This window comes from Bos javanicus, chromosome 1 (genome assembly GCF_032452875.1).
Source record: "Bos javanicus breed banteng chromosome 1, ARS-OSU_banteng_1.0, whole genome shotgun sequence".
NCBI classification, from domain to species: Eukaryota; Metazoa; Chordata; class Mammalia; order Artiodactyla; family Bovidae; genus Bos; species Bos javanicus.
Window position 1 is genome coordinate 142,759,769 of NC_083868.1, and position 143,265 is coordinate 142,903,033.

The following is a 143,265-nucleotide window of genomic DNA, read 5'->3' on the forward strand; positions in this document are numbered from 1 at the left end:
ATGCTAAGTCACTCAGTCGTGTCTGACTCTGTGCGACTCCATGGACTGTAGCCCACCAGGCTCCTCTGTCCATGGGGTTCTCCAGGCAAGAATACTGGAGAGGGTTACTGTACCCTCCTCCAGGGGATCTGATACATTTCACAATTGTGAGTCAGGTGGCCAGCTGTGACCACCCAGCGGGGTTGATCCTCCAACCCAAAGTCCTCCTAGTTCCTCCTCTCGTCGTCAGCCACGTCCAAAGCAAACCATGTGGTGCCCAGGCTCTGACATGGTCCCGCCACTGCACTGAAGACAAGAGCAAAACCATCATCATTCCTTGAGAGCCAGTCGGCCCTCCCACCTCACCCCAGAGCAGGCAGGGGACATGAAGTGACATATGCTGGACCATCCAGATCTGAAGATGATGACCCCATGCTGCACAGGGCTCCAGCCTGGCCAACTCCCCAGACCGCCAGGAGGAGTCTGGAAAGCCAGTGACCATCCACTAGGTGAAGGCCAAATGGCCAGGAAAGGAAAAGCAAAGACCGCTGATTGTGGCCATGGTCAGCCTAGCCCAGGCAGACAGGCAGGGAGGAGGGAGACCATGTGCCCCAGACACTCTCTCAGTAAGCAAACCCCAGACATTCAACAGATGGAAAGCAGTGGCTTGGAATTCTCTTAAAATGAAACAATAATTGCATTCTCTGTCTGGTTTTTACACTGGCTTCCAAAAGCAACAGGCACTGAAAGCCCTTCAGCATCACCGCCCTCCCCCAAACTTGTTCCCACCCCCAAGAGAACTGGGGAGCCGCAGAGGCAGTCCCCACTGGGATCAGCAGGTCAAGAGCTGCCTGTTATCCCTCCCTTTCCCCTCCCCACACTCCCTGTAGCAATTAACAAGGGGGGTGGCGACCAGAACAGTGCTGAAGCCAGCAAATAGCGGGTGGCTACACGAGGACAGAAATAAAATTGCCATTTCAGCTCTGGGTGCAGCTGGAAAAGGCGATCACTCTCGAGGGTGTACACAAACTTAGGGGAAGGAGGTACCTGAAGGAGAAGGAACTTTTCCCATCTCCTACTGAAATTAAATAAGGATGGCTCTCACAGCAGGGAGAGATGGACCCAGGGGATTCCCCCCAGGCTTAAGTGGTGCTTGGGTCACAAATAGCTTAGGGACCCATGCCAGCCAGGTACCTGCTGATGGATGATGGAGCATCCACCTTCAGCAAAAGAGTCCTAATGGAGCACTGTCTTTGTCGGGAGGTGACCAGCCCTGCAGCCAGAGGGGGTCGCTATGGGAATCTAGTCACCTGAGAGGTGACCAGCCCTGCAGCCAGAGGGGGTCGCTATGGGAATCTGGTCACGTGGGCAAGCGACTAGCTTTGCAGTCAGAGGGAGTCACTCACTATGAGCACCTGTCCAGAGGGCAGTCGGAGACCGGCTACCCACTTGGCCCAGATTACCAAGGCGGCTGGAGTCAAAGGGACGATGAGGGGGCGTGCCTTAAAGTGGGAGGGGAGGAGAACTGAGTGTAAACCCGGGAGAGAGGCGAGAGGGGGCGGGAAGGAAAAGGAGGGGAGGTGGAGGAGGAGGAGCCGAGCCCGCGGCCCCGCCCGGCGGCGCTCTGGTTGGCTGGCCCCCGCGTCCGCCCGCCGCCCGCCCCCTCCTCCCACGCCCCGCCCTCCCCGCGGCGGCTGGCGTCGAGAAAGTACAGTAAAAAGTCCAAGTGCAGCGCTCGGCAAGATGGGAACCGGCTCCTCCAGCTACCGGCCCAAGGCCATCTACTTGGACATCGATGGACGCATTCAGAAGGTAGCCCCCTCCCCAGCCTCCCCCGCCGGGCTGCGAGCGCCCTCCCCGCGCGCCCCTCGCCGTGCCCGCCTGCCGGCAGCTCCTCCCCGGTGACCGCGCGGGGTCGCGGAGGCGGGTGGGGGCCGGCCAGGGGGGCGCCGGCGGGGGAGGGGTCCGCGGTCCAGCGCCCGCGCATCCGCGGAGGCGGCTGCGGCCTCCGACAACTTGGGCCGGGGGCGGTGGGGCTCCGCGGGGCAGGTGTCCCCACGCGCGGCCCGGTGGAAAGGGGCGACCGCAAGGGGAGTATTTTTTCCTTTCCTTGGGCAGAGCTTTCTTTGTAACAAATATGATTAGGCTGAGTTCCGACGTTCCGAGGCTGGTCCATTAAACCTTTAATTTCCGGTGGAAGGACCCTGGAACAGTCGCCCCAGGAGCCGGTGGGCAGACCCGCGGGACGGACCCCCCGGACAAGGGGTGCGGGTGGTGCCTGGAGCTCGAAGCCCCTGCGGGGGCCGGGCACCACTTCCTGCCTAGCGGGGAGCAGGTTGGGGCGGGTGTCGGTGGAGGCTGGCACGGCAGGAGCTGTCGTCCCCCACCCCTTCGGTTCCTCATCCCAGCAGGTGGGCAGCCCTGAGCCTGGAGGGGGTGACCCGGGGCTGCTTCACCTCCTGGGGACTGCGGAGAGACCCTATGACCCTCCGGACGAGCTCTGCATTCAGAGCATCTCCTGCTTCTGATTGGCAGAGAGGGACAAAAAGAGAGCTGGCTTGGAGGACGCTTCTCTAAGCTCCCTCTGAGGTCCTGGGGGTTGGGGAGAGGAAGGCCACAGAGAGGGAAATGCTCCATCTGGACACTTCAGGGAAGCCGTGCATCCGCCGCGGCTCTTTGCTCTTCCCAAGGCTCATCCAGAGCGGGGAAACAGGCGGAGATGCCCCAGCCGGGCACAGAGCAGGCGCCAGGGCTTCGGTGTCTGGGGTTCTCAGACACCCTCTGCCAGCAGCCTCACTCTCGCCCCATCCCCTGCTTGATCCCAGGAAAGGAGAAGTGTGGGCTTCCCTTCCTCCCCTGTAGCCCACTTCATTGGAACCAGATAATGGGGAGCAGGGGCTCTGAAGCGAGGGCAAGTGGTCACTAGGCGCAGGACTCCCCCAGATCCCCTGGCTTCCAGAACTGGGCATCTGTGACTGCACAGGAATTTAACAGCCTCCCCAGAGGGAGAAAGGGCCCTCTGCTGAGTACTCCCATGCTCCAGCATGGGCACGTGTGCACAGACATGCACACACGGACACACACATGTGCACATGCATCCACACACAGTGTGCACATAAAATGTGTGCACACACATACACACAAGCGCACACACGTACACACACCACATACAGACACACAAGTGCAAACACACAGGCAAAGATGCACACATACACACACGTGCACACATGCAGGCACCACATATAGACACACATACATATACACAGAGGCAGACATACACACAAGCACACACACAAGCACACACACACATGCACACACACAGGCAAAGATGCACACATACACACAAACACACTCATGTACACACACAGGCAAAGACACACACATACACAAGCACACACACTTTTTCTATCCCAACAGAGGAGAATTATCAAAGCTCAACCCCTTTTACCTTTTGAAAGAGGTGAGATGAGATGCTGTCAGCATCAGAAGTGACAGTTCCCTCCCAAGAATGTCCTGAAGGTTTCCTGGAGAAATCCAATGAATGTGGGTGCCAAGTGGAAGACAGGCTCCTGAGGGGGGGAGCGCTGAGTGGGGGGCTTGACTCGGCTGTCCTTGGGGACATTTTGCTGCTGAGATACTCGAGGTTCTGGTGATCTCTACAAAAGCAGCCGGACAGGCAGTCCTGGGAGACAGTGAGCACCTGTGTTCCGGAGCTGCCAGATCTGATGTGGAGTGCCAGCTCCACCACTTTCTGTCATCCTGGACAACTAACCCTGAGCTCTTCTGAGCTGGCCTCCAGGCCAGTAAGGTGGGACAAGAGCATCGTCTTTGTAGACTGTTGTGAACAGTGAAGGAGGCCATGTAGACTGAGTGCCTGGAACCCTCTGGAACACAGCAGGTGTGATGCTCTCTGTGGTTGGTCCATGCCTTTGATACAAACGAGAGGAGGCAGACCGTGGTCCTCAGACCTCAGACCTCAGTCACTGCTTCTTGACCTTGCTCTGTGTCCTCTGCCTTTGCTGCTGGTGCTGTGGGGCTGGTGGGGAGGGCTCCTGGCTGCACCTTTAGCCCTGGGGAGAGCTGGATCATCTGGGGTTCCGAGCGTGTGCTAGAAGTCCTAACCCCCAGCCTACCTCACAGTGACACCCAGCAGCTTAGTTGGGACTTTAAATCCTGGGCTGAGAGCTCCTACAGAAATGTTTTCAGTGGCCGCGGTTTCTTAAAGTCCCAGGCGCTGGATTAATTCCGAAAGTTCCCGGCATGCCGTTGTGTTCTGTCTTATCCATCCCTTCTCCTTTCTGGGGAAGTCACCCTTGAAGGGAGAGCCTGGGGAGGCCGGGGGGAGGCAGGAGCTGCTTCTGGCGCTTGTGTTGTTCTGTCCACCCCGTTGGCCCTCGGCGGCTCCCACGTTGTTTCTGCACTCTGTCCCTCAAGTTCTCTGGCTCCTGGTCCTTCCCGTTCCCCCCAGAGAGAGCCCCAAAGGGGAGGAAGAAGGTAACATTCAGAGCAGTGGCTTCTCGGACAGTATCTGCTCCAGCACGGCCTGGGGGGCAGATCTAAAGTTGTCCGAAGGGATGGCCTGCCAGCGTCCCCTCTGAGGATGTACCGTAGGGATAATGCTGTAGGTGTTCCAGGTTCTTAGAGAAACCAGTGGCACCCCAGTGACTGGCTTCCTGCTTCCTCAGTATGAAGGAGACTCGAGCACACACCTCGCATCACCCACCCAGATACCCAGTGCGGGGCCGCCACAGGAGTCTGGGGTTCCCTTGAAGGATCCATGTTCCATCTGCGGGCTTTTCCTGCAGAGGTTGTGCATAGGTGGCTTGGAGGTCGGGGGGGGGCAGACGGGGCTAATCTTCCCGGGTCTGGGTCCTTCCTGGGTATACCCGGAAGCAGCCTCCAAGGGGACGGAGAGGCGTGCAGGGAGCCAGTCCCTCTTCGGGGCCTCCACTTCCAGCCCCTCAGATCCGGATTAGTTCCCTAACCTCCCTCAGTCACGATTTCTCCACTGCCGCGTGGGGTGCTCGTCGTCCTGCTTGTTGCAGGAATCAGAGTGGACAGGGCAAATCACTTAATTATCCCAAGTGTTCACTGAGCAGCTGCTCCATGCTGAGGGCTGGGGTCCAGGGTGAATGGGGCATTCACGGTGCTCGGTGAGACCCACCAAGCCATGGCCCCTTTGCATACCCTCCCCCACCCTGCTTCCCCCAGGAGGGATGGACTGAACTGCTGCTGTTGCAGGGCGCCCAGTGAGGGACAGGACACAGCAGGACCCGGCTGGTGGACAGGGCTGATGCCGGCCACGTGTGGGTTTCCACGAAGAGGCTTCCTTCCTTAGGGAAGACCAGCCTGGTGGGGAAGGGGCCCTTTTCCCAGGCCGCGCAGCTTCAGGAGGACCCAGCCTGCGACTGCCGAAAGGCCAGGGCGGCAACCTCTCGCAGCCAGCTGCATCTCCACACACCTGTCCACATCTCCTGCTCCGCCACTTGTCGGGGGCACAGGTGGGACCTGGCACCGCTTGACACCAGGTGAAGGAGGAGGGAGTGGGAGCCGGGAACCCTCCTGTCAGGACTCCCCGCTGGAGCTGATGCACCTTACCCCCACCCAGAGGGCTTGCTGTTTCCCTCCGAGGTTTCCCCCACCTCAGAACCCGCTCCTTTCTCCCACCCGCCTCCGGAGGAGGATTGGGCTTGGCTGGGTTTCCTGGGGCAAGACAGATGATGCCACTGGCATCAGGGAGCTTGAGGGACTCCTGCCTGGTGGCACGTCTGGGTGTGGGTTTGCCCACCTTCTGAAGGAGGCAGAGAGGCCTTTGTGGGCTTCCTGGCCCTGGGCTTGGGCTTAGTGAAAAGCCTTGCCTGGGCAAGAGCAGTCACTCTCGGGACCATCGTGAGTGGCGCTGAAAGGGACCTGTTGGTGCACTGCCTGTCTAGCGACGCCCCCCTCCCCTGACCTCCGCTGCGGGAGAGCCCCTCACCAGGCGCTCTTGGCCACTCTGAGCTGCGTCCCGCCTCGCTCTGTAGCTGGAGTCCAGGTCTCAATGGGTAACGGCCGCTTGAGTTGTGCTTGCCTGTTTCTGCCCTGAAACAATGGAACAAATGAGAAAAACCTGGAAGGAAGAGCAGAGAGCGCCCTGGGAAGTCGTTGAAATGTTAGCAGAAGGCTGTTCCCAGTTCCCCACGGCTGGTTGTGGTTGGGTCCCCCACCCCGCGCTGGGACTGCTCCCCCTCCCCTCTTTCCCCGCTGGAGCTAAGCCCTCCTCTGCTGAGGCTCCTCTCCATGTGCTGCCTTCCTCTCAACCTGGCTATGTTGCCACTTGGGGCCCCGGGCCCTGCCATGGATTCCTCGGGAGCCAGCAGTTAGCCCCCGTGGACCTTCAGGGCCAGGCCCACCATCCCCTCCCCAGTGCTTCCCTGGGGCTCAGGCCCTCCTCCCTGCTCTGGGGGCCCTGGCTCGGCCTGCCACAGGCTCCCCGTGTCCCACTGCCCTTCTCCAGCCCTGCTCCCTCCAAGGACGTCAGCCTCCCCTGCCTTTGGCACAGACACAGGCTTTGGCCTTTCAGGCTGGCTGCTCATCTTCAGGGCGGTCCTGTCCTCGGTTTGTTGAAGGGTGCCCCTGCCACAGACTTGTCCACTGTGGTCAGTGTGGCAAGGCCTGGAGCCCTTCCCTGGCTCATGAAATGTCTCCCCTCCTGGGATGTCTGTCCGGCCACCTGGCCAAGCCCAGTGGAGAGTCCCTTTCACCCTCAGACATGTACTTGGCTCGCCCCTCACTCAGAGCCTCCTTTCCCTGCCTATTGGCAGGGTCTCGGCTCATCTGTGCAGGGAACGTCTGAAAGACCCTCCACAGTTCTCTGGGCTTTGCTGTTGTCTGGCTCCTCACATCACCACCAGGTGGACGGCGGCTCCCCTTGGTTGCCCTCCCAAGTCCCAGAATAGTCATTTATCTTCCTTTAAATGTTCATAATGTAAGAGCTTTAAAAGGATATTTTGAAATGGTAACATAAGCTAGTTGCAGCCAAGGAAGCTGGAGAAACGGGGTCATTCCACACCCTCTTGGGGTTTCAGTGTAAATGGAGGCGGCCCCCGTCATCATGGGGCAGAGACCCTGCCCCTCGCCCGTGATGACCCTGTGTCTGCAGCTGGGCTGTGAACTTTGGCGCGTCTCCATTTTCAGTCTCTCTTCACCACATAGATCAGCCATTGGAGTGCAGCCGCCTGACTCCGGAGGGAACGCACCGGGTGCTCCCCAACACGGCCTCTTGGGTGCAGGGTCTCACGCATTCCAGCCTGAGGCTACAGGGGACCCAGGAGGCTGCAGATCTCTCTCCTCCTTCCCACGGGCTATGGTCGGAGGCCTCTTAAGCCAGACACTTCCTGACACCCGGAGGCCCTGGGAGGGGGTTGGCTGGGGACCCGAACCCCACTAACGCCATTGGGGTTGACGGATAATGATGTGGAGACCTTGTAGGCCGAGTGCAGGGAGCAGGGCTGCTCTCCACAGTCACCTATGTGGTGGGCTGAGGCCATGGTGCTGGACACAGCATCTCAGTGCCTGGCTCTGCCAGGGGAAGCCCGCAAGGAGGTCACCTTCTCCTTGAAGAGGTGGGTGCAATGCTGGCGTCCCCGCCCTGGGGTGATGCATATGGCTCTGAACACCACCCATATGGAGCCCAGGGCAGAGCTGGCCCCCTGCAGAGGCTCAGTGAGTGCATCTTGTCCCCTGGCCCCACTCCCTGTGCCCAGGACCTATCCCCTCGGAGACTCTGGAAGGAGTCTGGCAGTGCCTCGGTGTCCTCAGTTCTGTATCTGTGAGCCCACTACGACAAATAATCACAAAGAGGGGGCAGTGCCAAGGCCCTGAGACCCCGGGGCCCACTGCCCAGGCAACTCCTTCTCCAGCCTGGCAGAGGCGATGCCTGTTGGCAGCAGGTCTACCTCATGCCCTGACCTAGGGCACCAGTGGTCTCACCAGAGCCCTTGTGGGCTGAGGGGCTGCTTGGCCTCAGAAACATGCCGAATGCAGCCCTGGGGATCAGGGAAGAAGAGCACGGGCAGAGCGCCCCATCAGAACCGACGTGCAGATGAGAGATGAAAGGGATGCCTCCAGGATGCTGAGCCCTGTGCCAGCCATGGGGGCCCAGACACCAGCCCGGCTGTGGGCAGCGGGAGCTGGGTGGACAGGTAGCCTAGAGTCACTACAGGCTGGGACCCTGCACCCCTGTCCTGGGTTTACTGTCTGCGATTGGCAGGCTGCACTCCTGGGGCCTGGAGGGGGGCAGACTTTGGCAAGAAGGTCTAAGTGGGTCCCCAGAGGACTCAGAGGGACCTCAGCTGTCCTTGTGACAAGTAGCCCAGTCCTACCCCACTGAAGGATTTCTCCATGCTCCATCTCCACCCCTCCCCACTCGGAACAGACAGGCCATGAGATGGAAGAGGGCCCCCACAGCCCTTGCCTGGGTAGGGGAAAAGCGGGGATGGCTCACAGCCAATTGAAGGGGCACATCAGTGGCCCAGCTCGAAAGGCGTTGACATGGAGCCTCTTGCTTGGCTCGCCGGGCTGTTTCCTCATGCTTTGTGGCTATTTGCATTTCCAAGGTTGTGAATCTTTCTGAGAACAGTGTATTCTAAGACCATGCGCACCTGAAGATACAGCTGCAGGAGTCTAAAATGTGCACGCATGTCTCCCTGGGCACCAGTTTACAGCTGTGCTGTGGGTCACTGCACAGTGCATTCAGCTGCCTTGGAGATGGCACCAAGCATTTTCAGTCTCAAAAAAGTAATATCTGCAGTCGATGGTGTGGTTACGTGCCTTGACCCTACTCCTGCCTGCTTGTCCCCTGCACCGGCTCCATCACCTCCACCAGGTACCACATCTCCTTCTCGATTCCCAGAGCTGTTCACCCAGTGGGAACTTTTGCCTAAACAGAAACTTTCAGCAGCTTGACTCTGTCTGTTGTTGCTCAGTTGCCAAGTCCTGCCTGACTCTTTGTGATCTCATGGACTGCAGCACGCCAGGCTTCCCTGTGCATCAACAACTCCCAGAGCTTGCTCAAACTCATGTCCATTGAGTTGGTGATCCCATCCAACCATGTCATCCTCTGTCACCGTCTTCTCCTCCTGCCCTCAATCTTTCCCAGCATCAGGGTCTTTTCTAGTGAGTCAGCTCTCAGCATCAGCTGGCCAAAGTACTGGAGCTTTACCTTCAGCATCCGACCTTCCAATGAATGTTCACAGTTGATTTCCTTTAGGATTGACTGATTTGATCTCCTTGCAGTCCAAGGGACTCTCAAGAGTCTTCTCCAGCACCAGAGTTTGAAAGCATCAATTCTTCAGCGCTCAGCCTTCTTTATGGTCCAACTCTCACATCCATATATGACTACTGGAAAAACCATAGCTTTGACTGTATAGACCTGTGTCGGAAGAGTGATGTCTCTGCTTTTTAACTCAGTCTAGACACGATTAAAGAAAACCCTGAATGTTCTGTTCCTTTGGGTTCAGATTCCCTGCCTAATATATTTTTTTTATTTTTAAAAATTGTAGTAAAATACACATAACATACAATGTTACCATCTTCACCATTTTACGTGTACAGTTCAGAGGCATTAATTCATTCACACTGTTGTGCAACCATCCCCACCATCCATCTCCAGAACTTTCTCATTTCCCCAAATGAAACTCTGTCCCCACTAAACACTGCCTTTCTGTCCCCTTGCACAGACCCTGGCACCAATGACTGTCTTCTGTCTCTGTGAATCTGACTTCTCTGGGGACCTCCTCCAGAGGGGGAGTGTCATACAGTATTTGTCCTTTCATGGCTGGCTTCCTTCCCTGACATCACGTCCTTGAGGCCAATCCAAGTTGTGGCAGGTGTCAGGATGCCCTTCCTCTTTAAGGCTGAGTCAGATTGCCCTGTGTGGATGGACCACACCTTGCTGACCCGTTTATTCATCAATGAATCTGCCTGCTATCTTGTAAACCTGAATCATTTCCACTGTTCTCCCCTCAGTTTGCAAAGAGTAGGTCTGTTGCAGTGTTGCGTTATTGTGTCTTCTGGAAAACGTTGTGTTCCCGTAGTCCTCCGTTTTCCAGACCTGGTTATGTTCATCTCGGGTGGGTGTTTGCAGTGAGGGCCCTGAAGTGTGATGTATTGCAGGCGGGAATGAGAGTAGACTGTTCAGGGAAGACAGATGCTTTTCCGATGCAATTTCCCTCAGTCCGTTTACCGGCAGTGTGACATCAGCGTCAAGAGCATCAATTCAGGGAGGGGATCGGTTTGTGTGCGTTTGTACCCGTGAGTGTGCAGGCAGGTTACGTGCCTCAGTGTCTTCATCTGTGTGCTGGGGGAAAGCCAGCGCCCACCTCACAGGGTGGCTGTGATGAATTTCAAGTGTGTATGTCCGGTGCTGAAATGGGGTGGTGCATGGTGTGTGCTCTGTAAGGTCATGTTGTTTTTCTTTATCTGTGTCACGGATTTGAGTTGCCAGATCTCTGTGTCTTGTTGGGGGAGCCTTCCCGAGGCCCCTGGCCTTGTGCATCTCCCCATCGTTCCAGGCCCAGGGCTGTGTCCAGGCATGCTGTATGGAACGAAGGCCAGGCCAGCCCCACGGGTGCGTCCCGCTCAATGACACTGCTGACTGTGTTCCCCAGATTGGTCCCCAGTCCACACTCCTTCCCCCATTCTTTCCAGGAAAGACAAGACCGGGAGTGCCTTTTATTTCTCCTCCGACTGTTTCTGAGGCGGCGCTCTGTGGGGACTGCAGTGAGGAGGGCGGGTGGGAAGATGGGACGTGACCCCCCAGTGCAGGCTCTCGGCTTGGATGCACCGGGACCACCAGCCCGGGTAGTGACATGGGGCAGCCTGCGTGTCTGTACACGCTCCAGCTGCATTAGGGTTTCTAGGCCTCTGGTTCATTTATTCTGTTGGAAGGAGTTGTAGAGATACTCACAAACACTTAACAGTAATTTATAGGCGGAGGAAGCTTTCCTGTGGAAGCGAGCCGTGTGTGGAGCATGCTTGGCCAGTCACTGGCCTCTGTAGCCTGGAGGGACTCGCTGTCTGTCCCTTGTCCACTGGCTATACCCCCCCAACCCAGGCCCTCCGCGCCTCGTGTGCAGCCTGGGAGAGCTACCTGGTCCTGTGGGGGGTTGGGACAGGGGAGCTTCAGGGAGACAAAGTCAGAGCCCGCCCGTGGATGCTGGGAGTCAGGACTGTTTGTCGCAGGCAGATCCTCCTCGGTTTAGCCCAGATAGAACACAGCCACAAGGCAAAGCGGCCACCGCCCTCCCATCAACCACGCCCAGTCCCGCAGGCTCCAGGTACCCGGGTGCTGTCCAGGGGACTCAGGCATCCCCAAGGCTGGCTGCACGTCATATTGATTCATCCTGTAAGCAGAACAGTTAGCGGAACCCAGCGGCTCAGGCTGCCTTTATCCTCACAGCTTCTGCCTTGGGGATTTGTTATTGTTGTTTTTGCTTTCATAGTGTTACAAATCACAGAAAAAGAGGCCGTGCATTTGACATGATCATCTAGAGATCTTCAGGAATCTCTCCACCTGCAGTTTACATTTGCAAAAGCAGCTCACGCAGAGCGTCGTTCCTTGTTACGTAAAGGCTGACTGTCAGCCGCAGCAGCTGGGTGTGGCTGGTGGCTTGTCTGGAGCCTGTCTGCTGCACGCCCCAGTTCCAGGGTGCTTTGGGGAGCAGCCCCCAAGATGTTTTCGCTCAGAGTTGTGTTATGTAAGCTTCACATGGGGAAAAGTTGAGATATGGGCAGTGCTTAAAGACTCAAAATTAATGGTCATACATACTCTAAAAAAATCTCTCAATGAAGCTTCTTATGTAAGCCTCAAATGTCTTACCGTCACTGTTAATAACAGAAAAATCCAAAGCTGGGAGCAAATACAAGGAGCACTGAAACTCGTGACTCCAGGGATGGCCCAGGACGCCCCCTGGAGCTGCCAGGATGTGCAGCCGTGGCCCAGCATGCATGGGAGACCGATTCTGCATGAGGTGTTTTGAAGGCTGAGCCACAAAGAGCAGAGATGAGAGATGGCATCTATGCCCTCTGGGCAGAGACGCACAGAATGTTCCAAGGAATGAGGGTGTGGAGGGCACTTCTGGTGGCCAAGTTATAATGGGGAAACGTGTAGAAGCAGTGAATTTCCTCCAGGAATGTTTCTTGAAGCAGAGCTGGGTGGCACTGACAGAAAAGGTGGGTGAGACGGGTCGCAGCCTCGGGGAGTGGAGAGCACACACCTGTGCAGGTGACGCCTGGGTGGCGGAGGAGCAGCAGCCCTCTGGGTGGGCGGAGGCCGAGGGAGGCCCTTCTCAGCGCGAGACTCTGGTGCCTATCCAGGCGCCTAGGGTGTTAAGCTCTGATCATCGGGGTCCGAGTCTGTGGGCTTCGGTAAACAAGCCTGGAGGGTGTGGGCTTCATGCACTGCCAGACGCAGCTGATGTTTTGAAGTACAGACATGTTGAGACCTCTTTCCACCTGACCATTGCTCCCTGCACCCCCACATTTCCCCCCAGAACATGATGGAGTGCGGAGCCCCACACCCTGGTTTTCCCCACTCATCTTATTTTATGCACAATCGCTCTCCTTCCAGTCCCTTCCCCGAAGCCCAGGGCCTCTCTCGGGATAGAGGACCCTGGGTCTCTCGTGTTGGTGCTGTAGCCGGGGCCCTCTCTGGGTCTGGGGTCTCTGACTCCGTCTCCAGCCCTGCGGTGACCCCTCCAGCTCCCACCCTGCTCTGAAACACCAGGCTTGGCTTCTGGAAGAAGGAGCCATGGGGGTATAGGCTTTCAACCAAGTGCCCTGAGCCCCAGGCATCAGACTTTAAGAGCAGTGTACCCGAGAGGAATTGTTTGGTTCAGTGCAGAGGCTGCTTGGGTCACACGGCCTCCACATGCTGGGTGACATGGGTACCGTGCAACCTGGGACAATGTGGGTCTCAGTGTGGCCCGGAGACACCCCCCGGCCGATGTTACCTCAGGGACAAGCACCCCTGAAAGTCCAGCAGCACTGAGCAGAAACCCCGATCTTTGGAGGCACTTGGAGCAGCCGTAGGGGGGCCCTTGGGGGTTTTCTCCAGATGGTGGACACTGGCCTCTGGCTGGATAAGAAGCTGGACGGTGGGGTTGGACCCCGCCGAGGCTACCATTGCCCATGCCCAGAGACATTTGTTTTCTCACAGGAAAACTATTTTTCTTTTTCTTTTAATTTTGTGTTGGAGGCCGGCTGATTAACAATGTTGTGATAGCTTCAGGTGAGCAGCCAAGTGACTCAGTCATACACGTACATGTATCCATTCTCCTCCCCACTCCCCTCCCATCCAGGCGGCACATAACGTTGTATGCTCAATTTTTCTAATGAAATTTCAAACAATAAAAAGAAAAGGAAACACAGGGGGCCATGGAGGGAAGAAGGAAGGCCTCTCTCCACTGCACGTGGAAGCTCGTTGGCTCCCCCGTGCCCCACGGCCAGCTCTGTTCAGCAGCCTTCCTTCCCCGCCTCCCATCTCCATGTGATCACCGCTGCTCACCAGGGTGTCTGATGGCCCAGGTTCCTCTGGCCGGTTCCTGTCTGCCCACGTTGTCACCTCATCTTGCCTTGTTCCTGGGGCTTCCCACTGTTTTCGGTGAATTGTGTCCCCCCCCAGAAGGTATGCCCGTGTTCTGACCGCCCCCGCCCAACAACCTGTCAATGGGCTGTTTGGAAATAGGTTCTTTGCTGATGTAACCAAGATGAGATGAGACGGGGCTGGACTTGACTGTCCGTGAAGAAGAGGGAGGTGTGCCCGTTCAGAGGACAGATGGTGGAGGCAAAGCCTGGGCTGATGCATACACAAGCCAAGGAGCCCCGGGGGTGCTGGCCACTCTCCAAACTGCAGAGAGACAGCATGGATCCTCCCTGAGAGTTTTCAGAAGGACCCAAACCCACCGCCACCTCTACTGCAGACTTCAGCCTCCAGAGTTGAGGATGAACTTCTGTGGGTTTAAGCTGCCCTTTTGTGGTATCTTGTTATTGGGCTGACTAAAAATTTCCTTTGGGTTTTTCACATCATTGTACAGAAAAACCCAAAAGATCTTCTTGGCCAATTAATACAATAGCCCCAGGAAACTCATACCGTTGCCTCATTTTAACTTAATTACCTCCTTAAAGACTTTCTCCAAATACAGCCTGGAAAGCCTGGACCCTTCTCTGGAAAAGGCTGAAAGGCACAGCTTCCCTAGACACACCAGATCCCTGGATCCCCTATTCATTCCTGCCAGGAAGTGATGATGGAGCCGGATGCTTGCTTCCCAGGTCTACTGAGGTCTGACCTGAGCTGGAGGGAGGGGTCCTTCCCACCTTCTGGTCCTAGGTCTCACTTTCACGTGGTTTCTTCTTGTCTTTTGCCCTCGCCCAACCTCCACCTTCTTCATCTGCTTTGAAACAGGGTGGGAGAGGCTGCGTGCTGGGACCAGGCTCCCCGTGGATGGTCCCCAGGGCCCCAGGTCCTCCCCAGCACCTTCCCTTTTGCACCCTTCCCTGCCCTGGGACACCCAGGAGCCCTGATCCTGGAGTGGATCCCCGGGACCACATTCAGAGTTCTGATGCAGCAGAGCCCTGGGCTCTGGGTCACGAGCCGCCTCTCACTGGGGTTAGAGCTCGAGAAGGAGAGCAGGTTCGAAACCCTGGGAAACGTCTGCACCTCCAGCCCCATCTCAGCACATTTCTTATTCTCTTAGTTCGTCGCTTTCTGCATTTTCAGTCGCCTGTGATCCATTATTTATAACAGGGAAGACACCAGAAGTGAAAAAAAAAAAAAAACAGAGTAACCCAGAGAGATGACAAGGTGCTGAGTGGCTCAGCCGTGACAAACGGGTTTCATGGGAGAAGGCGGCTGCTGACTGGGTGGGAAATGGGCCCTGAGATCCCACTGAGCCTGAGGAGGCGGGGGTTTACAGCGACTGGGTGGCCGAGTCCTGCTGGTGAACATCACTAACCAGGACGGAATTCCTCCAACTGGGCTCTGTTCCCTCCAGCCTCTCCACCTCCCTGCCCCACACCCACAGCAGCTCTTACGGGAGGTGGGGGAATTGCAGCCTTTGACCCTCCAAGCCATCAGTGTCTCCTGTCTTCAACCTGTCCTTCCCTGGTCCTGTCCTAAAGCTTTATCCCAGGCCTGTAAAGCACTCCGCACTTCACATAGCGTCAAGGACTCCTCATTGTTGTTCAGTCGCTCAGTCGTGTCCCACTCTTTGCAACCCCGTGGACTATAGCACACCAGGGTTCCCTGTCCTTCACCATCTCCTGGAGTTTGCTCAGACTTATATCCATTGAGTCGATGATGCCATCCAACCACCTCATCCTCTGTTGGCCCCATCTCCTCTTGCCCTCAGTCTTTCCCAGCATCAGGATCTTTTCCATTGAGTCAGCTCTTTGCACCAGGTGGCCAAAGTATTGGAGCTTCAGCTTCAGCATCAGTCCTTCCAATGAATATTCAGGGTTGATTTCCTTTAGGATTGACTGGTTTGATCTCCTTGCAGTCCAAGGGACTCTTCAAGAGTCTTCTCCAACACCACAGTTCCAAGGCATCAGTTCGGCACTCAGCCTTCTTTATGGTCCAGCTGTCTAAAGGACTCCTATCACCTGCAAAAGAGATTCCAGCCATCTCAGAATGAAGGTCAAGGTGTGCCAGATCCCTGGGGCGTCTGTAGCAGATTGCCACAAACAGAATAACAAAAAAGAACAGAAATGTATTCTTTCACAGTGCTGGAGGCTGAAAGTCCTAATTGAGCTTCACTGGGGTCAGAGTCAAGGTGTTGGCAGAGGCCCTGGGGGAGCATCCATTCCTTGCCTCTTCCCACATCTGGGGCTGCTGGTGGACCTCTGCTTATGGCCGTAGCCCTCCAGTCTTCAAGGCCAGTATCCTCCAGGTCGTATCTGCCCCACACTCTTCACATCACTTTCTCCTCTGTGTGTTGTTAGCTCTCACCCCACCTCCCTGGTGACTGTGTAATTTCATTTAGGCCCACCTACATCATCCAGGATCGTCTCAGGAGCCTTGATCTAAGCACACACTGCAGAGACTATAGGGCAGTATTTACAGGTTCCCGGGGTTAGGGGGAGGGTATCTCTCAGGGGCATGGGCTTCCCAGGCGGCTCAGCGATAAATCCGCCTGCCAATGTCGTAGATTCAGCTTTGATCCGTGGGTCAGGAAGATCTCCTGGAGAAGGAAATGGCTACCCACTCCAGTGTTCTTGCCTGAAGAATCCCATGGACAGAGGAGTCTGGCAGGCTACAGTCCATGGGATGATAAAGACTCGACTTAGCAACTAAACAACAACAATCTGTGGGGTGTGTTCAGTTGCTCAGTCGTGTCCAATTCTTTGTGACCCTATGGACTGTAGCCCTCCAGGCTCCTCTAGCCCTATGGACTCCTCTGTCCATGGGATTCTCCAGGCAGGAATACTGGATGGAGGGGGCCATTATTCAGGGACTGCAGGGATGTCAGCTACATGGTTGTAAACACATTCCAGCTCCAGATGGCCCCACATTTCCTGGGCTCCGGAGGCTCTCTGCATGTGGTCGCTGTGCCCTAAACCCCACGGGATCGCTGATCTGGAGTATGCGTGGGGCAGAGCAAGGGGGTCGCACCTTCCCTGCAGCCCCAGCCCGTTCCTCTGCTCCTGTGGTCCACCCGACCCTCCCAGCCGAGCTTCTTTCACAGACATGTCCCTTCTGCCTTTAGTTTCCTGTGTGTTGTGAACATCCCGCATCCCCTGCCACCGGCACAGGTGACAGGAGGGGCTTAGATGTCTCTCTAAGATCTGCTGCTCCCCCAGCAGATCTTGCTCTGCGTTTGATTGTATTAACTCATGCCATGCGAGACCAATGCGCTTCTCAGATGCTCTTGCCTAACAGACGTTTATTGAAGGCCTCCTGTGTGTTGGACCCCAGAGAAGGTGATGCTAGGGAGGTGATGTGCTTCAGAACATCAGCCTCAAGTCACCCTCCTTCCCCCTGGGTTGCTTTTCCCATGGCCCAGGTTTCAGCAGAATGGGGTTTGCCTCCACCAGTATCCCATGCTGCTTGTATGATCTTGGGCCTTAGTTTTCACATCTGTAAATAGGGCTGGTACCTGCCTGGCACACATTTGAATCATGCTTAACACACCCTAGAAGTCTTGGGAAGTGTTCTATAGAGGCTGTGTATCTTCCCTACATAGCAGATGAGGAAGGTATGCATTGAAGAGGGTAAGGCATTTGCCCATGATCCCAGAGTCCATGAGAAGCAGAGCCGGTAAACCAGGAGGGCTGACTTCAGGCCCGTGTGGTGACTGTGCCTCTCGGGGAGAAGGAATCTCACCCGTGGGGGGAGGTGGTCATCCCAGCGTATGGGGCTTGGGGCAGAGGCTGCCCAAGGGAGCCCCCCAACACCATGAAGCAGGTGGAGCTGGTGTTGTCCACTCTGAGGATGAGATGTCGGAGACTAGAGGTGTTGGGAGACTTGCCTGTGGTGCACAGTTTATTCGAGAAGGAACAGAGTCAGGTCCTGATGCCCAGCCTGGAGGCTTTTCCTCGGCTGGTTCCTCCCGGCCTTGCAGGCTCTGCAACGAGGTTGGGGTTTGGGGCCTCTCTCTGCATTCACCCCAGACTCACCCTGTCACAGCTCCAAGAGGCTTTGCATGGCGTGTGCTGCGTCCCGAGCGCATCCATGATTCCTGGCCTCACCCAGCCCTGGTCTCCATCAGCTGAGATGGTTTATCACACTGAGCCGCCAGCTCCTCCCCTCTCCCTCGCTCTGACCATCACCTGCCGCTGGACTGGCAGTCGCCCTTCCTTTTCATCCTGCTCACTTGCTGTGTGACCTCGGAAGAAGGGTTCCTCCCCTCTCTGAACCTTAGTATCTGCAAGATAGGAATAATAGTCCCCACCATTAAAGCTTGCTTTAAGAATTGAAGACAAATAAGTGGCAAGAAAAGGGGACCATTCTCTCTTTCTTACACACACACACACACATATACACACACTTGTTTTCAAGTCAGGATCCACAGGGTACATTTACTTGCTGTCACCCTTGGCCTCTTTCTATCCATTTTTTCCATCCCCTTTGCGTTCCTTGTCATTTGTTTGTCTAGGAAGACATATTACTTACGGTCCTCAAAACATGCCCTGGAGATAGATCTCTGACATCTGAGAAATAATAAGGGAAATTGTTGTCAGTTTTCTTTGCGTCTGACGGTAGCACTGTGGCTTATCTTAAACCCTAAGAAAGAGATCTTGATTTTAGAGATCCACGCTGAAATACGAGCATGAAATAATATGATGTCTAAAATGAGCTTTCAGATAACCCTGATGGAGGGAGAAGTTGGGAGACAGAGAAGGCAGGATGGATCTTGTGTTGCTAATTGTGGAAGCTGGGAGCTGGGGACTGAGGTTCTGTTATGCCAGACCTTTGGCTTTTGTAGTAACAGAGCATTTCCATTATGTGTAAAAGTTCTCTCTTTTTTTTTTTCTTTTTAGGGAATGTACGTAATGTGCCCGGTTCATAGTAATAAATGGTAGTTTTTGTTTTTATTTTATATGTTTTCAAATGACAGGGCCAGAAAAATACCTCTTAAATTGGAGAGAGAAATGAAGCCTAATTCAGATTTTATCTTAGACAAAGAAGCCGTGATTGCCTGCCTGGTGGTTAGCAGTGATCCATTCTGAATGTGACATTATTGTAACATGTTCTAGAAACAAGGGGCAGGATGAAATGAACATTATATTCACCTTTATGTATGTAATTTATAATTTGAGGTAGACTGCAGAGGAATTGCAGATATACATGCGTGGATGGGGAGATAGCCTACAATCTTTCCTTTGGTGAAAATGTGTATTTCTTGAGGGATAGTAAAAAGAAAGTTAAATATGGGATTTGGGTCTTGGTCTCTTTGTAGCTTGTTTGTTTTATATATTAAACACTCATAATTCCCAGGTGCTGAAAAAGCAATAGAAATTCAGCTTTTAATTCCCCCAAAGATAGCAAAACCACCACTGAGTTGGCGTTCAGCTGTCCTGACAGCTGGCCTGGTGAGTTCTAACTCGTGGAGCTGGAGCATAGGTACTGGGGCCAGACTGAAATACTCTGGTTTACTTTGAGGGAAGACACAGCCGTATAAAAGCTTAATAGTTTATAAAAGCTATAAAAATGACTCATGGTCTGATAGACAAAGGAAAGGAATTTGGATTGGTTTGTCTTCTTCTGAGCGTGGGGTCCAAATCAATATTCACTCCAAGTAGGTGATCAGAAATATCAGTAATTTAAGAACAAGGCAGACAGAATATAGACACCGCTAAGGGGGAGGGACAGCAGAAAAGAGGCCAAGTGACCACCTCTGCTTCCCCTTAGGACCACCGTTAAAGTCTGATTTCAGCACTGTGCACATCTCTGGGCTTGGAGCCAGGTGGGCCAGGTTTATATCCAGGACCACACAGACCTAGCCAGGCCAGGTTCTCTCTCTGTGTCAGAGCTCTCATCTGAGAGCTGAGGGGATGATGATACTCCATGCTTAGGAGGTCCCTCCAAGGACCCAAGGTCACAGGGTGTAAAGATACTTGGCTCAGGTTTTGGCCAGAGCGTGGACTCAACTGTGTTAGGTGGTGGTGGTGGTGGTGATGACGATGGAGTAAGGGATGGTGGCGGTCACGGTGGGGACAGTGGTGGTGACAGTGGAGGCAGAGGAGGAGGTGGTGGTGATGATGGTGATGACAATGGAGTAAGGGATGGTGGTGGTCACGGTGGGGACAGTGGTGGTGACGGTGGAGGCAGAGGAGGAGGAGGAGGTGGTGGTGGTGATGGTGATGGAGTAAGGGATGGTGGTGGTCACGGTGGGGATGGCGTTGGTGACAGTGGAGGCAGAGGAGGAGGTGGTGGTGGTGGTGATGACGATGGAGTAAGGGATGGTGGTGGTCACAGTGGGGATGGTGATGATGACGATGGAGTAAGGGATGGTGGTAGTCATGGTGGGGACAGTGGTGATGACGGTGGAGGCAGAGGAGGAGGTGGTGGTGGTGATGGTGATGGAGTTTGGGATGGTGGTAGTCACGGTGGGGATGGTGGGGTGACAGTGGAGGCAGAGGAGGAGGTGGTGGTGGTGATGGTGATGGAGTTTGAGATGGTGGTAGTCACGGTGGAGGTGGCGGTGGTGATGGTGATGGAGTAAAGGATGGTGGTGACGGTGGAGGTGGGGTGATGGTGGAGGTGATGGCAGTGGTGGTTGTTCACCTATAACCAGCAGGTGCAGAGTTTGGCCTCAGCTTATTGACGCAGAAGGATGCTTGGGCCCCGATATCCCAACATGTGAAACCACCCAGAGATGCTGACATGTTGATGTCAAGGCTGTGTGTCCTTGGTGCCTCTTGCTTGTGAAAGTGGCCTTGGTACATCAAGGGGGTGCCTCTCCATCTCCAGGGAAGACATCTGTGAATTTCAAGGGGCCCTCCTGTAATCACAGCTGCCACTTAGCTGAGCACTTACTGTGTACCGGGCTCTCTGTATGTCATGATGAAGCCTTCACCCTGGTGTGACAATGCTCACTCTGCAGGGGAAGAGTCAGAACCTCAAGGTTAAGCATCCTGCCCTGGGTCAAGCTGGAAAAGGAGAAACTGGGCCTGAAGTCACTTCTCTGACTCCTCCCCATCCACCCCTCTGCTCTGCATGTGACTGGAGCAGTGCGCAACCCTGGCACCAGCTCAGGGCGATCCTGGGATGTGAGACTGTGGGAACCTCAGGGGCTGCAGCCAATCCAGGGCCCACTCCATCAGAGGCAGCCAGCTAAGGGCAGTCACTCACTGACTGTCCTTGCTCTCAGGTGCCCCCTCTGCCCTGAGGGCCAACAGTCAGTGCAGTGATTTGTACAACGTTAGCAACAGAACTGTTTTTCTCTCAAAAATTTTACATACAGTCCTATAATGTAAAGCTTATACAAACAGTTAACTGACTGTATTAGTACTCATTTATTCTGTAAATTCAAATGTACAGCCCCCACTGGAGAATTAGTGGGAACAGAAAGGTTTCATGTGTGAGCACTGAGTTTGGAATTGGGGTTTAGGCTGGCAGCTGCAGGCTTACATTGGCATCAGCACCAGTGAGCTTCAGCTCATTTCACTGACCCCCAGAAGGCTGCATGAGGAGGGCCCTGGCCTGACCATCCTGCGGCCATGGACAGGCCTGAAAACCCCAGCAGGGCGGCCCTACAACTCTCCGGCCAGGAGGCGTGTAGATCCGAGCCACTAGGGTCTCAGGACAGCAGTCATGGGCAGGCTCATGGGTGCTGACTGTGTGGACCTGACACCCAGGATGACATCTCCCTCCCCAGATGTGTTGGTATTTAAGTTATTACAGCTGAGTAACTTGCTTTAGAGGGGCTTCCTTAATGGCTCAAATGGTGAAGAATCCATCACAATGCAGGAGACCAGAGTTCAGTCCCTGGGCAGGAAGATCTGCTGGAGAAGGAAATGGCAACCCATTCCAGTATTCTTGCCTGCAAAATCCCATGGACAGAGGAGGATGTGGGCTACATCCATGGGATTGCGAAGAGCTGAACACGACTGAGTGACTAATACACACACACACACACACACAGTTCAGTTCAGTTCAGTCGCTCAGTCGTGTCTGACTCTTTGCAACCCCATGGACTGTAGCACACCAGGGTTCCCTGTCCATCCCCAATTCCAGGAGCTTGCTCAAACTCATGTCCATCATGTCAGTGATGCCATCCAACCATCTAATCCTCTGTCACCCTCTTCTCCTCCTGCCCTCAATCTATCCCAGCATCAGGGTCTTTTCCAATGAGTCGGTTCTTCACATCAGGTGGCCAAAGTATTGGAGTTTCAGCTTCAGCATCAGTCCTTCCAATGAGTATTCAGGACTGATTTCCTTTAGGATTGACTGGTTGGATCTCCTTGCAGTTCAAGGGACTCTCAAGAGTCTTCTCCAACACCACAGTTCAAAAGCATCAATCCTTCAGTGCTCAGCTTTCTTTATGGTCCAACTCTCACATCCATATATGACAACTGGAAAAACCATAGCTTTGACTAGACAGGCCTTTGTTGGTAAAGTAGTATCTCTGCTTTTTAATATGCTATCTAGGTTGGTCATAGCTTTTCTTCCAAGGAGCAAGCGTCTTTTAATTTCTTGGCTGCAGTCACCATCTGCAGTGATTTTGGAGCCCCCCAAAAATAGTCTGTCACTGTTTCCATTGTTTCCCCATCTATTTGCCATGAAGTGATGGGACCAGATGCCATGATCTTAGTTTTCTGAATGTTGAGTTTTAAGCCAACTTTTTCACTCTCCTCTTTCACTTTCATCAAGAGGCTCTTTAGTTCTTCTTCACTTTCTGTCTTCAGGGTGCTGTCATCTGCATATCTGAGGTTATTGATATTTCTCCTGGCAATCTTGATTCCAGCTTGTGCTTCATCCAGCCTGGCATTTTGAGTGATCTACTGTGCATATAGGGTTTCCCTTGTGGCTCAGCTGGTAAAGAATCTGCCTGCAATGCTGGAGACCTGGGTTCAATCCCTGGGTTGGGAAGATTCCCTGGAGAAGGGAAAGGCTACCCCCTCCAGTATTCTGGCCTGGAGAATTTCATGAACTATACAGTCCTTGGGGTCGCAAAGAGTCAGACACAACTGTGCAACTTTCACTTTCGCTCACTCTGCATAAAAGTTAAATAAGCAGGGTGACACTATGCAGCCTTGACATACTCCTTTCCCTGTTTGGAACGCGTCTGTTGTTCCATGTCCAGTTCTAACTGTTGCTTCTTGACCTGCATACGGATTTCTCAGGAGACAGGTCAGGTGGTCTGGTAATCCCATCTCTTGAAGAATTTTCCACAGTTTGTTGTGATCCACACAGTCATAGGCTTTGGCGTAGTCAATGAAGCAAAAGTAGATGTTTTTCTGGAACTCCCTTGCTTTTTCAATGATCCAGCGGATGTTGGTAATTTGATCTCTGGTTCCTCTGCCTTTTCTAAATCCAGCCTGAAATCTGGAAGTTCACAGTTCACACACACACACACAGTTGCTTTATAATTAGTTTACAGAGACGTACTTAAAGAAAGGAAACCTGTCGCAGCGCTGGCAGACCAACGCCCCCTGCCCTCACTCCAGAGCAGTGCTGCTCAATCAGACCCCCTTCCCAAATTCGGGGCATAGCTCCCCCGGAGATGGTCTTGCCCCACCTGCTGTCTGAACCCCTGGGAGACCCGCCCAGGCTCCCTGCAGCCCCCTAGGAGGACTCTACCTACACCCGTCCTGGTCACTGAAAACCTCACTTGGGTGGGGTCTGGAAGATGCAGGGGTGTGACGGGCATTAGGTTAGGGTCTGACGCTGTAGAAATTCTTCACCAGGAAGTCCCGCTGTGTGGGCGGCGAGTCTTAACTGGAACCGGTGGGCAGTGGTGGTGGGGGTGGTGGGGACCACCTTCTCTGCAGCCCCTTCTGCCTGCATGGCCTCGGGTCCCCCAGGGGCCATGGACAGTCCCTCCAGCCCCATCTCAGCCTGAGTCCCTGCAGCTGGCACAGAACCCTGGGACCTGCTTCCTTGTCCATCCCGGGAGGTGTCCGGCCTCATCCTCCCCACCCTGTCCCCCCACCCACAGGGTCCCTGCCTCTCTCTCCATTCTGGTTTTCTCCGGTGCTTCCAACTCACACAGCAGCTCCCCCCATTCCTGGCCAAATGCTATTTAAATTCTGAATTTTGTCCTCTGGCTAACTGTCATTTAATTTTCTCATCCTCTTGGCTTAAAGCCAAAGAGTATTCTTTCCAAATAAAAATGGTAAAGACCTTTTTTTCCCTCTCCCAAGATTCTTATGTAAATGCAATGCAGCCTGCTGTTAGGAGGGAATATTCATAAGCCAGTTCTGTTATCGATTATTAACATCAGCTTCTAGATCTAGATCCCTTTTGGCTACAAAAGCCCCATGTATTCTTTGTAGAATATTTGAAAACTACAGAGCAGTATAAAAAAGAAAAGAGAAGAACCCGTTAGCTCACCAGAGAGGAGAAACTGCTGCGAACATTTCAGGACCTCTCCTGCTGGTGTTGTCAGCAAGATGGAGAGGGACAGGATCATCTTCTTTAACATAATTTTTTCTTTTGATCATTGTCACTCAGCATGACAGAAGCAGCAGTGTTCAAAATCATGATTTTAGTGCCTATATAATGTTCCATCGTGGAGACTTACTTAAGATGCAATCGTTTTGTTGTTTTGAGATGTTTAGCTTAATTCCATTTCTCAGCAGTAATGAACACAAGAGGAACACCTCCACTAGCTCTTTGCTTGCAAAGGGCCCGTGCAGGGCAGTGGTTTGGACCCAAGCCTGGGAAGTGACCAGAACACAGTCTAGCACTTCATAAAAGTTTTTATTTTTTTGGCCGCACAGCATAGCATGTGGGATCTTAGTTCCCTGATCAGGGATCGAACTCACGGCCCCAGCATTGGAAGTGTGGAGTCTTAACTACCAGACCACCAGGAATGTCCCCATGAATGCTCTTATTATTATTAAAGTTTGCTGTTAGTTTTAGTTTTAGATTAAAATTAAAATTTAGATTAAAATCTGTTTCTGGAAACAGGATACTGGGTCAGAGGGCACACATGTGGCCGCAGTTCTTCCCAGCAGGGCCACCTGGGTACATGTTCCTCAAAGGGTGTCCCTCTCTCCACCCCCAGCCAGAGCTGGTGTGTTTATTCAGATAAGCCCTTGGGGAAACGTGAAGACTAGCATGTAGTTGTAAGCGATACCACGGAAGGATCTGTGTGCCCTTCACCCTGTTCCCCACAGTGTGACGTCCTGCAAAGTTATAGTCTGGGGTCATGGCCAGGATATTACAGTGGGACAGTCCCCCGCCTTATTCAGACTTCCTCATTTTCTTGTGCTCATTTGAGGGCGTATATGGAGTTGTACAATTTAATCACATGCGTAGGGTCTGGTATCCTCCACCACAGTCACGGCAGAAGACAGTCCAGCCCTTTCATGACCACACCCACCTCCTTCCTCCACCCCCACCCCCACCCCACCCCAGTGCTGTCTGTTCTCTCTCTCTTTGTCATAGCAGAAATGTCATATGAGTGGAGCCATCCAGTAGTAAGCTTTGGGGGTTAACTTTTATTCACATAGCGTACATCTCTTGGGATCCATCTCAGCTGTCTAGATCAATAATTCATCCACAGTGCGGATGGACCAGAGTTTGTTTAACATTCACCCATTGAAGGGCATCTGGGTTGCTTCCAGATTTGGGCTCTCCGTCCCTTTGTCATTCTTGCCAGTGTGATGATTTTCCTTCCATTTCTTGGAGGCCAGTTTGGCTATTTTTAGAAGTCAGTACCCTCGTTTGGTTGGGTGGAGATTTCTGATGTCAGTGGGATATGCATAATTCATCATCATCAAGATACAAGAGTAAATACAGCTGTGATGAAGTGTTAGATTTAAGATGCTGGGGGCTGAGATCCATAGTCCACGTGGATGGAGCAAGGAGGGGACCAGAGCCTCCAGGTCTGATCAACAGAGGAGGAAGCAGAGCTTGGGAACCACCTGGAGCAGCAGAGCTCGCCATGTGCCCTCCAAAAGGACAACCTGCCTTTCTCCCCTCCCTCCTTCAGGACCTCACATCCTGGTGTCTGCAGACCTCCCCACCTCAATCACTGTCTTCTTCAGCTGTAGCCATTTAAAATCACTGGGGAAAAAAAAAACTGCACTAGAATTATAATTAAGAAGATTTTGCTCAAGATTCATTACTCCAAGTTCAAAGATGCTCTGTGAAATTTGTTGCTAAGGCAGTTGATAAAAAATTTTACATTCAGTGTGAGCATCACAGCAAGACGATGAACGTAATTGCATGTTTTACAACCAACCCCAAAAGCACAACTTAACTGACACAGATAATGTTTAATGACTTTGAAAGGGAAGTAATGCCATCCTGGTTTATGAGCCCTGTGAGATGTCTCTCTCAAGAAAAAAACTGTAGCCGGCCTCCCAGAGAGAATTCCCAGGGACGCACTACTCTCTCGGGAGGTCTCCGACCAGCCGTCGTCCCGCCTGGTGCCTGGTCCCTGCCTAGCATCCACACATTGAACTCCTCTTTTGTGATCGCAGTAGGTTTTGGCTTCCCAGACTGCAAAACTCAGCCCAAACCTAAATTGCCACTTGGTTATCTCATTTGTCCAGGACTGGGAGTGTTTCACAGCGTGGAGCCACAAATGTCGAGTGAGAAACCCACAGCTTCCAGTGGTCACTGACTTTAAGCCAACCCAAACTAGAGTTTGACAAACCCAGCAAGAAATGTTCTCAGCAGCTGCAAGGAAGTGCCTCAGACAGAGTTAGGAAACAGAGCTCAGGGCACCAAGATATGGAAGGGCGATCATCGCAGCCCCTGAGGGTGCTCAAAGGTTGTCTTGGCTGTCTCTCAGCTTTCTAGGTTGCTCTGCTCTCTTAACCACTGCCCTCCCATGTGGGCTCCCAGTTACTCAGAAGGGAAATAGTTTACTCAGCAGCCACATTTGGGCTGAGTAGATGCTGAAATGGCCAGAATAAATGGGGCAGGGACCATGACAAGTCATTTTCACCTGTGGAGACCAAATGGAAGGATGCTACACCCGATCTTTCTTGTGTTTGAATGCCCCAGCCACGGCCTCCAGGCTCGTTCTGTGCCTGGACTGCTGGGAGCCAACCCTGGACTCCTTCATCCGCCACCTTAAAGAGGGGGAAGCAAAAAGACAGAGGAGAGCAGGTAATGGACATTAATACCAGCATTTTGGGAAACTTTGTTTTAAGAAGTTCACCTATGTGAATTTTACATGTGGATTTCAAGTTGTGAGTGTCGGGGCCATAACCCTCAAGTGCATACTGCAAAAATCAGAGCTGACGCTGGTGAAGATGGAACACAGCATCTTTTCTTAGCAGCCACGACTCTCATGGGGCTGGCCGGCCATGTACCACGGTCACGGATGCACAGACAGGGGCAGGGAGTGAAGTCAGAGACCCAGGGGACAGAGTCTGAGCTGCATAAAACCCTGTGTGTCACAGTCCAGGAGGTTTCCCCACAGCAGAGTCCATTGCTGAAGGGATGGGCTGGTTGCCAGAGATATCTCACTGCACCAGCCACTCCAAACTGGGAACCAGACTGCTGCTGCTGCTGCTGTTTGGTCGCTCAGTCACGTCTGACTCTTTGTGACCCCGTGGACTGTAGCCCACCAGGCTCTTCTGTTCATGGGATTCCCCAGGCAAGAATACTGGAGTGGGTTGCCATTCCCTTCTCTGGGAGATCTTCCTGATCCAGGGATCGAACCCACATCTCCTATGTCTCCTGCATTGACAGGCAGATCCTTTACCACCGAGCCACCAGGGAAGCCCGAAAAATAGTACACTTTGGGCTTAATTCTGCACCCTTCAGATTAACACACACACACACACACACACACACACAAACACAGCAGGTGAGCCAGATCACAGCCTGAATGGAGAGGCAGAATTGGGGGAGCCCTGGAAGGGTCCATGAGCCAAGTTGGGGAAGTGAACGCAGGGCCCTCTCAGGAGGTGAAAGATCCTCCCTGTTGGAACAGGTCCAGCACGCATGGGTGGGGCTGCCCCCATCTGTGGGTGAACCTCAGGGCCTGTGCAGCTCCCTCTGAAGCCTAGAGTCCCACCCCTCCCCATTGCTGGGTGACCTGTGTCCTGGTTCCCGCCCACCCCATCATAATCGGTTTCCACTCTGGATCAGCTCAGCCACTCTGTATTCACGCGGGTCCCCTCTCCTGTACAGTGTCCCAGTGCTGAAACACGTAGCCATGTCTCTCAGCAAGAAGTCCTGGTTGGAACCTCTCCCGAGGAACATGAAACCCCTCCCTTCTGGCTTGTTTGCAGGAAGACCACAGAGTGCCCGCCAGGAGCCCCGCTGGGCAATGATCAAATCTCCATCCTCCTAACCTCGAAACCAGAAACTCGATTATCTAAGCTGCCTGGGGGCTTGGACACCATCCGTCCACCTGCTTTTTGACACATGGACAGCAGTGTGTGGCTGGAACACGGGAACTCGGGAGCCACTTTGTGCATCCTCCCCTCCATGAACCTCTGAAGGGGGTCTCCCAGGGGAGAGAGATGAAAACGCAATAGAGTCCCGTCCCTGGAGGAGACCTCCAGACTCAGAATGAATAAGAAGTCACCCCCAAGCCTTTAGAAACTGCAGTCCCATCTCTTTAGCCCCGAGCCCACCTGGACGCTGGTTGGCAGCGCTCTGACCATCTGTCACACAGTCGCCAGCCCTGGTTTCTAAGTGTGTTGGTGGATGTGCTGTCGGTACCAAGAAACAGAACCGTGCTGGTGCCAACTCAAGATGCTGGGCTCTCCTGCCCCTCCCCCTGCCCCCTGTGGTCTGGCCTCCCTCCCCTCTCTTCTCCAGGGCCATTCCCACAGTGATCTCACTGGTGGCCGGTGTGGTTGGCCTGGGTCCCGTGACCCTGGGACTCACCCCAATTGCCACCAGCTCCAAATTGCTTAGTAAAGTCAGAAAGATCCCCTGGAGGAAGCAATGGCAACCCACTCCAGTATTCTTGCCTGGAGAATCCCATGGAAAGAGGAGCCTGGCAGGCTACAGTCTATGGGGTTGCAAAGAGTCAGATATAACTGAGCGACTAAACACACACACACACACACACACACACAAAGAGCCTGTGTTTGGGTCACGTGTGCACTGACCAGAGGGAGACCTGGGCTGTGGTCCTGGCTCCCTGACCACTTGCCAGCTGGGCCCAAGGGAGCCTTGTCCACCTCTGTGTGCTGCTTCCCTTGGGGGCCCTTTGGAACGGGGCTTGGCAGGTGGTTGGCGCTCCCTGAGTGTCCAACTCTGCAGGCAACCAGTAGGTTCCAGCACCAGAGTTCCCTGTGACCTTCACAGGTCCCGGCTGAATACATGGAACGATCAGCGTTCTGCAGACGAGAGGCCTCTGGGTTCTCATTTGTTTCTCTTCTCTTGTGTTCATATTGCGGAGCTGCCAGTCAAACCCCATGGAAGGGGGTGATCCGTTGTGCTTACTGATGAACGGCAGCCGGTTCTGCCTCTAGTCGGATGGCAATATAAAATCTTTATTCCTCTGTTAATCTTGCTGTCTCCACATCTCACTTATAAGTTTCATTTCACCAACACTTTTTTTTTTTTTTAACTGCTGTTTATTTCTGGATTGAGGATAAAGGATTTGCAGAATGATTCAGCGTGGGAACAGAGAGCCTTGTGCCCCCCTGACCAGGCTGCTGGGGGATCTTCCCACGCCAACCACGCATTTGTGGGGCATGGGCTGCTTTCCCACGCCAGGAATAATCCTTCTAGGCCGGAAGCTTCTTCTGGCACCTGGCGAAGAGCTGGGCTGTCTGGGCGTGTCCCACGTTAGAGTCACGTGCTGCTGATGTTAGGGTTCATGTGATGTTCCAGCCCTAGCTTCTCACCTGTGTTGTCCCCACTAAAGGCTTCTCAACTATTAATAATAAGGTGAAAGCCTGATCAAACACACATGTAAAGTGGCCACACATCAAAGAATTTTACCCTAACAATGTCTTAGCCGAAGAAGGAAACTGGTAAGAAGTCACAACTGGTTCAAAAGAGAAATCAAAGAACCGGGCATTTCTGTACAGTAGAGGCCTGCTGAAATGGATTTACCGGTGGACACAGCATGATTTTCCATTGCAATGGAAGACACCCAATGCAGTCTTTTCTGTTTATTCCTGATTTCCTTCCAGCCCCCTACCCTCCAGCCTGGTGTCAAAAATAATCTCTAAGCCTGTTCTGGACACAGGAGAAGGCTGGCCTCCCTCCCTGGGTTGAGCTGAATCAGTCACAAGGGGCAGCGAGAATGGCAGTGAGCCCCTTGGGCGCTCCTGGACTTGCTTTACTGAAAGACTTCATAATTGGACTTTTTACAGCTTCTATTATTCGCTATCCTGAGGCTAGGAAACCATCACAAAAGACTCGCCTCTAGATTTCATCAGCGGTGCTTATAAAGTTGGGCAGACTCACTTCTTGTCGAGGTTCCCCAGATATTCCAGGCACTGGGTCTGTCTTCCCTGGGGAGGGCCTGCTCAGTCGTGACTTCCTGGAGCCATGCTCCACTCCTGACCAGTATCTGGTCATGACCTGCAAGCCGCCTCACCCCTTTCTGGAATCTTCGGGCAAATCGAATGTTCACAGACAAAGCTGCCGTACCCTCCACCTCCACCCACCCCTGCCCTTTACTGGGGTCTGGAGAAAACCCACAAAGTCAGTCTGCACCAAATGGACATGAACTTCAGAAAGGTTCAAACGGGAAAGTCAGAAATGGCCCCTCGTCAGTGGTGGGATGGCCAGACTCCATACCTCACCCCACACAGGCGCAGCCCTAGAAGCCAAAGTGAGAATGAAAGCCTGTGCCGGGGGCCCTGGAGGTGTGCTGTCCTGAGAACACGGTGGATGAAGGCAAGAGCCTGCTGGCAGTGGAGCTGGGAGGCCCTGTGGAGGAGCTGCGCCAAGTCCTGATGGCTGGGAGGAAGAGAGGGGAGGAGAGCCCCTGGGAAGCGGGGCCCCGGAACCAAAGAGGGCAGGGAGGGGTACCCGTGGACTAGAGTGAAGGCGGGCTGAGGGCTTGGCCAGGACACAGGCTCCAGGGACACACTCCAGAACCTCAGGAGCCCAGCGGGGAGGTGGACCTTCCTTCCACCGTGGACGCACAGGGCAGCAAAGGCTTCTGCACAGAAAGGCAGCACCACCAGGCCTGAGTTCTAGAAACTGAGGCTGGGTGCTGGGCCGGGAGCCTGCAGGGCCAATGCGGGGGTGCTGCAGGGGTCCTGGTGGACCTGCATTGAGCCAGGATGGTGGCCGCGGGTGGACAGTGCCCATCAATGGCCCCGTCACTGGGGAGTGCAGACACCGCCTGGGGTGGGGGATGGAGTGGGCAGCCTGGACGGGGGTGCTGGCTTTGTCTCAGCGTTGCCAGGCCAGTGGCACACAGGAGCTGTGGTAGTCAGGGAACAGCCACGTTTGTGGGGAAAATATCTGCTTGCTCTATTTCACTCTTTCCAATTACAAAAGATGCAGACTGATCTGGCTGAAAAAAAACAGTGCTCTGGGCACTGAAAAATCCCCACTCTGTTCAACGTGGCTCTGCCCATGTTCAGTGGAGAGGCTCTGCCCACTCCTGCTGGTGAGCAGAGGGGCCTTACAGCCATTCCAGGGAGAACACTGAAGGAAAACAGCTATTGTGATGAAAACAGAAGCCTTGGCGGGGACTGTCCATGCACCATCCAGCCTTGGAGAACAACCGCAGGCTGTACTTGAAGCCCCCTCTCCCAGGGGGTGATTCTGGAGCCCACACTCACAGTCAAGACCCCTTGGACAAAAGGTGCAGGTGTGAACGTGTTTCTCTCCTGTCCAGCCAGGACTGGACACCCAGGCTGGGTGCAGAATTAATTGCGTTGCGTGAAATTTGTTCCCTGTGTGGACCCACGGTTCCAACCACATCCTTTCTCATTGTGATTCCCTGTCTGATTTAGTCCTGCAGCCCCAGTCCCCAAATCCTAAAGGGCAATCTTTTATTTTTAAGCTGATGACCTTGAAATTGTTTTTTAACATAATGGCCCCAGAGGTCGTTGAGCTTCCCGCACCCGCCCCGCAAGATGGGGCATGATTAAGCCGAGGTTGTGGGTGGTACATCAACGTCCCCAGTGGGGCACAGGGCAGCCTGTCACCTGCCAGTGTGTTTACCTGGGTGACAGCATTGTTTCTCACAACTCTTCAACGAACAAGAGAGTCGTTTTCCTCAACTTGTATAAGTCAATTCAATGAGATGTGCATGTAGCATTCCAGAGCTCACGGTGATTTTGGTTTTTTCTTTGTAAGATTAACCTGCAGGTCGGGAGCAGAGATAACCCCCTGGAATCTGACATCACCGTGGAAACCAGCTGCCCCACTCCTGCCCGCCCCTCACAGCCATGTGCTTCTGTTTTTGCAGGTGGTCTTTAGCAAGTATTGCAACTCCAGTGATATTATGGACCTGTTCTGCATCGCTACCGGCCTGCCTCGGTGAGTGACTCAGAGTCACCCCACCAGAGGGTTGCCTTTAAATTCACCCAGAGGGGCAGGTACCTGGGGGGCCGAGTGGCTGAGTGTAGGGGATGGGAGGCCTGGAAGGGTTGATGGACTCACCTTGCACCTTGCACATGGGACCTTTCGAATCAATGGATGAGTCCCTGGAGGTTTCAGCCACCGCTGCCGGCTGCCCACCAACAATCATAGCTGTGTTAGTGGAGTGAACCGTTGGGCAGGATTAGGCAGAAACTGCTGTTTTAAAAGTTTCTTTTTTTTCTTTCTTTCATTTATTCCTTTGTTTTGGGAGAAAGGATAAAGAAGGGTGGTAATGTTTAGGCTGTGATCCCCCAGCCCCAGATGACCCAGGGATCCAGATCAACGTTTAAGAAAAAAACTGATATCAGAAATAAGTTGAAAAGACCAGAAACCTACCCTCGAGAACCACAGTCAGCAGTTTGTTCTAGCAAGTGAATTTTCTGTCCTAACTTCGTGACTATAGAGAGTAATCAGGAATAACTTTGACCTGCAGTTAACTTTAAAGTTACGACCCAGGTCAAGGAGGGTGAGAAGGAAGGACAGTCAGGACCTTTCAGAGTCAGGTGAGAAAAGGAGAGTTAGGCAATAGGTTACATGCCTGAAATTACAGCAAGTGGCAGCCTGGAGCAGCAAGAACTGGCCCACAGTTTGGGGCATCTTTTGATAAGCAGTGTGCTAAGAAATAAATATATATTCCTTTTTAGAACAACCCTGCGATTCAGGTGTCACTGCCACGGCACAGATTTTAAAAATACACAACTGAAAACCAGAGTTAAGTCGTATGATTAAGGCAACACCTTGGGTGAGAGGCCCCCCAGAGATGGAGGTTAGAGGAAGATTCAACTTATCCTCTTAAAACTGTTTAGTAGGAGAGCTTTTTGCCTGTTTAGATGGACTCCCCCAGGAAATGAAAGGGAAAAGCAAACCCTGAATTCATTACCGGCTGATATAAATGTTCATTTCTACTTTACCACAGTTTTATTGAGCCTCCCAACTCAACAAATTAGACTCTCTCCAATTCCCATTTCAAATGACTTACACATCTGTTGAGCACTTAAAAGTGCACCTGCAACCCTTAATTCTGTTACCAAGCTGAGGGCCAGAGTCTTGGGGCTGACCACTCAGAGCCCCTTGGGCAGGACCGCCTGGTGCTCAGGTTCCTACCTCAAGGGAGGCCCAGATTCAAGTGTGCACCCAGGAGACAACATCAGGGTGAAGACAACGGCTTCTCCTGTCTTCCAGGAACACCACCATCTCCCTCCTGACCACGGATGATGCCATGGTCTCCATTGACCCCACCATGCCCGCCAATTCAGAACGGTAAGTGGCTGGCAGGTTTCATCAGCTCTTTCTCGCCATGTCTGACTGCTCTCTGCAGGCACGCTGGGGTCTCCAGGGTTGTTTTCTTAATGTGCAGATGCAGGGAAATCCGCGTTTAAACCAAAGATGGGAGAGTCTGGGTAGAGGCTTCCGGTTACTGTCCAGAACTTGTCACTTTCCAGGAAAGCGGCAGCTCTGAGCGTGGCCAGGGACCTTGCTGAGGGTCCACAGGAGCCCTCTGAGGGGGTAGTTACAGAGGGGGAAGCCGAGGACTAAGTGACAGCAGCAGAGCCGGCCCCTGTCCATCAGAGCGGGAGATTCCCTGACCAGAGCACCTGGTGACACTGGGCATTGACCCCTTGAGCAAGTGCTGCCCACTGGCTGCTCTGCCCAGTGATGGGAGGAAGCCTGGGCGCTGGAGGAACGGAACCAGGAGAGGCCGGAGAGGTAGAGGCTTGGGCAGTAAACACATTTGTGAACATCAGTAGAACAGCCTGGCCGCTTGTGGCCAGAGGGAAGACGAGAACTGAGCAGAGTCTCCCACTCGTGCCTGGCCCTCTGCCCAGCAGCCAGAGTCCCTGGCGGTCCCCACTTTATATTTTCAGTGGGGCCAGGCAGAATCCAAACCATGTTCCATGCGAGGCTGGGAGCGGGAGCGAGATTGGGCATGGGGTACCCCTGGGGACCCCTGCCTGTTGCTCCTGCCGCTCACTGCATCCCCCTCTGAGCAACACGGGTCAACCCAGCCATCCAAGTGGACTGATACAGCTGCTCCAGCCTGCAGGAGGGGGCGTGTCCAGGCAGACCCTCTCATGTCCCAGCCACCGGAGGGCCCCTGGCTGCCTGATGGCAGTGTGGAAATATTTAGGCTCCTGGGATGCGGTCCCTGGGACCTCCGATGTAAGTGCCTTAAAGTTTCCCCCGACCCAAGGTGCGTGCAGATCTGAGCTGAGCAAACGTCAGTTATCACTCGGACCTGGGTGCAGGGCACCCAGTCACCGGCAAGGACTGCCAGTGAGAACTGCCAGGCTTTGGTGCAGAAAGCCGAGGAAGTAACAAACCCCAGGAGGTACGAAGTCCTGGAACATTCGAACAACCTCCACTGTCCTTTGAGCTCAGTGGTGGGCGGCCAGTACTGTCCTGCCCTGAGCACTGGGTGCTTCTGCCAGGCCTCCCCTCCCCCTCCTTTTGTGTCCATCAGTCTCCTGAATTTTTAATTTCATCATCAGGAGTTTCTGCTCCCACGTGCTCTGGCGCTGATTACGCTCTGCTTATCGGCTCCGGGCTCCCCGGAAGGAAGAATGCTAATTGAATCCCCAAAGACTCCAAGAACATTGTTGTAAATTGCAGCACCAGCTCCAGCCTGACCCAGATCTGTATTCATGAGAAAAGGCACGAGTGACCTGTCACCCTTGATGTCCACAAGATAAAATGATGTCATCAGAGGGGAAGTGTCCTGTCCATGTGATCTGGTCTCTGATGGAGCAAAGCTGCGTGTTTCCTGAATTAGTTAAAGCAGTTTGTAGGTTGTCTATTCTGTTTTGTCACTTCATCATATCTCATTTGGCACTTTATTCTGTGCCAGCCCTTGTCAATGGCGTGCAGTTTTGTTCCCCAGGAGACGCTGGGGGAAGTCTAATGTTTTGGCTGCCACAGCGGGGACAGGTGTCTAGCACCCAGAGGGCAGAGACCAGGGCTGCTGCTCCATGTCCCCGAGCCAAGGGCCAGCCCCACCCCCCACCCCAGACTCACCTGCCCAAAGGTCAATGGCGCAGAGGCTGGGGACTGGTATTAGTGGTCCCCACAACTTTCTCTTTGCAGACCTACACGTTGCCCCCAGACCACCAGCCTCGTGTGCATCCCCAGGAGCTGGTTGAAGCAGAGCCTCTTCCCTCCTGCTCTCCAACCCCTCCATCTGGTTCCCTAGGTCTGGGGTGGGTCCCCAGAACTGGCATTTCTGCAGGTTCCCAGGTGATGGTGATGTTGGCCGGGACCCCCTTGATCACCATTCTGACCACTGAGCATCTCTGTCTGCTGCCTTCACCCACTCCCTGCATTTGGGGTTGTGGACCTTTTCCATTTTTGGAGTTTCCGCCTCCAGCTTCTCCCCGTCTGTGTTTGTTTTCTTGCTCTCAGCCCTGAGGAGGCAGTATTCCCGAGGTTTCACACCCAAGCCCCCGTCCAGGCCTCCCATCTGCTCCTTTGCCTCCTGCTCTCCAGTACCACCGTTCCAGCTGCCACTGGGCTGTCCTGCCCACTTTGTATATGCATAGTGTGATCTAGCCCAACAGAACAGTGACTGTCAGCCCTGACTAAAGGTTTAAACCACCAGGGATCTTCAAAAAGGTGCTGATGACCAGTCCCCCCCTAGGACCTAGTAAATTCAAATTTGTGAGGGATTTATTTTTAAAGCTCACCAGGTGATTCCAGGGCTTCCCCAGTGGCTCAGTGGTCAAGAATCCACCTACAGTGCAGGAGGCCCAGGTTCGATCCTTGGGTCGGAAAGACCTTCTGGAGAAGGAAATGGCAACCCACTCCAGTACTCTTGCTTGGAGAATCCCATGGACAGAGGAGCCTGGTGGGGTACAGTCCATGGGGTCGCAAAGAGTCAGACGACTGAGGGGCTAACCACAACAAAGGTGGTTTGAACATGTGACACCAGAATCACAGATGTAAAGTGTGGGAAACCTAGGAAACTGCCCTTGACCCCAGCAGTGACCAGAAGGTCATGCCCACCAGACACAGGGTTTCCCTTTTTGGTAAGTGCTGGATTAATTTTGCTTCTTCTCAGAAGACAGTCACATCAGGTTGTGTCCCTCCAGCTTCCTCCATCTCTGAAGACCCTGCAGCCCCTCAGCCTTGCCAGCCTGGTCAGTGCCTGTCCACCCCCCACCCCAACCCCCGCCAGCCTCAGACTCAGGAACCACCTTGCAAGAGGGGCTCCCTGGGGGCATCAGATGGTCCACCTCACCTGCCTTCTGCCCAGGTCATGTTCTCATGGGGCATTTTCACAGTCTTTTCTCCAAATTCCAAGGACTCTTGACGGTGATCAGCTGGATACCGATCAGAAATCAGGGTGCCCCATCTCTTATATTAATCTTTTCAGGTCGTTTCAAGCCAAATTTCATGACCTTCTGACTCTGTCTTCAAAATACTTCTTGTCTTAATAATCAGCGAATGTTTCAGACCATCAGTTTAAATAACCTGGCGTATACTCACCTAAGTCAGAGGGGCTCTTATCAAATAGTGGGCTGAGTGGCTTCCTCTTTCTTTTGGAAATGGTAAGAAAGCTGATTGCTAACCACCCGATTCCTGAAAACCAGCAAATGCAAGTAGACACGTCCCAACTTTGCTCAGATCCTGCTTAGAGGGACCGAGCATCTGGTCCTTGCTGGACTGGGGACATTCTGGATCCCATGGTGTCCCACTGACAGGCATGTTGCCTCCTGAGAACACCTTCTGTTTCTGCCATTAATGCTTCAAGACCCTCATCAAAGGAGAGAAACAGGCGCTTAAATAGTTCAGGGAAAGATGGGGCGCAGGGCAGAGCATGTGGAGAGAGGGAAGAGCCAGGAGGGCACAGCACACGTGTGACATAATCACTCCTTTAGTTCCAGTTTTAGCCAAGCTGTGATACGTGAGGTGCCCACTGCGTGAAATGGCTGAGCACTTGCATGGGTGGTGTATGTGACCACGTACGCCAGTTGGGAAAATGCCTCCTGGATTCCATCCTGGCTCCCACTAAACATGTTTGAAAAGACATAGTTACATTTCAGAAAAAGACAAATACAAGTTCAAGGCAAGTGGAAAGTGGTTTATGTTGGTCCTGTTGTTGAGGAAGAAGTAATGAAGCTGCAACTCATTTTCGGGCTGAGGCAGGAGTTTATTCATTCGTGGAAACGCTGTGACTGGTTCTGAGAACATTCGTGCCATTGAGAATCAAGAGGATTAAGGATGGAGGAGCCAAGTGCCATTTTGCAGGGCCCAGCTGTGGTCTGAGTGTGCTGGGATGCACAGCTCTGCCTCTCCCTCCACCCACCTCCCTCACCTGCTCTGATTCGCTACCACCTCCCACACCTGCATCAGGTCTGTGGGGAGGAAGGGAGGAGAGACAGTCTTGTGGCTGCAGAGGAGGGGGAGAAAAGAGAAACAGGGATGAGGGGGAGGGAGAGAAAGCGCCAGGCTCCCTCTCTCCCCACGGCCCCGGTGTCAGTGCTGCTTATGGGGGAGGGGTGCGGAGGGAGGAGGAGAGGGGGTGGTGACGGTCGCCTTGCCGTGGCTCTCCACCCTCTCACTTGGTTACCCAGACCCCAGCCCCTCACTCCTCTCCTGGGTGGGGCCAACACATGGCTCGGAGCACGCCACAGCTGGTTCACAGTCAGCTCCACGCACATTCGGGGGGTTTCAGTGAGCTCCCCCTCCCGGAGCTCTGCCTCCCACAGTCTGCAAGCTGATGAGGCTGATGCCTGCTAGGGTGGGGGGAACCAGGGAAGATGGAGTCACCCTGCTCAGTTTGTCAGTGTGAAGACCAAGACTGCTGGTACTACCTTGGCCAAGCCCTCCCTGCCACGGGCTCAGCAGCTGGGACCACGCTTCACGCTGCGTGGGTTCTGAGGAGGGTGCTCTGTGATCTGCCAGGACCCGAATACCATTACTGTGAAGCCTCTGTAGTGAAGGTACCCACATCCCAAATAACCAGCTTCCAGGGGTCTTTGGAAGAGGCCCTTTCTCTAGGCAAGGTGCTTCCCTGAGGAGGTCTGGGGGCCTTGCCCGTCCGTACTCTTTCCCAGGAGGACCCTCGTGGGAGGCCAAGGTCTGAGAGGCTCCTGGAGTTGTCTGTCCACCAGCCACAGTGCCACGCGGCTGTTATTTTTATACTTTATCGGCATTTTACATTGCAGACAATTTTTTTCTGTGGCCTGGAAACCATTAAACCACAGGTATGAGCCCAGTTAACACTGGAGGCAAAGGACCCACCTGCCAATGCAGTTAGACGTCCCAGAGACGCCTGGGTCAGAAAGATCCCCTGGAGGAGGACACGGCAACCCGCTTCAGAATTCCTGCCTGGAGAATCCCGCGGACAGAGGAGCCTGGTGGGCTTCGGTCTGTGGGGCCGCACAGAGTCAGACGTGCCTGAAGTGGCTCAGCTCACACCCAGGCTCGGTGTTTGGTGTGCATCCTTCCAGCACCTATGCTTTCTTCCTCCAGGGCTTAGCTGGCTGACTGGCTGTGACCCTGTCTCTTGCTCCATCTTCCTAATGAAGTGTGGTGGGCATCCCTCCACCTCGGTACTTGGACACTGTCTCCATCTTTTTAACAACCTCTCAACCTTCCACAGTTCAGCTGAGGCATCATCCACCCCCAGTGGAGAGGGGCCTGAGTATTTCTTAGCCATTCAAAAGGCAGCAGCCATGTCCTTTCAAGGTGTACTTGACCGTGGAACGTTGGGTCCGTGAGGGCAAAGCCTTTTTGTCTGGCTCGCTGTTATGTCACCAGAACCCAACCACACTGAGCACTCAGTGAAAAAATGTGCTGAATGAATGAATAAGTGGCATATGAAGATACCCCGGTGAGATAGGGGTGCCCAAACTCCAGGATCTAATACCTGATGATCTGAGGTGGAGCAGATGTAATAATACTAGAAGTAAAGTGCATGATAAATGTAACGCAGTTGAATCATCCTAGAGTCACCCCCTCACCTCCCCCGTCCGTGGAAAACTGTCTTCCGTGAAACCAGGCCCTGGGGCCAGAAGCGGGGGGGTCGCTGCCGTAAGAGAGAATCAAAGGCGTTACTGCTGTCGTTCCCAGGTTCACCTGATGAGACCGTGGATTTTAAACTTGACTCCGTGGTTGCTGTCCCCAGGGTGCTGGCAGTCCATACGCCCACCAGCAGTACCTGTCGGAGTCTGATTCCCTGTGCCCTGTAGCACTCTGGTCATCTGCTTCTAGAATTTTGCTAAACCGTTGGGTTAAAAAATAGCCTCTTTGTTGGGGTGCCTCTCTTTATTTTTGTTAACTGTTGTCAACTATTTCCTGTTCCTATTTTTTGCCTGTTTCCCATTGACTTAATCATCTCCCCCATCCCCAGCTTTGCTGGGGGTCCTTGTATGTCAGGGACCATGACCTTCAATCTGTGCTGACATCACCAGTATCCTCTCCCCACCACTGTGGGTCTCTTGATTACTGGTGATGACATCATCAAGGTGCATCACCAAGGTGATGACATCACCAAGGTGCCAGTGCATTTTCGCCTGAGTTATTGACACCATCCTGTCTTGTGTACGTGGGGGATGCCGTCGGCAAGAGCTCAAACCAAGTCAAAGTGGGAGAGCCTCCTGCATCAGCCAGGTGTCAAGGCAGACCAAGGCAACTCTGCCATCCAAGCTGCATTCAACATGCTTGTTTTATTAACCAAATATGAACATGGCAGAGGGGGTCCATTATTTAAATAATATATTTAAAGTGTTGAGAATTTCTCTGAATGAAGAAGCTCAGAACCACCAAAGAAGCTCATTTTTTTAAAAGACCTAATTCACTGGTAAATTCTAATTCAGCCCAAGTGCTTATCTTTTGGGCCAGATGTGTGTGGACGTCTTTGATGGCGTCTTACAGTGGAACTGCCTTCTCTCTTGCAGAACTCCCTACAAAGTGAGACCCGTGGCCATCAAGCAACTCTCTGGTAAGGCCTTGCTATCATTTTTTTAAATTAAAAAAATACAGGAAGCTGTAGGCTGCCCCTGGATTGAATATGTATGAGTTAAGCATTGAAGCCCGGTGCCGTTACAGAATGTAAAGTCACATACTGCTGTTAAGGCAGCCATGCTGTGTCCTCCACAACCCCCCAAGTGCCCAGCCCCCCAGAATGCCCTGTCCTGACAACCTAGCAGACGCTGGGTGACACCCCACTCCTGTCTCCCTGGGCCACTACCTGCGCTGTCCATTCAGACTGTAACGCGAGAAGCCCAGCCCTCAGGATGCCTCATAGACTCAGTGGTGTTGATTGTTAAAGTCCCATTGCCTTCTGGATCTTGGATCACTCCTATTTATGTATGACATGTGTAATAATATGCTCCTGTTCAAGTGTGTATTTTGATAAGGCTTTGAAAGTTTTATTCATCCTTGTCAACTGTCACCAAAACCAAGACCTGGAACGTTTCCATCACCTAAAAATGTGCTGTGCCTCTTCCCGCTTAACCCCGGCCCCTCTGTCACAGGTCTGTGTCAACCACACCCTCTCTCTGAAACCGCAGGTTAGCTGTGTCTTTTTGAGACTTTCGCAGAGAAGAAATTACATAAAACGTACCCTTTTTTGACCCAATGTTGTTTCTGAGCCTCGTCCGCATGTTGTATATGTCATTCTTTCCTTTTTATTGACGAGTACCATTCCAGGTGTGGCTGGTCCGCAGTGTTTATCCATTCACCTGTTGAAGGACAGCTGGGGTATGAATAAGGCAACTATGAGTATCCAAGAACAAGCATTTACAGGGACACAACATTTTTATTTCCCTTGGAGTCAGTGGGATTGAATGGATTGCTGGGTCATGTGGTTTAGTACACGTTTCATTTTATAAAAAAATACTTCCATGCAGTTCCTTTCCTTCTAATGATCCAGATCTAATGGGCTCTCCTTCTTCTAGCTACTGAAGGAGGAAGCTTGGCTCATTAATATAGATCTTTCTTTTTTTATATAATAACACAAAGCTAGAGATTTCCCTCAGAGCATACTTTAGCTATATCTCACAAATTTTGGTGTATTGCGTTTTCATTTTTATTCAGCTTAAAATATTTTCTAATTTACCTTGTAGTTCTTTTTCTGATCCATTTGTTATTTAGAAGTATATTACTTAATTTTCAAATAGTTGGGTATTTTCCAGTCATCTTTCTGGTACTGATTTCTATCTTTTTTTTAATTTATCTTTGGCTGTGCTGGGTCTTCGTTGCTGTGTGAGGGCTATTCTCTTGTTGCAGCGTGGACTAACTGCAGTGGCGTCTCTTGCTGCAGAGCAGAGGCTCTAAGTGCACGGTCTTCAGTAGTTCCAGCTTGCAGACTTAGTTGTCCTGTGGCATGTTGAATCCTCCTGGACCAGTGATGGAACTCATTGCCCCTGCATTGGCAGACAGATTCTTAACCACTGGACCACCAGGAAGGTCCCTGGTATTGATTTCTGTTCAATCCTTTGTGACCATATAACTTCAGTCTTTTTTGATTTACTGAGATACATGGTGTATCTTGGGACTTCCCTGTAGCTCAGATGGTAAAGAATCTGCCTGCAGAGCAGGAGACCTGGGTTTGATCCCTGGGTTGGGAACATCCTCTGGAGAAGGGAATGGCAATCCACTCCAGTATTCTTGCCTGGAGAATCCCAAGGACAGAGAAGCCTGATGGGCTACAGTCCATGGCGTCACCAAGAGTCAGACACGACTGAGCAACTAACACCACCACCTTGGTGACTGTTGCACGTGCACTTAAAAAACAACGTGTACTGTTGTTGCTGGGTGAAAGATTCTATAAATGTCAGTTAGTTCAAGTTGGTTGATAGTGTGTAGTTCAAATTTTCTCTATCTTTACTTATTTTTTGTCTACTTGACCGGTCCATTACTGAAGGATAAGAATTGCAATATCCAACCCTATTGTGGATATGTGGTTTCATTTCTTAGTTCTCTTGGGTTTTGCGTCATGCTTTTCCTGTTTCTGTTATTGGGTACGTCCTTGGGATTGTTGTGTCTTCTTGATGAATCAGCCCCTTTATTCTTATAAAAATGTGTGCTTTATTTCTGGTGCTTTTTGGTGACGTCTTCTTTACCTCAAGTTACGATCACCACTCTAGCTTTGCTGTACTCAATACTCCTAGTTATATCCCGTTCCCTCTTTTTTACTTTTAACATGTTTATGTTTGAAGTGGATTTCTTATTAGTTCTGGCAATTTCAGCTTTTTGGTTAAGTTTTTGAGCCATTTACATTAAATGTAATTATCCATACGTGTGTGTGTGTGTGTGTGTGTGTGTGTTAGTGGCTTAGTCATGTCCAACTCTTTGTGACCACATGGACTGTAGCCCTCCAGGCTCCTCTGTCCATGGAATTCTCCAAGCAAGAATACAGCAGTGGGTTGACATGCCCTCCTCCAGGGATCAAACCCAGGTCTCCCACATTGCAGCCAGATTGTTTACCAATCGAGCTACCCAGGAAGCCCAGTTATCCATATAGTTGGATTTAAATCTACTGAAAGTTTTTAAGCTTTACATTTACATCACATTACATTTGTGTAATTGTGTAATTACACATTACGTTTGAGTAATCACATTACATTAAATGTAATTATCCATATAGTTGGGTTTAAATCTACTTTCTTGTTATTCATTTTCTATTGGTCTCATTTTTCTTTTTTGATATTTTCCTCTCTTTCTACACTTTTTGATGCTGAACATTTCTTAATTCCATTTTTTTCCTCCACTCTTGACTTATGAGCTGTACTTCTTAGTTTTATCTCTTTGTGGCTGTTCTTGTGTTCAATATGTAGCATCAGCTCATCACAGTCTGCCTTTATTATATTACTCCACTTCACAAGAATAGAAGGTTCTCAAAACAGTGAACTTCCGTTTCTCCTGCCTCATTCTTTGTGCTTTATGTCATACTTTTTACTCCTACACATGTTCTAAACCCCATAATACATGGTTATCATTTTTTGCTTTCAATAGTCAATTATATTTTCTTTCATGTCTTTGTATATCCATGTTTGCATTTTTTGTTTTGTTCTGGGTCATCTGGATTTTGTTTTCGCCCACTAGAGAGCATGGGCTTTGTCATGGCAGACAGTTGAGATACTTACCAGTGGGTTTGATGCCTTTGAGACTTGTTTTTTAGCTTTGCTAGGTCAGTTCTGGAGAACCACTGCTCCAGAGAGAGTTCCGTCTGGTGGCTGAGGTGCCATCCCTATGGGATCTCCTCTGACCTCCTCTGACCACCACGCATTCTGCATTCCAGCTCCTTGGAGCTCAGATATTTGGAAATGAGGTTGGGGACACTGGATAAAGGTCATGGGGGCCTTGGAGGCCCATGAGGAGTTGCTGCCCTGCTTCCTGTGTGGGGAGGGCAGCAGAGGAGGTGAGGAGTGACCAGACTCTGACATGTTCTGAGGAAAGAGTCATGCTTATCTCCTGGCCGGTTGGAAGTGGGATGTAAAAGAACGAATTATCAGAGAAGCCTTGAGTTCTGGCCTGAGCCACAGGGAGGGTGGCATTGTGGTGCTGGAGAAGACTCCTGAGAGTCCCTTGGACAGCAAGGAGATCAAACCGGCAAATCCTAAAGGAAATCAACCCTGAATATTCATTGGAAAGATTGATGCTGAAGCAGAAGCTCGACTACTCTGGCCACCAAATGCGAAGAGTCGACTCATTGGAAAAGACCCTGATGCTGGGAAAGATTGAGGGCAAGAGGAGAAGAGGGTGGCAGAGGATGAGATGGTTAGATAGCATCACTGACCCAATGAACATGAGTTTGCGCAAACTCCAGGAGCTGGTGAAGGACAGGGAAGCCTGGCATGTTGCAGTCCATGGGGGTCACAGAGAACTGGATACGACTTAGCAACTGAACGGCAACAACATGAAGAGGGTGGAACGGCAGCCCCTTGAGAGCGTGAGCTGAGGGTCAGTCTGGGTGGGGGAACATGGTTTAACCTCTTGGACCTCAGTATCTGGTAGACGTGCCTAGGGGAGCTGTCACATCTGAACTGGATGTGATGACATGCACTGGACCTTCAGCGTGGGTGGTGTTCTGCAGCCATGGACCTAATGAGCTCCCTCGGGAGGAAAGGACTGAGCCCTGAGCCCTGAGGCCCCACCCTGGGGACTGGATTCCCTGGGAAGGATACTCGCGACTTGACACCATCAGAAGAGGGGCCTTTTAAGAAAAAAGAGGAGGAAAAAAACAAGAGCAGGTGGATGAGATAGGGATGAGCTTCAGGAAGGGAAGACAGGGACCTGCCAGTGTAGTCAGGTATGTGCAGGATTGTCTCTAGGGGAAGAAGGCAGAAGGATTTCTGTGTGACTCTCTGCCCTTTGGAGCCTGCTTGTGGGAGTTTTGACTCTGGCTTTCTTGTGCAAACAGCCTCCACCTCCCATCCAGTACCACCCAAACTGGCTGCCCACGGCCTCCAGCCTTCACCCTGGCTCGGTGACCGGTCGTGGCCACACAGCCCTGAGTCAGGACCTGTCAGGAGCCCCATTTGCCCTTTAGTCATCAGCCCACATACACAATGGCGGGAAAAAGAACCCCGGGAGAGGACGCGGGAGCCTTGTGCCCAGACTCACGGGCAGCTACCGGGCCTCCGGGCCTGTCCTGTCCAGAGACCCCCGCCATCTTTGCTGAGTCACACATTTCCGTAAATGCTCCTGACAGTCCTGGTGGGGCAGGCAGTGCAGAAATGCCCCCCAAATCTTGCTGCCCTGCGATCCATGGAATTCTCCAGGCAAGAATCCTGGGGTGCACAGCCATTTTCTTCTCCACGGGATCTTTCTGACCCAGGGATTGAACCCGGGTCTCCTGCACTGCAAGCAGATTCTTTACCATCTGAGCCACCAGGGAAGCCCATTTAGATATTAGGAAACAGTGTAGAGAAGAGTATTGTGCAAAACATGGCTTTTCATAAAAGAGACAGGGGCTGCAGGGCCTGTCTTAGGAGCAGGAAACAGCCCCCCCCACGAGGAAGGGCCGTGGAACAGCCGCGTCCTCCAGAACAGAGGACCCACACGACCCACACCCCTGCCACCACCGTACACTGGGAAGGTTTGTGTTTACCAAACTCTGTTTCAGAAAAATGTTCTCTTTGCCACATCCTGGGAGACAGTCACACAGAGAGACTGTTTTTCCCTTTTATGAGTAAAATAAAAGTTAACGGCAGCTACAAAACTTCCATGCATCTTTTTTTATGATGACAGCACTGTTTCTTTTGAAAACCATCAGATTATTTGTCATTTTTATATGATGTGAGCAGATTAAACAGTGGGCTTTTCCTAAATCTGGAATACATGACTATAGCCTCCAACCCATGCGCTGCACCCACTGTGAACCCCCACCTAACGGTGGGGAGCGAAGAGGGCAGATAACCATTGGAGTAGGGCAGCTGCATTCTTAACCCCGTGATCAGAGCTCCCATGGGGAGGATGGGTCCCTGGAGAGGAGGGACCTTTTCCCTTGTTGACTGAAGGCTGCCGGAGCCCCTTACTGAAGTCAGGACTAAACAAGAAGCTGAAAGGGTTTCAGGGAGGGGCCCCGGTGGTGCCCCCAGGATGCATGGGCCGCCGGGAGGGGACCACACGTATCAGAAAGCCAGCCACCATCCAGAGGCGGATGTGCTGTAAAGGCAGACTACACACAGAATTTTGCAGGCCCAGTATGGAGAAAAGAAATATAAGATGTGTCGTGGATAATGTTTATGTTTCATGTTTTCTTATCAAGATGTAATTCACATAGCATGAAATCCTCCATTTTCAAATGCACAAATTCAGTAGTTTGTAGCGTTTTCACTCTTGTCCCAGCATAATGGGACAAGATGGGACAAGATGCCAGAATGTTTCCATCGCCCCCAGCAGAAGCCCCATAGCCTCCAGCAGCTCCTCCTGTCCCCTCACCCTGGCAACCGCTCGTCTGCCTGCCGTCTCCACGGATAGGCCTGTTGTGGACGTGTCATATCTTGAAGTATGTGGTCCTTTACTCCTGCCTTCTTTCACTTGGCCTGATGTTGGCAGGGTTTTTCTGTGTTGCAGTGAAGGTCAGCGTTCATCCCGTCTTGTGGAAGAGCCACGGGGTATTTATTACTCACCAGCTCATGGATGTTGGGATGCTTCCACTTTTTGGCTACTGTGAATGATGCAACTGTGAACATTTGTGAGCAAATTTTCCAGGGAATGGTACGTGTTGAAATGAGGTATTTTTGAGATAAGTTGTGTTGGATAAAGTTTATCAATTAAAAAAGCAAAAGAGCCTAGCCACCTTGGAGGAAGGGTCTGAGATAAGAGCATGTGTGAACTAAGGACTCCCTTCTCTGAGCTGAGCCCCCTAACTGCAGACTTTCTCTGCAAAGGGGAAGACTATAATTTCTGAGGACTGACACCCCAAGAAGGGTCCTCCTGGTCAGAGAGGAAGCGATGGACCGCCCCTCTGGGGGACAGATACCTACCAAATACGCAGTTGCCCAAAGGGATGCAAAGCGATGAGCTCAGCTGCTCTCCTGTACCTACTCCTCCACTCACATTTCCCAGCTTTGCCTTTGCTCCTCGCACCCCACCCCCCCAGCTTTCCTGGGATCACCTCCAAGTGCCCTGCTGGCGCCCGAGTCTTTGTCTGCAGGTCGGCTTTGGAGGATCCCAGTCTAAGAAACAAGGACTGCCCAGCTGCCCTCATTCAGTGGTCAGTTGGGTGAAGTGACCTCAGGAAAAGCGAGCCAACCACACTGCACTGCCGTTTCCCTGCAAAGCAGATGTCAGGATGCACAGTTCTTCTGAGGAAAAATGAAGTAATTCACGCAAACTGCTCAGCACGGTGCCTGCCACTCGGGAGCACTCGCTAAATGGTGCTATCATTTAAAATGCCCTAAAGGGCATGTTTGCATGGCTGACTGCATCTCTCTGGAATTGTTGAATTTTAATAGAGCAGGAGTGCTTTCTAAGGCCTGAAACTACGCACGGAGGGCTGGCTCCCTTTTCCCTTGCCAGTCAAGTTAACACTTGACATTTGAGCACAAGCGTGTTGCTTAGAAGCAGTAATAATGGTTCTTAATAATATTTTCTATTTTTAGTGCAATTTCATGGTCATCTTTACTTGCATTCTTTTGAAAACAAAAAGGGTTCAGCGTATGAAATGAAATGCTACCACCCTCCTGTGAGATTTCTGAGCTTAGTCCACTGCTGTTTTCTGTAGCTTTATGGAATTGCATGTTCACACAATCTGTGGGGTGGTCTAAGCCGGCTTCAGGAACACTGAGCACATCACTGTCAGGGGTGTGGCAGCAAACAGGGATACTGAACACAGAATCTGCACGTGATGGCAAGAGAATCTGGTCCAGTTGGCAGGTGGTGTCCACGGGTCCCACATCCACAGATGCTGAGGACCGACTCAGGATACCAAAATCATCAGCAGACTTTGGTATCCTTGTGGGGCAGGGTCTTGGAACCGATCCCCTGCGAATACTGAGGAGCCACTGTGTAGTACCTCCGGGAGGCAAACCGTTCTGTCTGCCTCCAGGCATCTGTGACAGCCACACACCCCACGCATACATCCGTGTCTCCCTACCTGTGCGCTGAGGTGCACACATGTGAAGGGTACTCTGTGATGAACTTTGATGAAAGTACGCATGCGCATGGCCACCACCCCAGCCAAGACGAAGAATGTTTCCATCGCCCCAGAAAAATTCCTTTGTGCTTGTTTTCAAGTCAGTTCCCACACACCATGAGAAACCTCTGTGTGACTTCTTTCACCACAGGCAGATTGCTCTTTCCTGTTCTTAAATTTCACGAGCATGGAATCACACAGAGTGTGCTCTTTTGTGCCTGCATTCTCTCGCTCAGGATCGTGTTTTTAAGATTCACACGTGTAATTTATTTACTTTGTATCTCTGTTGTTGTTCAGTCCCTAAGTCAATGTCCATCTCTTTGCAACCCCCTGGACTGCAGCATGCCAGGCTTCCCTGTCCTTCACTGTCTCCCAGAGTTGGCTCAAACTCATGTCCATTGATGATATCCAAGCCTCTCATCCTCTGTCACAACCTTCTTCCCCTGCCCTCAATCTTTCCCAGCATCAGGGTCTTTTCCAGTGAGTCAGTTCTTCGAATCAGGTGGCCAAAGTATTGGAGCTTCAGCATCAGTCCTTCTAAATGCATATTCAGGGTCGATTTCCTTTAGGATTGACTGGTTTGATCTCCTTGTATCGCTGAGTAGTATTCTATTTCATGAGCGCTCCATAGCTGCTCAGCAATTCTCCTGTGGATGGACATTTCCAGTTTGGGGTTTAGCTATAGTGAGCATTTGAATGTCTTATTATACACACATTCATCAGTTACCTTGGGTAATACCTAGAAGTGATGCTAGTCCATATGGCCAACTGTTTTCCCAGGTGGCAGTACTATTTCATGTTCCCACCAGAAGTGTATGAGTGATCCGATTGTCATATCCAACCTAACACCAGGCATTCTGAGTGTTTTTAATTTTAGACATTCAAGTAGGCGTAAAATCTTATTTCTTTATGGTTTAAATTTACATTTCTCAGATGACTTAATAATTGCTGAGCATGTTTTCCTGGGCTTGTTGAGTACTTGAATATCTTACTTTGTGAAGGTCTATTCCAAGCATTTTGTGCATTTTTTAGACTGTTGTATTCGTTTTTATCACTTGTTTAATCGCACAGTCGTGTCTGACTCTTTTGGGACCCCGTGGGCTGTAACCCACCAGGCTCCTCTGTCCATGCGATTTCCCAGGCAAGAATACTGGAGTGGGTTGCCATTTCCTTCTCCAGGGGATTTTCCCAACCCAGGGATGGAACTTGGATCTCCTGCATCGCAGGCATTGTTTGCCACTGAGCCACCTGGGAAGCCCCGGTGTTTACCACTGGTTCATGGAAAACAATATATTCTGGATGCAGTTAATCTGTGAGACGTATATAGCAAGTATCTTTCCCAATTTGTGACTTACCTTTTTCATTTTCTTGAAGAGGTCATTTGATGAGCAGAAGTTTCTAAGTTGATGAAGTCAATCGCACAAGTTTTCTTGATGTATAATACTTCCTGTGTCTTCTTTAAGAATCCTTTCTCTACCCCAAGTCATGAAGATACATTTTCTGGAAATTTAGGGTTATAGTTATTATATTTTAATTTGTGACCCATTTAAAATTAATCTTGTGTATGGTGTGAAGTAAGGGGTCGATAGTATTTTTTTTTCCGTACATGTATCCAGTTATCATAGCACCCCTGTTTAAAAAGACTTTCCTTTTCCATTGAACCACTTTGGCATGTTTGTTGAAAATTAATCGACTCACGTGTGGGTCCCTTTCTGGACTCTGTTCTGTTTCATGCATCTGTTTGTCCTGACACCAAGACCACACTGCTTCAATTGCTAGAGCTTGGAATCCAGTAATCTTCCACATCTGTACTTCTTTGGGGGTTATTTTGGTTCTCTGGGTCATTTTCTTTTCCCTACAAATTTTAGAATAAAGAATCAACTTGTCAGTTTCTTTCAAAAAGTCTTTTCTGACTTAGACTTGGATTGCATTCAATATGTAGATTAATTTGGGAACAATAACATCTAAGCAATATTAAGTCTTGCAACCATGAGCATGGTACATCCCTCCACTCAGCCAGACATAGAGCTTTCAGAATGAAGGTCCTGCATACTTCTTGTTAAATCTGTTTCTCAGCATTCTCTGTTTTCTGGCATTATTCTAAGTGGGATCTTATTTAATTTCCCATTTGTTTGCTCCTCTTTTATGAAAGAAAACTACAGGAGATATTTGTGTATTTTTAAAATGTTTATTGGAGTATACTTGCTTTACAGTATTTGTGTGTTAGTTTCTAGTATACAGCAAAGTGAATCAGCTCTGTGTACATATATATCCCCTCTTTTTTGAATTCTTTCCCATTTAGGTCACCACAGAGCACTGAGTAGAGTTCCCTGAGCTACACAGTAGGTTCTCATTAGTTATCTATTTTGTATATAGTATCAAAGGGAAAAGGGGAAAGATGTACCCAACTGAATGCTAAGTTCCAGAGGATAGCAAGGAAAGATAAGAAGGCCTCCTTAAATGAACAGTGCAAAGACATAGAGGTAAACAATAGAATGGGAAAGACTAGAGATCTCTTCAAGAAAATTGAAGCTGTCAAAGGAACATTTCATGCAAGGATGGGCACAATAAAGGACAGAAACAGAAGCAGGTAAGGACCTAACAGAAGCAGAAGAGATTGAGAAGAGGTAGCAAGAATACCCAGAAGAACTATACAGAAAAAGGTATGACCTTTTGACCTGGATAACCACAATAATGCGGTCACTCACCTAGAGCCGGACATCCTGGAATGTGAAGTCAAGTGGCCTTAGGAAACATTACTACTAACAAAGCTAGTGGAGGTGATGGAATTCCAGCTGAGCCATTTAAAGTTTTAAAACATGATGCTGTTAAAGTGCTACTCTCAGTATGCTAAGAAATTTGAAAACTCAACAGAGGCCACTGAACTGGAAAAGGTCAGTTTTCTTTCCAACCCCAAAGAAGGGCAATACCAAGGAATGTTCAAGCTACTGCACAACTGCACTCATTTCACATTCTAGCAAGGTAATGCTCTAAATCCTTCAAGTTAGGCTTCAACAGTATGTGAACCTAGAACTTCCAGATGTACAAGCTGGATTTAGAAAAGGCAGAGGAACCAGAGATCAAGTTGCCAAAATTTGTTGGATCATGGAGAAAGCAAAGGAGTTCCAAAAAACATCTACTTTTGCTTCATTGACTACACTAAAGTCTTTGACTGTGTGGATCACAACAAACTATAGAAAATTCTTAAAGAGATGGTAATACCAGACCACCTTACCTGTCTCCTGAGAAACCTGTATGCAGGTCAAGGAGCAACACTTATAATCAGACATGGAACAACTGACTGGTTCACAATTGGGAAAGGAGTACACAAAGCTATGTATTGGCACCCTGCTTATTTAACTTCTATGCAGAGTACATCATGCGAAATGCTGAGCTGGATGAATCACAAGCTGGAATCAAGGTTGCTGAGAGAAGTATCAACAACCTCAGATATGCAGATGATACCACTCTAATGGCAGAAAGACAGAGGAACTAAAGACCCTCTTGATGAAGGTGAAAGAGGAGAGTGAAAGGCTGACTTTAAACTCAGCTTTCAAGAAACGAAGGTCATGGCATCTGTCCCATCACTTCATGGCAAATAGATGGGGAAAAAATTGATACAGTGACAGACTTTATTTTCTTGGGCTCCGCAATCACTGTGGACAGTGACTGCAGCCATGGAATTAAAAGATGCTTGTTTCTTGGAAGGAAAGCTATGACCAACCTAGACAGCATATTGAAAAGCAGAGACATCACTTTGCCAACAAAGGTCCATCTAGTCAAAGCTATGGTTTTTCCAGTAGTCATGTATGGATGTGAGATTTGGATCATAAAGAAGGCTGAGCGCCAAAGAATTGATGCTTTTGAACTATGGTGCTAGAGAAGACTCTTGAGAGTTCCTTGGACTGCATGGAGATCAAGCCAGTCAATCCTAAAGGAAATCAACCTTGAATATTCATTGGAAGGACTGATGTTGAGGCTCCAATATTTGGCCACCTGATGCGAAGAGCCAACTCATTGGAAAAGACCCTGATGCTGGGAAAAATTGAAGGCCAAAGGAGAGGGGTCAGCAGAGGATAAGATGATTAGATACCATCATCAACTCAACGGACATGAATTTGAACAAACTCCAGGAGACAGTGGAGGACAAAGGAGCATGGTGTGCTGCAGTTCGTAGGGTTGCAGAGAGTCGGACACAATTTAGAGACTGAACAGCAATGATCAATACTGTGTATGTGTCAATCCCGATCTCCCAGTTCATCCCCCACACACACCCCTTCCTCCTTGGTAGATATTTGTGTACTGACATAGGATCTTATGACATTGCTCATTGGTTCATGTGTTATTTCTGGTAGTTATTTTATAGAATCTTAGGATTTTTCCATAGAAACAATCATACCTTCTAATAATAAAGACAGTGTTACTTCCTACATTCCAGTCTTTTGGGGTTTTATTTCTTTTACTTGTCTTATTGCATTGGTTGAAACTGCAATACAAGAGAGCAGACATCCTTACCTCATTCCAACCTTAAGGAATATGCATCCACTTTTTTACCATTGGATGTGACATGAGATATAGACCTTTTGTAGATGTCCTGTATCAGATTGAGGATGTCCTGTTCTAGTTTGCCAAGAGTTTTTGTGTCAAATGGTCTTTGACAAAATTCTCTGTTAAATTCTGCCAGATGTTCTTTGTGTACCTACTGAGATGGGTTAAGGAAGTTTCTTTTTATTCTAGTTTTCTAAAGGTTGTTTTCTCAATATAAACAAGTGTTAGATTTTGTTACATGTTCTTTCTGCATCTACTGAGATGACATGGTTTTTTTTCTCCTTTATTCTGTTAAGATAGTGAATTATAGTGACTCATTTTCGAATGCTAAAACAGCTTTGCATTTCTGGGATAATTCCACTTGTATTCTCAGGAAGTATTCTTGGGAAAATATTTGGGAAGAAATTTAACAAAAGGTATACAGACCGTCTACTCTGATATAAGATGTATTCTCCTTTTATATATTGCTATATTTTATTTGTAATAATATGTTAAGGAGTTTTGTATCCATGCTTATATGGGATGCTGGCTTATGCCATTTTTCTTGTGATGTCTTTGTCAAGTTTTTATAAAATATATTGGGAGGTTTGCTTTTTTCTCTATTTTCTAAAAGATTTGATGTAATTTGGGTATTGCTATTCCTGCTGCTAAGTCACTTCAGTCATGTCCGAGCCTGTGTGACCCCATAGATAGCAGCCCGCCAGGCTCCTCTGTCCCTGGGATTCTCCAGGCAAGAATACATATATTCATTTGTGTGTAATGTATTTCTTGATACGCTCAAGGTTAGGTTTATCATGTTACTTTTTTTTTTTTATGTTGAGTTTGGTTTCCTGTTCCTTCTCTTCTTCCTTCTCTTAGATTCATTGGATTAATTTTGTATTCTATTTTATTTCTTCTATTGACTCTTTACCTCTACTTTTTAGCATAACTTTTAGTTGGTTGCTATATTTCACTATGTATCCTTAACCTTTTCTTTTTTTTAATTACAAGCTTTCTTTTTTTGGAGATCCAATAAAAAAAGCAAAGTTAAGTGAAAAGCAGGGAGAGTTCCCCCATATTCCCTCCTGATACACTCACACAGCCTCCCCCACCATCAACATCCTGCCTTAGAGCTTTACATTCATTGTAATCAGTGAGCAACACTGACGCGTCATTGTCAACCAAAGTCCATGGTTAATATCAGCGTTCAATCTTTGTGGTAGACAGTCTGGGTTTTCAGATGCGTAATGACCTGCATCCACCGCTGCAGGGTCACACAGAGTCGTTTCTCTGCCCTAAAAATTCTCTGTGCTTCACCTGTTCGTCTATCCTTTCCCCTGGAACCCTGGCAACTACGAATCTTTTTAATGTCTTCATAGTGGTGCCTTTTCCAGAGTATCTGTAGTTGGTATCATACAGTCTGCAGCCTTTTCAGATTGATTTCCTTCACTGAGGAAGTTTCCTTTCTACCTGGTCATAGCTTCATAGCTCATTTCTTCTTCGTGTTGATTAATGTTCCATGAATATACTGTAGTTTGTTTATTCCTTCACCTATTGAAGGATGTCTTGAGTGTGTCAAAGTTTTGGCAACTGTGAACAGAGCTGCTGTAAACATTTGGGTGAATGTTGCCATTTGTTTTTGCGTGTACTTATTTCCTTCTTGGGTGCACTGGGTCTTCATTGCTACGTGCAGGCTTTTTCTATTTGCAATGAGAGAGGGCTACTCTCTAGCGGTGGTGTGTGGGCTTCTTATTGTGGCGACTTCTCTTCTTGCAGAGCCACAGGCTCTAGGGTGCTCCGGCTTCGGTAGTTGTGGTGCGTGGGCTTAGTTGCATCAAGGCATGTGGAATCATCCCAGGGATTGAACCTGTGTTCCCTGTATTGGCAGGTGGATTCTTAATCACTGGACCACCAGGGAAGCCCAGTCATTTGTCTTTTATGGATCTTGGATCCAGGATTCTTTTTCTTCTGCTTTCTCGTGGGTTTCAACTGTTTGGGGTAAATACCCAGGAGTGCAGTTGCTCAGTCGTGCATTTAATTTTGTAAGAAACCACCAAACTACCTTCCAAAGTGACTGTGCTAAGTCACTTAAGTCGTGTCCGACTCTGTGCGACCCCACAGACGGCAGCCCACCAGGCTCCCCCATCCCTGGGATTCTCCAGGCAAGAACAGTGGAGTGGGTTGCCATTTCCTTCTCCAATGCATGAAAGTGAAAAGTGAAAGTGAAGTCGCTCAGTCGTGTCCAACTCTTCGCGACCCCAGGACTGCAGCCCACCAGGCTCCTCCATCCATGGGATTTTCCAGGCAAGAGTACTGGAGTGGGGTGCCATTGCCTTCTCCGAAAGTGACTGTACTATTTTGCATTTCCACCAGCCATGAATGAGAGTTCCTGTTGCCCCGCATCCTCACTAGCATTTGGTGGTGTTGGTGTTTTTGATTTTTTTTTTTTTTTTGCTATTTTTTCAATTCTAATAGGTGTGAGTGGTATCTCATTATGGTTTTAATTTGCACTTCCCTGATGACATTGAGCATCTTTTCATATGTTTACTTGCCACATGGATATCTTTTTCTCTTGAACTGTCTTTTCAGATCTTTGCCCATTTTTTAAGTCATCCTTAACTTTTTAGTCTATTTAAAACTAACGTTGTACCACTTCACATAAAAAGTAAGCACTTTGCAATAGTAGAATTCCTCCCCACAACCTTTGAGCTATTGCCACAGTTCACTTTAGACCTATGCTATACACTGAATGCTTGTGTCCCCCCCAAAATTCACATGTTGAGATCCTAACCGCCAGTGTGATAGCATTTGGAGGTGGGGCCTTTGGATGCTGAGTAGGTCATGAGAGTGGAGCCCTTATGAATAGGATTAGTGCCCTTATAAAGGAGACCCAGTATTCTTGCCTGGGAAATCCAATGGACAGAGGATCCTGGTGGGCTGCAGTCCATGGGGCCACAAAAAGTCAGACATGACTTAGTGACTAAACAATGAAAGAGACCTCAGAGAGCTCCCTCGTCCCTTCTGCCCTGTGAGGACAGTGGAACAATGGCCATGTATGTGCCTGGCAGTGGGCCCTCCCCAGACACTGACTCTGCTGGTGCCGTGATCTTGGACTTCAGCCCCAAAACTGTGAGAAGCAAATGTCTGTTGTTTACAACCCACTGAGTCTCTGGTCGTCTGTTACAGCAGACGGAGCAACTAAGACAATTTACATCCATTATAAACTCCATAATACAGTATTAAGATTTGTAAACAGCCAGCTGTCTTTTGAAGAAATGATTAAAAGAAACTTAAAGATAACTTTTTGCCAATTCTGCTGCTTTTTTTTCTTTTCTGTAGATTCCAACTTCTGAGTGGTGTTACAGCCCTTCAGCCTGAAATTTTTCTTTTTTAACATTTCCTGAAGTACAAACTGCTAGTGACTAATTCTCTCAGCTTTTGCCTCTCTGAATTTGTCTCTGTTTTGCCCTCATTTTGAAATCTTTTTCAGGGTATAGGTTGCTGTATTCAGGGTTTTGTTTTGTTTTTGTATTTAGAAGGAATCTAAAGATGTCCTTTTTTTTTTTTTTTCTGGCTTCCACTGTTTCTGATGAGAAGTCAGCTTTTACTGTTGCATTTTGATGTTGTTCAGTTGCTCAGTTGTGTCCAACTCTTTGCAATCCCGTGGACTGCAGCATGCTTCCATGGGGTGAAGGACAGCCAGCTCCCCTGTCCTTCACCGTCTCCCTGAGTTTGCTCAGACTCATGTCCATTGAATCAATGATGCCATCCAACTATCTCATCTTCTGTCATTGTTCCCCTGCACGGGTGTCCCGTTTCTCTGGACACTTTGAAGGTGTTTTCCTTTATCCATGGGCTTCAGCACTTTGACCCTGCTTTGCCTTCATTTTCTTCTTGCTTATCCTCCTTGGTGTTCTTTGTTGAGCTTCCATGGTGTATAAATTTGTTTTCATTAAATTTGTCAACATTGTCACAATTACTTCATTAAGTGTATTTTATGCTCCTTTCTCTCCCCTTTCTTTCTGAGACTAGTTACATGTAGTTAGAACATTTGTTCTTATCCCTCAAGTGACTGGCTCTGTTATTTTTTTTTTAATATTCTTTTCTTTCCACTCTTCAGATTGGAGAGTTCATGATGATGGATCCTCAATTTCCCTGACTATTCTTCAAATTGCTATAAGCCCATCCATGATTTTTTAATGTCAGATATATTTTTAAATTCAACAATGTCGTATTCTTGTTTGTAGATTTTCCTCTTAAGATCCCCTATCTGTTTACCACTCACTAGCGTCTTTTTCTTTAGTTTTTGGATGTATTGCATGCTCAGTCACTCAGTCCTGTCTGACTCTTTGTGACCCCATGGACTATAGCCCACCAGAGTCCTCTGTCCATGGCATTTTTCAGGCAAGAATATTGGAGCTGATTTCCATTTTCTCCTCCTGAGGATCTTCCCAACCCAGGGATCAAACCCCTGCCTCCCATGTTGGCAGGCAAATTCTTTACCGCTGAGCCACCTAGTTGGAGAAGGAAATGGCAACCCACTCCAGTATTCTTGCCTGGAGAATCCCAGGGACAGAGGAGCCTAGTGGGCTGCCGTCTGTGGGGTTGCACAGAGTTGGACACGACTGAAGCGACTTAGCAGTAGCAGCACCTAGTTGGCCAAAAAGTTCTTTTGGGTTTTCCCGTAAGATGTTATGGAAAAACTTCCATGAACTTTCTAACTAATCCAATACTTATAATTGCCACATGAAAGGCAATTGTAAGTACATTCTCATTTCAACCTCTGTGTCATCTGGGGTTTTATTTTTAGTTTATCTTGTGCAGCCTCTACGATTATGCAGCTGATGGAGGGGAACCTTTGGTTCTGCTCAGTTTCTGATAGAGTTTTGCAAGAGTCCTCCTGTCAAATGAGGCCTCCATCATCCATCACCTTCTTCGATCAGAGTTGACCCTAAGAGACTTCTTCCTGACACCCATCTTCTGGGGTCATTTCGCACACCATCAAAGCCCAGACACAGTGGTCCAGGGTGGACTCCCTTTGGCTTCACCGTAATTCTACTTTCCCACAGAGCGTCCTATCACCAAGACGTATGAGGTTATCACATAATGGACAAAGTCCCGCCAGCGTGCACCGTCAATCAGCTGCCAGTTCTCAGCTTCAGATTCCTCTGAGGGTGTCCTTCTCCCTCAAAAGTCCACCTCCTCATCAGGCCATGGTGGCGGAGGGTGGGGGTCTGTTCTCAGAGAGGAGGCCAGTATGCAGAATGTCTTTGCCCTCATGGGTCAGCGAGACACTGCCCATCTTTTTTTTTTTATGTTGATGCCTTTTAATTTTTATTGTTAATTTTTTTATTGGTGTATAGTTGCTTTACAATGCTGTTAGTTTTTGCTGTATATCAAAGTGAATCAGTCGCACGTGTACATATATCCCCTTTTTTTGAATTTCCTTCCTATTTAGGTCACCGCAGAGCATTGATAAAGTGCCCTGTGCTGTACAATAGGTTCTCATTAGTTACCTATTTTCTACATAGCAGTGTATATGTGTCAATCTCAGTCTCCCGTTTCATCCCACCCCACCTTCCCCCCCTTGCTGCGTCGCAAATAAGCTCATCTATTTTTATAGATTCCACACGTATGCATTAATAGACAATATTTGTTTTTCTCTATCTGAATTTTTTAAAATGAAACAGATGAACATTTTTAATGATAAAAGGTACAATTCACAAAGAAGATAGACATCATAAACCATGAAACACCTAACAACAGAGAAACAAAGATACATAAAGCAAAAATCAGAAGAAATATAAGGGAAAAGAAAAAGACATATAATCATAGGCGACACTGCCCGTCTTTGCAGCCCACGTGGGAACATGTCTGGGGTGCACCGGGGGGGTCTGGCCAAGTCCCACCGAGGCTTTCTCGCTACATCAGCAGCCGCTTCAGGCTCTTAGGAGCCTTACATGATCAGCATGTACAAACCATTCAGAACAGTGCCTGGAATCTAGGAAGTGCTCCATAAAGACTGCCGTGGTTATTGCAATCATGATACTATAAAGTTGCATTGCTGTCTGTCCCAGGAGCTACTCCCTCTGAGACATTTTTCTCAAAAACTGAGCCTAAAGGGAGAGGAGGGCAGAGGGAGGAGTTGTGCCCAGACATCTGAGGTCAGACTCAGCTATGCAGACCTCAATTCCCAGCTCCAGAACAGAAGGGGACACAGTCCAGTTCCTGCCGCCGAGGGCTGGCGGGTCTGCAGCGAGCCTGCAAGGGCTCAGCCAAGACAGCTATGTAGGAGACACTCTCTCCCCACATCAGATATGGTCGCCAGGGCCCCAGGGTCCCCTTCACTTTCTTTGTCTCATCAGAATGGCTACCAGGAAGTGAAAGCATCTAGTTGAAGCCACACTGAGCATCACCTGGAACATCCCTTTGGCCGCCAATAGCCGAGGGTGATTTCTTGGCAGGACAGACCCTGGAAACGGTGCTTGTCCCTTTAAGGAGCGAGGCCAGGCCACTGTTCATCATCCCATTTTATTGTGCTCCTGGGCTGTAAAGGAAGCGCCCTCCTTCTGCTCTTTGTTTTATGACCTCCATAAACAGTGAATTGCCATGACTATGCCTGGGGCTAGAATGGCCTCGCTGGCTGGAGGGGCCAGGAGAGCAAAAGTGGAGCAGAGGTGAGTCCCCCCTTCTTCCCTGGAGAAGGGCAGTGCCACCCCCAGAAGGAGGGGTGGGAGGGGACACACAGGGAGTCCCCTCCTGGCCCTACCTACATGTAGCTCTGGAAATAAATGCACCCCCAATATTCAGGGTCTCAGATGGGGTGATTTTCTCTAATGCAAAAGCAAGACATGCCCTTTTGAAGGAATATCCATGTATTTTTTAGAAAAAGCTTTGGGAGGGAGTCAGTTAAGTATATTTTTTGAAGGATGCTCACGGGAGAAGGAAATGGTAACCCACTCCAGTGTTCTTGCCTGGAGAATCCCAAGGACGAGGGAGCCTGGTGGGCTGCCATCTATGGGATCACACAGAGTCGGACACGACTGAAGTGACTTAGCAGCAGCAGCAGCAGGGCTTTGGGTGAGATGGATAAAGTCAGACAGTTTGTGTATCATACTGACAGCATGGAGACACAGTAAAAATATCGTGCAACAGTTATACAGACGTATCAGGAGAGATTGGGACTCACGGTGGACTCCAGGCAGCACACACATGCCCACAGGTGTTACTCATGACACTGTTGGGGGTTGAGGTTCCAGAACCGTGCCAATGTCCCCAGGCCTCCTCCCTGCAGGCACAGGTGTGGGGCCAGAGTGTTACTAGGGCTGTGGTTGTCTCCCATTTGCCCTCAGGGAGGATGGTACGTGTGCCAACCAGCCTGGGTGTGCGGAGGATGGAGGAATGGCCGTGGACAGTCCAGCGTTCCGTCCACTGTTCTGTGCTGTCCAGCACGGCATGAAAAGAGCAGTACCTGTCCGCTGACTGGCCTAGCTGGCCACGGCATCGCCTTCAGCTGACCTCTGAAGTAGGAATTGGAGGGTTGGGCTGTCTTGTCGATCAGTTAAACCTGACTTTTATGTCGCTCTGCACTGCAGAGACGCAGGATTTGTCTGAAACAAATAAACAATTCCTGGAAGGGCTGGGAGAGGCGGAGGCGGGTTCCTTGAAGCATGCACAGCAGCAGAGTCGGGCAACAGCCTCTGGCACCGGGATAAGGCAGGTTCTGTTCTGGCCACTCGTGGGGGCAGCTGAAGAAACAGCATGGGGAAGGGTGCCCATCCTGCCAGCCGACAGGCAGAGTCCTGCCCACAACCCCCACTGGGCAACTCTGCACCCATCTCCAGCGGGTGGGCTGCTCCTGACCCCTCATTTCTGGCCCAGGACAGGTTGAGGGCCACCCTGGTAGAGAGCCACAGTCTGGAAATATCCAGAAAACCCAGTTCAGATGCTGCCAGACTGCAAGATGGTCCTGGAACTAAATGCAACTGTTCCCTGATAGGTGGGAGACTCTGCCAGCCCCGGCATCTACCTGGCAGGGCCCATTACCCAAGAGGTCAGTGGATGAGGCCACCAGCATATTTAAGTCAGGCCTGTCCCAGGTGTGAGCAGGGAGAGAGCACCCTAGACCTGCAGAGGCTGATGACGAGACCTCTGTGCTGACGGCTGACTGTTTGGCCTTCATTAAATCTTTGCCTTAGTTAAAGCCGTGGGCACTCATTAAATCGTGGTGAGCTTGGAGCAGCATCCTTGACGTTCAGTACAATGTCCTAGACCTGGGGACACTTCTGATGATACGTCAGCTGTTCTCACAGAGCAGAGTTTTCCCTGAAGTACACGTGGGTCACCCGTGGCCGTGGGCCGCCTCCACCGCAGCCTCCATTCTGTGAACCAGCAGGCATTCTGCTGACTCCTGTTCTCAGTCTTACTTCCTCTCTCAGTTATCTCAAAAACTTCCAAAGGTTTTTCAACAGTCCAGTCGGACACCAGCATGACCCCCCAGTCATGTCCAATCTTGAACTGCCAGCATCCCTGGCTGTGGCTGGTTATTCTTTTATTATTATTATTATTATTTTGACAACAAAAACATTTTGTATTGGGGTATAGCCAATTAACAATCTTGTGATATACCCCACAATCTTCTTGTGAGGTATAGCCAATTAACAATCTTGTAAACAGTGAAGGGATCCGCCATACATATACATGTTTCCATTCTCCCCCACCTCCCATCCAGGCTGGCATGTGCCATTGAGCAGAGTTCCATGTGCTATACAGTCGGTCCTTGTTGGTTATCCATTAAAATATAGCAGTGTGTACATGATCTTCCCACAGTCCTCAACTATCCCTTCCCCCCACCCCCACCCCGGCAACCATGAGTTCATTTTCTAAGTCCATAAGTCTCTTTCTCCTTTGTAAGTTAAGTTCGTTTATATCATTACTTTTTAGATTCCACATATGCGGCATGCCACATGATATTTCTCCTTCTCTGTCTGGCTCACTTCACTCAGTATGAGTCTCTCTAGGTCCATCCACGTTGCTGCAAATGGCCTCATTTCATTCTTTTTAATGACTGAGTAGTCTTCCACTGTATGTGTATACACACACACACACACACACACACCACATCTTCTTTATCTATTCCTCTGTCGATGGACATTTAGGTTGCATGAAATTAAAAGACGCTTACTCCTTGGAAGGAAAATTATGACCAACCTAGATAGCATATTCAAAAGCAGAGACATTACTTTGCCAACAAAGGTTCGTCTTGTCAAGGCTATGGTTTTTCCTGTGGTCATGTATGGATGTGAGAGTTGGACTGTGAAGAAGGCTGAGCGCCGAAGAATTGATGCTTTTGAACTGTAGTGTTGGAGAAGACTCTTGAGAGTCCCTTGAACTGCAAGATTAAACCAGTCAATCCTAAAGGAAATCAATCCTGAATATCCATTGGCAGGACTAATGGCTAAAACTGAAGCGCCAGTACTTTGGCCACTTAATTCAGAGCTGACTCACTGGAAAGACTGTGATGCTGGGAAAGGTTGAAGGCAAAAGGAGAAGGGGGTGGCAGAGGGTGAGATGGTTAGATAGCATCATCGGCTTAATAGACATGAATCTGAGCCAACTCTGGGAGATAGTGGAGGATAGAGGAGCCTGGCGTGCTATCCATGGGGTAGCAAAGAGTCAGACACAACTTCGCAGCTGAACAACAATGGCTGTTGGTGACCCTTAGTGACGTAACAACACCTGTGGCTGTCAGGGACCCTTAGTGACAGAACGACAGCACCTGTGGCTGTTGGCAACCCTTAGTGACATAGTAACACCTGTGATGTAATAGCAGTGGTGATGGCTAAGGCAGGACTGTGCACCACCGGCCAGGCTCTGCCCAGCGTATTTTACACACAATTTGTTTTAAGTTCAGAACTCCCCTGGGAGGAAGCAGTGGCCCAGGGCAGGAATTCCAGTGTACTGGGCTGGGGCGGGGGAGGCACCCACTTCCTGAACAGGCTGTGTTTATGGATGTGTGGGTGTGGTTGGCCTTTTGCACAGAGGCATTTTTTTTGCCGTTTCCCCTTGCACAAGAATGCAGATTGTGCAGGATCTAAAGAAGCAGCTCAGGGCGAAATTACAGAGATGGCAGCAGAATGAGCGCCATGACCTGGGCACCGGCGCCCTGGGGCTCTCTGCCTGCCAGCTTACCTTTGTGCCTGTGCCCTTTCTGAAGACATCAGATTTGTTGACATGGGTGGCACATGGGCTGAGGTGTAGCTGTTACGTGGACCGGAATATGAATATCCGAGCCTCGAATTCAGTCAGGAAAAGGAAGGTATAGGATGAAGTGCTTGGGGTAGAAATTAAATTTCAGCATCAAAATCCTGTGGTTAAGACTTCCAATGCAGAAGGTGCAGTTAGAGCCCTGGTCGGAGAGCTAAGATCCCACACACCTCTCAGCCAAAAAATCAAAACGTAACACAGAAGCAATACTGTAACAAATTCAATAAAGAATTAAAAAATAGTCCACATCAAAATAAAAAATCTTTTAAAAAAATCCTGTAATGCTCAAAGGAGCCCACCTCAAAAAACAAGGGAAAATTCCCCCTTAACTTTTTCTTTCCATTCAATCTATTACATTTTTTGTTAAATGTTTTTTAAGTCATAATACAATCACATGCAGTTGTAAGAAAAAATGCAGAGGCCCAGGCACCCTTTACCCTTTTTGCTGGTGTGGTAACATCCTTCAGACTGCAGTAAGAGCTCACCCCAGACGCTGCTGCAGTCAGGCGCAGAGCATCTCATCCCCCAAGGGGCCCTCGTGCTGCCTTTCTATGTCGTTCAGTGGCTAAGTTGTCTCCAACTGTCTGTGACCCCACGGACTGCAGCATGCCAGGCTTCGCTGTCCTTGACTATCTCCTAGAGTTTGCTCAGATTCATGTCCATTGAGTCGGTGATGCCATGCAACCATCTCATCCTCTGTCACCCCCTTCTCTTCCTCCCTTCAGTCTTTCCCAGCATCAGGGTCTTTTCCAAGGAGTCAGCTCTTTACATCAGATGACGAAAGTATTGGAGCTTCAGCTTCAGCATCAGTCCTTCCAGTGAATATTCAGGACTGATTTCCTTTAGGATTCACTGATTTGATCTTCTTGCTGTCCAAGGGATTCTCAAGAGTCTTCTGTAGCACCACACACCAATTCTTTGGCACTCAAATTTCTTCTTGATCCAACTCTCACAGCCATTTGTGACTACTGGAAAAACCATAGCTTTGACTGTACAGACTTTTATCAGCAAAGTGATGTCTCTGCTTTTTAATAGGCTGTCTATGTTGGTCATAGCCTTCCTTCCAAGGAGCAAGTGTCTTTTCTATAGCATCATCCAGATCCCTTTATCCACCGCCCCTTAACCCTTGACACTTACTAATCTGTTCTCCATCTCTATAGTTTTGTCATTTCAAGAATGTTCTATGTATGAGTGAGTTTGGAGACTGACCTTTTTTCACCCAGCATAATTCTCTAGAAATGCATCCAGGCTACTATGTGTATCACAAGTTCAGTCCTTTTTATTACTGAGTAATATTTCATGGTGTGTCCGGGACACTGTTTATTCATTCATCTGCTGAAGGGCATCTGGGTTGTTTCTGGTTTAGGGCAATTAAAAATAAAAGCTGTTCTGAACATTGTGTACCGACTTCTGTGTAAACATAACCTGTCACTTCTCTGTCCCAGAGGGCAAGTGCAGGTCATACAGTAATTGTATGTTTAGTTTTGTTAAGAAACTGCCAAACCCTTTTCCAGAATAGCTGTTCTGTTTTACATTCCCACCAGCAGTGTGTGAGTAAGCTAGTTTCTCCACATCTTTTCCAGCATTGGGGGTTGTCACTTTTTAAAATTTTTTTTTAGCTTTTTTGATAAGTGTGCAGTGATATTTCAGTGTGCTTTCATTTGCGTTTCCCAATGACTCATGTAGCTCAGCATCTTTTCATGTGCCTGTCATCCATCTGTATATGCTCGTCAGTAAAATGTCTGCTCATGGCAGTCCCTGGCGGTCCAGTGGTTAGGACTCAGGGCTTTCACTGTGGGGGCTGGCATTCAATCCCTGTTCAGAAACCAAGATCCCACAAGCCAAAACAAGCAGATGAGTAAATGTCTGTGCCCTGCCCTTTTCAAATTGAATTGTTCTGTGTTTTTACTGTTGAGTTTTTACTGTTCTTTTCATTGTCTATTTTCAAGTCTTTGTCAGATACATGATTTGCAAATTATTTTTTCCCCCAGACTATATACCTTTTTATCTCTTAACAGGATTTTTCCCAAAGGGAAAGTTCTACTTTTGATAAAGTCCAGTTTATCAATTTTCCCTTTTATGGACTGTTTTTGTTGTCGAGTCTGAGAACTCTCTGCCTAGCCCAAGAATCTGAAGATTTTCCTCTATTTTTTTCTAGATTTTATAGTTTCCTATTTTACATCCAGAGTCCACTTTGCATTTGTTGTTGGTATTCAGTCCCTAAGTCATGTCGGACTCTGTGACCCCATGGACTGCAGCATACCAGGCTTCCCTGTCCTTCAGTATTTCCCGGAGTTTGCTCAAACTCATGTCCATTGAGTCGGTGATGCCATCCAACCATCTCATTGTCTGTCACCCCCTTCTCTTCCTGGCCTCAATCTTTCCCACCATCAGGGTCATTTCCAATGAGTTGACTCTTTGCATCAGGTGGCCGAAGTATTGACACTTCAGCTTCAGCATCAGTCCTTCCAGTGAATAGTCAGGGTTGATTTCCTTTAGGATTGACTGGTTTAATCTCCTTGCAGTCCAAGGGACTCTCAAGAGTCTCCTCCAGGACCACAGTTCAAAAGCATCTGTTCTTCAGTGCTCATGTTCTTTATGGTTCAACTCTCACATCCATACATAATTACTGGACAAACCATAACTTTAACTCTACAGACCTTTGTCAGCAAAATGATATCTCTGTTTTTTAATATGCTGTCTAGGTTTGTCATAGCTTTCCTTCCAAGGAGCAAATGTCTTTTAACTCCATGGATGCCTGCAGTCACTGTCCACAGTGATTTTGGGTTCCAAGAAAATAAAATCTTTCACTGCTTCCACTTTTTCCCCATCTATTTGCCATGAAGTCATGGGACCGGATGCCATGATCTTAGTCTGAATGTTGAGTTTTAAGCCAGCGTTTTCACTCTCCTCTTTCACCCTCATCACAAGACTCTTAATGGTCTCACCATTTATATTTTTCTTTTACCAGAGTTTTGTAGTTTTCAACACACAACTTCTCCATATGTTTTATTTACATTTATTTGAGTTTTTTTAAGTGTATGTTCCTGATGTTCAAGCTGGTTTTAGAAAAGGCAGAGAAACCAGAGGTCAAATTAACAACACCCACTGGATCATGGAAAAAGCAAGAGAGTTCCAGAAAAACATCTATTTCTGCTTTATTGACTATGCCAAAGCCTTTGACTGTGTGGATCACAAGAAACTGGAAAATTCTGAAAGAGATGGGATTACCGGACCACTTGACTTGCCTCTTGAGAAATCTGTATGCAGGTCAGGAAGCGACAGTTAGAACTGGACATGGAACAACAGACTGGTTCCAAATAGGAAAAGGAGTACATTAAGGCTGTATATTGTCACCCTGCTTATTTAACTTCTATGCAGAGTACATCATGAGAAACGCTAGACTGGAAGAAACACAAGCTGGAATCAAGATTGCTGGGAGAAATATCAATAATCTCAGATATGCAGATGACACCACCCTTATGGCAGAAAGTGAAGAGGAACTCCAAAGCCTCCTGATGAAAGTGAAAGTGGAGAGTGAAAAAGTTGGCTTAAAGCTCAACATTCAGAAAACAAAGATCATGGCATCCGGTCCCATCACTTCATGGGAAATAGACAGGGAAACAGTGGAAACAGTGTCAGACTTTATTTTGGGGGGCTCCAGAATCACTGCAGATGGTGACTGCAGCCATGAAATGAAAAGACGCTTACTCCTTGGAAGGAAAGTTATGACCAATCTAGATAGCATATTCAAAAGCAGAGACAGTACTTTGCCAACAAAGGTCCATCTAGTCAAGGCTATGGTTTTTCCTGTGGTCACGTGTGGATGTGAGAGTTAGACTGTGAAGAAGGCTGAGTGCCGAAGAATTGATGCTTTTGAACTGTGGTGTTGGAGAAGACTCTTGAGAGTCCCTTGGACTGCAAGGAGATCCAAACAGTCCATTCTGAAGGAGATCAGCCCTGGGATTTCTTTGGAAAGAATGATGCTAAAACTGAAACTCCAGTACTTTGGCCACCTCATGTGAAGAGTTGACTCATTGGAAAAGACTCTGATGCTGGGAGGGATTGGGGGCAGGAGGAGAAGGAGATGACAGAGGATGAGATGGCTGGATGGCATCACTGACTCGATGGACGTGAGTCTGGGTGAACTCTGGGAGTTGGTGATGGACAGGGAGGCCTGGCATCCTGCGATTCATGGGGTTGCAAAGAGTCGGACACGACTGAGCGACTGAACTGAACTAAAGTGTATGTAAATGGTGCTGTGATTTTAATTTTAGTGTCTACATGGTCATTGCTAGTATATATAAATACAGTCAATTTGTATATTTATCTTGTATACTATGACCATGTTGAACTCACTTGTTAGTTCTATTTTTATATTTTGCTGAATTCTAATTGCTAATATTTTGTTAAGAATTTTTGCATTCATATTAATGGCAGATATTGACTTGCAGTTTTCCTTTTTTGTTGTCTTTGTTAGATTTGGTATCGGGTCAATACTAGCTTCATAAAGTGAATCAAAACGTGTACCCTTCTATTTTCTAGAAGAAATTGTTTAATTCTTGAAGGACTGATTAATTCTTCTTTAAATGTTTGGCAAAATTCTCCAGTGAAGCCATTTGCACCTGGAAATTTCTTTGGAGGGATTTTTTTTAAATAAACACAATTTCCTTAATAGTTGCAGACTTTTCAAATTGTGTGCTTCATATTGGATGAGTGTGGTAGTTCATACTTTTCTAGGATCTGGTCCATTTTCATTTAGGGTGTCAAGATTATGTGCTTAGAGTTGTTTTTAGTGTTTCCTTGTTACCCTTTTGAGGTCTGTGAGGTCTGTAATGCTGTCTCCCCTTTCATTCTAGATACTGGTGATCTGTGTCTTCTCTCTGTGTTTCTTAGTCTTGCCAGAGATTTGTCAATTTATTGATATCTTTAAATAACCAGTCCTTTGTTTCATTGATTTCCTGGGTTGTTTTTCTGTTTTCTATTTCATTGATTTCTGCTTTTTATTGTATCCTTCCTTCTGCTGTTCTTGTGGGTTTATTTTTGCTTTTCTTTTTCTAGGTTCTTAGATTATGGAGTTAAGAGTTTTCCTCTCTGCAAATGCAAGCATACAGTGCTATAAATATTCCTCTCAGCACTGCTTTAGCTGTGTCCCACAGCTAAATTTTCATGCGTTGTATTTTCATTTTCATTCTACTTGGCAGAAAACAGCAAAATTCTGTGAAGCAATTATCATTCAGTGTCTATCTTTATATCCCTAAGACCTCCTCTTTGACCCATGTATTACTTAGAAGTGTGTCATTTAGTTTCAAAGTGTTTGAAGATCTTTCTGTTACTGATTTCTAGTTTGATTCTCTTAAAGGTCATAAACCATACTCTATTTGGTTGTGGTTCTTTCAGATTTGTTGTGGGTTTTGTGTGTGTGTGCACCGACCTATGGTCTACTTTGGTATATGCTTCATGGGCACAGGGCTTCCCTGGTGGCTCAGCTGGTAAAGAATCTGCCTACAGTGCAGGAGACCTGGGTTTGATCCCTGGGTTAGGAAGATCCCCTGGAAAAGGGAAAGGCTACCCACTCCAGGATTCTGGCCTGGAGAATTTCATGGACTGTATAGTCCATGGGGTCGCAAAGAGTTGGACACACCCGAGCGACTTTCACGTCACTTCATAGGCACCTGAAAAGAATGTGCATTCTGCAACTGTTGATGGACTTTTAAATATATCTCAAGACTGAGACAGGCCACTAACTCTTAAAGGTTGTATGATACACTTTTGCCCAAGATTTCAGAGTAAGTGATCTAAAATACTGCTAAGTTCACCAAAGAAGCCTGTGAAGCCTTCTCACTGGTGGGTCTTGTCAATGGAGCCACCATTTTTCTCCCCTGAGGGGTCTGGTCCTCTCTGAAGGATAGAACTTTGATCAGCTCAACATGTGGCTCAAGAAAGTTTCCTGGCTGACATATTTACCCTTGTATTTCCAAGAGATATGATGGGACATCGTTTTCCTTCTTCTCATCAACTCATAGGATGCTAAAGCCAGAGGAAACCTTGGGTCATCTGGTCTACTCTTTCCTTTGGCAGGTGAAGGAATGAGGTCCTAGAGGTTATTTTAGATTATTTTTTAAAATACTTCTGTGAAATTAACATAAGTTATTATAGAAGTATATTAGATATAGAGAAACAAAAATAATCTTACAACCAAAAAGTAACTACTATTATTATTTTGGAGTATACTCTCCCAAGTTTTAAGAAATGGAATCACACTGTACTATGACTTTCTTAGTTTTATAATAGGCATGAACATTTTTCTAAGATATTATTCCTAGTAGCAGAATACGCTTCCACAGTACAGATGCACCACACCACATCTAAATGGTATAAGTGATGTCCATCACAGTTTTCACTGCGTTAAATAACGTCATGATGAACATCTTTTGTGTCCATATATGTGGTTTTTCCTAGAACTGGAAACAGTAAATCAGAGCACGTGAACATGTTTAGCTTTGGAGCCCTGTTGCCAAATTGGATTATCGGGGGGGTTTTGTTTGTCTGGACACGCTTGGCTCGGTTTTGATTTGTGTCGGGTTTAGAGTCTATATGGAAGCTTACGCGAGTTCAGGAGGAAGCCTTGTTTAGGTCCCCAGAATTTTAAGGTGTGAGCTAAACTGCCACCTGGAACCAAGGGGAGAGCCCGCCCTTCCCAAGAGCACAGAGTGGCTGGAACGGTGCCGTGCATTCCTCACCTTTCTATGAGGCATCCCGCATTGGGCCCAGCCAGGAAACCGGAAAATGGGCAGCTACATACAGCCTGGGGTCTGGACCTTGTAAACCCAGCCGCCCAGCCCAGTTTTATGTACCAGGCAACAGAGGGACAAACTCGCTCACCCCAGCTGCTTCCTCTCTCTGGGACCTACCGTGAGAACAGTGTGTGTTGCACTCAAAATATGCCTTGAACTTTCTGTCATAGTAATTGCCCCCATAAAATGGTCCGGGGCATTGCATGAAAGCGTCCCATATTTAAAGACCAGTCCTGCCTGCTTTTATGGCTGGTGCTGACTGCAGGAAGATCACAGCCCCGGCCACTCTGCTGAGGCACCACTGAGAGCTGTCCCAGGGGGAAAGGGCATCTGAAGCTGGACGGGAAACCCGAGGCCCAGGAAAGGCCCTGCTGCCGACCAGTGACCTGAGCACCCCTCCCCCAGGTACCCAGGCAGCTCCTGGGCACGGTGTTGGGGTTCAACCCGTGGTCCACAGAGTGCACCCTTTTCCATTAGTCTTTCTTTTCTCATCTGCAGAGAAAGAAGAACTGATCCAGAACGTGCTGACCCAGGTGGCGGAGCAGTTCTCAAGGTACAGAATCTTCTGGATGCATCCTTTCCGGGGCTGGGTACTCTTTCTCTTCTTGGCGGGTGGGCCCATTGCCGTGAGGCTATCTCAGCCGGTGGGCTCTCATCCATCACTTCCCCAGAGAAGCTACCTGCCCGGTGGGGTCCTTTGGGGAATTCTGTAACTAAGCCAGCATGCATGGGGTCCAGGAAATGCTCGCCTGCTGGTGCTTTCAGAGTAAGAACCCGTGTTGCTGAGAATGTCCTCAGGGGCTCTTCTGGGGCGAGGACTTCAGCCTACGGGAATTGGCAGCATAGAGATCCTGTGTGGATCTCTGGCTCACTCTTCATTCTGAGTTATGCTGCCGGTTCTGGAGTCAATGCTTTGCATTTTCTCAGTCACCTTCCATGGCATCTTACTGCCCCTCGGGTAGTTGAAATGGGGAGAAGCCATATTTCCTTAAAGCCCAAGAGTTGTTGAACTGAATGGGTTAGATCCCAGAGAAGGGCACACCAGCTGCCTAAGGTGGTCTGTGCCCAGCGGGACAGGGTGTGTGTGTGTGGAGGGGTGAGTGCTGGTCCATGCCAGTGGTGAGCAGAGAACCCAGGTCCTCCCCAGAGAGTATCTGCTCACTGGCCAGGTATGGGGAGTAATCATGCCCGCTCTGGGTTCTGGTCTTGGAAAATACACCTTCGAGATAATTCCAGAGTGTATCCTTTTCCTCCTCCCCACTGCCTCCCATCAGTTCCTTAAAAGCAACTCCTCTGTTTGGATCCCTTACCAGCCCACCTGTGGGCCTCACCGTGGCAAGGAGCCGGCAGATGTTGACTGAACCCACTTTAACTTGGAGAATTTGAGGAGTTATGTTGTTTTGTTTTTTTCCTTCCCAGAGCTTTTAAAATCAATGAGCTGAAAGCTGAATTTGCAAATCACTTGGCAGTGCTAGAGAAACGCGTCGAATGTGAGTGGCATGTTGATGTCTTTTCGCTGATGTGTCTTTTAACCTCAGTTTAAATTAAGCCACTTGAGCTGTGGTGCGTGATGGTGGCAGGGGAGGTGAGGCTGAGAACGAATGTTTTGTCTTTGTGAAATACTCAGTACTTACCTTTGAAGTTAACGAAGGCTAGAAGAGTGATAAATCTTAAGCGTTTTATTCTGTTTTAAAAGTAACCCAGTAACTCGCAACGTGTTAGAAGTACACAGTAATTTGCAATCCGGTGCATGTCATCACATGGTATGTGTCATGGTGGCACAGAGGAGCACAGAGGAGACCACGGGGCTTCCTAGACCGGGCCCCCCCAGAGAGGAACCTCTGCAGAACAGCTTGTGTGTGTCCCTTTCTACATAAATGAGAACACACCAACCCATACTCTCTGGTTTCACAGTTTTAGGGGAAGATGTCTACTTAATGACCACCAAGTCCTGACTCAGTGACCAAGTAGCTAAAACTCCAGAAGATAACAGCTGCCATTCAGTCACCCTTTGTGTCCCATCCGTAAAATAAGGGGCAGTGCTTGAATTCCTTGTGGTCCACAATTCCCCGCCCAGGGCCCAAAGAGATGGCTCTTTGTCAGTGTCAAGGCCAGTGTCAAGGTTAATGGCTCCTGGGCACTGCATTTACTGACTTGCGGAGTGAGTAAACAGACTCCAGACGTGAGGCTATCGGGATGGCATCACAGCCTCTACCTGGCTAACTCATTGAAGGTCACTTTTCATACCTTGTATGAACTGCTTGGTTTTTTCCAAGAAAAAAAAAATCACGATTGTGTCCAAAACCAGTTCGCCTAAAGAACTTGAATCGTGATTTACAGTCACCCTCTTCAAAGTGCAGCGGCATTTTTTAAATCCATTTGATCATTAGAGCTGCAAAACAGTTCTGTTTTCCCCACTGACAGTGAAGAAGCCAAAGAGATTAAGTGACCTGCTTGAGTTCATTCAGCAAATTGGAAAAGTAAATACCATAAAGAAGGCTGAGCAGCGAAGAATTGATGCTTTTGAACTGTGGTGTTGGAGAAGACTTGAGAGTCCCTTGGACTGCAAGGAGATCAAACCAGTCAATCCTAAAGGAAATCAGTCCTGAATATTCATTGGAAGGACTGATGCTCAAGCTGAAGCTCCAACACTTTGGCCAGCTGATAGGAAGAACTGACTCACTGGAAAAGACTGATGCTGGGAAAGATTGAGGGAAAGAGGGGAAGGAGTCAACAGAGGATGAGATGGCTGGATGGTATCATCAATTCAATGGACATGAGTTTGAGCAAACTCCGGGAGATAGTGAAGGACAGGGTTGCCTGGCATTGTGCAGTCCATGGGGTTGCAAAGAGTTGAACAAAATTTAGAGACTGAACAACAAGCCCTGAGGTCCTAGGGCTTTCATCAGCACCTTTCACCATGAGGAGCTGGGGATTTGAGGGGAGGCTTGAGGAAGAGCAGGTTAGAAAGCTGCTGAGGCAGCTGGCCTTGTACCCACTGCCACGGACACTGGTCATGGCTGCATCGAGCAGAAAAGAGGTTTTGCCTCCTAGGGATTAGCAGGGGGGTCCCCTGGGCACTGAGAGTGTCAGGACGAGGCTCCTCAGTAGCTGTTCATCAGGAGCAGTGCCCCATACGCCACATAGAGCTGATGATGTGAAGACTCGAATCTGGCAGATCTGAGCCCCAGATATACAGTATCCCCAGCACCCTAAGGTCAGTGCTGGGACCCCCACGGCTCATGGCCACTGCTGCAAACGTCAGGCTTCTTCTCTGTTCACCAGCTGCAGATCCAGAGTCTGGGCAGAGTGGACCCCATGCACACACACATACACACACACACCCACACACACACACACACACACCCCGCCCCCTACCCCTGCCCACTGCAGGGAAGGCCAGAGAAACTGAGTATGTTTGTTTCCCGTGGTTGTCATGTCAACGCACCCAAACTAGGGGGTTGGAACAACAGGAATGAATTCTCCCGAAGTCTGGAGGCCAGATGCTGAGGTCACGGTGCCGCGGGGCCAGTTCTTCCCGGAGGGGCCCTGTCCTGAGCCTGCTGTGGCTCCCAGGCTGCCCGCGGGCTTGGCATGTGGCCGTCACTGCACTCAGCCTCCCCCTGCCCTCCTTTGTGTTCAGGTCTCCCTCTACCTTCCCGCATCAGGCACCTCTCTGTGGATTCTGAGCCCACCCTCACCCAGGACGATCTGATCTCAGGATCCGTTTCCTAAACAGAGTCACACTTGCATTCTGGGGATCAGGATGTGAGCCTCTCCCTTTGTTGTTGCTGTTCAGTTGCTCAGTCACGTCCGACTCTTTGCAGCCCATAGACTGCTAAACGCCAGGTTCCTCTGCCCTTCACCATCTCCTGGAGTTTGTTCAAACTCATGTCCATTGAGTCGTTGATACCATCCAACCTTCTCATCCTCTGTCATCCCCTTCTCCTCCTGCCTTCAATCTTACCCAGAATCAGGATCTTTTCCAATGAGTTGGCTCTTCACATTAGGTGGCCAAAGGATTGGAGCTTCAGCTTCAGCATCAGTCTTTCCAATGAATATTCAGAGTTGATTTCCTTTAAGATTGACTGGTTTGATCTCCCTTGGTTTCCAAGGGACCTTCAAGAGTCTCCTCCAGCACCACAGTTCAAAAGCATCGGTCTTCAGCACTCAGCCTTCTCTATGATCCAGCTCTCACATCCGTACATGACTACTGGAAAAACCATAGCTTTGACTTGACAGACCTTTGTCGGCAAAGTGATGTCTCTGCTTTTTATTACGCTCTCTAGATTCGTCATAGCTTTTCCCTATGTCATTGCCTGTCTCTTACGGGGGCACAATTCAACCCACTGCTGTGAGCGTTCGCTGTTTCATCTTCTGCAGTGGGAGGCAAGCCCCACTTCCCACCAAGCCCCATGGGGTAGAACTGTCCACACGTGGGAAGTGGTTCAGCCAGAGATCACAAAAAGCGTTCACTGCTGAGTCACTGCCTGCACTTACAGAGAAGAGCCGTCTTCCAGTCACCACCTGGAGAGCAGATGCCTGGCGGGTGGAGGGGGGCAGCAGGTGCCTCCTGCTTCATCCTCCTCTCTTCCAGCTCCACTGGCCCCTCCCTGCACAGAAGCCAGCTCCAGGCCTTCCATTCTTTGTACACTGGCGGGTTAAAGAGGCCGTTAATTAATTTTCAGAACTCCTGCCGAGCGCTGTGAGACCGAGGGCTTCCGGTCTCTGGCCGTGAGAGCAGCAATCGGGCAGAGAAGTGTCTGTATTTTGCCTTCAGGTGGCTCGTGGATTGAGAACCGGTAAAGGACAGAGCCCTGGGAACCGTCTCCCCTGGTCTGTCCGTGCCCCACATCCTCCAGAACTAGCTCGAATCTCCTCCTAGGGCTCTTGTGTGAATCACAGAAGTCACACACATGCACACAGGTGACCTGGAAGACGCGGTCCAGCTCCACGACATCACGGTTACTCGTGTTTTTACTAGTTGTATTCATCCTAGCACCAGAGGCCTGGGCCCTGCATGGGAGGGATGGAGGGGGCTTGCATTTCTCAGGGGGAAGAGAGGGTCAGGGTTAGGCTTCTAGGCGCTTTGGTCAGCTGGATCGTTGGGGTGGGGGGCACTCTGGGCGGCGGGTTACCCCAGCCCCATTTTAGTACCTGTCCCCATGTCAGCCCCCAGCACCCTCACCTCCTCCTGGCTGCCCGTCGTGCACAGGAGTGGCGGGTTCACACACTGCAGGAGGTGGTTCTTGTGCCGCTTGAACTCCACTTGGCTTTAGGCCCGGCCTCTCCTGGTGCTTGTGGCTGACTGCTCCCAGGCTCGCCAGGCTCCACCGTTAACAAGGAAATGACCACAGTTGCCTCACCTGAGCTGAGCCCCCGGGGGCAGGGGGGTATGAGTTCCAAAGAGCCGCCCAGACGTAGCATCTGTGCCTCCCGCAAAGACATCACAGGGACCCTGGAAGTGGACAGCGGAGGCCCTCTGGACGGTCGGCACTCAGACCTCTGCCATCGGTCACTTGGGGAACTGGTCACCCCAGCCTCTCAGAAGGTCAGTCCCGACCCTGCACTGCCGCCAGAAGCAAGCCAGCTGTGAAGGCTGCCAGGCTGCTCCAATTGGCCCGGCCAGACGTGGACACACACACACACACACAGAGGCACACACACACCCATACATGTAGACACACACAGAAACAGGGGCACATATACTCAAAAATACACAAACCCTTACATACATACACATATGAACAGACATGTGCGCCATGCTCACATGCATACGCGCTGTGTCTGGTGTGTCTGAGCTGCTGCTGACTGTTCTCTGCTTCTGAGGTCCAGAGAGGGACCAGCTAGAACTGCCTATCTGTAAACCACGTTACATTGGTTTGACTTGTGTTTGAATGGAATTTCCTGCTTTTTTTTTTAACCTTCTCAAGTGTTTAATTTTTTGGAGTCAAATATAAACTTTTCTGTAGCTCTTAATTCACCTTCAAGGCTTTCCTTCCTTTTCTACAGAATGTTTTCCTTCTTTGGGAGGCTGGGGTCTGGCTTAGGTGGAAGGGTGTTGTAAACACAGGACACCCAGGGCCTCCTCTTGCTTCCCGGCTGGAGGTGAACCGTCCAGGGCACCCCCCTCCCTCCCTCCCTTTCTTCTTATTTGCAGGACAGGCCCAGGCACCCTGCAGGCACAGGGCAGCCCTGCTCCCATCCAGCCTTTATCCTTGCCCGTGCGTGCCACCTGCTTAGTCACTCAGTCATGTCTGACTCTTTGCGACCTCATGGGCTGTAGCCCACCAGGCTCCTCTGTCCGTGGGATTCTCCAGGCAAGAATACTGGCGTGGGTGACAGTTACCTTCTCCGGGGATCTTCCTGACCCAGGGATCAAACCTGTGTCTCATGTCTCCTGCATTGGCAGCTGGATTCTTTACCACTAGCGCCACCTGGACCCGAGCTCCATCCCTGGATCAGGAAGATCCCCTGGAAAAAGGCATGGCAACCCACTCCAGCATTCTTGCCCAGAGAACCCCATGGACAGAGGAGCCTGGCGGTCTCCAGTCCTTGCCCAGGCCTGGCCCCAAACCTAAAGACTGGAGAGCTGGCCCCAGGGGCCTGAGTTTACAGCCAGGTCAAGCGAACAACCCAGAAGACTGAAAGCAAACCTTGCTTTTCTTTTTGTCACTCAGGAAATGTGCGTTATGCAAATTCCTTAGCAGAGTTCTTGGCAGAAATGCTGAAACACGGCTCTATTCCTACATGTCTGTAAACAATTTTCAAAGCTCTGCAGCCTCACCAGGGCCTGGCCTGCCCACAGTAGCCTCTCAGGAGAGCCCGATGGGGCTGGAGGGAGGAGAGAACAGGACAGAGCTGCCTCCGTGACCACCCTCTTGCTCCTGCCCACTGAGGCCCCATTCCTGAAGCCAGCATCCCTCTTAGCAAATCATTCCTGAACATTCTCCTCCAGGGTGGCTGTGACCTGCCAAGGCCCATGGAGCCACTTCTAAAGTCCAAGAGAGGCCAGCAGAGTCCATGTGATGCTCAGGCCACTAGTCTGGGGCTCTGGTCTGTGCCACCTGTGTTTAAGGTTTGGGACTGATGAGTGGGCCGAGATGTGGGTAGCTGACATCCATCCCCACCATGGGGCCTCACTGGGTGGCCACAGGACCTGGGGGAGGCCCAGCACAGTTGGCCTTCTCGCTCCCCCAGGATCTTCCAAAAGGGATCCTGGTGTCCAGCGAGGCCTGGGAGGGGCTGCCCCAGATCTATGCGTGCCTGCATCCGCCCAGCGCCTCCCAGCTTCCTCCCTGTGCTCTGGAGCTTTGCTACCTCCCGGCTTCCTCCCTGTGCTCTGGCCCTTTAATCCCATGACATGTTGTTTTCTCGTCCATTGATGAATGCACTTTTTGCCATCTCATTGCTCACCGTCAATTTCCTCGGCAACCAGGCTTCATTTCATAAACATCTTTGCCGTAAATTCTGAATCTCTGAGATTCAGATAAGTGATATCATACCATGTAGCCCAAAAGACTGAATCTTAACATCACCCCCAATAAATGGCCAAGGAATCTGATCTACATCAATTCCAATATCCATTCGATCAAACATCAGGCAGCCACCAAGAGCCATGAGCTAGTGGGCAGCTGCTAACAGGAGCATCCTTGACCTTGATGATAGAAAAAAGCAAATGAGAAAACAGAGCGGCATGATCCCCCAATTTTTTTTTTTAAGAAATTTTTTTGATGTGGATCATTTTTAAAGTCTTTATCTAATTTGTTACAGTATTGTTTCTATCTTATGTTTTGGTTTTTTGACTTCAAGGTATATTGGATCTTAGCTCCCCAACCAGGTCCTTGCATTGCATTGGGACCCTTGCATTGAAAGACGAAGCCTTAATCACTGGATTGACAGGAAAATCTCCTGTCTTTTTAAAAATAAGAGTAAATAGATAGATATTAAGAATGCATGGGGATGGGAGAGAAATGCCTGGAAGGATACACTCACACACACACACATATATAATATATTGTTGTTGTTGTTCAGTCACTCAGTCGTGTCTGACTCTTTGCGATCCCATGGACTGCAGCACGCCAGGCTTCCCTGTGCTTCATTATCTCCTGGAGCTTGCTCAAACTCATCTCCATCGAGTTGGTGATACCGTCCAACCATCTTATCCTCTGTCATCCCCTTCTCCTCATGCCTTCAGTCTTTCCCAGCATCAGGGTCTTTTCCACTGAGTTGGCTCTTGGCATCAGGTGGCCAAAGTATTGGAGCTTCAGCCTCAGCATCAGTTCCTTCAATGAATGCTGCTGCTGCTGCTAAGCCGCTTCAGTCGTGTCTGACTCTGTGCGACCCCATAGACGGCAGCCCAACAGGCTCCCCCGTCCCTGGGATTCTCCAGGCAAGAACACTGGAGTGGGTTGCCATTTCCTTCTCCAACGCATGAAAGTGAAAAGTGAAAGTGAAGTCGCTCAGTCGTGTCCGACTCTGTGCGACCCCATAGACGGCAGCCCAACAGGCTCCTCCATCCATGGGATTCTCCAGGCAAGAATACTGGAGTGGGTTGCCATTTCCTTCTCCACCAATGAATATTCAGGATTAATTTCCTAAGATTGACTGGTTTGATCTCCTTGCAGTCTAAGGAACTCTCAGGAGTCTTCTCCAACACCATATAATAGTAAATGAATTCTCTTCTGGCCCAGTGGGCTCATGGATACATTTTTAAATACTCTTCTTTGATAGGCCCTGTATTTGCTCCATTTTCTGTAGTAGTCATAGGTTATTTTGTATTCAGAAAAGTGATGCTGGAAACATAACGAGTGTATCCATGGACCCTGACTGGCAGGGCACTGCTGCCCTGTTTGGACTATACAGCATGGTCTGTCTCTTCCCCACATGGATTCCCTTTTTGGATCCAAGTCTGTGTCACATGCCAGGTCCCTTCTCCAGCTGTATTCCCCTTTCTGAAATTTTCTGCCCTTCACGTGTTAGCAACCCTTTCCTGGGCCCCTTCCTGCCACTGATGTTGACTCCACTGTATGTCCCAGTGACAGACACGGCTGCAACATGGTCCCCTCCTCCGAGGGGTGAGCGTCTTGCAGTGGGACTGAGGCTGAGGAGTGCCCTGGGCATGTGCACACTCCTGGTCCCAATGCAAACCTTTACGACGTGTGCTGCTACACTTCTTCTTGGGAGTGGACCCAAGCCTCCATCCATCTCTTAACAGCGTGGTGCAAGAAACGACTGAGAGCATCCTACCCCAAAGGAGGATGCGGGGTCCCAGAGGGAGCTCAGAGTACTGATGTCGTTTCCTCCACCCCCTCCACCTCACTGCCCCGCGTCCTGGTACAAAAGGGAGGAGGTGGTTTTTGAGCCTCTGCCTTGGCATCCCACATGGCAGAGAAGCAGGTCACCAGGACCTGATTCACAGATCAGATCCTCCAGATTCCTGCCACATAAACGGAAGGACGCCGTGGTTTCACAAAGCCTGGCCCCCGCTTGGCCCCTGACCCTGAAATGCTTAGAAAACCTGCCCAGGGAGGTTCTAGTTCCTGCCTGTCTGCCCAGGGCAGTGCTGGGAAAATTTCCACCCCCATGAGCTCCAGAGCTGCTGACAGCTCCTCCCGGCGGGAGGGGATTAATGGAAACCAGCGGAAGTCACCGAGCTGCTTTGTTTTTCTTTTAGAAATCATCTGCATTTTATTTTTAGCCATATTCAGAGCCACACTCCCTGAAAAGGGGGATGAGTGGCATCCTGGGTAGTATCTTTTTGCATAAAAATTGAGGTGTGATTACAAAGTAACAAAGCTCATCTTTTTTATTTCTTATGAACTGACTCTAGTCTGAAAGCCCTTCCAAAGCTGGCAGCATTTCTGGGCTAAATATGCACCTGCCAAGTGTGTATGTCTTGAAGTTGAATACTCGCTTGTGGGTGTAAGCGCCAGTTCATCCTTTGATGAAAAACAAATTAGTAGTGTGCTGACATAAGGGACCCCTCCTCGCCACAGCACCCCGGAAATATGACCAAGTCTGGGGTCGTCCTCCTGGCCTGTTCGTTTCTCACCATTTCAGGTGTGGACTTCTCCTGGTTAACTGCTCTACAGGATCTTAAAGTGCAAAGCTCCTTATCTTAATGAAATTTCCATTCTTGCTGGGAAGCTGTGATTTTGCCCCCTGAAACTTCCATTGCATTTTAATACCGTGGGAACACATAACCCCCTTTTTCTTTGGGGGATAAAAGACGCTGTGTCCCAGATCCTCAGCTGGTGCTTAGGGATATGGAGAGAAAGCAAGAAGTGGGTGAGGGCAGAGTGGAGATTCATGGAGAGGGGCGGGGGAGGGGCTTCCATCCTAGAGGGCCCATGGGCCTGAATGCGATGAACAGGCGTGTGTCTGGGGGCAGCTGTGTTTCAGCTGAGTGAGTGGGAGGCCAGAGAATCAGCAGGGTGGGCGGGAGTGGGAACCAGTGTCTGAGCCAGCCTCCCCTCCTTCCCGCCCAGCAGTGGACATGGGAGCCGTGGGCGAACCCCCAGTTACCAGCCTCCCCATCCTCCGCATGTATCCATGGTAACCCCGTGTTTCTCTTGGTCCCCAGTGGAAGGACTAAAAGTGGTGGAGATTGAGAAATGCAAGAGTGACATTAAAAAGATGAGGGAGGAGCTGGCAGCCAGAAGCAACAGGTAAGGTCTGCGCCGGGGGAGGCGCAGGCAGACGGCTGGGGGAGAGCACTGCGTAGCCATATGGGGTGGAGGGGGCCCTGGGCTTTTTTTTCCCCAGAAGCGAGGCTGAAGAATCTGGTTCAGCTGGGCTTGAGTGGGCACCGTCTGGGATCTGCTTTTCAGTTACACAGCTTTCTTCTCATAAAAGAGAGTTTATGGCCGTGGGAGGCGGGGAGGATGACGTCACAGAAGAAGAGAGGAAGCGTCCTACAGAAAATGGTAAAGATTCACACTCTCAGCTTGAACAAAGTCGACATCGATTATTTTGAAAAAGGGACCAATTAAAGGAGAAGGGTCTTTGGCTTCCAGAGGACGCGTGTCCTGGGGCCTCAGAGGCCCCGCTTCCATATGGACGTCCCCACAGCGCAGAGTCGGAGAAGGCGATGGCACCCACTCCAGTACTCTTGCCTGGAAAATCCCATGGACAGAGGAGCCTGGTAGGCTGCAGTCCATGGGGTCGCTAAGAGTCGGACACAACTGAGCAACTTTACTTTCACTTTTCACTTTCATGCATTGGAGAAGGAAATGGCAACCTGCTCCAGTGTTCTTGCCTGGAGAATCCCAGGGACGGGGGAGCCTGATGGGCTGCCATCTAGGGGGTTGCACAGAGTTGGACACGACTGAAGCGACTTAGCAGCAACAGCACAGAGTGGCCAGTCGGGGGAGCAATACCACAGTCTGGACACAGAAGTCACTTGTCCCTCGGAACGAGTGTCCCTCCATGCATGCCCCTGGGGAGCCAAGGCGCCGAAATCCATGAAAAAAAATCCCCAAGCACTTCTTGGAGAGTGGGGTTTTGGGTGCAGCGGGACCCCTGGCCAAACTGGGGTCAAAGCAGAGGTTCAGGTTGGGGGTGGAGATGCCCCGTTGGCCAAGATGACGCGGGATGTGGTGCACGCATGGAGTGTGGACTGTGTGCAGGGCTGTGCCAGCTGCTTTCTGACGCGACCAGCTCCGCCTGTCTGCCCTCTGGGGTTGCTTCATGCCCACGGTCACCTGTCCAGAGCCCGCGTGGTGACGATGTGGCCTGTCACCCCCAGAACGCCATGCCACTAGGGTGCCTGAGGTTACACTGGGCCTAATGGGACTTAGCAGGACTCCTGGGCCCACTCACAGCCCTGTGCAAACACACTGGATCGTCTTACAAGGCCGCCTGACACCCTGAAGGTCATTGTCAGAATTTTCAAAATTGAGGGCAACCTGCTTAGTGGGGAGGGTGGCTGAGTGCGGGGTCTTTGGGCCAGGAGGGGACAGGGAAGCTGGTGGTCCCGCCAGAGAGTGGTGAGGCTGGCAGCCCCGGGGTGGGCTCGGGGGCACGTCTTCCCAGGACCACACCATGTTCGTGTCATACTTGTCATCAGTTTGGATTTTCTGAGACCAGCCTGGGACCGGCTGCCTGTGGCCCAGTGCCATGTCTGCTGCAGCGAGAGGGGGCAAGGGTGTGCTCTGGGCCCCGTCCCCCACCTTCCCTCTGTGGAATCGCCTCACCCACAAACATGTTGCATCCATGGAGCCCACAGAGCACTTGTGCGAGACAGGTCGGCTTTTTTGAGGTATAGTTGGTTCCCAGGTGGCGCGGCGGTAAAGAGTCCTGCACCGCAGGAGATGCAAGTTTGATCCCTGGGTCGGGAAGATCCAAACTAGATCCCCTGGAAAAGGAAATGACAACCGGCTCCAATATTCTTGCCTGGGAAATCCCATCGACAAAGGAGCCTGGTAGGCTGCAGTCCATGAGGTTGCAAAGAGTCAGACATGATGTAGCAGCTGAGCACACAGGTTAGTTGAAGGTGCACATGGTAGGAAGGGGTTTTATATGCAGCCTCTCATCCCTTCTCAAATGACTGACTCCTGCCACCTCCCTGGAACAGCCGGGGTGAGTCATGAGCCCCCGCCAGGCTGCAGGCGCCCTCGTCTATACAGAGCCCAGTGAGGGCAGGGGCCAGGCAGTGCTTCCGGTATGGTCCCTGACATGCACTGGCCATTCGGATGGCAAGAGAAAATTCAGAATTTCACCCGGGTTGTGTTAGTTTCCTGCGGCTGCTGTAACAAAGTACCACTAACGGGGGGCTGAAAACGGTAGTTTCTTTTCCCACAGTTCTGAGCATTAGAAATCTGAACCAAAGCTGTCAGGAAGGCCAGGCTCCCCAGGAAGGCCTGTTCCAGGCCTCTCTTCCAGCTTCTGGGGGTGTTGGTGATTCTTGGGGCTCCTTGGCTTGCAGGGCATTACTGCAGGGTCTGCCTCTGTCTCCACATGGCCTTTCTCTGTGTGTGTCTATCTCTGTCCAAGTGTCCCCTGTCACCCGTCAACTCACACAGATGTGAGAGCTGGACAGTAAAGAAGGCTGAGTCCCGAAGAATGGATGCTTATGAGCTGTGGTGCTGGAGAAGACTCTTGAGCATCCCTTGGACAGCAAGGAGATCAAACCAGTAAATCCTAAAGGAAATCAACCCTGAATTTTCACTGGAAGGACTGATGCTGAAGCTGAAGCTCAATACTTGGGCCACCTGATGCGAAGAACTGACTAATTGGAAAGGACCCTGATGCTGGGAAAGATTGAGGGCAAGAGGAGAAGGGGTGACAGAGAATGAGTTGGTTGGATGGCATCACCAATTCAGTGGACATGAACTTGGGCAAACTCAAGGAGATAGTGAAGGACAGGGAACCCTGGCCTGCCTCAGTCGATGGGGAGGTTGGGGCTGAGGGTGGGGGCAAAGAATCAGATATGACTTGGCGACTAAACGACAGTAGTCATACTGGGTGAGGGGTCACCTTCCTCCAGCATGGCCGATCTGAACTCATTACATCTGTGACAGCCCTGTTCCAAATGAGGTCACAGCCACAGGTGCTATTAGGACCTCAGGGTATGAGGACACAAAGGGGACAAAACACACCACGTGGAGAAGACCCGCCTGATCTCAGAGCACAGGGGAGATGAGATGTCCCCTGCAGGTGCCCCTCTGGGGCAGAGAGAGCTGGGCTCATCCAAGTGTTGAGGCCCCTTCCGTATGCCGCCCCCTGCCAGAAGTGCATTCTTGGAGCTCACAGTGCTGCGGTAATCCGAAGAGGCGCCCTCCCTGTGTCATAACCAAGTCTAGAGCGATGTCATCTCCGCCAGCGGTTTTCACAGCAGCCATGTTGGTGAGAGACGAGTAATTGTAACTCTTCATTCAAAAATAGAGTAGCATAAAGTCTCAAACATTGCAACACAATTGGAAGAAGGAAATCTAGCCTCCTGGGCGTAGGTCTGATCCACAGCAGCATCACCCACCTGGGACCCTGGCCCAGGAGCCCAGCGGCCTCCTGTGCCCTGTACAAACAGCCCTGCCCTTTTCTATATGGAGAAATTGACTCAGACAGAGGGTAAGTCGTTTGCATTGCCCTCCTCAGTCTCTGTTGATGGCAGGGTTCCATCCTAACTAATCACACAGAGGGTCAGGCCATTCAGTGTCCCGGGACCTGGCTTGTTACCTGGGACCAGCTTTGTTACCTGGGATCACATGGCTGAGCAGCTCTTTCTGACGATGTCAGCCCAGCTGGGAAGTGGTCCTGCCTATGGCAGGGCTGAGAGAGGAACAAAGATCCCAGTCTGGGTGAGCCCAGCTCTGTACCCGCTCAGGTGGTCAGTGAGTCTGAAGTGATGACCACCTTCACCCACCCATGAGCACACCACAGTGTGGCCTTGGAGCCAGGGGTCTGCATGGACCAAAACCATCTTTCCCCAGGGAATAACAGGATAGTGGTTGGGTTGGATCAGACTCAGACCCACAGACACCCTCGGAGCGGGCAAGAGTCCCCTGAGACCCAGGCCTTGGGTTTCTCTTGGCTTTTCCCCAAGAGGAAAGAAGGCGAATCGCCCGCCCAGCTGTAGGGCAAGGTCCGACCTCGCTGAGCACGTGTCCACAGAGTGGAGCGGAAGATTCATCCCAACGGGGCTCTGCGGGAACCCTCAGGGCAGCATCCAAGGGCCCTGGAGCCCACCGTCTTTGCTTCTGTCCCAAACACATGGCCTTGACCACTGGGCTGAGCCCCAGGAGAGGGAGGGCTGGGAGCACAGAACACAAAAGCAAAAACCAGCCCCAAATGGAAAAGGAGAGACACCATGCCAGAGGCTCTGTCAGCTGGAGGATGCTGGTTCCCGTGGCAACGGGCACAGAGGGAGCTGGCAGGGGCACCTTGCTGACGTGGGCAGGCCCTGGTGGGACCTCCCAATGCTGGGGTTTTCGAGCAAGCAGAGAGATCCCAGCAGTCAAACCATCCTGGATGGCAAAAGCTCACGCAGCCCTCCTGGGAAAGGTGCACAACCAGCCTGCCCAGCACGCGTGCAGATGTTGGTTCAGAAGAGGTTAAAAGCACAAGAAGAATAATGAGAATGCTGCGTGTGGTCTTCAGAGCATAGACCAGCTCTCACTGCTCAGACGTGTGTCAGTGGAAGTTCTCGTGTACAAGGGCGACCCCAGACATCGTCTGGTGGGCGCGTTTTCCTGGTTCACTGTTGCTCTTTTGCTCAGGCTGTCTTAAAATCTCCCTCCACACACGAAGCTGTCCTAAGCACCTTGGATGATTCTCCCAGGCATCGGGTGGAGGGAAGAAGCAGTGGGACACTGAGAAGATCACACTGAGCCTCTTTTTCCAAAAAGGAGCAGGCGTGTTATTCTGAGTTTGCACGTGGTGTAGCCTCCTCGTCAAACCTGCAGACGATACTGGTGGTGGGGAAGAGTCGGTAATAACTGCAGCAACCACAGTGCTCCCAGCTGAAATCCAGTCCAGAGCTTCCCAGATGTTCTTCTGTGTACAGAGACCCAGTTTTGAAAAACAACTATGAAATACCGCGTTGTAATTTTTTTTACACTTACAGAATTGTAAACAATCAATAGATCAAAATGCAGCCTCAGACATTCTGAAGGCTTTGGTCCAGCACTCATTCTCATTCACCAAATGAATGGGTTCTTTTCTTGGTAAATTGTTCTCTATTACTTTTCAGGATATACTGTAGGCAACCTTTCTTTTTCCCTTTTCACCCCAAATTCCCTGGCTTCACATAATACTTGTAATTAGAGATGACATAACAGACCTCCCTGTCGAGGTACTGTAATGATTTAAATTATTTCCCACTGGGGGACATTCAGGTAGCTTCTACTTTGGTTTTTGCAGCAATAGATAACGCTGTGGTGACTACCTTTGAGCCCTTTGCTTGCATCTAATTCTTTTCTTAAAGTAAATTCCCCAGCAGAGGCTTGCGGCTTAAAGGATATGAGTTTCTTTATGGCTTTTACAATACAATATGAATTGCTCTCCCAGGAGATGAAACGTTATCTATAGAGCTGCACGGGCTTCTGTGTTGGCCCCGCCCCCTGTCTGGGACTCTCACACAAGGCATGAGAGGGGCAGAGTTTAGACACCCCCCAGGTTCCCTGTTTTTGGGGGACTGGGAGTTCCTTCAAAAGGAGTTAAGGTGCCCAGGTCTCCTGGAGCAGCCCCCACCTGCAGCCCCCAGATGTGTCCCCACAGGCCAGCACACTCGGCCCTGACGTTAGAAGGGGGCTTCCCTCCAAAACCAGCGGGCTCCATTTGTTCCGTTCTTGTTGCCTCGACGTTAAATGATGAAACGGAGTCAGACAGCACATTCAGCGTGTGTGTAAGGCGGGGCATCCTCAGAGTCCTTCATGGGAGGGGTTGATGGCCTGTGGTCCACCACACCCTGGCGCCCAAGGAGGGTGTGCTTTTGGATGAGGTTGAGCTCTCTAAAACATCAGCAGTGCGTCTGTGACACGTTAGTGGAAAAGGCAAGCTGCCAGAGAGCGAGCTCAGTTCAATTCCACCCTTGTCGAGAAGGACCGGGGGCTGCCCGTGTGTGTCCATGCCGAGGAAGGTTCTGGAAGGATGCCCCGAACTTAACAGAAGGCATTTCCAGGCGTGAGATTTAGAGGAAAGAAGTGGGTAAAATGGGACTTCCTAGTTTTTTAACTTTACTTCTATGGTTTTTTAACTTTTTAGACTAAACGTGTCTTACCCACATCATGAGAAAAAGATTTTTAGAAGCCTCTCTAAAGTGAAGATGACGTGTTTTCTGAGAGCTCAGTATCATCTCAAGAGGTCCAGCAGGGGTCCTTGGGGTTTAGCAGTGACACGTCTCTGGCTCTGTGGCTTATTTTTCTGGAACAAATAAGATGAAAGGCGTTTGTGGGGTTCAGGTTGGATTGAGTTTGGGGTGTTTTTTAGCAGTGGCAATTATATTATTTACAATCTACTATGTGCGGGTCACTGTGCTAGGTTTTCTTCATGTACTAACTCTTTTTTTATGTATTTTAAACTTTTTGTTTTGTGTTGGGGTAAAGCCAATTAACAGTGTGGTGATAGACTCAGGTGAGCAGCGAATGGACTCAGCCATACATATATATATCCATCCTACCCCCGCTCCCATCCAGGCTGCCACGTAACGTTGAGCAGAGTCCCCTGTGCTATACCGTAGGACCATGCTGGTTACTCATTTTAAATTCAGCAGTGTGTGCACGCCCATCAACTCTGGGGTTTGTTGTTTGGGCTCCAATGAGGTCCCCACAGTTAGCTGCCCAGGCGACACCAAGGCCAAGGTGGCGGTGCCAGAGGTAATCTTTGCTTTTCTCTTCAGGACCAGCTGTCCCTGCAAGTACAGTTTTTTGGATAACAACAAGAAGTTGACGCCTCGACGCGATGTCCCCTCTTACCCCAAGGTAAGATGACAGCCTGCCTGTGAAGAAACCACCGTCTGTGTCCACAGCCTCAGGGCACACCCCCCCACCACCTCTGGCCCCATCCAGGGCCGCCCTGGCCTCCCAGCCCCACTGCAGTCTGCACGTTTGCAAAGCCAGCTCTCGCCAGGGCCCTGGCCATAGCACGCTTCTATTATTCTTAGGCAGAATATACTTTCTCGTTGACATTTGTTTAGCAGAACTGGTCCCAGACCACAGCTTACTGCCAGGAGATCATAGCTCCTCCCAACCCCCATCGCCAACTCGGTGAACAAACGGCTCTGACACTCAAATGTTACTTGAAAGAACTTTCATTTTTAACTAAATTATTTATAATCTGCTTCATTGCATCTCCCGTCCCTGAACAATATGTAGTTAGTATGAGAAGTTTTGCTTTTGGGTCACAGAGGATGTATCAGTTACAGGACAGAGGCCCTTATTAGAGCAGGCAATGCCCTGGAAATTGGGAAGGTCTTCAAAACAGCTACAAAAGACGGGTCCCATGATGGTGGTCCTCCATCTCACAATGCCTTCAGCTGGAGACTGAGCAGGATCCTGGCCCAGCTGAGTTTTACATATTTGCCCACTAAGATCTGGGCTTTGCCAAGACCAAGATCCTCCAGACGGGGGCAGGGGCCTGGGGTTGCCGGCCATGCACAAGGCCAAACCCCCAACCCGCCACCATTCCCACAGCAGCAAAGAGCCTTCCAGAGCTGCCAAGGGTCTCCCTGACTCGGATATGAAAGACACACTGAATGTTGTCCGAGGTCATCACGTGGACCCAAGTGCCCTTTCCCACAGGAATACATGGCCCACGCCTTGGGACCCTGCCCTGGGAGTCACAAGGCCCAGCCTGGGTCCTGAACAAAAGGCACCCATCTTCCACAGGAGTTCCTTCTAAAAACACAAAGAGAAAGACCTGGGCGATGACTGGATTTAATCCCAAACACCGTGACTGTCTCGTGTCTACGGTCTGCTGTTTCCTCTGACAACGTAACCTAAACTCTGGTGTTCCATAGAACCCACAAGCTGTGCTGTTACAGCCCACGGCTGAACTAGTGACAGGTTCCAAAAACAAACCTCAGAATAGCTTCTTAGCCAGTATGTGAATGTATGCCCATTTTTCCCCCCTCAATTTCACTTTATTGTATTTTTTAAAGTCAGGTTTCTAGGGATGTCACTAGCACGCAGTCACAATCACCCTCTGCAGGTGTGGAGCACTGTCAAGGATGACAGGCTTACATGGTCACATGCCCTCCACCACGATCAGGGGTGAACACTGTGTCTCCCCCAGATGCCCCCTCGGCCCCTGCTCGGTCAGTCCTGAAGCACTCCCCCAGCCCCAGCCCCCACTGGTGGGGTGTCCGTCCCTGTAGCGTCGTCCCCTCCAGAACTCTCGTGGGTGTGGCCTTGAGAATGGACCCAGGTGTCCTGAGATGGGTTGGGACGACATGGAGAAGGCGTGGCAGGCCTTTGTCCAGCACAGAGGCCGGAGCCAGCTCACACCGCTCCCTGTCCCTCCAGTACCTGCTGTCCCCTGAGACCATAGACGCCCTGCGGAAGCCCACTTTCGACGTCTGGCTCTGGGAGCCCAATGAGGTGAGTGCGAGAGTCAGCGGAATGGGCGCCAGCCTCAGGGACCAGATGGGAGGCATCCCCATCCCTCTTTTCCTCTATCTTCTCTTCCTTTTAGCTTGCTTCCCCAGTTTTGCAGCCAGGCTGCCCCTTGGGCTTGGGAAGGCCCTGAGCCAGAACCAAGGAGCACGTGAGCAGTGGTGCCTCACACCAGGATCTGGCTGCTCAGAAACGCCCCCACACCCCCCCACCGGGCCGCATCCTGATCCCCCAGGGCAGCTGCCGAGCCCCCGTGGGAGTGAACCTCCAGGCTTCGGGATTATTTCAGGAGGGGGCTCCCACTTGAGGTCCTGCTGAGAGTGGTCAGCCTGGGGAGCCATGAGGACTCGAGGACCCATGATCTGTCACTCGGTCGTGTCTGACTTGTGACCCCATGGACTGCAGCCTGCCAGGCTCCTCTGTCCAGGGTATTGTCCCAAACCAGGGATCGAACCTGGGTCTCCTGAATTGGCAGGTGGATTCTTTACCACGTGAGGCACCAGGGAAGCCTTCAAGGACTCAGAGTAACTTCTTACAGCATGACAGTTCTTTTAAATTTCCCTTTTGCTGAGAAAACACAGGCATGGAGATTGTCATTTGTTTAGTCTATTACCTAATAATGTCAGATACACCCTCCTCTCTCTGAACCCTAAGAAATCACAAAGCCACATAGACCTCAGGCCGCTGAAAGCAGCGGATTCTTGCCAGCTTTTCGGTCATGCAGGAGCGCAGAAAGGCTCACGCTCTTGGACAAGAGCGGCAGAGCGACTTCCCTGCAGGTCCAGGAAATGGATCATGCACCCTGAACTCTCCTGCGTGAACCACTGTCACTCGCGTGGTCTCCTGGGATAAGAAAAGCCCCAGCAAGAGGGGCGGGGAAGCACAGATCTCGCCTCCACCCAACCCGGTCCACCCTGAGAAGAGCAGCTGGATGGCACGGGTGCTCCAAAACGTCCAACCAACCAGCATGCAGGACTGGAGCTGGGGGCTCAGGGAGGAGGGGCTATTGTAAGTGTCACCTGCCGGATCAGTGCTTGATTGAAGACGGACGTGATGGAGGGAAGCAGGGCAGGAGGAGAAGAGTCAGGTGTTCCAGGAAAAGCGTGAAGACCTCTTGTCCCAGTAGCTCGCGCTGAACAGGGGACCCTGTTGGCCTGTCCACGAGCAAGTGGGCCCATGGGAGCTTCAAACACGCACCCCTGTTTCCAGCAGGTGGGCAAGTGCTGCTCTGAGCACATCTCACGCTCCGCATAGTCATTTTGACCTCCGCCCACAGGGAGAAAGAGCAAAGCTGGGGCCCTGATGGCAGAACCCTGCCATTCCTGTCTCCACAGAACACAGGCTGCTTGTGGCCAGAGAGGGAATGCTCCACCTTTGTGTCAGAGGTGGAAGGATCCCCGCATCCACCAGGGGGAGGCCGCCTCTCTGCCCTCGTCACTCCACCTGTGGGATGTATGCGCAGGTGCTGGCAGGGCAGGGCTAAGGGGCGGGAGGCAACCCCCTGCAGGTGTGCTTGGCCTGAGTGGCCGTCATCTAGCCCCAGGGTTTCACCAGCACACCTCCACGCCCCCAGGGAGCCTGGGGAGGGTTCCATTGCTTCTGTAAAGTGTCTCCCTGCCCGAGGTGGCAAACCAGAAGTGCTCACAGACAGCAGCCCTGGCCTCTGGGGGTGCCGTGAATTTTGGAGAATGAGCAGCAAAGATGAACAGGTACAAGGACACATCTGAAAGCTTCAGCAGCCCGAGTGGCCCCCAGCACTGCATCTGGCCACCCCCCGAGAAATCAGAGCTCCCGGGTGGTGGTGGTTCACTGACCCCCCTCCACGCAGGGGTGATGCGCCCTGCATCACCCAGGGCCCAGCCCAGCATCCTCTGATCACAGACCAGACGGGGAGATGACCTCACGCTGCTCCACTCTCTCAAGGGCCAGCCTCTGAGCGCCCCCACAGCTCTGCATCTGCCCAGCCCTGCCTTGAAGGCTGCAGGACCTCGCTGTCATCTCATGTGTCCTCCACGCTCACCATCACCCAGCTGCCAGCCCAGGACCTGCTGCAGCGTCCACAGCTGCCGTAATGGGAGCAGATGTACAGACGCATCCCTCCTGCTCTGAAGCCACCACATAAGTGGCGCCAGATGGTTTCATCTGCTGATCACCTCCGCCTCTTGACTCTGATTTCACAGCAAACATTTCAGCTCTGCGGGGTTGCCTGCAGCCGCGAATGGGCCGGTGTGGCGGGGAGCAGGGGTGTCAGAGCTACAGCCCCTCTGATCCAGGACGGTGAGGGCATGAGCAGCTCTGGATGGCTAGACCCTGACTAGGTGCTCATGCTGCCAGCCAAGCTGGGGTGACCCAGCCACCAGCCTGGACACCAGCCCTCCTGCCCTCACGCCAGGACCCTGCACTCCCCATGTCCTGTCAAGGGCTCCTTCAAAGCCCCGGTTTCCAAACCTTGGCACCCAGTCTGTGTCTGGGCTGTCCCCTCAAGGAAGACCAGCATGTGGCCCCTTCAAGGACTTTCCGTCTGGACATCCTCCCGGGCCCCCACTGCAGGGCTGGGGCGTTTTCCAGTTTCCTAAGTGGGTTCTTTGTGATGCCACACAAGTCTTTGCTTCCAGAGGTGTTCCTTCCGTGGCCAGCTCATTGACCCTTCATTGTAGGATTGGATTTGCAAAACTTCTAAATTGCAGTGTTTCTAGTTCTCATATATTTTGTAACAAGAAAAAGTGGATTTTCAGCTGTATTCCCTGAATAGGTCTGCTGGGGCTGCCATAGCAAATGCCGCAGACTTGGGGGTTAAATAGAAACCTGTTTTCTCACGGTCTGGAAGCTCGACCTCCGAGATCCAGGTGCGGGCAGGGCTGGTCCCTCCCGAGGCCTTTCTCCTCCGCGTGTCGACAGCCTTCTCCTCCTGTGTCCTCATACGGGCGTCCCTCTGTGCGTGTCTGTGTCCTGATCTCCTCTCATAAAGACACCTGTCCTAGCAGATTAGCGCCTGCCCTAGTGACCTTGCATAACCTCAATTATATCCCTAATGGTCCTCTCTCCAAACACAGTCACGGGGGAACTCAGGGCCTCGACAGCTTGATTGAAGGGTCATGATTCAGTCCTTAATACACCCTTTTTGGGAAGAGAAGGTTGCCTGGTGAACAGAGCAGACGGGAAGTCTGTGCAGACACCAGGGCAGGGCCGGCACTGGGGCTGAGGGGCACCGGTGTGGGTCCCAGGGTGGGGAGCTGGGGGACGGGGGCTGGTGTCCTGCTAAGGTGATGCTAAGTCAGCCCCACTCCGAGACCTCCCGTCTCCCTGGGCTCTTCTCCCAGAAAGCAGAGCCCACTTTGTCAAGCTCTCACTTTTTTAAGATCATTTAATCTTCTTGGCTTGATTAAGCTTCAAAGTTCTGAGTGGCATTTAAATAGATTGCAACCGTGACAGTAAATCCTCTCTGGGCCTGGAAGCAAAATCAACATCAAGTTGAACGGGGATTTCTGTAGAAGGCAGCTCAGTGAAATGAGGTTTGGGAGGCGGTGCTCCCCAGAAGGAAGCTTGCCTTCCAGACACTTTGGTTCATGCATAAGAAAGTGTGTCCCAGCAGGGCCCCTGGGGGCCCGAAGAGACGGGTTTGGGATGGATGAGTATCTGTCAACGCCGCTCCTCGGCTCCTCAGCTCCCAGCCTCGGGCTCTTGCAGGGTCTGCGGGAATTGGAGGTGTCTCTCAGAACCTCAGGCCAGGATCCTGACCCATCGAGATGGGTGCTTGTGTGTATAAATAAGTCAAGTCACTTCCAGTGTGGTCATTTGGGGATAGCGTCACGTCATCTGGTCACTGTCCCTCCTGTAGAGAATGCCATTGGCTTCTAACCCCGACTGCTCTTTCAAAGCCCCCACACCCCTTCTGGGGGTGCTGAAACCCCCTAGTCAGCAGGCTTGGGTCCTGGGGCCCCCTGGAGGGGAGGACTCCCCTGGGGTCCAGCCCGCCACGCTGCTGACCATCCCTCTGCTCCTGTGGCCCCCCGGGAGGGGAGGACTCCCCTGGCGCCCAGCCCGCCACGCTGCTGACTGTCCTTCTGCTCCTGCGCCTGCAGATGCTAAGCTGCCTGGAGCACATGTACCATGACCTGGGCCTGGTCAGGGACTTCAGCATCAACCCCATCACGCTCAAGAGGTGGCTGGTGAGTGTCGGGCCCCTGCCGGCCCCTGAGCACAGTTTCATCGGGTTTCCTGGGAATGGACCATGGGTACCTTCCTTTGGGCCTGGGCTTCCTGCAGACAAAGGCCACACTCCTGTGAGAATCCTGCGGGGACCCATCCCCAACCAGACATTCTCTGTTCCTAAGCTTCTGTCTTAGGAGAAAATAGTAGGAACCAGGGAGAGTCGTGTGAAGAGTGTGTTCTAAGCAGCATGTGTGCGGGGAGGGAGGGGGTGCTATGCAGGTGTATACATGTGTGTGCCAGTGTGTGTGGAGTACGTGTGTGTGTGTTCATTTGTGAGTGCTGGTGCCTGCATCATGCGGGAGAGGGGCTGTGTGTGTGTCCATGTGTAAGTGTGTGTGTGTGTGAGGTGTGCATGTGGGGGAGGGGTGTGCATGTGTGACTGAGTGTATGTTTTTCAACAGATCTTTCTTTTTAATAAAATGCTGCTCAGAGCCAAATGTTAGAAGGCTGTGGAAAGGGACTCCCCTGGTGGTCCAGTGGCTATGACTTTGCTCCCAGTGCAGGAGATCCGGGTTCCATTCCTGGTCAGGGAACCAGATCATGCATGCCACAATTACTGACACAGCCAAATAAACAAATAGGTTTTTTAAAAGCCTGTGGAAGGTTAGATGGTGGCTGGGGACCTGGCACCCACACGCAGCCCCCTTGCCCTCCCCCCAGCTTCACACCCCACTGTGGGTCCCCTGGGGACACCTTCCCCTATGTGGCCCTTGGACACCCCTGGGCCCCTCCCTCATCCTCAACCCCAGGAAGCAGGAATGCAGTTGGATGAGGACCGGGTGGGAGTCGAGAGCTGGCATCGGGAAGAAGGTGCGGGGAGCTTGAGGAGGGTGGGCAGTGGGCACAGGGCGGACCGTCTCGTCCCACAGCTGTGCGTGCAGGACAACTACCGGAACAACCCCTTCCACAACTTCCGGCACTGCTTCTGCGTCGCCCAGATGATGTACAGCATGATCTGGTGCTGCAGGCTGCAGGTGGGTCTGGGGGCGTCCCTCCTGGTGGGGAGCTTAGGGCGGGTCTGGGGGGCGTCCCTCCTGGTGGGGAGCTTAGGGCGCGTCTGGGGTCATCCTGCCTGCAGGGAGCTTAGGGTGGGTCTGAGGGCATCCCACCTGGAGGGGAGCTTAGGATGGGTCTGGGGGCTTCCCACCTGGAGGGGAGCTTAGGGTGGGTCTGGGGGGCATCCCACCTGTGGGGAGCTTAGGGTAGGTCTGGGGAACATCCCACTTGGAGGGGAGCTCGGGGCAGCAGCTCCTCCACCACCTGGGGAAACACCGCCCCTCCAGTTTGTCAATTAACAAGTGGGTGCCCACCCCCCACCCCAGGGAGAGGCGCGTCCTCCCCCACCAGGCCAGAGCTGGGGGAGCTTCATCCCCCTGTGTCATTGCCCCACCCCCCTGCCAGCCCCCTCCTCACCCACCAAATCCTCTCTCTGATCCAGGAGAAGTTTTCACAAATGGACATCCTGGTCCTGATGACTGCGGCCATCTGCCACGACTTGGATCATCCAGGCTACAACAACACGTATGTACATGGTCCTTTTCTCTTATCAAGGGCACTCTGGGTGTCAGAGTTGAGCTTTTCAGCTCAACCCCCTGCCAGTTCCCAGCGGGAGCTGTCAGCGAAGCACTCCTGAGCCCCCAGCTCCACCCCACCTCTGTAGGACGCAGCCTTCCCACCAAGGACTTTGTCCAGGGCCAGGCCTTCCCAGCAGGATCCCAGACCCCAGGGGACTGCCTCAGCCCTCTGTGGTCCTGGCTGCAGGTCTGCGTCTGCACGTCTACACGGCAGGGCCTGGCAGCAGCAGAGCTCCCCGCCCCCTGCAGCAGGGAAGGACGTTCACACACCCATGACCGGGAGGGGCGGACCTCCACCCAGTCTCTGGATCTCACTCCCCTAAGGGCAGCCTCACCAGCCTGCTTCCAGCAGGAATGAGACAGAACAAGGGCAGTGACAGCAAGAACAGGGGTATGGACACGAGGAGGCAGAGAGGGTCCAGGGCAGGCCGTGGGGCCAGGAAGATGGGCCAGGCTCTGCTGGAACATTGATCCACTCCTGCCTCGGGGCGAAGACAGAGTTCTACCCCATGTCCCTGCCAGAGTCCAGGCCCAGTGCTGCTGGTTTGTGTTCATAGTGATACTTTGGTTGTTCTGTGGAGTTTGTGTATTTGTGTGTCGAATTTTCCCATGTGGGCGATGATGCCCAACCTGTCTGGGAAGCATGCTATTGCTACTCAGGACCAGAGTGGATTCCAGGGTGTGGACGTCCATGCCCGGAGGAGGAGGTGTGCACCCCCTCAGTTCACACTCAGATGCTGCGCTGAGCACAAGACAGCCAGGGGCCCGTGCCCGCAACATCTAGCCTTCCTCCCACATCCTACGGTGTCTGCAGGGTGCCTTGGCAAAGGCCTGACCACCTTGAGGGCACCTCCTCAGGGAGGACCTGAGGTTCATTGGTGGTGTCCACCGTTAGGACTGTAACGACTTGGGAGTATCTGGTCAGAGGGGCAGCTGAGACCCAGGAGAGCCGGGAGGAGTAAGTTCCTGGCACAGCAGAGTGGGTCCCCTCCAGCAGCCCCATCGCCTCCACCTCTACACCAGCACGCGCGCCCCTGCACCACTGTGCCCACTCGCATGTGAGTGCAGGCACCCGAGGGTCCCTTTGCTGTCCACCCCCAGGTACCAGATCAACGCCCGCACGGAGCTGGCCGTCCGCTACAACGACATCTCGCCCCTGGAGAACCACCACTGTGCCGTGGCCTTCCAGATTCTCAACCAGCCCGAGTGCAACATCTTCTCCAACGTGTCGCCGGAGGGCTTCAAGCAAATCAGGCAGGTGTGTGGGGCAATGCCGCGCCCACTGGGGAGTGGGGGTCCCTGGGGGACAGTGAGCCCCACCAGAGAGGAGACACCCTCTCTCCCTGTGCCTGAGGCTCCCAGGAGCTCCCAGTCTCCCACAAGGATCCTGGGGGGCCGACCCTCCTTCCACGCCTTCTCCAAGGCCAGGTGACAACACCCCAGGAAGAGGTGTGTGCTTGGCCTGCATGGGCAGTGTTCCATGGACCTTCAGGTCATGACTACCATTTAATTTAACCCTTTGAGATACATCCTTTCTCATCTCGCAGCCCAGGAAACTGAGGCTGACACAGACAAGGTCACTCACCCAAGGAAGCAGGTCCTGGACAGACACGTCTGGGACATCCAGCCCGGCAGAACCCCGACCACTGCCCCTAGGCCCTACTCCTGTCTCCCGCTGCCCCGTGACCAGCCAGCCTCACATCCCACTTCAGAGAAGAGACCTTTCTGCTCCTGGGGGCACATGGGGCGGGGGATGGGGGCGGCCACCTGTCCAGAGACAGAGGCTTGCAAGTCACCAAAGTCACACATACACCCCCTGCACACCCACAGCAGGTCTCACTGAGCACAGCCCTGTGCCCCACCCTCTGGCATGTTCAGAGGAGGGACAATGTCAGAGCGATCCCAGAGGGGTGAAATGGGTTGAATGATAGCCACCTCCAGCTAAAAAAATAGTCACGTCCACCTCCTGACCCCCCAGGAGCTGCGAATGTGACCTTATTTAGAATAAATCTTTGTAGCTGTAATTAAACTAGGATCTTTAGAGGTTAGCTCAGATTATCCACAGGGACCCTAAATCCAATGACAAGTGTCCGTATAAGAGACACACAGAGGAGAGACACAGAGGCCGTGTGACAGCAGAGGTGGAGACGGGAGTGGTGTGGGCACAAACCGCGGAGCCCAGGGGCTGCCAGAAGCCAGAGGCAGGGAGTGGACTGTCCCCGGAGCCTCCAGAGGGGGCACCTTGGTTCCTAGACTTGTGGCCTCCAGAGTCATGAAGAGATGCCTTCCTGCTGCTCTGTCCCCCGCGTCTGGCACTTTGCACGGCAGCCCAGGGACTCGAACAGGTGGGAGCCACGTCCTCCATGTGGGAGTCCACACAGTGTCTCAGTGGCCTGGCTTCCAGAGGCACCTGATAAAGACACGCTAGAGCCCAGGGCAGGACGAATGCCTCCTCCTGGAGAACCGACAGCCTCGCCTTAGCAGACGGCTGCAGTCCTGTTCCCATCCTTTCGCTTCCAGGAAATCAGCGCTCAGCCAGGTCTTAACGGCAGGCCTTGATGAGTCACCGATTCCTGGTGCAGTTATCACCAGGCTTTCTGGCCTCCCTTCCACGTGTATGGACCCACAGAAATGGCAGGCACCTGCTCTGTGTTTTTCTGTTTGCTATAGAGTCTTTCTGTGGAGCAGGTAAGGGGGCGAGTCTTAAAGAAAGGGCCCTCCTGTATGCCGCCCCTGATGACTGCCAGGTGAGGAGCCCCGCCAGGAACTCAGCTCAGAGCATCCAGGCAGCTGGCCCCCTCCCCTCGTGTGAGGAGCAGTCAGAGCAGGAGGGGACGCGCCCTGCCTCCTGCTGCCCACACGGGGACACACTGCTGCCTCTGCCCCGGACACCTAACTGACTTTAACACTTTCTGGGGGGTAAAATCCATTGTCCCAGTTTTCAATAATGTTTTGTTCTTGAATATCTTGAGAGAGAACTCATCATGAGAGTAGATCCTTCACTAATAATTAAATCCTTACCGAGAAATTGCACAATTCAGAAGGCCAGTGATGCCCTCTCCCCAAGTACATTTTTTTATCTGTACTGACTGGTTTGAGTTCCATATTTGATGTTTCTGGTGGTGTTTTCTTAGAGAAGTAGAACATCATACCCGGCACAGAGGTGTTCCCTATAAATATTTGTGGGATGGATGGACAAGTTGGGTGAATGGATGGATGGACGGATAGCTAAGTGAATAAGTGAATGGATGGATGGATGAGTGAACAAGTGGATGGATGTATGGAGAGATGGATGGATGGATGGACAAGTTGGGTGAATGGATGGATGGACAGATAGCTAAGTGAACAAGTGAATGGATGGATGGATGAGTGAACAAGTGGATGGATGGGTAGACAGATAAATTAATGGGTGGATGTGTAGGTTGATGGATGGCCATGGTTTCAAATTACATTACGTCTACTAAACCAACATTTGGTTAACAAGATCATAAAATATTTGTATTAAAAACATTTCACTTTTGCTTACAAATTTGTTAATAGAAGAATGCTATTATTTATCATCAGACTTTGTTCCCAAGCAAGATATGCACATACAGTCACATACAGATTAGATAATAAGAAAAAAATACTCTTGGAAAATGGGTCATTGACCTCCAGCAACAAGATCTAGGAAGAACAAACCGTATATCTAGATTAGTGAACTGGCAGGAAACATTTGTCCTTGGCTAAAATAGACTGGACTTCACAAGGAGACACGCTGAGCCTCTTTTCTGCAGCTGAATGCTCCTAGTGGGCCTGGGCTCAGAGCCTTTTCTGGGGACGCAGCCTGCATCAGGCATCCTTGGGCTCAAACCCCAGCCTTCCACTCGCCAGCTGTGACCTGGGCAAGCTCCTTAGCCTCTCCAAGTCTCAGTTTCTTTATAAAACGAGGACAGTACCCACCCCTGGCATTGGCATGAGGTCTGAATGAAGTGACGTGAGCAGAGGGCTCCGCATACAGTGGGTGCTCACTGAGTAATTATTGGAATTATGCCCTGTGTTAACTCTTGGCTTTCACTTCTCAGGGAATGATCACGTTAATCTTGGCCACTGACATGGCAAGGCATGCGGAAATCATGGACTCTTTCAAAGAAAAAATGGAGAATTTTGACTACAGCAACAAGGAGCACATGACCCTTGTGAGTGGGCTTTTTTTCCTTCTCTGGGGGGCTGGTGGGTGAGCCCCACCCCCCAGCTCAGACTGGGAACCAAGAAACCAAAGGAAAATGCATACCCTCACCTGGAGTGAGGTATCAGTAACACCAATTTGCAAAGTCTCAGCGCTTAGCAGGGAAAGCCCCCCAACCCCCAGTAGGACCCTTTCTCCTGGTTAAAGGAATTCCTTTCCCATCCTTCCATCTCCTTTGGATTCGAATGTGATAAGTGGGCGAAGGCAGTTCCAAATGCAGAGGCCCGGCCAACGCAGGGGAATGCCAGGCTTGGGAACAGAGGGCAGAATCCAGGGCTGCCCCGACATTTGTGTGACTGTGCTCTCACAGGCCCACCACACCCCCGTCAACCGGCAGGGCTGTGGTTCCCACCCCTGCCTCCCCTGTGGTGTTCAGACCATGGGGTGCTGATGAAACCCCAGGTGGTGTTTCTAGGGGCTCCAAGTAGCCTTGGTCCTGTGTGTCTCAGCATAGAAAGAATCCAATGAGAGGCAAAGGCATGGATAAGAGATTAGAACAAGATGCGTGTGAGGCTTACAAGTGGGTGGGTGAGAGGATGCCACACCCTGAGAACTTGGTGGGCTCGGTCCTATAGTCAAAGGAAATGTAGGGAGAGCAGAAAAGACCACCTTCTTCCTGGTTCTTGAGTAGACATCGCGCTTCCGTCATGAGCTCCTCCTCCACGTCAGGTGGGGTGGGGGGAGTTTTCTCGTCCCTATGTGCTTAAGCCGGGACTGTCATGGCAGCACGGAAGAATGATCTCAGGTCACAGTACAACGAGGGTCTTTCACTCTAAGACATCACCTTTCCATGAATTATTGTCTTTTGCGTGTGCAGAGTATGTCTTAGGAGGCATTACCTCACTGAGCTCACTGGGCAGGAGTGGGTCGCTCGCCACCGTTGTTTGTGGTTGAGGGTATGTCCCCATGCTTCTATCACGTGGTTTTCTTGCTAAGCAAGCCTGCTTGGTTTTATGGTAAAGAAAACTCACTTCTTGCGTGATCATTAACTTACAGGGGTCTTGCGTATTTTTTTCTCTATGTATAATCCGTTAGAGCGTGTGTGTGCGTGCGTGTGTGTGTGTGTGTGTGTGTGCACGCACATGCGCGTGTTCAGTCATACCTGACCCTGCGACCCCCTGGACCGTAGCCCGCCAGGCTCCTCTGTCCATGGGATTCTCCAGGCATACTGGAGTGGGTTGTCATTTCCTTCTCCAGGGGATCTTCCCGACCCAGTACTCAAACCCATGTCTCTTGCATCTCTTGCATTGGCAGATGGATTCTTTAGCACTTGAGCCCCCTGGGAATTAACTGTTTAATCACACATTTTCCCTTTACTCTGTCCCTGTCACCGAGGCCGGTGGGCACGCTCCCTGCTGCTCTGTGAGGGTCACCTTCGCCCTGTGTGTCTAACGCACTTCTTCAGTGCTCAGCAGGCCCACAGGGTTTCTTCTCATGACCGTTTAAACCTCTGCCTCCTGACAGCGCTGTCTGTCTATGTTTTTTATGTATCGTCAACATCAGAGAGATACTTGTGAGCTTTGCAGTATGTGGTTCATAAGACAAAATGTCCATGTGTTCAAGGGGCTTTCCTGCTACTCAAGCGCCTCCAGGAAAGAGTGTGGTGATGCCCCGTTCTCCTCCCCTTGCAGTGGGAAGTGTGCCCTTTTTGGGGGAGGGGTCACAGCAAAGTTCAGTTCCTCTCCACACGCACTGCCTACCCTCCCCCCTGCTGGCCTGTGATGGCAAGCCCAGACCCAGAGCCCAGCAAGGTGCGTCCCTTGCTGCACAGCTGAGTCCAGATCTCTTCTTTCAGCTGAAGATGATACTGATCAAATGCTGTGACATCTCTAACGAGGTCCGCCCCATGGAGGTGGCAGAACCGTGGGTGGACTGTTTGTTGGAGGAATATTTCATGCAGGTAAGCGTCGCACAGGCCACGCCTCCTGGGGCTCTTTAGCCCCTTAACTGGGTTCCTGTTTGAAATGTGACAGAGGCACCAAGGTGGCCAGTGTCAGTGCTTCTAGAAGCCTTCACAGCAGGGGCACGCCAGAAACGCGTGGGGTTGTAATTTGAGACACACAAGGCAGGGACGAGCAGGAAAAGCTGATGTCAAATTGTCACCGTGTTAGCACCCCTGTTATTACTGATTAACTCCCCCCACCCAATGGGGGCCCCTGGGTGCATGAGACCAAACAGTTATGGCTGGGGACACTCTGGGATAGGAAGCAAAGCCAGCCTAAGACGGAAAATGTCAGAAGGGACAATAAGCCTCTCGCTAGAGCAGCTTGATGAGCCTGGGGCCAGGATGAGGGGTTGCAGGGTGGGGGGTGCTGGTCTACAAGCTGCTCTGCTGCTGAGCAGCCAGCAGGGCCTGGAGCCGTCCTCCCCGCCCCTGGACACACCGTGCAGGCTCGGAGGCCCCTGGTTGGCACTTACAGCGCCCTCATCTCCCACGCGCTCACTACCATCTGTGATGGGGGTGATTCTGCTAGCATGTTGGCTGTTTTTCTCTTCCTCTGAGAGCAGTGATCCTTGAAGCTCCCAGATTCCACGAGTGTTTCTTTCTTTAACATCATGTTTGGTACCTTCCCTGCAGAGTGACCGCGAGAAGTCAGAGGGCCTCCCCGTGGCCCCATTCATGGACCGGGACAAAGTGACCAAAGCCACAGCCCAGATTGGTTTCATCAAGTTCGTCCTGATCCCGATGTTTGAGACAGTGACCAAGGTGAATGACCACCTCTGCAAGCTGGTGACCCAGCAGGGAGAAATACACGTGTGCATTCACATGGACACACACACACACACTCACAGACATGCACTCACATGGACACACACAAAGGGACACACACAGACACACGACATACATTCACATCACACACACACACACACTCCCACAGACACACACTCCCACAGGCACATGGACACACACAGACACACACTCCCACGGACACACACACACACAGCCTCATAGACACACTCACATCACACACTCCCACAGACACACACTCACACAGGCACATGGACACACACAGAGACACACACTCCCATGACACACACTCACACAGGTACACGGACATACTCACATGGACACACACTCAAACATACACACATGTGCAGTAGCCGCCTACCTGACACTCACCCGAAGCCCACCACACCTAACACCCGAGTGTTCAAACAGACTGCCCCCCACCCCTCCTGGCCTCCGTGCCCACCCCCCAGCCCAAGCAGTGACCCAGTCACAGAACCACAGAGCCTCTCGCTGCCCCTTCCTGGGCCAGGCGGCCCTCCTGCACCGTGTCTCTGGAGCCACCCCAACCCCCCCACCCAGGGCACCATCAGGGCCTTGTCAGCACCTCTCATCTCTACCTTCAGAAGAACTTTCTGACCTGCCCGCCCCTGTCTCCCCCACCCCCACAGCAATCACCACATTAATCCTCAGGAAGGAGACAGCCTCTGCCTCTCTCCATGGCTCCCCACTGCCCCCAGCACAGGGCAAACCACCCGCCTTTTTGGGCCGTCGCCCATCCTCTTGGGCACTTCTGCCTTACCGGAGAGGCCCGTGGCTCCTGGTCCCACCTTCTTCAAGTCTCCAGCTCTAAGCCCAGCCTGCCTTGGCCTGGGCCCCCCTTGCTGTTCTCAGCAACCTTCCAGAACTACCTCAGCGCACCCTTCCTCAAGCCCCACAGCACTCTTACCCCACAGGTGGCAGGTGCCAGCCAGCAGTGGCGATGGTGGGCCTGCCCTCCTCCCTTGCAGGAGCAGGCTGGGGCTGGGGGCTGTGTGCACAGGGCCCCAGGGGGCAGGGAGGCAGGGGATGTGCCTCCTGGGACTGAGGAGGGGGCTCCTCAGAGGGAGAGGCAGCCCCCTCAGAGCTGAGTCTCAAAGACAAAGTATGCTCACCAGGTGGACCTGGGACCGTGGGCACTGCAGGCGAGAGGCAGAGCCACAGGGGGATCCAGGCCCCAGTGTGGTGCGGGCAGAGGGGGTCCCGGGCCATGTGCGGGGTCCCTTCACTCCCCCCACCCGTGGCTGCCCGGAGTCTTCGGGGTGAGGTTGGCGAGGTTGGCATTTGGGAAAAGAGAGTCCGCGGAGGGATGTTGGGGTTCTGGGAGGCAGAAGGAGGGAGCGGCTTCTGCCAGTCCTCGTGGGAAGTGTGAGAGCTGGAAACAGCGGGACTCAGAACAGGCAGGTGGGTGCTCTGTCCCCGCAGGCTCCCAGGAGCCGTTGAGCAGCCAGCCTCGTGCCTGGAGCACCTTGGATTCTGCCCCCGCCGTGACCCTGGACGGAAGCATGTCTCCAGGGCGGCTGGTTTCCCACGATGCGCTTCCCGCGAGGATGACAGCCTGTTGACAGCCATCTTTTCTCTCACAGCTCTTCCCCGTGGTTGAGGAGCTCATGCTGCAGCCATTGTGGGAGTCCCGAGATCGCTACGAGGAGCTGAAGCAGATGGACGATGCCGTTAGGGAGGTGAGTCGCCTCTGTGAAGGCCTGGGATCCACGGGCCCCACCCCGCCCGGCCACACCACCCAGGGGGCCTCCAACCGAGCGCATCTGTCCCACAGAGACGCCAGGCCTGATGCAGAGGTGTTCTATCCTCAGGGAGCTCACAGCATGGGAGGCACAGAGCCTTGGGGGGAGTCTGTGCCCTGAGGTCGTGGTCATCCAATGGGGTTCGAGGACATCACTGCCTCTGCCACCTGCGTCCCCTCAGAGCGGGTTTCTGGCCCCGTGCAGGTCCCTCCCCTCCTCCCAGGGCCGACTTTATTCAGAAGCAAGGCCATGGAAGAGACTCCCTGTCTCTGGAAAAGCCACCACCACACCCAGCCATGGGACTCTGCTGGCACCTTGAGGAGGATCGAAAGACCCAATCCGGTTCTAGTTGGCTATTGGGGTTGGTCCTGTGTTTCAGGGAGGCTCAGAGCTGGGGTGGAGGCTTTCAGAGAAGCCGCAAGAGCTGGTCTGGCCCCAGCAGGACCCCAGAGGGTGCAGACCTGCTTCAGGGCCCCCTGCCACTTGGGAACCCTGGGATGTGCCCCTGTGACGTCCAGTCACTCAAGTGTGGCCTCCCCTCCATCCACCCTCCCTCCCCGTCTCTCTCGGGTGCCCAGTGCACCCCTGCTGCTGCGGGCTTGGTCCCCACTGGGCCTTGCCTGGCACTCCCCCGCCCACACCCCAGGGTCCCCTCCCATGCCGTTTGTTCTTCATACTCACTGCAGGCAGGGCCTCAACCCTGCCTTCCAGCCAGGAACTCCCACAGTGCCTTGCTGAGCCTCCGGCGGCTCTCCTCTCAACCTCCTTTGTGTACGATGCCAGACACACTGTGGTGCTTTCAGGTCGATAGGCAATCCCGGCCGGCAACCGATTTCTCTAGTCGGATTTTCCTCCCAGGAAGTCACACAACCCCAAAAGCCTAAGAGTACATGATGCACAGAACAGATGTAAGAGGAGGCGTCCCCCAGCCACGCCCTCTGACAGGAGGGCTTACAGGCCTGGCCCCCCTGGTCCAGCCTCGAGCCGTCACTGCAAAGGCCTCAGTCTCCAGGCCCAGGCCGGCTGCCCAGACGGCCAGTAGGACCCTCCACGGCCCCTTCCTGCCCCCAGAAAGAGCTGACCCACAAAAGAGGTAATGGGGCCATGGACTCAGCATCCACCATGGCCAGTTCTCTGGGGCTGCCCCTGCAGCCAGCAAGAGCTCACTGTCCAAGACCAAACGGAGGCCACGTGGTGAGGTTCCAACGGCCGGGAAGGTAGACCGTGCAGAGCTGTTTCTGGGAGGTGCCCCCAGGGGCACGTCTCCTCACATGTCTTAGCACCTCCTGTCCCAGGAAGCTTTTGAGCAGAAGGCAGTCGCTCACTCACTGTCTGTCACCTCCTGTGTGCTCTGTCCTGGTCATAGCAGAAGGCTGAGAGCCTGACGTCTGGGAGCGCCACGTCAAGAGAGAAAAGCAGAGACCTCGGGCGACAGAGCGAAGGTAACGCTGTTCTGAGTGATGTCTCGGTTGTTGTTCAGTCACTCAGTTGTGTCCAGGTCTGTGCGACCTCATGGGCTGCAACGGACCTGGCTTCCCTGTCCGTTACTCTCTCCCGAAGCTTGCTCAAACTCATGTCCATTGAGTCGCTGATGCCATCCAACCATCTCATCCTCTATCATCCCCTTCTCCTCCTGCCTTCAGTCTTACCCAGCATCAGAGTCTTTTCCAGTGAGTTGGCTCTTCACATCAGGTGGCCAAAGGATTGGAGCTTCAGCTTCAGCATCAGTCCTTCCCATGAATATTCAGGCTTGATTCCCTTTAGGATTGACTAGTTTTCAGACTGAAACGGGGACAGTGTGAAAAACTGGGAAGGACGGAGGAAGGGAAGGAAGGGAAGAAATCTGTATGCACAAATGTTTTTAAATGGAATGTCTCTTCCTAGCATATAATTGTTACAATTAGGCTCTGAAAGAAGGTGTCATACCTTAGTTAACAGAAAAAGATCAATGATTAGCATCAGTCAGTTCAGTCGCTCAGTTGTGCCTGACTCTTTGCAACCCCGTGGACTGCAGCACACCAGGCTTCCCTGTCCATCACCAACTCCCGGAGCTTGCTCAAACTCATGTCCATCAAGTCGGTGATGCCATCCAACCATCTCATCCTGATTAGCATAGGTACCACTTATAAGAGAAAACATTTTTCAAAGCTTCTCAGAAATAGTCTTTGCTTATGTCACTACAAGCACATCCTCTGCACTTGTGGATCCTGGCTATTCATTCAGTCCAGGCAGAAGGCAAACCAGTTCATTCAGTCTCCATGGGGTCTGGTCACACCACATGAGTCCAGGCTTTGTTCATTACAAGCTGAGTGACACCCACAGGTGTCTCAACCTCTCTGAGCCGCAGAGCCCCAATCTCTAAACTAAAGGTAATAATCCCATTCTTCTTGTTTTAGCTGTTCAACAAGCAGAAAATTCTGATACAGAAAAATCGCTCACTGTATGTGATGCCATGAGATTTGTGGTGTTGGCAGAGCATTTTTGATCCCACCAACACAAACCAGCATCTTTTCCCTTTTCCAAGCAGACTGTGCCTGAAGAAAGCAGAGAGCTGCAGACTACTCCTCTGGACCCAGCCGGCCGAGCTTCGCAGGATCATCCATGCAGGAAAAAGTGGTCCTGAGTGCCTGCCACCACGAGATCGTTTTCTAAGAACCATTTTGTTCACTGATACAAAAAAAAACAGGACTTCACAAGCTGTACAGAATTTTTATTTTTAAACTGTCTTTTAAATAATATATTCTTATACAGAAATGGGTCTGAGCTTTTTTTTGGTGGAGTTGGGTACCCTGGGCTGCTTCAGGAATCTCCCCGGTGCCCACCTGAGACAAGAACACTGTGCCTTCCTCACCCGTGTGTCTTAGAACGATGGCCTGAGTGACTTGCTGAGTGCCTCCATGTAATTCGGCATTAGATGTCAGCTCAGTGCCCAGAGCACTGGGGACATGCGTGTCCTCCTTGTGAGTTGCTAGGGGGATATTGGTGGCTGTGCTCGGGGACGCGGGACTGGAGGTGGCTTGGTCAGGCTGCAGGTGGTGTGAGCCAAGAAATCCATGTGGGACACAGACAACCACAGGCTTGAGCCTGTTTCCAGGGGTGGGGATTCCACATCAAAATGAGCAGATAGGACAAGGAGCCTATTTACTCAGCACATTTCAAGATCCCTGTTTCAGGGAACGATGGGCCCCATCTCAGGTCCTCCTGCTGCTGCTTCTGTTTTAGGGACAAGCACTGAGGATGTTCTGGGTGGACTGGCGCCCACAAGGGGAGACCCAGCCCCATCCAGTTCACAGTCCAGACACCCCCTCCCCATGTGCATTTAGACCCCTCAGTTCTCCCCAGAGCTGTGGGTTCCATCTCTGTCCCCCTGGTAACACCTGCTCTAAAAACTGACTTTAGGGGCCGTCTGCATAGTCTGAGCTCTGGGGACATTTCATTCATGTGTTGGTTCAGTTTCCTTGGAGCATCTGTTCCCTCTGGTGAACTCCAGAATATTACTTCTTTGAATAATTCATTTTGGGGCTGTGAAATGTTCCATCTCTTCTTGAGTTCAGTTCCGTACCAGAGAGGGACCTTGGGTTCCACATCTCTTCTTAGTTTTGTTTATCATTTTCATGTTGCTAAAGCCACTGCACACCACAGCTTAGGTTAAACTACAACCCAGTTGTACAACTGAGTTAATCTAAACTCAGCAGGCATTTAGATAAGATGCCTTCGGCCTGCGTGTCCTCCTGTGCTGGCGTTTTATCATCCGCTGTCCCCTTCGGTGAGGCCGTGCTCTGAACAGCGCCTCTGTCTGCTGCACGCGGAATACCTGCCTCACCAAACTCTGCCTCAGTCAAGCTTCCCACGGTGATTACTGAAGGTAACACTGTGCACACACGTGCACACAGTCACACATAGGTCCACACACACGGCTGCATAAGCATACACATACTTGCATACATATATTCACGTGTCTACATATGGACACTGAGGCCCCGTACATGTTTACGTATACATGCGACATACATGCAATGCTTACATATACACTGAGCCCTGTACACACATGCTTGCATATACACGTAGCATATGTGCAACATGCATACACATGTTTACATATGCACGGAGGCCCCATACACACATGCTTACATATACATGCAACATACGCATGCTTACATATACACTGAAGCCTCATACATGTGCTTACATGTATGTGTAGCATATATACAACACACACATACATGCTTACATATCCATCCAATCACATGTATGATCTATGCGTACACACATAAACATATGCATGTACAATCACACATATGCACAGGTGCTCACACGCATAATGCTCAGGTGTGCACTGTAAACATGATCACACATGTAGACATGGACATGTGATCATACTCAGGCATGTGTCCACACACACACATGCATATACATAATCACAGATGTCCAGACACATATGGTCATACCTGTACATGTGTGTGTACACATGCACACATATACATTTATATACATACAATCACATGTACACTTGTGTGTATACACACTTTAACACACCTCCTCTGCCTGACTGGGTGTAGGTTACACCAAGTCCTGGAACAGGGAAGTCAAGAAAGAAGAGGAGAGACTGTCCTGGCAGCGCCTGTGACAGCCCAGGTGTTTGTGTCAACAGCCTGGCGTCCTTAATGGGATGCCTTAACGCATGCCCCGACCCCCAGACCAGGGGGCCAGGCCGCACAGCAGAATGCGAGCGGTGGGTGATGCTGAACCATCGTCCTTGCCCTCCCCAGTCCGTGGAAAAATCATCTTTCATGAAACCCATCCTGGTGCCAAGAGGGTTGGGGACCACTGCCTTAGAGAATCAGGGGCCCACTGGATGCTGTCCCCAGCCTTCTGCTTCGGAAGCGCTTCCACACTGTAGGGAGATCCTACCCCATGAGCTGAGCCATGGGATTGCTGAGGCCCCTTCCTGAGTCTCCTCTTATACGGAGACGTCCCCCTCCCTTTAAGTTGCAGAGAAGCTGCCAGCCAGCCCCCCACTGCACAGACCAGCCCCAGAGCCCATGAGCCCTGTCCACCCAGGTCAGCCTGCACACCAGGACCCAGAAGGCCTCCTGCCCGGGGACACCCCACATGCTGGCCAAGAGACCACGTACCAAGTGCAGGCTGAGAGGAGGAGGTGGCCTCCCTCTGATCTCAGTGAAGGATGAAGCCAAGCCTCACAGGGAGCAGGTGGCGGAGACACAGCAGTGTCCTGACCCGCACGCAGCACACTACAGTGAGACAACCGCCCCGTCCTGCTCCCCAGTCACAGCTCCACCACACTGTGTTCATACGAGCGGACAACACAGCGCTATTTTCTACGGTTTCTCTCCCCAAGAACTTCCCCAAGCATGGGTCAAACACTGGATCCAATAAATCCCCAACAAATCCTCCTGGAAAACACCATCCTGGGGCTTGGTTCTGAGAGTGCTCTGCCTGGGGAACCAAGCTCATGCCGTCAGAAAGGCCGTGCAGTTGCTTGTGAGTTCAGCTGTGACCTTGTCACCAAGAAGGGAGAAAGGAGAAGTGTCTGTCTGCATGGTGTCCCTGTAGCTGAACACCCCCACCCCATCTCTCAGACCACGGACATCTCCTGTGGGATCCTCCATCCATGGGCTCCTCCATCCGTGGGCTCCTCCATCCATGGGCTCCTCCATCCGTGGGCTCCTCCATTTATGGGCTCCTCCATCCGTGGGCTCCTCTATGCACAGGCTCATCCATCCGTGCTCTCCTCCACCCATGATATCTGAAGCCAGAATGACATCTTTAACTAAATCACTTGGGAACATCCATTCAGCAGGAGGATTAAATGAACACTAAACACACACAGTACTTCATCCTGGATAAACAGCCATTAGAGGAAGATAAACAGCCACTGGTGGAAACTGTGGGCTCACAGGTTTCCTCTGGCGAGAAGAGCGGCTGCTCTGCGGGGCCAGGCACCACGGAGCCGCCCCGCCCGGTGGGTCAGTGGCCGCGGGAGTCGCCACATCCATCCTCACCCCAAAGCAGCAGGGGCACCGGTTCCCCACCTGCACTCAGGAGAGGGCCCCAGACATGACACGCCACTCTTATTGCCCCTCCAGTGTTATCATGAGGGGAGTTTTTACAACACAAATCAAAAGAATTTAACTGTAATTTGAATAAAGGGCAGGTGAAACCGTCACTCTGGATTTTGAGGGGACGTTCTCCACCAGGAGAGGAGGGGCTGGTAAGGGTGCTAGGGATTCGGGGTCCCCTGTGTCTTCAGGCAGGTTTTCCCGGAGGCAGGCTGGGTTTCCAACCCACCTCGGGGAAGACAGAGGGCCAGTGGGTCCCACAGAGTCTTGGGAGCTCGGGGGTGGGTGCCTCCAGTAGGAGACAGCTTCTGGTGGTGGGTGGGGGGTGAGTCCCCTTGTCATAGGCTGAGTTATGTCCCATGAAATTTATTATCTGAAGCCCTCACTCCCCGGCACCTCAGAAAGTGACTGCATTTGGAGGTAGGATCGATAAAGAGGTAATTACGTTAAAATGCAGTCGTTGGCGTGTGTCCTAATCCACGACGGCTGTGTCTGTATAAGAGGACACAGATGCGCGCAGAGGGACACAGATGGACAGACGGACACGTGGGGACGCAGGAGGAGACGGTCTCCACACGCCCAGGAGAGAGGCCTTGGGGGGGATCAGCTCCGTCCACGCCTTGACCTTGTGGACTTCTCACACAGCCCCCATCACTGTGTCCAGGCGGCCAGCATGGGGCCAGCACACTGGAGAGCCAGACAGAGTGAAACGGGGACCCTGGGCGACCCCTGAATGTCCTGCAGCCCTGCAGCCGCCCCTCCTCTCTCCGGAACACTGCTTGTCCAGGGAGAGGCCTGTCCAGCACCGGGGACCTCCACAGAGGTGTCCGCTTGGACAGAGGCATCAGCTGCACCCCTAGAGACACCTGGCCAGGCTTCCCCAGCCCCGAGGGGCCCTGCAAGCTGGGAGACAGGACTGAGGGCATCAGGACAACAATGGATGTGCTGAGATGGAGGAGGCCCTTTGGAGGTGCCCAGGAGTCAAGGCCATGTCCACCCGGCTGGGCCTCCTTGCTCAGGGGCCCCTGACTCGTCCTCAGCCAAGGAGCCCAAACCAAATCCCTGCCTCAGAGCCTCTGCTGCAGAAGCCGATTTAGGTTCTGGCTGAAACGGGCAGACGGGTAGACGTCTTATTTTTCCTGTAGTTTCCAAATTTTCTACAGTGACTGGTTTTACTATTCTAAATAGAATAAATAAATAAATTTTATTTTTTAAATGGGGCATGGAAAAGGCAAGACTGTCCATGGGGGACATTTTGGTGCCCGAGGAGGGAGGTATAAGGGGCAGAGGGACTTTCCCATCTCAGTCTCCACACACATGCCCATTGCCTCACACCCCGGGACTCTCAGTGACCCCAAAGCCAAGCAGTGGCCCCGGGTTCTCGGTGACAGAGGTGCCCAGGGTTTGGGGACCAAACTGTATTTTCCAAACCTTCACATCCACAAGTAGGAAAAACTTCCTTCCCCTGATTACGTTCTGGCTCTTCCTTTTGAAAAAAACAGGACCTCCTCACGGCAGCACCAGCAGGACAGGCTTGGCCCCCACTGCAGGCACCACCTGCCCTGTCTCTCGCTCCCCAACCCTTCCATGTGCGCTGAGGCCCCTGGGTGTCTACCCCCTCGGCGCTCCGGGCCAGCGGGGAAACCAGAGAGGAGCCACGTCCAGCATCCCCGGGGTCCGTGCACGGCTTGTGGCACACAGGGTGCCTGGAACCCATGGTCCTGCTGCCCCCAGTGATTTGGGGTGACTCATGTTGCTTCCAAGGACTTTTAATCATTGTTTTAAAATGGTTTACCAAGACCCCACACACTCTGGGGCGACTCTGGTGACCACTAACAGACTCTGGTGACCAATTACCAATCGAAGGAGTGAATTTTGAGTTTGTGGTCATTAACCTAGACAATCACTAAGAGGAAAACCGCTGCACGGTGTGTGTGTGTGAGTGGTGGGGGGACGGGGCACCCCTGCAGGCATGTGTGTTTGTGTAAGCATGGGTGTGACTTTGTGTGTGTGTGTGTGTGAGCGTGAGGGGGTGGGGTACACTTGCAGGCACATGTGTGTGAGAGTGTGTGTGTTAGCATGTGTGTGTGTACACACATCTGTGAGCATATGTTGAACCCACTTCCAGCTGAGAGGAACAATGCCCCAAAGATGAAACGATGGCACACATCCACTCTTGGCACAGTTTTCAGACCTGGCAGTGAACGGGGTAAAAACAGGAACATCTGGGCTTCATTCAGGAACAAAGGGACAGGTGTGAAGAGAGGCAGCGGAGGGGGACATGCCTTCCAGGCAGTGTCCTGAGATAATTCATGGTCATGAGAACTCTTGACTAATTTCTGCTGTTTTCCTTAACAGTATTAATAATTCTACAAAAGCTTCAAGATGCACTCAGTTCAGTTCAGTTCAGTTGCTCAGTCATGTCCGACTCTTTGCAACCCCATGAACCACAGCACACCAGGCCTCCCTGTCCATCACCAACTCCTGGAGTCCACCCAAACCCATGTCCATCGAGTCGGTGACGCCATCCAACCATCTCATCCTCTGTCGTTCCCTTCTCCTCCTGCCCTCAATCTTTCCCAGCATCAGGGTCTTTTCAAATGAGTCAGCTCTTCACATCAGGTGGCCAAAGGACTGGAATTTCAGCTTCAACATCAGTCCTTCCAAAAACACCCAGGACTGATCTCCTTTAGGATGTACTGGTTGGATCTCCTTGAATCAAAATGCATTAGACGTGCTGATTAGAGTGAAACAGAGGAGAGGCTTGGTAACTGGGGCCGCTGACCCCGCTGCCTTCCTCACTCCTGCTGAGACACCCAGAGGCACCTGCCCTTAAATAGCCGATGTGTGTCCCACAGATACTAATGGACCCTGGGGAGTGGTGGGCAGCGTGGCTCACAGCACCCACCTCCATGGAAACGCCTGCCTGCCGGTTGCATAGGCCAAGGCTGCCTGCTGGGCTGATGTATGCACTGTGCAGACCACGGTCTACTAATTGAAAAGGAACTGCTGCTGCTGCTGCTAAGTCACTTCAGTCGTATCCGACTCTGTGCGACCCCACAGACAGCAGCCCACCAGGCTCCCCGGTCCCTGGGATTCTCCAGGCAAGAACACTGGAGTGGGTTGCCATTGCCTTCTCCGGACAAGGAACTGCACAGAAACGTTAATGTTTATAGATTGCCCGCTCTGCTCCAACAAGCCCATCTGCCCTGAATGAAGCCCTGCGAGGCTTCCAGAAACCCAGCCAGCCTCCTCCAAGCCAGCTTGCTCCTCCCTCCTGCACTGGCCCAGCTTCCACCATCAGGATGGACCACTGTCCAGAGGCTACCTGCTTCTGAAAAGAACCTGGCAGGATTGGGTTTCAATCCTTCTGGATTCCTCTTCTCACTAATTGTGTGGAGCCTAACAGCCCACCTCCTGTATTTGTATCCTGGAGCTGTTGTGGCAAAGTGCCCCAAGCTCAGTGACTTAAAAACAACAGGAAGGACTCCTCTGGGGGTCCAGTGGTTAGGACCCCGCACTTCAAATGCAGGGGGCGCAAGTTTGATCCCTAGTTGGAGAACTAAGATTCAACATGCCGCCTAGCACTGCCAAAAAAAAAAGCAAGAATTGATTCTCTCGCAGTTGAGGCAGCCATAAATCCAAAATTGAGCTGTGGTCAGTCGCTCTGCAAACTCTAGGGGAGAACCCTCCCTCAGCTCTTCCCAGGTCTGGCAGCTGCCAGCCATCCTCGCTAGTCCCTGGCTCATGGGGCAACAAACACCCCAATATGTGTCTCCCCGTCACATGGCCTTCTCCTCTGATCTCCTTGCCCAACTTTCCTTCTCCTTCCGAGGACACCAGCCGTTGGATGAGGGCCCAGCCCAACCAGGCTGACCTCACCTTCCCTTATGGCATCTGTGAGGATATTTCCAAATCAGGTCACACTCACAGGAACAAGCGGTTTTGATCTTGGAGGGGAGACACAATTCCACCCTCTACGCCCTCACAGTCTGAGCTTTCCCATCTGTCCATTTCTACCTCTCTGGCTGGTTGTGAGAATTAACTCAACAGCCTGTGCCAAGCGCTCTGCACATTCTGGTACCCAGCTCTCCTTGAGCATCAGGTACCCTCAGGAGCTGCCTGCCCTGCCTGTCTCACGGCTTAAGGCATCACTGCAGAAGGCCATCAATGATGTTTATCCCCTGGCAGGGGGTAGCTCTGTTACTCGGGGGAATCTTCTCTTGATCAGGCTCCCTCAAAAGAGCTGTCAAAGAAGGCAGAAGGCAAGTGCCTGTAAGGAAAGGAGACTGGCAGATCCAGGGCAGAGGCAGGGGTGGGCCAGTGGGGTCTCTCTGAGAGGACTGGGCACTGAGTAAAGTGTGACTCAAAAAGAGGAGAACTGGTTGAAACAGGTCAGAATGAAAAGGACGGATGGACCATAAAAATCCAAGAAAATAAATGATGACCCTCTGCTAGATCAAACTCAAACCTGAAATGTCACCTTCAACCGTCTGTATACAAATGGGGAGTGTGTCGGTTAGATCTAGCTGTGTAACAAACGCCCTAAAATTTAGCGACTTGAAACAACATTTGGACTTCCCTGGTGGTCCAGTGGCTAAGACTCCATGCTCCCAATGCAGAGGGGGCCAGATCTGGGAACTAAGGTCTCACATGCAGCAGGGAAGATCCCGCTGCTCCTGGCGCAGCCAAATACATAAACAAATAGTTTATATAAGGAGAAAAGGAGAAGCAACAGCATTTATTATTAATATTCCTCAGGGCTTCGTGGGCTGACCAGACAGGATGGCTGGTCTGTCCCAGCTCAGCTGGAGCCGGCTGGTGTACATGGCCTTGCTCGCACGTCCGGCAGTGCTTGGCATCAGCTGGAGTTGCAGCCACACGTGTCTGTCATGGTGCTGCAGGCTAGCAAAGTGTGGTTTGTTGATATGGCAGCAATGTGGTCCCGGCAGTGAGAGAGCGTGAACCCCGGGACCCAAGTACTTTCCAAGTCTGATCAAGCCTCACAGTCACCCTGTCCCCTTGGCCACAGCAAGTCACTTGGCTGTGACTGGATTTAAGGGGTGGAAAACTAGATTTTTCTTCATGACAGAGTTGCCAAGAACACAGGGCCTTTTGCCGTCTACCAGAGCGGGGACGACTGCGGTGTAGAACACAGCTGGCATTATTCTCCAGGCTCCTCTGGATACCTGTTTCCTCCTCGACCACCAAGCCCCCCACCCCATCAGTTTTACTAACCCTCCCACAAGTTACTTGATTTCAGGTGTGAAGGCACAGGGTCAATCCTGTGGAGAGCAGCTAAATTATTGTCACATCCCAGGGCTGTGATTCTAGAATGCCCATTGCCGAGATTCAACTAATAAAGCTCTTGAAAGCTTCCCTGTGGTCCTTGGAGTGACTGCCCCGTCCCACTGTGGGCTCTGCTATCAGTGCACACCCAGTAATGATGGGTCTGTTTGTCCCAACTATGAGAATCAGGTAAGCCTTACACCCCGCTGGCCAAGCCTGAGAGCAGACTGCATCTGGTACCATTTTGTGTGTGTGTTAGTTGCTCATTCATGTCCGATTCTTTGCGACCCATAGACCTTAGCCCGCCAGACCCCTCTCTGTCCATGGGATTTCCCAGGCAAGAGTACTTGGAGTGGGTTGCCATTTCCTCCTCCAGGAGATCTTCCTGACCCAGGGATTGAACACAGGTCTCCTGCATTGCAGGCTGATTCTTTACTGTCTGAGCCATCAGGGAAGCCTAGTACTACTTTATCTCACCAGAATTTATACATGTTTGTTTATTCCACTGAGCCACCAGGGGTACTTAATAGAAATGTAGAGGATTTTAAGACATTATCCTGCAACAAAAGCCTGTAATCAAGGGATTCTTAAAAATGAATGTGAGATTTTATATTGAACCCCTAAAGGCTCACAAAAAGTGCCATATTTGGCCTTTAAAATGGTGGGAGGGCAAGGTGGAGTTTTCAGGCAGCTGTAAGACAAGCAGATAATAGCGTCTTAAGAGAGGGAGAAACTTCAAGTAAACCAGGAAACATCTATAGGCTTTAACATGCTGCAGCCGAACAATTGTGTCTCCAGAGCATTTAGTTTTACTGGAAAGTGTTTATTAGAGAGTGTTAGATTGGGCAAGGCAGATACAAATGGTTTGTACATTCCAATCCCTATTTTGTTAAAGAAAAATGTTAAAAGGTATTTCACACTTCTGGGTGAAATGACAAGCGGTATTTTTCTAGCACACATTCCTCATTTTCTACAATGAGAGTGTATCACTTTTTCATCAGCAGATAGCCATGAACAATACTATATGTTGATGGGGTAACTTGGCCAAGACTCAGAGGCTGGGCAGATGGTAGATAAGAAGCTGGCAAGACTGGATCACAGCCCCTGTACATGGAACCCAGAGCCTGAGCTGTCAGCAGGAGCATCTCTAAGCCTCTAAGTAGGTGGTAATGGTTTTCTTTATCTTTATTGTCCGAGAAACCCAGCCCCATAAAGGTAAAAACGGCCCCACTCTTGGGTCAGGAGCCCCACTCTGGAGACCCTGCAGGCCATGGAGTCCGAACTCCCCACTGGGACGGCAGATAAGGGGTGTCCCTCAGGACTCCCTGAATGAGAGCGTAATTATGGAGTGGGTGTTGAGGGCTTAATTCTACTGAGAATCACTGGTGCATAGTTAGATGTTTAACTGTCCAGAATCAATCATGCAAACTTGAAATGAGTGAGGTAAGTGTGGAGTTTGTGGAAATAAACATGAGGGTTGAGTTTGCTTCTTAAATAACTGCCTTGTATTTATTTTCATTCTCTTGGGCACATTAGAAGTTTAACCTTGCTCATGACCTTCTGAGCCTACGTGGCACCTGCCTGATACAAGTAGGTGGTCAGACCCCTCATTCCACCAGCACCCTCTAGGTCAGGTCAGGTCAGCCCTTTCGTTAGAATTGCAAGAAAAAGTCCAATAAGCATTAGGAACCTTTTTTAGAAATCTCGTTCTCCGAAGCTAATCTCTGACAAGTAAGCTGTCCTCACTGGTATCTCAAGAAAACACCTGAGTGTTGGGGGAGGGGTGAGGACCGGCACCAGGAAATGCAAGGGAGGCAAATTCTCTGCTCCTTGATGGACACGAGTGAGGGAATGAATAATGAACAGTTGAGAGGCAGTCTAGGAATGTTGTTAATGCAGATAAGCTAGTGGAATCATCGGGTCTACTGGTCAAGCTTTCCTCTGAAAGTGTTACTAGCCCTGCATTAAAATTGGCTTAAAGAAAGCTTGGAAGCGCGAGTGAGAATAGAGATGCATGGATCTCCCTGAAGATGAGACACTCATTTCTGATAGGACTTCACAAAAACCCCTGGAAAAAACTCGTGGCATTTTCTTGATCTGCTGTGGTGGGCTTATCTGCTGCTCCAGCTGAACAGATTCTCCACGTGTTTGTCTTTAGGAAAAACATGTCTTCTTTTGTTCAGAAATGAAGACGTGTAAAGAAGGCACACATGACTGCAGAAAGACCAAAAAGTGTTCATAAAGGTTTCTCTCAGTGGCAAAAGCTGCTCTCGCCGCTGCAGGTGGTTGCAACAGAAATGGACCTTCCTCTGCCTCCGCTCAGGCCACTGCATCCCAAACCTGGCTGCTGACAACCGAGGGGACAACTCTGCTGCCACAGAGTCAAGCAGCCCCCAGGGAGAGGGGCAAGATGATGTAAACCCATGAGGTCTGAGCTTCTGTCTTTATCAGGGTATCATCCTTGGTGACTGCAGCTGGCCTGTGAGTCATCATCCATCACTGGCTGCGTCCACAGGCTGATGGGGGAAGACCCCTTGCTGCCAGTGCAGTTGGTCACTTCCACCGAGTGCTGCTTCCTGGGGAAGGAAGCCCCCCACTTCCTGGAGGGAGCCCCCCGACTCAAGGTGAGGCATCTGGGTCTGGTCTTTCTGGGGTCCAGTTAAGGCTATGGACACAGCACCGTAGCTCTTAGGGCCTCCACGGGGTGGGCCTGGCCCCCACCAGCCCCTCCAGCAGAGTCTCCTGTGTATGTGTGCTAAGTCACTTCAGTCGTGTCCAACTCTTTGCGACCCCATGGACTGTAGCCCACCAGGCTCCTCTGTCCATGGGATTCTCCAGGCAAGAATACTGGAGTGGGTTGCCACGCCCTCTTCCAGGGGATCTTCCCCACCCATGGATCAAACCTGCCTCTCTTATGTTTCCTGCATTGGCAGGCAGGTTCTTTACCACTGAGCCACCTGGGAAGCCCAGGATCTCCTGTGGTTCCTTTGAATGCCACACCAGTAGAGTCAGTGCTGAACAGAGCAGGAGACTCTTGTCATCACGGCCGAGGGTTCAGTGACCAATCAGTACACAGGCTATGTCCAAAGTCCCCAAGACGCTTTCCAGCTCGAGGCCTGTCCTCACCCTGGGACACCCTCCCAGCCCACAGGCTGCCCACAGCATGCCCAAATCTCAAGAAGCATCATTCACAGCCAACAGGTGAAAGGTTTTCTCTGCAGGGAGCCTTGCTGGGCTCACACATTCATGCCTCAGGCTGATCCAGCCTGAATTGCTGAGGGCCTAGAGGGAGAGAGCAAATTAGCCAAGATGGCAGCGGTCAGGCTCTCTTGCCCCACGTTTTATAAATAGTGATGTAACAGCTGAGATCATTTATGGCGCTACGCACGTGCATGGTGGTGTGGCCCCCATATAAGCACCATCTGAGATGCTCTAGTAGGAGAGACGAGTCTCGTGCTGTGTTAGCCATTAGAGAGTAGAGTGTGTCCGAGTTACAGCTGCATCTGCTGCACCAGCCAGGAGAGAATCAACATGTCTGCAAGTTCCTGAGCTTCCTCGAGTTTTCTTCCAGCTTCCCCACCTGTGCCTTGTCTACCCTGGGTTCAGCCAAGACAGACAGGACCTGACTGGATCAGCCAGTGCCCCGCAAGGTCAAAGGGATGCAGAATTGGTCTGCCTCGCCAAGAGTTCTCCCAGTTCTGGGATGCTCAGGAACCACATGGACTCCATGAGATTAGCTTCTCTCTGATGTTACAGCCAAGAAAAATTACTATTTTTTTTTTTTTACCACACCACACAGCTTGTGGGACCTAAGTTCCCCGACCAGGGATTGAACCTGTGCCCTCGGCAGTGAGAGCAGAATCCCAACCACTGGATCGCCAAGGATGTCCCCCAAAATGATCATTTTTTAAATGAAGCTTTTTATTTTGAGGCAATTGTAAGTTCCCCTGCAGCTGTAGGAAAGAACACAGAGGGCTCCCATGTAGCCTTTACCAGATCCCCGTGATGGTAACATCTTATAGAAATCTGTACCGAATCACCACCCAGTTGTCGACATGTTGACCAGCACAGTCCAGACCCGCAGCATTCCATCCCCATGAGGAGCCTTCTGCTGCCCTTTCGTAGCCTCACCCTCTTTCCTTCCACCTCGCCTCACCCCCTGACAACCTGTAGTCCGTTCTCTATCTCTATAATTGCATCATGAGTGTTCTATAAGTGAAGTCACACAGTATGTGGTCTTTGGGGGTTGACTTAGTTAACTTGGCATCATTCCCTGCAGGTTAATCCAGGTGCTTGTGTGCATCGGGAATTTCTTCCTTTTTAAGAGACTTTTGTTTATTTACTTTTGTCTGTGCAGGTCTTCATCGCTGCATGTGGACTTCCTCTAGTTGCAGAGAGCAGGGGCTGTTCTCTAGCTGCAGTGTGCAGGCTTCTCATTGCAGTGGCTTCTCTTGTGGAGGACGGGCTCTAGGACACACGGGCCTCAGTAGCTGTGGCTCCGGAGCTCTAGAGCATCGGCTCAATAGTTGTGGTGCCCGGGGTTAGTTGCTCCACAGCATGTGGGATCTCATTAGACCAGGGATCAAACCCATGTCTCCTGCACGAGCAGGCAGATTCTTTAGCGCTGAGCCACCGGGGAAGCCCAGGAATTTGTTCCTTTGTATGGCTAAGTCGTGCTCCACAAACTGAGTACATCACAGTTTAACTGTTCGCCTGTTGAAGGGCATCTGGGCTGATTCCAGTTTTTGGCTGTTATGAATAAAGCTGCCTCAGACATTCACCAACATGCTGTGTGTGAATATGATATTTCGTCTCTCTAGGATGAATGCCCAGGAGTGTATTTATTAGATCATGTGCCGAGTGTATATTTGCTTTTATAAGAAGCGGTCAAATCATTTTCCAGAACGGTTATACCTACACCTTTCCACCAGCAATGGCCAAGTGGCCCAGTTCCTCCACACTTTCTTTAGTATCTGGTGTTGCCACTGTTTAATTTTGCTTTGGTGAGAGGCCACTGTGGCTCTAGTCTGCACGCCCGTGATGGCCAAGCACATCTGAAGAGATGTGCTCTGTGTACGCTCATTAGTAAAATGTGTGTTATGGATATGGCTCGCTTTCAAAGCTGTTTGGGTATTGTTGTGGCTTTGCTGTTTTTATTGTTGAGTTTTGGAAGTTCTCTGTATATTCTAGATTCTGTCAGATATGCAGTTTACAAATATTCGCTCCCATCTGCAGCCAATCTATTCCTCCTCTTAACAGCATCTTTCACAGAGCAAATATTTTTAATTTTTTAATATTTTTTTATTTATTTGGCTGTACAGGTCTTAGTTGCAGCATGCAGGATCTCTCATTCCAGCATGCAGACTCCTAGCTGCGGCATGTGGGGTCTAGTTCCCCAGCCAGTGACTGAACCCGGGACCCTGCATCTGCAATGTAGTCTTAGCCACTGGACCACCAGGGAAGTCCCCAAATATTTCTAATTTTAAGTCCAAATTATCCATTTTTCCTGTCACCAATCTTGCTTTTGACATAAGGTCTAGGAACTCTCTGCCTATCCCCAGATGCTGAAAGTTTTCTTCTATTATTTTTTTCCTGAAAATCATATGGTTTTACATTTTAATCCGGTCCATTTGGGGTTCCCCTTCTGATGCTGGGAGGGATTGGGGGCAGGAGGAGAAGGGAACGACAGAGGATGAGATGGCTGGATGGCATTACTGACTCGATGGACGTGAGTTTGGGTGGACTCCGGGAGTTGGTGATGGACAGGGAGGCCTGGCGTGCTGCGATTCATGGGGTCACAAAGAGTCGGACACAACTGAGCGACTGAACTGAACTGAACTTCCCATGAAGTGTGAGGCTTAGTCTGAGGCTTGCTTCTCTCCCCCACGGATGTCCAATTGCTCTAGCACCAATGGTTGACCAGGTTATTGTTCCTCCAAGGAATTGCTTTTACATCTTTGTCATAAGTCAGTTGGGCGTATTCGTGTGGGTCTATCTCTGGGTTTTCTGTTCCATTCCATCGATCTCTGCATCTATGCCTGCACCAGTATCACAATCTCAATTACTGTAACTATAAGTCTTAAAATCAGATGGACTGATTCCTCTCATCTGACATTCTTTTTCAAAAATATTTAGCTATTTAGCTTTTTGAGGTACTTTCCAGATGGGGCAGTGGTAAAGAATCTGCCCGCCAATGCAGGAGATGCAAGAGACACAGGTTCAGTCCCTGGGTTGGGAATATCCCCTGGAAGAGTAAATGGCAACCCACTCCAGTATTTTTGCCTGGGAAATTCCAAGGACGGAGGAGCCTGCTGGGCTACAGGCCACAGGGTCACTCAGACACAGCTGAGTGACTGAGCACACACACATACATATTCTAGCTTTTTTGCTGTTGCTCAGTGGGTAAGTCATGGCCAACTCTTTGCAACCCCATGGGCTGCAGCATGCCAGGTTCCTCTGTCCTCCATGACCTCCTGGAGTTTGCTCAAACTCATGTCCCTTGAGTCGGTGATGCCATCCAACCAACTCATCCTCTGTTGCCCCCTTTTCCTCCTGCCCTCAATCTTTTCCAGCATCAGGGTGTTTTCCAGTGAGTTGGCTCTTCTAGTTTTTTACCTTTCTATATACATTTTAGAATCATATTTTCTGTATCTATAAAATACTGTCTGTATTTTGATAAGAATTGCATTAAACATATACTTCAACTTGGGGAAAACTGACATCCTTACCATACCACCTCCTGCAGACCTTGGTGTGGAGCATGAGCCATCCTGCCAGGAGCCTGGCTGGTTGGGGTGTGTTGTTGCCATGGTTACCTCAGAGCCTCGTAATTTCCAGGCCTAGGAAGTTCTGTCTACTTATTCTATTGGTTACTCAGCAAGCGGCGCAGAAATCTCCAGCTGTAATTGTGGTTTATTTCAAGGTTCAGTTCTTTCAGGCTTTTCTTCATGTGTTTTGAAGCTCTGGTGTTAGGACTGACACATTTAGGAATGTGGTATCTTCTTGACAGCTTGACCCCTTCATATTTGTGTAATGTTTGTCTTTAGTAATAGTCTTGGCACTGAAATCGACACTGTCTGATATTAACACTCCAGGCCACGCTTGACCTCTGCAACAGTCCATACTCTGTCTGTGGAGTGTTTTTCTCTCTAAATAAATCCACTTCTTACCTATCACTTTGTCTCTGAATTCTTTCTGCAATGAGACGTCAAGAACCTGAGCTTCATTAGGTCCTGAAATCAGCTACGCTAACTCCTGCTCATCATCAACACCACTGGGAACGTCTTCTGTGCCATTTCTTTGTGACAGTTTTTTTGGTACTAACAGGAGAAGGCAATGGCACCCACTCCAGTACTCTTGCCTGGAAAATCCCTGGACGGAGGAGCCTGGTAGGCTGCAGTCCACAGGGTCGCGAAGAGTCGGACATGACTGAGCGACTTCACTTTCACTTTTCACTTTCATGCACTGCAGAAGGAAATGGCAACCCACTCCAGTGTTCTTGCCTGGAGAATCCCAGGGACGAGGGAGCCTGGTGGGCTGCCATCTATGGGGTCGCACAGAGTCGGACACGAGTAAAGTGACTTAGCAGCAGCAGCAGCAGCAACACTTAGTTGGGAGACAACCTTGGAAGTGATAGCATCTAAAACTGAACTAAGGCCTCCACCCAGGTGGAGGATGGTGACTGCAGGTTGAGCACAAGTATGTGAATAGCATGGTTGGATGGCATCACCAACTCAATGGACATGGGTCTGAGCAAACTCCAGGAGATGGTGAAGGACGGGAAGCTTGGCATGCTGCAATCCATAGGGTCACAAAGAGTTGGGAACAACCAAGTGACTAAACAAGTGTGTAGACACCAGACTGGTTGGAACCAGAAGCCTGATGTCTGAGAGGCAGGGAACACCACCCTGTTCCCTCCCCACCAACCAGGCAGAGAAAGGTCACACACACTGCGCCCTTCCTCCAATTGTTCATAAAAACTCTTCCCTGAAACGCTTCATGGAGTCTGGGCTTCCTGAGCACAAGCTACCTGTTCTCCTTGGTTGGTCCTGCAATAAACCTTTCTCAGGGTCAAAAAACAAACAAACAAAAAACACTCCAGCTGTTTTCTTTTTAATCTACACAGTATATCTTTTTCTGTCCTTAGGGCTCCCCTGGTGGCTCAGACGGTGAAATCTGCCTGCAATGCAGGAGACCCTGGGTTGGGAAGATCCCTTGGAGAAGGGAATGGCAACCCACTCCAGTATTCCTGCCTGAAGAATCCCATGGACAGAGGAGCCTGGTGGGTAACAGTCCATGGAGTTGCAAAGAGTCAGACATAACTGAGCGACTAACACTTTCTTTTTCAATCTGTCTTTATACTTAAAATGACTTCTAGATAGCGTATAGAGAATAACACTCATAACACATGAAACTGGATATTTTTTAAAGAAGCAGAATTTTTTAAAAGCTAACAAAAATTTTAGATCTATTTGTTATGATTCATTGAAATAAAAAATTAACACAATGATTATACAACAAAGCAGACACAGCTGAAGAGAGAATTAATGAACTGGAGGCTAGATCTATAACACAGGCAGATAACGATTGAAAACTATTAAAGAAAACTTTAGACAAGGAAGATACAATGAGAAGCTCTAACACATTTTCTAAGAGGGTATGGAAGAGGCAATATTCAAAGATAAGAGAATTTTTTAGACTTGGAAAAAATGTACAAAACTGTGCTTTTGTTGGATATTCCAAACTGGTTATAGGAGTGGTTTAAAGGTAATAGAGGCTTATTTTCTGTCATGTTAAGAAGTCTGGGGACTTCTCTGGTGGTCCAATGGCTAAGACTCTATACTTCCAATGCAGGGGACCCAGGTTCAATCCCTGATCAGGGAACTAAGACCCCACATGCCTCAGTGAAGATCTTGCATGCCGCAACTAAGACCAGGCAAATACAAACATATCTCTTAAAAGAAGAAGTCTGGATATTGGCAGTTGTGGGTCAAACATGAAATAAGCCTCTTGCCAGTCTCACAACTCCTCAAGGACCCAAGGGTGTCTCTTTGAAATGCAGCCATCATCAAGGAGGATAACGCACCATCTTACAGTTTCCTAGGAGGAGAGACACCCAAGCTTCAGTTGGCACCCAGCTCCACATCACAAATCTTACCTCCAGTCACAAAGGTAGAAGCAACTGAGCAGCTTCATTCTAGAAACATGACTATAATGGGTTACTAGAGATAGCAGTCTGAGTTACTACCTGTCTGACTTATAGCAGGCTGGTTTGGGAAATAGATGGGAAAACTGCGGAAACAGTGTCAGACTTTATTTTTCTGGGCTCCAAAATCACTACAGATGGTGACTACAGCTATGAAATTAAAAGACGCTTACTCCTTGGAAGGAAAGTTATGACCAACCTAGATAGCATATTCAAAAGCAGAGACATTACTTTGCCAACAAAGGTCCATCTAGTCAAGGCTATGGTTTTTCCCGTGGTCGTGTATGGATGTGAGAGTTGGACTGTGAAGAAGGCTGAGTGCCAAAGAATTGATGCTTTTGAACAGTGGTGTTGGAGAAGACTCTTGAGAGTCCCTTGGACTGCAAGGAGATCCACCCAGTCCATTCTGAAGGAGATCAGCCCTGGGATTTCTTTGGAAGGAATGATGCTAAAGCTGAAACTCCAGTACTTTGGCCACCTCATGTGAAGAGTTGACTCATTGGAAAAGACTCTGATGCTGGGAGGGATTGGGGGCAAGAGGAGAAGGGGACGACAGAGGATGAGATGGCTGGATGGCATCACTGACTCGATGGACGTGAGTCTCAGTGAACTCTGGGAGTTGGTGATGGACAGGGAGGCCTGGCGTGCTGCGATTCATGGGGTCGCAAAGAGTCGGACACGACTGAGCGGCTGATCTGATCTGATCTGATCTGTAAGATAAAAGGATTGGTTCCTATAGTTTATGGGTCAGAGTTCTTTTCTATATACGATCTGGCCATTGTCCATTTATATATTCAGTCTCTCGGTATTCATCATCAAGGTCATCTCATGGTCCCAATATGAAGACAGTAGATCCACCCATTGTGACCACATTCTAGGCAGAAAGAAAATGAGCTGAAGGTCAAAGAGGATGTCTCCTGGGTGAGTCTCTTTGCAGGACTTTACATTATGAGATTCCTCCAAAATACATTTGCTTAGATTTTTCCAGTACTCCCCACCATCAGGGAGGCAGGGAAATGGAGTTGTTTCCTTGGCCTAAGAGTGCTCCCTCAAAATGAGACCTTCTGCTGAAGGAAATAAAATGAGAATGGATACAGGACAGGCAGCTGGCAACCTCTTTTATACCTTCAGATTGAAAAAATGGAAGAATAAATCTATCTTAAAAAGTGTATTTATGAAAAATGCATCACTGAACAGAGTCTTGAATGTATCCTTCAGTATAAACTGTTTTATGACAGTTACGTTAATAAAGAGCTGGTTGATCATAACTCTTCCTAGTCAAGGTCACAGGCTATAAACACTCCCCAGGGTCTCCTCCAAAGCCCTCCATTTCTTATATCCTTCTATCCCCAGGGCACTGAGACAAAGATAGAAGAACAGTCTGAGTATACTGATATGAACACAAATTGAAAACTGCTCAGCTAAAACGGAATAGTTCAAAGACACCATAAATTCAGGGATTTGGTCATTTGGCAAATTGACTCTTCAGAGAACTGGCTTTTAGCAATTGCCCAAGAGCAAGAAGTGAGTTCAAGCAGAAGAGAACATCACGGTGGTTGGTGGGGCAGAGGAGGGGGCGGGGTCTGTCTGAGCCTTCCGGGGGCTTTCCTGCAGCTCAGAGGGTCCTGCCCACACTCAAGGGGAGTCCCGGAGCTGGAAGGTTGGCCCCACTGAACAGCAATCGCTCTCTTTGAAGTGGGCAATTTACATCCTTCTGAAAACAAGGAAATGAAATTCAAGCTGAAAAATCTGAGTTCAGGAGAGACAGCAAATTCTGAAGAAATGCAAGAAAACGTGTCCTTTGCCCTTTTGAGACCGAGTGTGCTTTTAAATGGGGTCCCTTGGCAGCCAGGAAAGCAGGATGAACCTCACTGGGGAAAACACGGGACGAAAGAGGCCAGGAAAGGGCGTCACAGCCTTCTCGGCAGCCCCTCTACCCCTGCCCCTGGGGCAGGTAGCTTTCTGTCCATTGCAACCAACGTCTTAGGAAGTGAGAGCGACCATTGCATGCACTTCCCTCCCCTGTGAGGGGGCCAGATGCTACAAACACACATGCACATGTGCACCCACCCAGTCACACGTTTGCCACACGTGCGTGCACACACACACGGGCTCTCCACTCGCCGGTCCTTCCCTGGGGTTTTCCATTTTCCCACCTGCTGGGACGATTAGGAGGTGCTCTCTGGTTCTGTTTGGTGTGATTTGTTCTGCGCTTTCCTCAATGCAGCCCCATCTGCAGAGCCTGCTCCTTCCATGTGAGATGCGGGTTCCCACCCGACTCAGGGAATACTTGGGGTCCTCCTGCCACCAAGTCTCCCACAGAAAAAAAAATTGTTTGCATTCCTCCATCAGACACTTATTTTTCCCATTAAGGAAGCGTCCATCATTAAAATGCAAAATGGAAAGAAGGAGGGGGCAAGCAATAACTTCCAATCAAGAAAAACATCAAAAGTGCCTCTGATCCTGGGAGAAGGGAAAGTGGAAAAACCTCAGGGTAGAAAGGAAGTCTTGCCTGGTCCTGATTTGATGGAAGAGTTGGAGGCAAGAATATTAGAAGGCAGAATAGGAGAGTATTGGATTGGAAGCTTTTTAACGAAAAAGAAATGTTGGTGAGTTGATGCATCATTGACAGTTCACTGGGAATCAGTCTTCTAATCACACCAGACCTGGGTTCAATCCCTGGGTTGGGAACATCCCCTGGAGGAAGGCAGGGCAACCCCCTCCACTATTCTTGCCTGGAGAATCCCATGGATAGAGGAGCCTGGTGGGCTACAGTCTCTGCGGTCACAAAGAGTCGGACACGACTAAGGGACTAATTGCACAGCACAGCACCTGATGAGAGGGCTTTAGGAGGAAGAGATCGAGTCCCAGTGCAGGCTGGAGAGAGCCAGAAAACACATCTCTTTTGCATGACCTTTTGGTGATGTCCTTGGGAAACCACTGACTTGGAGAATAAGAGGCCTCAGCGGGGTGGTAGGAAGGCGCTGGGGAGGGAGGTAGTGAAGAAGGACTCCCAGGGCACCGGCCACAGGGCAGTGACTTCTATTGGGATTATGGGTTTTGCCTGGGAAGCCAAATAGCCAGGTCCAAATTCAGGATCGATTACTGCTTCCCAGGTGGCGCTAGTGGTAAAGAACCTGCCTACCAGTGCAGGAGACATAAGAGATACAGGTTCGATCCCTGGGTGGGGAAGATCCCCTGGAAGAGGGCATGGCAACCCACTCCAGTATTCTTGTCTAGAGAACCCTGTGGATAGAGGACTACAGTCCATAGGGTCACACAGAGTCAGATGTGACTGAAGCGACTTAGCCTGCATTGCTAACCTCCAGGGCCTCAGCTGCCCTGCTTTAAAGGAGGGAACAGAATTGCATCAGAATTGAGCAAGTGAATCTCCAATGGCCAGTGATTTACCAATCATGCTTCAGTGACAAAGCCAGACTAAAAAAACCCACAGGAGTTGGAGAGCTTCCAGGTCGAACCCGACCAAACAGCGGGAAGGTGACGTAACTCACCTCCACAGGGGAGGAGACTCCTGCGCTCAGGACCCCTCTGGACGTCACCCTGGGGACCTCCTCCCCTGGCAGTTCATCTGTAGCCCTTATGAAAAACTGGCAGATGTAAGTAAAGTGCTTCCCTGAGTTCTGTGAGCTGTTCTAGGAAATGATCGAGCCCAAGGAGGGGGTTGTAGGACCCCCCGATTTATAGCCAGGTCAGACAAAGTGTGGGCACCAGGGACCCACTCCTTGGGGTTGGCATCCACAGTGGGGCTCGTCTCTTGAGGCTGAGCCATTAATCTGTGGGGTCTCAGCTAACGCTGTATGCTGTCAGACCTGAGTTGAATTGTGGGACAGCTGGTGTCAGAGCTGGAGAATTGGTTGAAATGGGGAAAAACCCACGTGTTTGGCATCAGAGTGAAGAGTAGGGAGTCAAAAGTGGAAGTTTCTCTTTACGTAGAGACGGGAAGCAGCCTGGTGGTGGGCTGGGGCTGGGGGACAGGGAGTGACTCTTAGTGGGTGCAGGGGTCCCTTCTGGGCAGTGAGATGTTTGGAACTAGAGGAGGTGTTAGTTGCTCAACACTGAATGGACTAAATGTGGCTGTACTCGTTCCAGTAGTTAATCGCTATGTATATTTTCAGAGAGTCGTGGTCTCTGCTCTCAAGACTCAATCTAGTTGAGAAGAAAAAGCATTGACTCAGTGCACAGTCTGTTCCTGCAGGAAGCAATGAAGAGAAACACCAACCCCAGCCCATCCTCAGCTGCAGCCTCGGTCCCTCCGTTTGGCCTGACCTCTCTGGTCACTTCGGTTCTAAGATTGGCTGAGGACAGCCCGCCGAGGTGCCGACCCTGACCCAGCTCTTTCCCAAGGCCTGCTTGGGAATTTGGCCATACCTGGGAAGAGCACATTTCCCAGGTATGTGCTTTTCCTTATTCTCTGGGTTTAGATTTTTTCCTCCATTTCTTTCTCCTTTACTCTTTGAGAGGTACATACTTAACCCTGCTCTAGTTTTTCAGTGGTGCCATTGTGTTTTTAACTGTACACTCAGATTAACAAAATCTCAAATTACTAACTCTGCCCTCCTGCAAGATGTGAACACCTCGGGATCTTTCGCTCCAAATGTCGCCTTTCATTTGTGTGTTATTTTTGCCCAGTGTTTTGGAATCTACTCTGGTGTTTTAACAGCCCAAAGTGGACTGTGACCATTGTTACTTTTCACAGTCATTACTTGTGTATACGCACCACTCCTCTCGTCTCTCTTTCTGCACCTGAGCATTCTTCCTCTGGCTGTCTAGCTCCTTTGATGGTTAACTCCCTTTGTTTTCATTTGAAAATGTCTTTTTTTCCCCCTGCAAACTTGTGAAATAATTTGGGCTTCCCTGGTGGCTCAGACGGTAAAGAATCTGCCTGCATTGTAGGAGACGGAGGTTCCATCCCTGGGTCAGGAAGATCCCCTGGAGAAGGGAATGGCTACCCACTCCAGTATTCTTGCCTGGAGAATCCTGTGAACAGAGGAGCCTGGTGGGCTATTGTCCATGGGGTTGCAAAGAGTCGACACGACGGAGTGACTAACACAAAACCTTTGCTGTGGAGACGTCAACTGTTAGTGCATCATTACTGTCAGGGTCGTTTAGCTTTTCTCTCTGTGCGCTTTAAAATGAGTACCAGAGCGTGGTGGGAAAGCCACAGAGAGAGGAATGAGGCAGAGATCAGGCAAGAGGAGTTTAAAATGAACCCAAGTATAAAATAAACTTAAATTTCACATCTGAAGATGGGCAGGAGCAAGGGAAAGAAAAAAAAAAAAGAGGTGGTATGGGAGGAGTATGATGAATGGAAAGCCAGTGGGGAATGAAGTGTTCGTTGGCTTTTCTTGCTCTGGTCCTCTTTTCTGCAGCTTGCTGAGTTACTTTGGGGCCGGAGCAAGTGGATCTAAGAACAGCAGACCTTGTGTGGTTAAAGAGGACAAAATGAGTTAATATTTGTAAAACATTTAGATTAAGGCTTGACATATAATTTTTTACATGTTTATTAAATAAGCATCTTCCTGCTCTGTCATCCTTGGTGCAGTGCCTCATGGGCCAAAATGGCTGCTGGAGCACCAGCCATCATGACTGCATGCCAGAAAGGAGGATAGGACACAACATTTCCTCTCACTTTTGGGAAATGCAGTCCTCTGGCTAGGCAGCCACATGCCCAGCTAAATCAGGATTCCATCACTGAGGAGAAACATTCATTTTTATTATATGCTGCTGAGCATTCATCTCACTAAATCATGTCATTTTTCTTTAATGACAAATCCCCATCTTCATTTTAATAGGGTCTTTTTACCTGAGTCATTTGTTCCTTCTCCCCTTAGGAGATTATGCCAGAGAAACAATCAAGTGTATTCATCTACATACCACACACTACCTCAGGCTCCCTGGAAAAGCCCACCCCACCCGCTGTAGCTCAGTGTCCATGACTGCCTTTAGGGGACGCAGAAGAAACAAGCCCCCAGCACACGCGGAGGGCGCACACCCGGCAGGAGAGGCTGGACCGATGCTGAGCCTGACCGCTCCTGTCCTTCTCATCTTCATGACTGAGTGACTCATTGCGAGGAAGAGGTAGTTATCCCACCATGGTTTTCCTTCAGTAACAAATATCCTGTGTTTTATCAAACTGTGGTGCTAAAAGAAGAGAAACAGAATATTGGAAAGAGGGAAATTGTGTGCCTGTAAGGGAGAGGAGAGATGGGTAAAAAGCCAATCAATCTAAAGGAAAGGGGGGTGAAAGGAGAGACCTGTAAAGATGGATGCAGTAGCTAGAAAACACCAAACAAGATGGACAACCTTAGTGCTGAGTCTCCAAGCCAGGCTTCAGCAATATGTGAACTGTGAACTTCCTGATGTTCAAGCTGGTTTTAGAAAAGGCAGAGGAACCAGAGATCAAATTGCCAACATCTGCTGGATCATAGAAAAAGCAAGAGAGTTCCAGAAAAACATCTATTTCTGCTTTATTGACTATGCCAAAGCCTTTGACTGTGTGGATCACAATAAACTGTGGAAAATTCTGAAAGAGATGGGAATACCAGACCACGTGAACTGCCTCTTGAGAAACCTGTATGCAGGTCAGGAAGCAACAGTTAGAACTGGGCATGGAACAACAGACTGGTTCCAAATAGGAAAAGGAGTTCGTCAAGGCTGTATATTGCCACCCTGTTTATTTAACTTATATGCAGAGTACATCATGAGAAACGCTGGACTGGAAGAAACACAAGCTGGAATCAAGATTGCCGGGAGAAATATCAATAACCTCAGATATGCAGATGACACCACCCTTAGGGCAGAAAGTGAAGAGGAACTAAAAAGCCTCTTGATGAAAGTGAAAGTGGAGAGTGAAAAAGTTGGTTTAAAGCTCAACATTCAGAAAACGAAGATCATGGCATCTGGTCCCACCACTTCATGGGAAATAGATGGGAAACAGTGGAAACAGTATCAGACTTTATTTTTCTGGGCTCCAAAATCACTGCAGATGGTGACTGCAGCCATGAAATTAAAAGATGCTTACTCCTTGGAAGGAAAGTTATGACCAACCTAGATAGCATATTCAAAAGCAGAGACATTACTTTGCCAACAAAGGTTCGTCTAGTCAAGGCTATGGTTTTTCCTGTGGTCATGTATGGATGTGAGAGTTGGACTGTGAAGAAGGCGGAGCGCCGAAGAATTGATGCTTTTGAACTGTGGTGTTGGAGAAGACTCTTGAGAGTCCCTTGGACTGCAAGAAGATCCAACCAGTCCATTGTGAAGGAGATCAGCCCTGGGATTTCTTTGGAAGGAATGATGCTAAAGCTGAAACGCCAGTACTTTGGCCACCTCATGCGAAGAGTTGACTCATTGGAAAAGACTCTGATGCTGGGAGGGATTGGGGGCAGGAGGAGAAGGGGACGACAGAGGATGAGATGGCTGGATGGCATTGCTGACTCAATGGACGTGAGTCTCAGTGAACTCTGGGAGTTGGTGATGGACAGGGAGGCCTGGCGTGCTGCGATTCATGGGGTCGCAAAGAGTCGGACACAACTGAGCGACTGATCTGATCTGATCTGATCTGATAAATATAGTAGGCTTGTCAGTTATAAGACAGATTTCTTAGAGTAGAAAAAATACAGCCATCTGCTATTTACAAGAGACTTACGTAAAATATAATGAAGAAAAGGATTAAGGGAAGAGTTGGAAATAGACCAAGAAAGAAAGAAAGCTGATACTGCAGTGTTGATACCAAGTGGCTTTGCAGCAAAGACACTTACTAACTAGAGATAACGAAGGTCCTTGTTTGGTAGTAAAAGGAACAATTCCTTAGGGAAGACAAACTTTGTGAGCTGCTGGGTAAATGTTTTCAGAGTATAAAAAGCCAAAATACATGGATGAAATTAATAGATCCTCAGCTGCTTCCCCTCCCTCACTTAATAATTAAGTCTGAAAGCCATTAGACTGGGCAAGGCAGTGGTGGAGCCCAGAGTGTGTGTGTGGGGTGGAGGGGGGGTGCATGAAGGGCAACACTGAGGGGCACAGGAGGGCATCTGGGGACCATCCGGGGAGAGGAGGGGGGGTCTGTGCTGGTGAGCCCATGGTGTCAGCAACCTGGCACAGGATTTTGGAGTCCAACAAAATGAGGATGCAGCCATGGGTGTGGTCCCTGTAGGGCCCTGATGCAGAGTTCCAACATGCAACGTGTACTTATATAGAAACACACCCATGTAGAATGGTGTGTATTCAGGCACCTATTTCCTTGCTCTGTCCCGAGAGGCCTCTATAGCAATGAGCACACCCAGCGCCCAGATCTTGGTTTCCAAATACCCCTCTCCAGTATGTGGAACCAGCACCCCTTGGAGAAATAGCTGATGCTAAGTCTTAGGAGAAAGGAGCAAGATGAGCCTGAAATCTTTTTGTATCAGAAAGAGAGAGCACAAAGAATGATGGAACACGGCCAGAGAGATACAGGAGGTGGGTCGAAGCCACTCTCATGGGCCAAATCAGGTACAGTTTCAGCTTCTCCACATCTCACCAACACTTGTTTCATTCGCTCATTTTGTTTATAACGACCATCGTATATGGGTGTGAGGTGGTATCTTACTGCAGTTTTGATGTGCATTTCCTTAATGATCAGTGATGTTAAGCATCTTTTCATGTGCTTATTAGCCATTACATATCCTTAGAGAAATGTCTACTTGAGCCCTTCATCTATTTTTGAATCACGTTGTTTGTTTTATATTAATCCCTTACCAGATATAATTTGCAAATATCTTCTTCCATTCCATAATTGCCTTTTTACTCTGAGAGTGTCGTTTGCATGAATTTTTTCAGGTTTTTATTTAAAACTTATTGTAATGGGGTCCATGCAAAAGGAGAGGGTGAGAGGTGGGGAACTTGCAGGGGACACAGGAGCACGATGCCATAGCTAGGGCCACAGCTTCTGTTGGGAGGAGAGGGATGAGAAGAAACGGCCAGGATTGGAGCTGGGGGCAGGGGTGGGAGACAGAAGGGGGAGACACTGTGGCTGCATTCCCCACCCCCAGGAAGCACCTCTACCCTGGAACCGCCCCTCACTTACCCTGACCCTCTAAGAGTCCACCTCCTTGCCCACCTCTGGCCCTAGTGGCTCCTTCTTTTGCTCCCTTTGACTTGTTTTCCCTGACAGATGCTCAAGCAGGATGATGTTCAGGGCCTGACCCCAAACAACCCCACCTGATGCAGGCGCACCTTGGCCTTCCCTGCTTCTGCCCTTTCTCAGATCTCACCTTTCCCGTCTGTGGGACAATCTCTGATTTCCCTCCTTCCTCTCCCCCTCTTCCTTGGAGGCGGGGGGGCGGGGGGGAAGCACTGCCTCTCCAGGGAGGGGCAGCGGATAGTAGCAGGGTGCTGGAAGGAGGTAAGCAAGAAGGACCATCAAAGGAGAAGTCCCTCAAACTCCTGGAAGGACAGGGCAGGGGTGACAAGCAGGAGAGGGGTGAGGGCAGTGGCCACTGCTGTCCTCTGATGCCCCTGCCCACAGTCCAGGCGCCAGGTATGGGGGTAGGTATGTTGGGGGCCAGGTCTAATAGGGAGGAGAGAGCGGCAGGAGAAACACATTGTTAAAACCTAGCGAATTCCACTAAGAAAACGTTTCTTCCTCCTCTCCCTTCTGGAGGCTCCTTGCTTGGTGGGGGAAGTAGTGAGAAGCTGGTGTGAAGAGGAGATGGTGCCAAGGGACCATTCTCCCCTCTCCCCCACCCCACCCTCCCCAACCTGGAGCTCACTGGGGCTGGGAGGGAAGTGGCCGAGAGCTCACAGGCACCCCCGAGAGGGAGCCCACAGCTGTGGGCAGGGGGACTGCCGCTGCCATTGGGCAGACCTCACCTGTACCTCTGTTGCAGAGCTCTCAGACATGGTGAGGGCCCTGGCTTCGCACCTTCGTGTGGCCCGAAATATAAGCTGAGCTCACATCTCGCCACACACACGACACGGCACCATCTCCTCACGTTGTCCCGTGTGTGCCCGAGGTCCATCCTTCGTAGCAAAGCCTGCTTCACATTTCTCTCATTTGAAGGGCTAGGGTTAGTATGCACAAAATTTTCACCAAGTCAAATCTGTCTAGTTCGTTGACCGTGTCTTTTCTCTTATTGCTGGTATCACATCCAAGAAATCATTGCCAAATCTAAAGTCACAAAATTTTACCCCTGTGCTTCCTTCTAAGAGTTTTATTGTTTTAGGTCTTAATGTAGATCTTTGATTCATGGTGAGTTCATTTTTGTATGTGGTTTAGGCAAGGATCCAACTTCATTCTTTTGCATGTGGGTATCTAGTTTTTCCGAATCCACGTGTTAAAAAAACTGTCCTTCCCTCATTGAATGGTCTTGGCACCCTTATCAGAATCATTTGACCATATGTGCAAGTGTTTATTTCTGGGTTATTCTATTCCATTAATCCATATGTCTGTCATTATGCCTGTTCCACAATATTTTGATTTCTGTAGCTTTGAAATAAAGGAGTGTGAGTCCTCTGGCTCTGTTCTTTGAGATTATTTCAGCTAATTGGGCTTCCCCGAGATTCCGTGTGAATTTTACAATGAGTTTTTCTATTTCTGCAAGAAGCGCCAGATTTCTTGGAATTTTGATAGTTATTGCATCTATCACTTTGGGTAATATTGACATGTTGGCAATACTCGACATTCCAATCCATGAACATGGACTGTGTTTCCATTTATTTATGTCTTCTTTAATTTCTTTCAGAAATGTTTCGTAGTTTTCACTGTATAATGCTCTCACCTTCTGGGTTAATTCCTGAGTATTTTATTCTTATGCTATTATGAATGGAATTGTTTTGGAATTTTCTTTCCAGATTGTTAATTGTTAGTGTATAGAAATGCAACAGATTTTTGTGTGCTGACTTTGTATCCTGCTACTTTGTTGAGTTCATTTATTAATTCCAACAGTTGTTTGGGGGGTTGGGGGTTTTTTGTGGAATCCTTAGGGATTTCGGCATATAATACCATACATCTGCAAACAGAGACAATTTTACTTCTTCCTTTCCACTTCCAATACCTTTTTCTTGCATAATTGCTTTGTTTAGAACTTCTAGTACTAGTTGAATAACAGGGGCAAAAGCACCCTTGCCTGTTTCTGATCTTGGAGGGAAAGATTTCGATCTCTCACCGTTGAATGTGGTTTTCACCATAGGATTTTCATACATGGCTTTTATTATATTGAGGTTGCTTCCCTCTAGTTTGTTGAGTGTTTTATCATGAAAGGCTGTTTAATTAAATTTTTTTCTGCATTGAGATGATTATGGTGGGGGAGGTTCCTTCATTCTGTTAACGTAGTCTAGTACATTGATCAATTTTCATATGTTAAACTATCTTGCACTCCAGGAATAAATCCAACTTGGTCATGGTGTACAATCCTTTTAACATGCTGCTGAATTCAGTCTGCTAGTATTTTGTGAAGGATTTTTACATCAATTTTCAAAAGGGATATTGCTCTGTAGTTTTCTCTTACAGCTTCTTTTTTTCTGACTTTGGCATCAGAGCAATGATGGTCTTACAGAATGAGTTAGGAAGTGTTCCCTCCTCTTCAATTTTTTGGGAAAAGTTTGAGGACTGATATTACTTCTTTGAATATTTAGTTGAATTTACCAGTTAAGCCAGCAGGTCCAGGGTTTTCCATTGTTGGGAAATTTTTGATTATTGATTCAATCTCCTTACTAGCTATAGGTCTACTCAGATTTTCTATTTCTTTGTGATGTCGTCTTGGTAGGTTTTGTGTTTCTAGCAATTGTCTACTTCATCTAAGTTATCCAATTTTCTGGCATACAATTATTCACAATATTCTCTTAAAATCTTTGTCATTTGTAGAATTGGTAGTCAAGTTCACACTTTCATTTCTGATTTTAGTAATTCGAATCCTCCCTCTCTGTTTCTTAGTCTATCAAACTAAAGGTTTGTCAATTTTTGTTGATCTTTTTGAAGAACTAACTCTTGGTGTAATGAATTTTCTGGTTTTCTATTCTCTATTTTAGTGTATCCCTGTTATAATTTTTTTATTACTTTCTTCTTTCTGGCAGCTTTGGATTTAATTTGTTCTTCTTCCTAGTTCCTTAAGTTAGAAAGGTTGTTGACTTGATATCTTTCTTGTTGTTTAATGTAAGCATTTTATAGCTATTAATTTCCCTCTTGGCTTTCGCTGCATCCCATAAATTTTAGTATGTTGTGGTTTCATTTTCATCTGTCTCTAGTTATAGTCTAATCTCCCTCATGACTACTTTGATCCATTGATTAAGAGTGAGCTGCTTAATTTCCACAATTTCATGAATTTTCCAGTTTTTTCTTCTGTTACCAATTTCTAACATTATCCCATTGTAGTCAGAGACGAGTCTTGTTGTATTATATCTATATTTTCGTATCTATTGAGACTTAATTTGTGGCCTAACACATGGTCTGTCCTGGAGACTCTCCCACGTGTACTTGAATGTATGTTCTGTGGTGTGTTCTGTGTATGTCTGTTACGTCTAGCTGGTTTTTTGCACTGAGTCTCCTATTTCGTTACTTATCTTCTATCTAGTTGTTTTATCCACTATTGAGAGTGGGGTTTGAAGTCTATTACCATAGAACTGTCTACCTTACCATATAACTGTCTTTAATTCTGTCAGTTTTTGCTTCATATCTTTTGCTGGTCTGTTATTAGGTGTACAAATGTTTACAACTGTTAGAGCTTCTTGCTGAACTGAACATTTTGCTAATATATAATGTCCTTCTCTGCCTCTTGCAGTCTTTTTTAAAGTTTTATATATATATTAGTACAACCTGCTGTATTTTGGTTACTGTTCGCTTGGAGTATCTTTTTCCACCCTTTTACTTTCAATCTATTTGTATCTTTGAATCTAAAGTAAGCCTCCTGTAGACAGCCTGTAGCTGTCATTTGCATCTACTCTGCCAAGCTCTTTTGACTGCAGAATTTAATCCATGCACATTAAGAGTAGTTATTGATGGAACTCCCCTGGTGGTCCAGTGCATAAAAGTCCACCTGCCAATGTGGGAGACACGGGTTTGATCCCTGTTCTGGGAATATTCCATGTGCCGCAGGGCAATTAGGTCCATGTGCCACAACTACTGAGTCTGTGCTCTGGTGCCTGGAGCCACAGCTACTGGAGCCTGCATGCTCTAGAGCCTGTGCTCTGCAACAGGAGGAGCCGCCACAGTGAGAAGCCCACACACCACAGAGAGGAGCCCTTGCTCGCTGCAACTAGAAAAAGCCCATGAGCAGCAACAAAGACCCAGCTTAGCCAAAAATAATTTTTTTAAGTAATTACTGGTAAAGAGGGACTTACTTCTGCCACTTTTATGTTTTCTATCTGCTGTATAGCTTTTTTATCCCTGATTTCCGGCATTACTGTCTTCTTTTGTGCTTAGTTGATTTCTCATCAGGAAATATTTAATGCCTGGCTCATCTCCTTTTGCATATATCCTGTAGCTATTTTCCTTGTAACTACCATGAGGATTACATGTAGCATCCTAAAGTTATAGCACTCTAATTTTAATTTCCGGCAGCTTGACTTCACTAACATACAAGACCTCTGCTCCCTGACAGCTCCACTCCCACGCCTTCTCCTTGGCAATTTCATGGAATTACATCTTTATACACTGTGTCCCACAGGGCCCTCCGGCTGTCTTCGCTTTTCTTCAATCTTTTTTTCTTTCTGTTACTCAAACTTGGTAACTTCAACTGTCTTATCCAAAATAGCACTGATTCTTCTGCCCACTCAAATCTGCCTCTGCATTCATCAAGCAAACTTTTCATTTCAGTTGTAAGCTCCAGAATTTCTTTTTGGTTTCTTTTTAGGTTTTCTTTATTGGTCTTTATTTAGGTCTGTTTATTGATATTTCCATTTTGTTCTCATATCATTTTCTTGACTCTCTCTACATCCTCCTCTAGTCCTTTTCATCTTTAAGGCAGTTGATTTAAAGTCTTCGCCTAGTTGATCTGCCCTGAGTTCTGTCAGGGACAGTTTCTATTGATTTTTTTTTTCCTTTGAATGGACCATACATACCTGTTTCTTTGAATGCCTTGTGATTTTTTTTTGAAAACTGGACATTTGAATCTAATGTCCTAGCTCTGAAAATCATATTCTCCCCTCTTTCCCCTCAGATTTTTCCCTCTTTTCCAGGGTTTTGCTGTTGATTGTTTTATTGATTTTGTTTTTTAATTATTGTAGGCTGTCTGTGCTATACCTGTGGCATAAACTTAGTCTTCTAAGGTCCTTTCTGAGCATTTCCCTGGATATATAGTTACTTTCTAGTTTTCCCCATATGTGCAGTTGTTTCTGGATGTTCTAATCTCTAATCTTTAAGAAAAGGACAAAGTGAAAAATGAAGGAGGATATAAAGGGGATGCCAGCCTTTAGGTCCCCTGGCAGTCGCTTCCGCCTGAGGGGGAGGGACTTGCAGTGATGGGAAGGTGCACCTCTGTGACTGGAGCAGCAACCTGCCATCAGAACACAAATCCCCCAAACCTGCAGGACAGGGTCCTACTCCCCATATCAATTCCCAGGGTCTATGCAGGTGGCTCCAAGATCATGGGCACAGCCACCTGCCCTGGGCTAGAGACGGGGGTTCGGTAGATGCTACTGTGCAAGAGCTTAATTTTACCAAAATTAACCGCTCTTTACCACCCAGCCCTTCCCCCTTGAAATTGTAAGGCTTCAACGGACTCAATTTCAAAAGCAGTTGCATCATTCAGGGCCAGTGCTGTGGTCCACGGAGACGGCAATGGCACCCCACTCCAGTCCTCTTGCCTGGAAAATCCCATGGAGCCCGGTGGGCTGCAGTCCACGGGGTCATGAAGAGTCAGACATGATGAAGCGACTTAGCAGCAGCAGCAGCAGCAGCTACGGTCGAGGTGGGGAGACGGATTCTGCAGCTTCCTACTCTGGCCTTTTCCCAGAATCCTCCCTCATAACTCTGAGTACCTGCTACACATGGGAACGGATGAAGTTCAGGGACATCAAGATGAAGGAAACAGTGTCTTATCTCAAGAAGACAACCACTGACATGGGAGAAATTGGACGTTGCAGCCAGGAAAACTGATGCAACCCCTGGCTCTGGTGCCTACAGCTGTGTAACCCTGGAGTCCACAGCTCTGTTTGTTCCGAGTATCAGGCTCCCGACCCAGAAAGCATTATGATAGTAACTGCTGTGAAAATTCAGCAGAATGGCCCAGGAGAGCACCTCCTGTGGTGGTCAGCACTCAGGAAACCATTTTTTTCCTATCTCCATGGAAACAGCCCTCAAAGTCCTCAGACTCACTCTGCCCCAAAGCTGAAAATCTCAGAGGGGAAACCATTTTCAAAATCAAAAGAGTGACCTCTCAGAACAGATTGCTCTAGCCTGCTGTGATCCCGAGCAGAGGTGTGCCCTATGCCTGCCAGGGGACAAGCCAGACCTGCCCAAGGTTAGGTAAGACGTAGGAACTAAAGGGGAGACCCAAAACACGGAAACCTGAAATTCTAAACCCAGGTCTACATTCAGTCAGTCATCCATTCGTTCATTTGGTGGTTCAATCGTCCATTCATCCTTTCTATCATCCATTTGCCCATTCGATCAATCATCCACTTGATCATTCAATTGTCCGTTCATCATTCAATCAATCGTCCATTCAATCATTGATTCTTTCAATCATCCATGCCTGCAGTGGACACACTTGCACGCTGTGAAGGACACACATAGGTGTGTATCAGGCAGGACACACACAAGGACAGTCACAGAGACTCAGATGCAGTGGCCCAGCGCTCCAGCCAGCACAGCTGTAAGGCAAGGCACCCTCCCAACAACATGATGAATTGCACACTGTGATGCAAAATGAAAAAGCCAGACACAATCGAGAATATAAGAAAGGATTCCATGTGCATCAAGTTCAAAAAAAGGCAAAGCAGTCCATGGTATTAGAAATCAGGGTTGTGAATCGGGGGAGTGGAAGGGGAGAGTGCAAGAAGACTCAGGGGCAAGGGGCTCCCCCTGCTGCTGGCATGCTGTCTTCTGGCTTGGGAGTGGATCACATGGGTGGCCAGGATGGTGAAAAGTCAAGCTTGCCATGTGCTGTGACAGACTGGCTTTCGGGATAAAAACTAAGAGTAGAAAGAGCTGGTGAGCAGGATTTGACAGGCACAGGCTGTTCTGGATTAGGAGCCGAGAGCATTTAGCAGTGTGAAGGGCTGAATGCTAGTACTGCACTCCTGGTGAACACCTGCTGGTGAACCTCACTGCCCACAGCCCCAGCAGGGTCCAGGAGAGACACAGATGCTTGCTGGCTCTGCAATTAGAGGGGACAGGCGGATGGTGCATGGATCTGGATGGTCCCAAGGGCTCAGGCAGACATGATCAGCTTTACAACAGACGTAGACCAGACAGCCAGCCCTCGTGTGAGCATCGTCCTCCGTTCTAGACTGCTGCAGCCTCAGAAAAATGACATCTGAGCTCTGGACCACCACAATCCCTACCCCTCTGCAGGTCACCTCTGATTATCTGGGCATCTCCCACCTGGGTTCCCATTCTGATGTTCAGCAGGAGAAAGTCAGAGAAAGGGTCAGGGTGAGGATGGAGGGTGGTCTGTCCAGATGGGGTTCATTGCTGCAGGTCTGTGGCACCTCTCCAGGATTTGCTGTGACCCATACTTCCTTTCTCTCAATGCATTTAGACTGAGAGCTGATATGGAATTGCAGCAGTAATATAAAAGCTTGTATTCCTGACCAGCTTTGTATCCTCAGAGCCTGGCACACAGTGGGGGCTCAGTACTTTTTCAGTGACTTAATATAGTTTCCTCCAGCTTACAATTTTAAATATAGCAATATATACAACACAAGGCTTCCCAGGTGGCGCAGTGGTAAAGAATCCACCTGCCAACACAGGAGACACAGATTCAATCCCTGGGTCAAGAAGATGCCCTGGAGAAGGAAATGACAACCCACTCCAGTATTCTTGCCTGGAAAATTCCATGGATCCTGGCAGGCTACAATCCATGCAGTCGCAAAGAGGCAGACATGACAGAGCACACACACACACATATGTAACACACATTTCTTACTCTAGCTGAGCTAATATTTTTAAGATAGAAGTCACTTCTTTTTTTAATATTTATTTGGCCGTGCCAGGTGGTAGCTGCAGCACACGGGATCCTCGCTCTTTCTCGCAGCAGGATCTTTTAGTTTCAGCCTGCGAACTCTTAGCTGTGGCATGTGGAGTCTGACTCCCTGACCAGGGATCAAACCTGGGTGTCCTGCTTTGGAAGCTTGGAGTCTTAGCTACTGGACCACCAGAGAAGTCCCTGAGCTAATATTTACTAAGGGCTTATTACATGACACGCCCTGCTGTAAGCAAGACACGGATGAATACGTGTAGTTGCCCCTGCATGTAATTTTCGCAGCTCTGACCAGTGGCATTGCTACTGCCCTCCTGGTATGGATGACACAGTGGCAGAGGAGAGCTGTGCAACACCCACGATCACAACCCGTCATCTCATCTAAGCCTCCTGTTACGGACTGAATGTCTGAATCTCCCTGCAATCCACACGTTGACATCTTAATGCCTGGTGTGATGGTATTAGGAGGTGAGGCCCTCGTGAATGGTGTCAATGCCCTCACTGCTCACAGTGCAGTGGCTCTTGGGAACCTGTTTCCTTGGAAACAGCCTAGATCTTCCTGCTTCCCTAAGGCCATCATGCTGATCCCCCATCTCTCGGGATGCTGTAGCACCCATCACACTGCCGTGAACACTGGACAAGAGCTCGATGCTCAGTTGATGGTGACCAGAGAGCAGATCAGAATGACAGTTCATTGGCTGGCTGGGTTGGATTTACTGTTGGAATTTCATGTAAGACAAGGCGTCTTCCAGGCTTGTCTCCAATTGGCCCCCCCAGCTGTGGTCACTCTACTCCCAGAATGTTCCCAATGTTGCCACACGTGTACTCTCCACACCACCTTCAGTGCAAGGCCAGGAGAGACGGGCCAGAAGAGACAGCCTCCTGGCACAAGGCAGGCCCATGCTTTTCCCCACAGGGTGAACCTGACATCTTCACCTGGGCCAGAGGCCAAAAAGGACAAAGGTCATTGGTGGTGCGGGAGCAAGGGTCTATCTATTCTCTTTCATTTCTTCTTTTGTTTACTTGGGTCCTCTCTCTTTTCTTCTCAGTGAAACTTATTAGAAGTTTGTCACTTTTATGTTTAAAGAAAAAACAGCTCTTTATTTTTATATTGTTTTTATTTCTGATAAAATAAAAATTCGGATTCATTTCCTCTCTGATCTTTATTCTTTCTTTCTCTTTGCTGACTTTTGGTTTCGTTTGTTCTTCTTTTTTTAGGTGGTAGATTAGGTTGCTTATTTGACAGTTTTCTTATTTCTGGAGGAAGGCCTATATTGCTATGAACTTTCCTCTTAAAACTTTTAACAGCATGACATTGGATTTTTAAGTCTGTATTTTCATTTTCCTTTGTCTCAAGGTCTTTATTGACACAGAATAACTTGAGTATTACTAACCCATGTTCCTGGGAGAAAGAAATTTACTATCTAAAGGTCAGTATTTTGTCCAGTTCCTTTGTCTTTGACTTAACAGTTGTTGCCATTGAGTCACTAAGTCATATCCAACTCTTTTGCAACCCTGGGACTATAGCCCTCCAAGCTTCTCTGTCCATGGAATTCTCCAGGTAAGAATACTGGAGTGGGTTGCCATTTCCTGTTCCAGGGGATCTTCCAGACTCAGGGATCAAACTCAAGTCTCAAGGATAAAACTCAAGTCTCCTGCATCACAGGCAGATTCTTTACCACTGAGCTACAGGGAAGCCAGACTTAACAGTATCCAGTTAAAACACTGCTCTCCAAAATAACTGATGTTGATTGTTGGTTCTTTCCCTTCCCACCTCCTTCACAGGGGCTCAGTACTCATTGTAAGAGTTAGGTTCATTTGTTACCATTTGTTTTTATTTCCCCACTCATCATGGTTGCTTTTCATTGTTTATTTGAGGGTGCACTACTATGGTTCTTGGGTGGCCCTATGTGGCCTGGCTTGTAAGAGTAGAAATAGAGGAAAACGATAGAACGGGAAAGACTAGAGATCTCTTCAAGGAAATTAGATACCAAGGGAACATTTCAGGAAAAGATGGGCACAATAACAGACAGAAACGGTATGGACCTAACAGAAGCAGAAGATATTAAGTAGAAGTGGCAAGAATACACAGAACTATACAAAACAGATCATGACCCAGATAACCATGATGGTGTGATCACTCACCTAGAGCCAGACATTCTGGAGTGTGAAGTCAAGCGGGCCTTAGGAAGTATCACTTCAAACAAAGCTAGTGGAGGTAATAGAATTCCAGCTGGGCTATTTCAAATCCTAAAAGATGATGCTGTGAAAGTGCTGCACTCAATACACCAGCAAATTTGGAAAACTCAGCAGTGGCCACAAGACTAGAAAAGGCCAGTTTTCATTCCAATCCCAAAGGGCAATGCCAAAGAACGTTCATACACAATTGCACTCATCTCACACTCTAGCAAAATAATGCTCAAAATTCTCCAAGTGAGGCTTCAACAGTATGTGAACAGAGAACTTCCAGATGTTCAAACTGGATATAGAAAAGGCAGAGAGGAACCAGAGATCAAATTGCCAACATCTGTTGGATCATGAAAAAAGCAAGAGAGTTCCAGAAAAGCATCTACTTCTGCTTCATTGACTACGCAAAGCCTTTGACTGTGTGGATCACAATAGACTGTGGAAAATTCTTCAA

The 143,265-nt window shown here is 50.2% G+C and overlaps 1 protein-coding gene across 3 annotated transcripts; it reads left to right on the forward strand.

Moving 5' to 3' along the window:
• The first annotated feature begins 1,642 nt into the window (after positions 1–1,642).
• PDE9A (phosphodiesterase 9A) lies at positions 1,643–105,669 on the forward strand. Of its 3 annotated transcripts, none has more exons than XM_061422468.1 (19): positions 1,643–1,791; positions 31,989–32,059; positions 33,344–33,421; positions 40,057–40,100; positions 69,836–69,890; positions 70,757–70,827; positions 79,923–80,007; positions 86,676–86,757; positions 88,300–88,374; positions 92,472–92,558; positions 93,471–93,575; positions 94,040–94,122; positions 95,277–95,433; positions 98,240–98,353; positions 100,199–100,303; positions 100,982–101,110; positions 102,757–102,852; positions 104,282–104,357; positions 105,443–105,669. In XM_061422468.1, exons 1-19 carry the CDS (start codon positions 1,723–1,725, stop codon positions 105,451–105,453), a joined length of 1,593 nt encoding a protein of 530 aa, XP_061278452.1. In that variant the 5' UTR covers positions 1,643–1,722; the 3' UTR covers positions 105,454–105,669. The 3 variants fall into 3 exon arrangements, with proteins under 3 accessions (XP_061278452.1, XP_061278460.1, XP_061278467.1); XM_061422476.1 differs by having other exon boundaries at positions 1,645–1,791; positions 104,285–104,357; XM_061422483.1 differs by lacking the exons at positions 1,643–1,791; positions 31,989–32,059; positions 33,344–33,421; positions 40,057–40,100; positions 70,757–70,827 and adding an exon at positions 58,861–58,951.
• The last annotated feature ends 37,596 nt before the right edge of the window (positions 105,670–143,265 follow it).

What these genes read in the sequence shown, in the direction of transcription:
- PDE9A (XM_061422468.1), top strand. Translation starts at nt 1,723, where the DNA reads ATGGGAACCGGCTCCTCCAGCTACCGGCCCAAGGCCATCTACTTGGAC. An exon ending in GTGGCGGAGCAGTTCTCAAG is followed by an intron (nt 69,891 to 70,756) that starts GTACAGAATCTT and finishes TTTCCTTCCCAG; the next exon opens with AGCTTTTAAAATCAATGAGC. An exon ending in TGTTTGAGACAGTGACCAAG is followed by an intron (nt 101,111 to 102,756) that starts GTGAATGACCAC and finishes TTTCTCTCACAG; the next exon opens with CTCTTCCCCGTGGTTGAGGA.